The sequence below is a fragment of the Chroicocephalus ridibundus genome, chromosome 4 (assembly GCF_963924245.1).
Source record: "Chroicocephalus ridibundus chromosome 4, bChrRid1.1, whole genome shotgun sequence".
Classification (NCBI taxonomy): Eukaryota; Metazoa; Chordata; class Aves; order Charadriiformes; family Laridae; genus Chroicocephalus; species Chroicocephalus ridibundus.
The window spans coordinates 88,059,979-88,204,157 of NC_086287.1; the positions used below are offsets into that span (position 1 = coordinate 88,059,979).

General features: G+C 39.1%; 1 protein-coding gene across 4 annotated transcripts; it reads right to left on the reverse strand.

Annotated features, from left to right (window-relative positions):
- Positions 1-23,993: 23,993 nt before the first annotated feature.
- Positions 23,994-103,158, reverse strand: ADAMTS18 (ADAM metallopeptidase with thrombospondin type 1 motif 18). 4 transcript variants are annotated; one of them, XM_063334654.1, is made up of 23 exons: positions 102,803-103,158; positions 102,555-102,633; positions 100,362-100,678; positions 75,000-75,282; positions 71,250-71,449; positions 70,416-70,499; positions 69,386-69,545; positions 68,672-68,777; positions 64,743-64,880; positions 63,144-63,297; positions 62,004-62,099; positions 60,888-61,036; positions 55,142-55,314; positions 53,036-53,166; positions 52,773-52,896; positions 51,302-51,546; positions 40,602-40,743; positions 38,972-39,098; positions 34,248-34,452; positions 31,737-31,928; positions 31,150-31,362; positions 29,605-29,752; positions 23,994-25,941 (listed from the first exon to the last, which is right to left on the reverse strand). In XM_063334654.1, exons 1-23 carry the CDS (start codon positions 102,902-102,904, stop codon positions 25,826-25,828), a joined length of 3,684 nt encoding a protein of 1,227 aa, XP_063190724.1. In that variant the 5' UTR covers positions 102,905-103,158; the 3' UTR covers positions 23,994-25,825. The 4 variants fall into 4 exon arrangements, with proteins under 4 accessions (XP_063190724.1, XP_063190723.1, XP_063190725.1 ...); XM_063334653.1 differs by having other exon boundaries at positions 102,752-103,158; XM_063334655.1 differs by having other exon boundaries at positions 102,799-102,919.
- Between the last annotated feature and the right edge of the window lie 41,021 nt (positions 103,159-144,179).

Genomic DNA, 144,179 nt, shown 5'->3' on the forward strand with positions numbered 1-144,179 from the left:
AGTTCTTGGCTTGCTGACTTTGCTTTATCCTCTTAACAGAATAAATGATCTCATGTAATAACAAACCTGACAGATCTTCATAATTGATCACTATTCCTCACAGATGAAGGGCACAGGATGCAAACAGAACGAAGCGGTGTAAGTATTGTGCAATGCAAGTATTGATTCTTTTAATAGCAGTACTGCTTTTCTCTGTAAGTGCCCACCTCAGCAATAAGAAATTATGGGGAAAAATAGAAGTGGGAAGTAAAATTAGACTTAAATGAAAAAAATATGTAACCGATAACTCAGTGAGAGCCTGCCAAGTAGTCTCTCATTGCCCAAGGGTTCAGCTTTACATAAAGCCCTTAACTGTATCAATAGATTCCGTTTGGAGTGTAAGTGGGGGAGGAGTAATAAATCAATCCTGCTTGTACTAGACACGAGTTAGTAGTGTTCAAACCCCCTTTATACAATTAGAATGATTTACAGGTGAGTGATTGGCATAGGCAAAGAGGTGCTGTGGGTAATGGGTAGAGTGGTGTAGGGAGGGCTGCTCACACCTCTTACAGCAAAATTATAATCTAGCAATTTGTGCTTTCAAAGCCTGATGTCCTTGATAAACAAGGAATGGCAAGACTTATTAAAGTGTAGTCCAATCATTGTTATACCCTGATACTGGAAGAGATAGGTGTCAGGTTCTATTACTGCCGAGGTTTTCACAGCATCCAAATGATCTATTTCGAGGTGTGTGAGAAGGCACATTGGCACACCTATTCCCAAACCTGCAAAACCACTGCAGGAACCCTTTAACCTGTTCTTTCATCTTCTCTTATACATCACCGTTGTCTCACAATCTGCTCCCACTGAGCATGCTGCAGTTGTCTAACGAATTTCACGTTCAGATGGTTGACTCACATTACACTCCACAGGGTCATATAAATGTTCTGAAACTGACAGTTGTGATTACACGTTAGTTGGGTAAGAAGAGGACCCCTGGGCACAAATCTCTGATGTACCTGAAAATTTTTTTGGCAGCAGTGACTAAATCTATCCCAAGCCTACAAGGTCAATTTGCAGCTCAGTTGCCATCCATATTTATCTGCCTCACACATTGAAATTTTACTATGACAGTGATAGGATCTGTACAAAATACCTCAGGTAGATTGTTTCCATGGATAGTCTGTAATCCTCATTCTCTTGAAACAATCTTCCAGGATATGTCTTTCTCCTGATGATGCTATCTTATGTTAAGTTTAAAAACAAAAACCACAAACCAAAATATGTTCTTACAGTAATAGAATTCACCTTGGTTTCAAGTCTCAAAGGCCTGTAACTTGGTGAGCCTTGATCATAGCGCGCATGTCTGGCACTGTTCTGATAAACAATAAAAAGGGAAGGGGTTGGCTGCTAGAAGGGACAAAGAATACAGCATAAGAACATAAAGTAACTTTAATTTCTTATGTTAGTTGTGACATCTGATATTATGGAGGCACTTACAAATAGGAAAAAAATACAGAAGACAAGGAAAATACTGTTTCCATATGCAGCCTCTTTTCTCCTAAGCGCTTGCAGTATCTGTTGATTTGTCAGTCACAGTTCCTGCTGAGAACCAATATATTTAATCACAGTAATAGTATGACAAAACACCAGATAACAACAGTTACGAACAGAATCATTCCTATATGTATCGGGTGAATTTTAGAGGCAGTAGCAATTTCAGAAGCAAGTGGTGGTGGGGGAAATCAGACTGTGAAACGAGTTTTAAAGTACGTAGGATGAGGTGATATTTGAGAAGTTTTCAGCTGCGTCTTTTGAGAGAACCGCTTCTCTTCCTCCATGATCAAGGCAGTGCATGGCTTTGTGTGATATAGGGACATGCCTGAAATGGAAGAAGGTTTTAACTAGGATTTTGTAATCCACTAAATGAAATGGCTGATTGTTTTCAACTCTCAACACAATCCATTTCTGAACTGCTAAATATTGAAAAAAATAAGACAGTCATTGCTTTGAAGTAGCTGTTTGATATTGAGACAATGCAGCTGATATTTTTGTCCGATTTTTCTTTTTCCAAGAACAAAAGCATGTAAAAGCAAGGAAGGTTTCTCAGTGGCTTGGAGAAACTGGTGGGTTTTTGTGGTAGAATGTAAAATGAGCACTGAAAGAGAGGGAAAATAACTTTCTCTAGCTCTGTTTTATATGTGTTCCTTAAGTTTTGAAATATCTATGTAGCATAAGGGTTCAAGAACTTCAGCACTCAAACACTGTCACTGCAACTAGCTGCACCAAGGGCCTAATATAATGCATGTTGAAGTCAACAAGAGTCTTTCCATCAGCTGGAATGGATGTTGGATCACGTTCAACACAACACAGAAATGCAAACTCTGCAGCTCTTGCTCTCAGAGCAGCTCTCCACTATGTCAGCTGAATTAACTCTCTGTTAGCTGAGCTGGTATTGTCATCCGTGATATTGAACACAAGCAGTTCTGCAAAATAAGCCATATGCTAGAAGGTAGTGATAGGCACTAGATGCAGGTAAGTACGTTAACTTCAGGAGCACCATCTCTGTGCTGTGTATGTGCTATGATGCGCATTATGCAAAGTTTCTGCTTAGCAGGATTAGTCTTTTTATTATTTTTAATTTTCATATTTACTCAAAAGACTGTATTTTATAGTTACTCATCAAAGAGTGTTCCTTAAGATAGGGAGCTAACATGCAGGGAGATGGACATGCACAGGTTTTTCCTGAACCTATACACTGATCTCCCTTGTGACCCAAGGCAAAGTTGCTATAGCTTTCTCTGTCATTATTCAATTGCTAAAATAGCAATAACACTTAACTTGGGGCCACAAAATGCTGCCAGTGTTCTATTGTGAATGTGCCCTCCTGACGTTCACAACCTGGAATCCTAGTCCTGCAAAATTTTGCTTTTTATTTACAGCCCTCTAAATACATTTCTAGAACTAGATAATACAGCCTTTGTCAGAGGCACAAGCAATAAAATATTACTATATAGCTGGTATCTCTGAAGCTGGAATACAACCCAATCAAACTGACATGACTGATAAAATTCGGTGCTGCAACTCTTGTGAATTCTTTGCAGCCCTCCGAAATGCTTGACTACGGAGTAGTCCCGAAATCAGTATGATTTCTGCCATAAAAACAGACTACATCAATGCCAGGGATTGGCACGTCGTTGCATTGATTTAGTGGTCCATGCCAATCCCATTCTCATCGGAAATTGGTCACCAGAGACGACTCAAAGTGTTTTACTGCTTTTAAGTAAGAAATCTAAATTAGTGGAAGCTTCTAGTGGAGGTGTATGTTTTCTTTTGCTGTCAGAAATCCCTCTGTTCTTTGCATCAGTAAAACCGATTGACTCTAAATTTGCTAATGCAAAATGGTTTTCTTGTACTCTCTGAGTCTAAAATGGGGATGGAAAGTGATAGTTACAGTAGGTGCAGTATGATGTAGATTGTGAGTCAGAACTCTGAAAGTCCAGCATGTTGCGGTGTTTCAGGTTTTTTTGAAGTAATCTAGGACTACATTATAAATGTACTTCAGCCCTAAGTATGCTTTATCACTTACTTCTTGAAGAACTAACTTTATATTAGGTAGCAAAGTATTTCCTGATATCACTGCACAATTGATGACAGGAGAAAATATGAATGATATGTATCTCTGAAGTAGCTGTGGTGATATGGTACGTGGCATCACAGACGCCAATCCTCCTGTATAAAATCCGTTGAAGAATTTCACTGATTCGCATAGTTTATTGAGCCTGGAAACTTGTTCAGTAACTACCTAGCTTTTAACCACTTGGGTTTTTTGTCCTCCCTTCTGCCCCACAGGAGCAACATAAACTTAAATGAAAGATGGTGTACAATGTTTTGAAATAACATGCTATATGTTAACTTCTAAGTGTCAAATATCATTAGACCTGATGGCAAGGATGAAAAAGACTGTATTCCGTGCCATGCAAAAATGCACTGTTTGTAACACAAGCTTGCAGCAGAACTCCTGCCCCAGCACGTTTCCTACTGCTTCTCCATATTGCTGCAGGTGATATTAGGGAGGTAGACAAAAAGAAACAGATCTTACTTTTTCAAAGCTCCATCTTTCCTTCTTTCATCTCTTCTCTGCTTATCTCTTGCTGTTGTTCAGACCCCCCTCTAGGAGGAAGATTAAAGAACAATATGGAAAAACAAAGGAAATACAATAATGTTTTATTTTAAAGAAACCTTTCTCAAGAGTCTCTGTTCTCAAATGTTTACCTTCAGATTTTAATTTTGTTGTTTGTTTTTTTGTGTTTAAACACATTCCACTCTGTCGCAAACACTCCTTGTACCGTTTCCAGTGTCAGGAAGGGATATGTGGGACTTGAACTGATTGTATAAAGGTACAGTAACAAGGAGAAGCAGATGGAAGATAAAATGTTGGGTGAGATTTTCTGTCTGTCTAGCCATCCGTTCATTTATTGTTCATTTCCATCTGTCTTTGCCTGGCTTCAAGATTGCATTGTGTATTTCTCTAAGTGCTTTTAAGTGCCAGAGATCTAACTGAGTGCCGCTCTCAGGCTACATTCAAGAAGAAATAGTATTTAGTTATATTGAATTGGGTTTGTGTTCAGTGGTTTTTATAGGATTTTTTTTTTTTAAATATAGTTGTTCATGGGTCTGCAGAAGGCTTTTATGACAGGTTTATTGTGTATCCCATCTTAGCCAAAGATACGTTACCTACAGTGTAGGACACGAGCTTCAGGGGTTTTTTTTCTTCAGTGTTCATATCTTTATTTGTCTTGCAAGTTTTTTATCCTTATTCTTACTTTTTAGCTGGCTTGCCTCTTGATACTTTTTTATTATTTTCTTTAAGATTTATTCAGCAAAATACTTTTACGTTTTGTTAGCATCGGAAAGGATTCAGTAAGGTAGGTGGGATTGTATACAGGTTGTAAGGTAATTTTCCTGAATTCTACGCAGGTCAGATCCTAATGGTGAGTGTTACCTTAGAAAGGACATAAACTTCTTGCTTCTGTCTCCCCAGCTGGAGCATGGAGGTGCTAATGCTACTCTCTCAATTGCAAATGGCTGGTTGAAGAGGGTAGTTAAACAGTATTAACTGTTGACTGGTTTATACACCATGCTGATAGTTGTAAAGTGCTGCAGCCTCAGAAAGACTCACAAAACCTGGCGTTTTTTAAGTTTGCTTGACATTTTGTTCAGATAAACACAAGTATTTTACATGTAACCTGAAAATCCGTGTATGTGTATATATCAGAATGCAAAGTCTGTTTCTGAGATTACCAGCAGCTTTAGGTTAGAGGAGTGAAATGGACAGTGGGATTGAGTATACCCTCAGCAAGTTTGCAGATGACACCAAGCTGAGTGGTGCGGTTGACATGCCTGAGGGATGGGATGCCATCCAGAGGGACCTGGACAAGCTCGAGAAGTGGGTCAGTGTGAACCTCATGAGGTTCAACAAAGCCAAGTGCGGGTCTGGCGCCTGGGTTGGGGCAGCCCCCAGTATCAATACAGGCTGGGGGATGAAGGGATTGAGAGCAGCCATGCTGAGAAGGACTTGCAGGTACTGGTGGCTGAAAAGCTGGACGTGAACTGACAATGTGCGCTCACAGCCCAGAAAGCCAACTGTATCCTGGTCTGCATCAAAAGCAGCGTGGCCAGCAGGTCAAGGGAGGTGATTCTGTCCCTCTACTCTGCTCTCATGAGACCCCACCTGGAGTACTGCATCCAGCCGTGGGGTCCTCAGTGCAGGAAAGACCTGGACCTGTTGGAGCAGGTCCAGAGGAGGGCCACAAAAATGATCCGAGGGCTGGAGCACCTCTCCTGTGAGGACAGGCTGAGAGAGTTGGGGTTGTTCAGCCTGGAGAAGAGAAGGCTCTGGGGAGACCTTATTGTGGCATTTCAGTATTTAATGGGGGCCTGCTAGAAAGATGGGGACAAACTTTTGTGCAGGGCCTGGTGCAAAAGGACAAGGGGTGATGGCTTTAAACTAAAAGAGGGTAAATTTAGACCAGATATAAGGAAGAAATCTTTTACAATTTCTTGGGTGGTGAGACACTGGCCCAGGTTTCCCAGAGAGGTGGTAGATGCCCCATCCCTGGAAACATTCCAGGTCAGACTGGATGGGGCTCTGAGCAACCTGATCTAGTTGAAGATGTCCCTGCCCATTGCAGGGGAGGTTGGACTAGATGTCCTTTAAAAAAGTCCCTTCCAACCCAAATTATTCTATGAAATGACCCAAACCAAACCCGCTAAAATGTCATAGAAACCTGCTTAGAATAATGATGGAAACGTCCAGTGAACTGAGTGATGTGATGGTAACAATTCCTGGATATGGAAAACAAGATATGGCTACTGTAAAGTGAGACTGCCAGAGGTGCTGATGTTAGGGGCTTTTAGGGAGAGGCTGTGGGAAATGACCCAGGTCAGTTCTGTAACTGAGAGGGGATGAATGTTTTGAAGAAAAGATCGGGAGATGGAGGAAAGGGTACTTATGCTCAGGTCATCAGAGCAAGATGGTAATTTAAAAGACTTAAAATGCAAATTCTGACATCTTTCAACACCTAGATGTGGTTACTGCTTTGTTCTCAGTGTGGTTCTTTTTTAACTGTTCATTCAGTTGTTTGTCCTTTCTCTGATTTCTTGTCCTGCAATAACAGTTGTGTGAATTGGCTGAAAAACTTCTCAAAGTTACATTGGGTTTTAACATATTCTCAGCCTTAGGGGGGGAAAAAAAAAAATAATCCTTTTTCCTCTCTGTTTCCAGGATCCCTGTCCTATCTCCTCTTAAGGATAGGTGCACTCATTTCCTCTGTTAGCTCTATTTGGGAGGCACTTGAACGTTGCTAGGCATTGAATATCAATGCAGAATCAGCTCAGTTATGATACGCCACACAACCCTGTCAGTAATTGCTACAATGTTGTGGAAAAAAAAAAAATCCATATGCAAGTTATATCTCAAGTTTGTGTCAAGACAAACATCTTACTGTCTCAAGACAAACATCTATTTCTTTGTGAAGCTTAAATACATTACTAGTTTTTTCATTATCATTTTTCACTCGAGAATACTTTATGCAGTAGACTTCAATGAAAGACATTTGGGTAAGAATTATAGCATTAAGAGATGTAGGATTAGAAACTTTCTTCATAGAAAAAATCGGGGGTTTTCTCTCTAAGCAATTATTTTATTGGAGTACAACTGGAAGTTCCCCAAAACTTCATGCCTGAAATTCTGAAAAGAGTAATTCCATCTTGATCATTCCCATATGTTTTGTAAATAGAAATAGCTGTCTGTACTCAATTTTCTTCAACAACATATATTAAAATATTTGTTATATATTTATAGTGGACACAGATACAACATGTATCTTCATGTCTTGTAAATAAATGCTTTTCTGTTCGCTGGCCAATTTCATGCTATAAGCCTTCCTGAGATACCATCCTGTTGAAATCTTAGGTGACATAGTTTTTTTTCCTGCCTTTTTATAACACTTCAGTCGTGTGGGACCTGAATGTGTTATAATTCATAATACATTCCTCAATCTGATTTATTTTGTTATTTTATTTTTAAAGTTGCATGGTCACTGCAGTGCTGCTACGATGTTCAGGGTGAAAAGAGTTTTTCTTCCAAGCTGTTTTGCAAACTTGGCAACACCAAGTTGCAAGTTGGTGTTGGCATGTGCTGTTCTCCAAGTATTCTCATGGGAATTCCCTGGTGTGAGGAGTCTCCAGTCTGTGTAAAAATACCACAGCCAGCTCCTTTGCCATATTGCCTTAGAGAACTTGAGGAAAATTATGTCTAATGTCTGCTGAACTCTGGCCATCTGGTATGGGAGATGCCATGTTGAAAGCCACCCATTATAGAGTAGACTACTTGCTCTGGCTTCCCTGGCTATTAAGACATTGTAGTTGGGTTACTGGTTTTCCCAACACAGTCAATCACATCTGCAGAAAATGTTTTCATATAATACTTCCATCAAGCTATGCAATAGCCAACTTCATCACCTTTTTCCTTGGCACCTCTACGTGCAGATCCACAGATAAGTGCACTATCTAGGGTGTTCTTATGAGATCCTTTAGGGTAGGACTAATTCATTAATGACTACCACAAGTTATTCCAATAGCTCATTGCCAGGTAGTGAGACACTGCTCACATTTCCTGTTGCCTTTTTCAAAGAGTATATTTCTGTTCTGAGAAATGCACTAGATTTTCCTTAAAGTGTTTATGAAAGAGGAAGAGATAGCCATTACACTGTCATGTAGGCTGCTTTTCCAACCCCACAGTTACCTGGCAATAAATAATTGTATAGGAGTAAGTTGAAGTTGTGAAATTGAGTCATGATATCTCAACAGATGGTCATAAGCAGCCTAAATACGAGGTGAGTGCATCATGTGTTTGACTTGACTCTGAGAAGAAGATTTATACAGTTATGTTCTACCATGAAAGGAAATACCTAAATACCTTTGCTAATCTAGATCTGTACTCCATTACCTTTAAAAGATATACAATATCTCCATTGCAATCTAAGGTAGATTATTAGTTCTTCTGAGCAAGGAGGCATGTAAAAAATGACAAAAGGGAATAGGCTGCTGTTGAATTTACCAGAATAAGTTGATGAATTGTATGTGAAAAGGGAGGTTGGAAGTATAAATATGTTCTACATCCTTTCCATGACAGGCTATGGAATATTTATTATAAATGGAGACATAAAGCAGGAATAATCTTCCCCATGACCTCACTGTGACAAACTGGCTTTCTAATTCTTGCAGAGTGCTGATTATTACTTGGCTAACACTCTGAACTAAAGATGAAGCATGTGCTACGTTGCAGGAATTCTTAGAAACAGGCTGAGCTATTTTCAGAAGGGCAATTTTAAGGACACATTCATGTTTTTACTTGTAGGAGTATTTTTTCTTAAAGCATATGAGTAGATCCACACGTGCAAAACCTTCAGGCAAACAATATGAATGCAATTGCTCATTGATGCATTGTGTTTAGTGCCTGGCTCAATGAAGTAGGCTTGTGAAGCAGGGTTAGAGAGCTTGGTTGCGTGCTGTGAAGGGCACTCTCATTAAACACCTTTTTGGAGGTGTATATTAAACGAACAGGTGTAATATTAATAAACTTGCTTCAATTTTTATCAACTCGGAGAGGATGCTGCTAGCAAAGGTAGCTCAGAAATAGGTATAGCATGAGAGAGTTAAGAGGTTCCTTGTTGAGTTTTGTCACTTGCTGGAAACATTTGAACTATCTGTACAGACTTTCCTCATGGAAGTAAGTGAGGATCCTTCTTGTAGCAGTGCAGCTGGTTTGCCTTGTACTTCCATACAGTGCTTTCAGAAGGCTAGAGGGAAGAGCTACAGTGAAACCACAGAAAGAAATAGAAAGTCATTAAATTTAAGAATTTTGCTATTCCTCGTGCCACGTTTCCCCTTGTGTACCATCTTGATGATTTTACCATGATCTGAATTAAGCCCAAAGTACTTGCGGTCTGTACTTTGAAGGTGGCAATGCCCTTAAGCAGAGACCCCCCAGATCTGTCTGACCATAGTTAGGCTGTCTCCTCTCCAGACCTGTAACTGTAGCTGTAGGGAGCCAACCCTTCTAGTGTGCTCTGAGCAAGTAACAAAAACTTTGTACTGCGTAGGTTTAACCTGGACACAGCTTAATCTAGCAAGCAGCTCAAGCCAATCAGATCTACCTGAACAGTTGTCTTGTTCCATACCTTTCCCATGTTGCATGACGTGCTCTTCCAGATCTTGCATCGACCTTTGATCAATTCTCTTATGCCTCCATAGCAATGAGCCATGGCGGGGGGACCTCTGCAAGCTCGCTGTTCTCATGTTTTCAGAGCCTGTTAGTGGTAGCTTCCTTGCAGTTTTGTTCCACAGCCCTCGTGATTTGTAGATACAGGAACAAGGGGGAAAAAAGGTAAAAAGCTTTCAGGTCTTACTGATACTGAACAGCCAGAATAACACACTTGTGGGGATGGTTGTTATAGTATTTCTTCTAATAATGTCCAATATGTGTATAAAGGAAGGATTTATCATTCATTTTGTAATAATCTAAACACCTGTAACTCGCTTTCAAAGTTTTCCCATATGACATAAGAGTTTCTCTACAAGTTATTCTGCCATCTCAGCATGCAGTCTGCTTCTATGGTACAACACTTCTGTTCTGAAATTAAGACCACTAGGGGAGATCAGTGGAGGGAATTGTCTCACATGAAGAGTGTAAAACATCAAATAGAATGAGCAAACACCTCTTTTAAGTTCTAGATGAGCTGTGGGAAGTTTTTGCTTCTATGAAGTTTCACAGGCTGCCTGAATTTAAATCTCCTAAATCTGCGAAAACAGAGAGGGTGTTCTTTTTTTTTCTTTCAGATCCAAAATATGAGACTTTCTCCAAAACTAGATAGGCTCAGCACTGGGTGACACTGACAAGAGAGAAAAGCTATCTCCAAGCTCAGTAGCGTGTTTCCATTGGCTCTGTCATCTGAGCCCTGTGGTATTACCCATGCAAGCGTACTCTTAATCCGTGTAATGTTATTGAACCAGTAGGTATCTCTTAGTTCCTCAGAAGGGTCAACGGTTCTTCTGTTTTACAAAAAGTGTGACAACTTTGAGTCTCTGAGGTTTTCACTAAAATGGAACAAATCAATTTATGGAAGCAGATCATCCAGCAAATGTAGGGTTTTTTCTTGTATTCTTGATATGACTTTGAAACTTTGCTACCTGCAAAGAATCTCAGGCAAGTCATGTCTGCAAAACATCTTTTGCAAGCACACACTACATTCGTTTGGTCGATTTTAACTCAGTTGAATTTGTCAAAAAACTCGAGCAAATTTTAATAGTTAAATTTGCATTCTTGTGTATCTCACGTTCACAGGGTAACACAAACTTTTACATGAAATACACTGGTGATGTAAACATATGCCTTCCTAGTACTGTGGGTTATGCTGACATATTCTGTGTCAGCATGCCAGATTTGAAAAAAGCATAGTAAAATAATATCCTGTAGATGTTTAATTTCATGTGCTTGAGAGTGTTGTGCTGGGAGTATTATGTCGATGTACAGTGTTCCTCTGGTAAAATGGCTTTACTCTGACATCAGAGGTGAATCTCTAGTAGTTCCATACTTCCAGTTCTGACCAGCTTCAGCTGTAATTTCATGTTCTTGCCTGCCTTCAAAACTTAAAAAGAAAACCTTTGGTTAGTAAATCAGGGATAGAAACAACAAAGTAATCACAAATCTGTTTTATGAAAGGTCTGCACAGTTTTACAAGGAATGTTTCTGTAGTTAAAGATCTGGGAAGCAATAAAAATCCACCAGACTGTCCTCTGCAAGAGAATTCATGGTTCTAATTTTGCCAGTCTACTTAGAGTATTTTCCAGAGGCTTTGGGGGATACCAGATTTCCATTTACGGAGTAGTTCACCAGGGAGAATGATAGCATTTCTTTCTAAATTAGAAGACCCTGGAGAGATATTTTTGCCCTGAATCATTAAAGGTTAAGCCCATGATCACAAAGATATTCAGTCGAGTCCTGCCCTTATTTTCAAACCACAGAAAGATGGATGCAGCTTAATGTTCTTTGTATGAGAAGTATTTTTCCAGGGGCCACAGAAAGTTGGTCTGCTTTCAGTTCCTTGGATCCTTGACTTTTCATTTAATACAGCAGAACAACAGTATTGAACAAATTGCTGAATGAACAGAAGTCCTAGAACAAAATTTTAGGCTACATCTGAACCTATCTGTGGGTTCAGAAGTTGTTCACATTATTGTTTTTACAAGCTTAAATTCTGCAATGCGTTATGCTATCAATCAGTACCTCATGGGGTGATTCTGATTATGAAGTTGTGTCAGAAAAAAAGGTCATGGAAAAAAAAAACCTGAATCAGGCTTCACAAGAGAGATGTTTCTCCATAGCAGATGTCTATAAACATGCAATACTCATCCACTTTGAAGAACAGAGGTCAAATACTTTCAGAAAGGGACCTCTAGATACATGATGGGAACGCCCAGTCAAACTGCTGTAGGGGAACTCAGGCATTCTGAATGACTCTTTTCGGGAGTGTCACTGAAGAGATTTTAACCACATAAGGGAGAAATCAGTGTGTTACAGGTATTACCTAAAAGAAAAACATCTAGGATAACTTTTACATGTTTAACATAAAGGAAATATATTTAATACATTCTCAAGTGTTAAACAATCCTGCTGCATAGTCTATGATAGGGATGAATTTAATTGCGCTTCAGGTGAGCTGCATAAAAGCAAGAATTATACTTGTGGGTAGGAAGCTCAATATAGACATGGCTTCACAGCTAAAGAAACTGCTTCAGGTTAGAGTCCTTTTAACTATAATTGCTAGTATAACACCTTAATACAACAGCACTAAGCAGCTTTCTTTGGTCAAATTAAGTATGATTCTTAATCTAACTTTGTTGCTTCAACCTTTAACAATTAAAGAAAAAGGCTTCTAAATTTTGCTAATAAGACCTGTGCAGATATCAGTACTAAACTGCAGAAGCGCACAGAGGAATCGTGAGACTGTCCCTTTGAAGAGCTTGTGTGTGTAACTAAAAGATAACCGGAAGCAGATTGCTTGATAAAATTCCTGGATATGTTGCAGTACTAGAAGTAAGATAAAAACCAACCAAACAGGAAGCCCAGCACGGAGGAATAGAACTCCTAACAGCAGAGCTGGAAACCTCAGCAGCTGCAGAAGTGTCCGGCAGAAGTTCAGACCAAAATGTCACATGCAGCACCTGCGAGTGCTGAATTCCCGCAGCAGGGGAGCGCTGGGAACCAGGGGCCGTTTGGGGAACACTTGTAGGTGACCCCAAGTGGAGGAGAAGTATATGACACTGCAGTGGAGATCTTGCAGAAGGTCCGTGTTCCATGTTGTTAAGTCTTTCCACAGCTGGAATTTAATCTTGGAAGTTATAATTTGTTGAACTCCCTGATTTGGCATTTACAAACAAACAAAAAAACATTCAAAAGTCATTGCAAGATCTGGAATGAGCCCTTGAGCTGACAGATAAAACATTGTAGTAAATAAAAGTCATTCAGGGCCAGGATGAGGCTTATGACACTTAATTCTGGATATGTTTGAACCCATAATGCACACAAAAATAAAATCAAACCAAAAGCTGACACTTAAAAATACTCAGGACCAGGAAAGGAGAAATAGACAAGAACGAGCTGCAGGACTTTAACTATGACAACAGATATCTATTATACTGAAGTGGAGTAAGTAATTCTAGTATGTGTAAATATCTACTTAGAGCAAACTGGATATTGAGATCATTCCAATTCTCATGGTAGTACAAATTTTAGTACTTACTATTAGTAATTATGGCTGGGAAAGGGGGAGGTGGAAGACTGTGCTTTAGAGATGCCCCACTTCTTTAATGCCAAAGCCTTAAATATCTGAGTTGGAACTGGGATACTGAAAAGTGCTTATCTCGCATGTCTCGGCACGGTCACAGAACACCACAGCATCGTGGCACAAATTCCCCTGTGGGTACAAAAGAGATGGAACACAGATTTGTGGAGGGAGATGGCAGAAGTGTGAATTTTTGGGATGTCTTCTGGTGGTGGTCGTACCCACCCTCCCTCTGGTGATACCCTTCAGGGTCTGGTGAGCTGCCATCAGGATTTAACCCCTCTTGCCCTGTAAGGAAGGCAGTGCGACCAGAGTTTGTATTCCAGTTGCTGGGCTAATAGCAGATCTGCTTGTGTCTGTGGAAGGATCAAGAGGCTGTAATCTTACCTGTTTTTCCTCCTCCACAGATTTTGTGTGGAACCTTTGTGCCTATGTCCAGCTTCTATGCAGAAGCACGCCATATGTGCAGGCTAGCTTTTCCTGAGGTATAAAAAAATAAGAAATCAGCAAATGGCACCAGCCCCACATGTCTGGGGAGCTTCAGAACTGGAGCTCTGAGGGCTGGATGACAGTAAATTCTTAAGGAACAGGAAGAAATTGGGACAGAAGAGCAGCAACCAGTGTGAAAGGGAAAGGAAAGGCCTGGAGCACAGCGTGCGATCTCAGTGTGACTGAGTGTTCTGCAGTGAGCTGAGCCATGTGAGGCCAGCAAGAGTTTGAGTGAGACCTAATTAAAATCATCTGGCCCTCATGAGGGAGATTTCTTTTTCCTTGCAATTATTTTTTGTGTGTCGAGGATATTTAATTAGGCATGTAGAGCTGATGTTCCTGAGAGGAATTCAAAGCGCACTCATAGCTATTTTTAGTATATTATTGTGTTGTTGGACTTGGGGATTACAGACGCTGCAAGTCTATAAGAACAAAGAAACTGTATGTCCAAGGCTGCAGCAATGGTCCAGGACTGACGTGATCTGCAGCTATGGCAGTTCTCTGTATCTGATTTTTGTGAGGCAGTAAATATCTAAGTAGAAATTCTGCAGCATCCCAGAGTATCATCAGCAGAGTTTAATTGTTTATTCTTTGACCTACTCACCCCCCTGCAGCTATTCTGTGGCATATTAATATTAGATGAAACTTTGGAGAACCACGGTTTTGATAAGGTTTTCCACTACTGTCTTAATTTTTTATTTCAGCTGAACTTTTTTTTCATTTTCTTTTCAATGATCACAGTTATAAAAAGAGTCCGTCTGGGAGCTTTCTTCTTGCAAGTGGTCTTCATAGCAAAAAGTAATTTAGGAAGCAGTGGTTAACTGCTGGACTGATGAGGTGCCAACTCCGGCTGCTTCATTATAATTCCACACATTTTGCATCTTTCTAACATGAGGATAAAGTTGCATGTTGTGGCTCTGTGAACATCCAGAGTGCTAGCACAGAGATGAGACCGTAAGTGTGTAACATTGTCAGAGGTCTCCCTGGAGTAACTTTGCAAAGGCAAACTCAGAAATCATACCTGAATGTTTTTCTGTGAACCCTTATGGTTGAGGGCTTTTTTTTTTTTTTTTTTCTTTCATAGAGCTAGAATTTAGCACACTCAACTAATGCAAGCGCTATTCCTGATGTGAACTGGGCTCATAGGTTCTCTTGTCTCACTCAAAAGACTTCGTATTGTTTTCACAACCACATTCAAATGCAGGTTAGCAGAAATGATAGAATACTCACGGGTGAAGCAGGCTCTCTGTGCGAATTCCCAGGGGCAGTTCTAAGGATCTCTCCCTCTAGGCTTTGCCCCTTTTGTTGTATTGCATGGTACGAGGCTTTTCAGTCAACAGTAATGCTTTGATTTAGAAATGGATATGTAAGAAAAAGGTGAGGTGAATATACACACACACATATTTGTTCCTAAACAAAATTTTGAAATTCACTTAACCCGTAGACATCTTTTTTTAATACTTGAACTCTCACACAAACATTAATTTCTAGAATCGTAAAGTGATGAGGAATCTTGTCTCAGAACTGCTAAGTAATTCCGGAGCCCTTGCGCTCTGCTACTGCGTTTCCTAGGAGGTGAAAAATGTGTGGAAGGCATTGCTGACTTTAGCTCTGGTTTAGCACTGTATTTGTAGTGTAACTCCAGTCTCGGTGAGGGTTCACTGAATTTTCTTCCAGTTCTTGATTCCTCACTAAACTCACTAGGTGGCTGTCTAAGAACACTCATATTCTTTAACTTGCTGAAACACCTCTTTTGCTGCTGTGCCGTTCTCTGATCTCGCACTGGAGAGCACCCTCTCATCAGCCACAGCAGGTCCCAGCTCCAGGGTCTGAGCGGAAAGAACCCAGCCCCACGTACTGGACACCACATCCCTTGGATTAAACCACTTTTATTCTCCAAGACAGAATTAAGTATTTACATCAACTTAGTCCAAGCCTTGCAACACCAGTTTTTTTAATTCTATACGGTATAGGAGTTAGGTGAAAATGGGGAATAAGGTAGCCTGTGCCTAACTAAGGCTGGCTTGTTCTTGCTGTAAACCAGAGGAGCGAGGCAAAGCAGCTTCCAGAATCTGTAAGTTGTGGTTTGCATGTGAGGGGATAGACTGAGAAAAAAAAATATGTGCTGTTCACTTAACATCCTTCTTGTTGTTAAAGTCCTTATTACCAGATGTGGCTTGAGTTTGGCTTGTATGCACTGGTTTTGTGTGGTTATGAGTCCTTTAACTTAAGGGAAATAATTTCTGATTGAGATGAAAATTGGACCCCAAGGCTCAGGCTGGGCTGAACTTTGGGCATGTGTCTCAGTTTTCCAATGCTTTTCATTGGAAACCCTGACTTACGAAGGAAAGTATGCATGGATCTATCTCCAGTCCATGTGTCATCCTATTGTCTTCAGTACTGCAGAATATAGAGCGGGGAATAAGACCACACAGGAATGCATCTCTCTAGAGCACCTCTGAATCTTACATGGCTTGTGTTCCTCCGTACTACCCCAGCAAGATGAGGGAGGGAATAGGCAGTATCTTGTCTCCTTGCCTTAATGCAATTGCAGCAAAGCTGAATCGGCACATGGCTGGGAATGATCTTAATTGCTTAGGCATGGAGAAACAAGGGGGAGGATGGGAGAATAGTAGGAATATAAATGTTATCTGTACTTAATCAGCTTTTTCCCATCACTGTGTTTTCAACAGGATACTTATATTCCATAAAACAATAATTTTTCTTTTTGTTTAGCCTTGTTGAAAAACCTAGATTTACCTGACACTTTAAACAATTTGCAGTTGGAAACACTGAAACAAGATACTTAGTCTGAGGGCTGGGTCAACTCCATATCTTCCAGAAAATCTCAGACTGTGAAATAGTTTGTTTCCTGTCATCAGGACACAAAATGCTGATGTACAACTCTCCAGTGCCTTCTGGGAGTTGTAACTCGCCTGTTCTCTGCCCAGCTCTGGTATTTTTTGGCACCTTGCAGCTACATGATACCTTTTCCACGTGAAGATAAATGCATAGTTTTATGCCTTCATTTGCCATAAATCTTAATTTGCATATTGCAAGTTTAGCTGAAATAATAACAAATTGCCAAAGTGTTTTTGCCTGGCCGTCAGGCGAGTATGAAAGCTAGCATTCTTGGCTCAGAATCCGTGGGATTAATATGAAACGCTAAAACATGATACTGGAGCTGATCAAACCGTGCAGCCTACACCTGAGGGGAATTTTTCTCCTGGAATTCATAAAAACGTCCTTATTTTCTCTTGATTAGATGTGACTGTTAAGGTTTAAATAGAAAGCAGCAACTTTTACGTGGACAGCAGTGGGAGCTTTAGTGTTCCAAAGCCATAACTTTTAATCAGCATAGTTCCCTGTCAGAGTGGATTACCCCAAGACACTTCACAACCCACTCTGCTCCCCACCCCCCGATAGCTTCAGGGGGGAGCTTTGGAACAGGAGGAGAGAAGCAGTGAAAAAGGGGATGCAATTGTCCGAGAGAGACAGAGCTATGTGCCAAAATGTCTGAAGGTTCCAGGACTGTATGATTCTCACATTATTGGTACTTTATTTTTTAATCGACTGCTGTTTTTAAAAAGGCAAATCCACTGTTTGCCTTCCTCCTCTATATAGTTACTAGGCCACAGTAACACAATTTGGAGACTGAGGTGTAAACTCTCCTTTCAAAGAGTCCTTTGGTAGTTGAAGGATGCTGGCTGGGGTCCATCCAGTAGGCAGTGAGGTTCAGAAGGTTAATGAGAAGCTCAGGGAAGAGCATTTACAAAAACCAGCACCAAGAATAACTCAGTTCTTGAAGTACTTTGATCCTGGGCAAAGTGTGATTGTGTAATCGAGGAAGCTGGGGAACTACTTTCCTCTGGCTGTTTCCTGAATAAGAAGACATAACGTATACGAAGTAGTTTGGGGTTTTTTCCACCTTAATTAAGTTCCTTATGTAAAAAAAGAGCTAATTTAACAGCCCGAAAGAACTATACTGTATATATTGTATATACGTGGATAAGAGTTTGGGTGGCAGATGCTAAAATTGGCCTTGTTAGAGGAATCACTACTCTGACCTAAAAGAAAAATAAGACCTTTAAGCTCCCTTTAAGTCGTGATCTCTCAGCAGATCAGTGCTGTTATTGGTACCAGTCAACACGAGGGCCCCATTGCGCTTGCTTTCATGCAGAGGTGTGAGTTGTGCCTGCCCTAATTAAAATTAACCATTTAACCAAGCTAATCAAAGAGGAAACGGTGGATATAGTGAGCTAGAGAGAGGTGGTTAAAGGGTTGAAAGTGACTTGTTTTATCAAATCTAGTCTCTGACCACAACAGACTGCTATGTCAGAGGTGTAGAGTCCAGAATGAACCAAAAGACTATCTGCTTTTCTGTTCCCCTTCTCCCGAGCAAGTACAAGAAGTTGCAAAAACATTATCTATCATCTTACAGCAGACTTGATACTAAAGGTCAAAGACTCAAAACCTGGTAATTCACAGGAAGATTGTAAAAGAGGTTAAAATATGTGCAATAATACTAGGAATGTATCTGAAAATGTCCAGATGATCTTAACTGGGTGAGGAAAAACTACTCCTTCTTGACCACAGATTTAGCACTGGCTGTAAAAAAGGAGGGAGCAAATCACTCAACCAAGAGCATCAGCAAATCCCATACAGTATCTTGTCTCTGCTTTTTGTCAGTCAGAAGACAGATTCCCTTCTATTTTGTGTTTCCAAGTTACACATTAAGATGAAAACCCCATTCTTGGTCCCTGCTCAAGACCAGTAGAGACACTGAAGAGTGGGTCAAATTCAATGCAATGCAAATACCGTGCAGCAAGCACAAGTCAGTCTGGCCTCCCTTCAACTTTGCAGTTGTTGATCACAACAGGTCAAAGCTCAGAAGCCCTGTAATCCCAAATTTTAATTTATAGCTCTGGCATCAGCCTCAGCAGGTCTGTGAACTTCTGTCTTCTCAGCTCCTTAGCCCAGATGAAGTTTTTTCACCAGTGCTCCCAACCGACCTGCAACACTGCACTACAGCAGGGGGCGTGGAGGCTTCAGCTCTACCTTACAAACAGCAGTATGACTGGTGAAAGTGAGCAGGATTCTCAAAAATGTGTAAGCTCTAGGGTAGAATCATTGTGCTACAGAATAAATAAAATGGTTGATGAGTGTGCCAGGTGTTAAATGTGTGAGTTAAGTGTTTTGTATCAGCTACCTGAGAGTTGCACTGCTACGCTCTTGAATCAACTAATGTAACATAAGTCTAGTCTAGCTAGAGATTAGTAGACTGACACTTGAGCAAGCGGTACACTTATAACAAGTTTATGATTTCATGACAAGTTCCATTCCAATTGAGGAACAAAAAAAACCAGTCAGCATTAGATGTTAACTGGCCACAAGACACAATGCCAGTTCGAGTTCGGAACATCTAATATGGTAGGTGTATATCACAGTAGCCCATATACCATCCGACGGTCTCACTCAATAGCTGAGTGCTTTTCCAATTAGATGTTCCACTTTGTTTATGTACAATTTTGGTTTTGCAACTAGTATGTTGGAAGTGGACACCAAAAACCTCAAAATTAAATTGTGGTAAATGATAGAGTTTGAAGAAGCATATACTATATTTAATGGAGAGAGCTGTGTTTATACCCTGTTATTGTCTGCGCTGGTTGACTTTTCCCCACACACCAGCAAAGACAAGAATGAGAAAGTCACGGTAGTTCTGGGCAACTTGGCATTTGCAGTGTAGTTTTACAAAGTCTGAGCTGATGACCTTTCTGATGACGGGCAATATCTCTGGCTAGAAGTGAACTGTTCTGATCCAGTTGAAATATCTGTCAATGGAGCGTGCTGAACAGTAAAGCAAATTCTTTGGAAGTTAAAATTCCTTTAATGGACTTGGAAGTAGAGTATCTTTTTGTGGAGGGTGAAATTACGATTTGTGTATTGAAACTTCTTGTTCAGCTCCTGAGGATAAATAGTGACATATCATGAATACAATGAATCTATGAGCACTTTCTGCAGGATTTACTTATATCATTTGGGGAAAAAAAAATCAGTGGGGTGATCTGTTTGGATATTAAAAATATACGTAGAAAGCTTATACTGTCTTTTTCAATCAGAATTTATATATTTCAGCTATCAAAAGCCCCCAAAAATGAAAGCCACAAAATATTTTGTTTAGTAGCTTATAAAAATCATTTTTTAGTGGTGCATTTTGAGGAAGTCGAGACCTCAATTACTTTTGACTTGCTCAGCAGTTACACTGAATATACAATGTGGAAACGTGAGTTCTAGTGCCCTGGGGAACATGTTGCCACAGAATGGCAGTTCCTCTAAGATGAGTCATAACTGCATCCAGGGAAAACCTTAATGGCATTTTCTCTCATCTTTGCTTATGGAAGGAAAACGCAGCCACTTCTGTGTTCAGGTGTCCCCTCTGCTTATGCTCTGCAGTGAACCCTGGGTATCATCATGCCTGAGGTGAGGAATCGGGATGGCTGCAATACATTACCGTGCTAAAAGCACTATGACAGAGTGTCCAGAAAGGGCATTATAGATGGGATTAACTATTTTGTACAAGAAAAACTCTTGAATTCTGCAGATACCCTGAATCTCTTCAACTATAATCTAAATAGAGCTAGGAGAGGGCCCTTATTTCCAGGAGTGTTGGCAGGGGATTCCTGCTTTGGGGAGAATTCCTTCGGTTTCTCCTATTAGACAGACCTAATTCAGATATTACAGTGATATGAGAAGGTGAAGATCTCAAAGAGGGAGTTCTTGTGTATGCTTTTCTCTGAAATGTTTGCTTCCCGTAGGTAAGAACTTCACGAGTAAACATTTCAACTATAAACCTTTTCATATTCTTTTTGAATTAACTTCTGTGTCAGCTCTCCTATGTTATTATGAAAGTATTAGTGAACATTAGCACAACAGAACATGATAAATTGTCAGCCCGAGTCACGTAAGGGATACTAAAGGTCCATCTTAAGTTGGAGTAGGTACCCAACAATTAAGGCTGAAATGTATGGTGACAACAGCTTGATTTAGCGCTTAGAAAGTAAGCCTGGAAGTCAGGGCTTACCTGAAGGTTCCTGCCTCCATTGGAGGAATCCAAAAATAAAAATGGATTCTGTTAATGACTGAACACTTCTTATTATCGAACAGAAAGTACATAAAATATTTAGTGGTTTGAAGTATAGGTCCCATGATAGATGCTTTTCTTCAGGGAGCATGAGGAAAAGTGGTTTTGACGTTACTACGTTGCATTGTGAATTGAGAAATTCAGGTTTTGTCTCTAGTTCAGCCCAGATGGGACATTCAGGCTGTTTCTGCCCCAGTATCTCATGGAAAATGAGTACACTAGTTCCCTTAGCCCTGCCTGGTGTATGTTGGCTCTCAGAAGGCAAGCTCTTTAGGACGGAGTGTGCTTCTGGTTACCTCTGCCCAGGGCAGAGGCACTGCCTTGCCATGGGCAATGCAATTCCCATGCTGTAAATAGCAACCCACATCTCTACCGTTTGCAGCTCAAGTCTGAGAATCAATACGGCCCTGGCTACTGGTCTGTCACTGCCGCCTCTTGTGGGAAGCAACTGTTACTTGTAGGCTGCCAGGTGAAGAACTTCAGAGTGTGACATACATTGAAGGACACATTCCAGCCCAGCCCGGATTTGTTCGATGAAGAATATCTATGATAGTGGTGCACGGCATGTAGGAAGCAGACAGGAAGGGCAGCTTTGATTTGCCTGATGTTCATACAATATTGGCTGGGGAGGAATTGAAGGTGTTTTCTAGCAGCTGCATCTCCTTATTTCACAACTTTTTTTGATGGAAAGAAGACTTACTGCCTTGCCAAAAACTCACATCTCTGTAGTCCCTGGTAGCTGCCAGGCTAGCAGTTTGAATGATTCCGATGTATTGCTTTCCTCTCGTGATAGTCACTGTCTTGGTTAGGACTCAGCATTGAACTCACCTCATTCTTGCCTCGTTTCACTGTATCCCAGCTCCCCGACTGCCTTTCCCCTACTGTCCTCTCAGACCTCAGCAATGCTCAGCGTTTGCTTTCGAAACAGAGTAGAGATAAAGTTCCTCAATATTGCTCTTTCAGATCTTATCTGCATGGAGCTGCCTTTGAAGTGTTGTGCAGTGTCCAGGCAGTCACTGAACCGCAAGTAACACTTTTTCTCCTCATCACAATGAGCTCACTGTTAACATGGTCTTTTCCTGTTGTTTCTCACTGTACGCTCAGGACTGTGAGCCTTTCCTGACATGTGTATACAGTGCTGTACACAATGGGATCCCACTGACTCAGTAGGGCTGGACTTCTGTTACAATAGAAATAATAATGTTAATTTATTTTATTGATGCTTTTGAATAGGATTTGCTGAAAAATAAAGGAAATACGGGATGTGGATCACGTTACCATAAAACCACATGCAGTGAAACGTTCATCTGTCTCCAACATTTCATGTCTTCTGGGCATCCGAGATAGTTGTTTGATTTACACAATCAAGCCATTCATTAAATATCTGTTTGAGTTTTAGGCAGATGCATCCTTTACCTGAGTGATGAAATCTGACTACAGGAAACGGAGCTATTCCTTTGTGAAAAGGCCCCATTCTGCTTTATAAAGTGAGCCTTGCAGCAATATACTTCTAGAAAACTGCCAAGCTTTGTATACCAAATATCGTTGTAAGGGCTCAGCCATAAAACAGTTGTGGACTTGGGGTTGATCCAACCACACAATAGCACATCTTTATGCAATATTTCCTCTTTCAACATCCATCTCCAACACTGTAATTCACTGACAACCGTCAGTTCATTTTAATTCCAAAATTCTAGCCCAGAACACAAAGCAGTTTAGAGTCTGAATTCTTGTGTGGGCATATTAATTATCTAAGTCACTAGTCCCAGTCATGTTCAAAAGAGTGCTTGCTGGGAATCCTTCAGGAGCAGCCTGATCTATTGCTTATTATCGCCTACTAGATTATACTGCAAGTCAGAAGCATGCTCAGTATTTCCTGTCACCAATACTCTATGTAGCATGCTGTTGTCAGAGAACCGAGTGATGGTGAACGAAGGGAAAAGCGGCAAATATATGTTAGAGAATACATATATGAAATGATCCAGTAAATCAGTGTAGTCCCTACTAGGGATTGGCTTGGAAACTTCTTAGCTGAGTCATTTGTAGAAAAATAAAGTATCCCCAGGCCGATGGGAGAGGCTGTAAAACCTAGTGCTGTGTTGAATGAGGCTTCTTATCTTGCAAACCACCTTGCAGCTAAATACATGCAGGGAAGAATCACGCTGGTTTCCACTGTCTTTAGGGAGAGAAGTGATAGGTCAGTTTTTGTCGTATACATGGCGGGGGGGAACTGTATTTTTGTGTGGTTTACCTTTTGTGTTGTTACGAAAATAAACTCATGAAGTTATGTCCATTTTGCCTTTTTGTGCCTGAAATGGGCACAATCCAAGCCAGCTGCTTCAGTGGTAGGGTAGTCATTCAAATGAGAAACATCTTCTGCTCTTAAAGGCAACTACGATGTATTCACTCTGTTGAATAACCAGTACATTCCTCACTTGCCAGTATAATGGAACCTTCAAAAGTAGAGAAGTTTCACATGACCTTAGCACATACGCCTGACTTTGAGTGCCTGAAAGGAATGACCTCCATCCCATTCATCATAATGGCTTGTTAACACTCAAATCCACTGTTTTGAGGGTTCCCCGCCAATATTAACCCATGCAAGGCCTGAATGGTGGGGCACGGTTAGCAGAGGTCACACTTAGCTACGGTGCCGCAATTTCCACTGCCCCGAAGAACGGGCCTTTCTTGTGGGCAGCTTTTGTGACTGCCCCTCCACAGAGCTGGCGCAGGCTCGGAGCCACAGACATCCGCCAGTTATGTAGCAGAAGAAAACAGGATAAAATTTCCCTTAAAGATACTACGGGACAATCAGCAGAAATGCAAGTGAATGCATACATGGCTTATGTTACTTGATATTTACTTAATAACCTCCATATTTTATTCATGAATTTTACAATCCCAAATATAATGAAACAGTTAGAGTACTTTATTACAAAGCTTATAAAATAATTAAATATTACACTTATATTTTTTGCTTTTTTTACACCATAATTCATACTTTGTGACCCTACCATTTTCTTTCCTCAGTTGTCACTTAAGGAAGTGAGCAAAGAAATATAAAGGAAAAGCTATGCATTAATAAATTAATTATTTTACATCAAATAATAAAAAGGACACAATTATAAAAACGAAACAAAAAAAACTCTTGTAGTTTTCCTAGAAAAACAGTTATAATTACACGATGTCCAATATCAAGACAGAGCGGTGTAGGTTGAGATATGTTTCTAATCATCGTTTCTTAAAGTATCATAGAATACATGTTTTTAATTTAAATTGTTGCAGAAGGAACTGCTAATTTTAAGTGACCACTGTCTGGCATTAGTGCTGAGCTGGCTAATCTTACGCTGAAACGATACTTTAAAAAAACAGTAAAACTGAACTACATTCATCAAACGAAGTTGTGGGATTGGGTGGAATTAGATAAATATGTCCCTCGCAGGCACTCCCCAGAAAATTACAGTAGAACACAGCTCTGTCTCAGAATGGGTTTGGCAAATAGGTTGGGTATTTTTTCAATGCAGAAACTTCTTAAATTGTACCATTTGATATATAGTGTCACCAAACATCTCGATACTGAGCGATTACAACTATAATGATGTTTAAATTTCTTTTGTTTGCTGGTGGATTCTGAACTAAATAAAAGTATTAGGAGAATGTATAAAAATAGAATTGACTTTTATTTGGTTAGAGTAAATCATCCACTCATCTTTTTTCTCTTTTTCTCATATAACCTGTGTGAATAAATAACTATTTAGAGACATTTAGCATTAATTAATGGACTGTAATATTCTTGTTATTTTCTGTGGTTAACGGCTGCATCAAAATTTGCGGAGAGATTTGAGATTAAAAGGAAGACATTCTTCAGTATCTTGGCATTCAAACAAGCTAGCTTCTGAAAAAAAACTACTTTAAAATATCAAGTTTAAAGTTTAAAGTTACATATCTAATGAGCTTAGAAAGTTGAAAACATAACCATTGAGCTCAATAAGTCTGAGTTCCTTGAGTTAGTTGAAATATGAAATTCTATTTTACTTGTAACACAGCAATATTAAAAGTCCAAATATTCTAACGCTGAATATTTCTAGGAATACATTTCAAGTTACTAGTTAACCATCTCTGAGTTTCTACACAAAGCAGAAAATGAATTCTTCAACACAATAAAAACATTAGCATGATGCAAAACTTGCTTTTCCAGCAGCAAGTCTAATAGAGAAGCACCATATATCTTTGTAGTGCACTAGTTACTTCTTGGGGCCACAGGCGTGACGCTGCGCTCTCCGGACAACGGCCATTTCAGTGTCCTTCTGTGAAAGTGGCAGTAAACAGCTGCCTTACCCTGGGACCATAGTATCATAAAAAAATACGGAAGGAAACGCTTTTGGTAGTGGGATCTGTCGTGCTGCCACACCAGAACCTTCCTCCTTGAGCTCCCAGTCTCTTTTGCTTTGCATTCTGGTAAATTAGCCAGAAAAGGCTTCCGTGCCTTAATTTCTTCCTCATAACATCTGACAGTGCAAAATGACACTTTTAAAGAAAGAAGAACTGCCCCTCGAGTCTCAGTGTTCAAGTGATCCATAGTACCCTGTACTTTAGTGAGGTCAGCAAATAAAGAAAAAAAAAAGAAAGAAACATTCCTTTTTCAATATATATCCAACAATTACTGTACCTCAGACATTCCCCTAAAAAAATGTCTCTTCTATCAGTGGTTTATGTGGCACCGTGTCTTGCCTCAAAGCAAAGTTAATTCCAACATAAATTGAAGAAGAGAATCCTGTCACTGCAGGGTTCAGATAACGCGCTGCTATCAGTTCTTCTTCGTGCATGATTTACAACATTGCTTGCCATAAAATTTGTGGTTACAGACACCATGCTGGGGAACCAGATGACACCAGGTAAAGAAATCCACACAAGAAGGATCATCTGAAGGAGAGAAATCCAAGCAATATGGTAAGACTGTGTTTTAGCAAGTCAACAAGTCAGGCAATAGTTCCGCACACTTGAGTGCATTTGGTAATATTAAAAACACAATGGGTGACTCAATTCAAAGAAGAGGAACCATGAATTAGCTTTCATCTCAAAAATACTAGTTTCTTTTTGATTTGTTAAGAAATGTTTAATTTGTTAATTTGATAGAGGTAGAGATAATATAATAGGAGGGTCAGAGGCTAAAGGAATTAAAAAATTCAGAGCACACTTTGAAGTTCAGAAAAACAGGAGGAAGTAGAGGATAAAAAAAATCATCTGTGTTTTCATCCCTGATTACAAATGGTGTTCTAAAGCCAGGTACTGGTAGAAATGAGCCTGCCCCACACCTGATGCCGATTGCTTGTTGCCGTCAGCATCACGTGGAGTTTACCTGCAGCTCAGAGTAGCATCAGCTCTGAGCGTATGGGCCGGAACGCACAAACAGCACGGGACGCTGGGTGCAGGGGCCTACTCTACACACGTGTGCCCGGAGTGCTCTGCTGTGTGATTGCGGTCCAGCACTTTCCAGAGAGACTTCTCTCCGTCTGACTGTGCAGGGAACCTAAGAAATCTCTCTTCTTAAACACTCTAGTTAGGTGGCATGAATCAGGCTTTTAGGACTTTGCCTGTGGCATTTTGGTGAAATCTTAATTAACTGCAAGGGGAAAAGAGACAGGCTGGCAATGTTTAGTTCTGGAATGCCCAGCTGTTAATTACAAATAAACCATATTTTTCAATTAAGATTTTATTTCACTGAAATCGATGTACAGATCACTTATACACACAGCCCAGTCGCTTTAAAAACATTTCATAGTGCGCCTTTCTCCAGTTTTGTAGTGAATGCTTTGTGTTTCTTTAAAGGAGCAGAGTGATGATTCGTATGGATGATTTATAAACAAATTTGCCATGTCTGAGAGAGCAGTAAGACGTTTAAATGAGGTTTAGCAAAATTTATAGCTAAACTGAAATCTCCTGCGAGCATGGGAAAAGATTCCATTCGACTCTCAGAACTACTGTTTACATGGTCAATAAAAGGAATTTACAAGGAGACGGTGAAGAAAAATCTAGCCATCGTTGTCTGTGTTCTCAGATCGGCTCAGCTGAGTCACAGAAGAGAAATGCTCCTTCACACAGCACACACAGCTTCTTCGCACTCGGTGGGGCAGGGCTCAGCTCCATCTCGCTATAGGAACTTCTTTTGATTAGTCACCACTTGGCTTTTTTGGATTCCCTTTTGTATGATGGCAAAGGTGATTTTGTATACCTTTATCACCCTCTAATTTATTTGAATGAATAAGAAAATAATTTAATAATAATATATTTTTTAAAGATGCCATTTTATTCCTGTTTTTAAAAACATAAGCCTGTCTGTAAATGCTAATGTTGTGTAGAGAAAATACTGTCCTTCAACAAACAGTTGTGCAGGAACTGGGAAGCTCAGTACTGAACTCCAGCCTTCCCACTCCACAGCATGGCCTTTCTGGTCTTAGTGGCGTGGCAGCAGGGCCACAGCTGGCACTTCAGCACCAGCTTTCACGTCACTTCACCTGCTGGCCACCGCGTCACTTCACCTGCTGGCCACCACGCAGAACTTGCCGCTGGGAGGACCCAAAGCAGACAACAGATGACAGGCGCACACAGCACAAAGTGAGGAAAGCTGTTCTGATTAAGTCAGGAAGAAGCCTTCCTGCCAGGAAAGGGTAAATTTTCAAAAATTATGAATTACTGTTTAGAAAATTTATAAGCACCAAGGAGGCAACGTTTATGAATCTTTATGCCCCTTTTGAAGATCGGAGTGCAGTGCTAACATTGCAGAGGTATGCTTGAAAACTGTGCTCTTGGGACCTAATCCAAAGACCATTGGAATGAACACAAAGAGTCCCACAAACTTCAGTGGATGTGGATCAGGCTGTCAGTCCCTAGTTTCTATTTACTCATTTCTGTGTTGTTTAAATTTTCATTCATTTTAAGCAGTTTACTAGGAGTTACGGTGACCGTAACTGCATCTAACAGAGGGATCGAAATGACCCAGTTTGTCTAGGGAAGTGTGTAAACTCTCCCTGAAACATTAATTTCTTGACTGTGATCACTGAGCTGGAGCTGCATGGCTGATAATAGAGACTGATTTGCTTCAATGTGATTCCAGCACAGCTGGTTCCCTCTCTTTTTGCTGCTTTCGACAGAAAGTTAGAGAGCAGTGAAGAGATAATTGATCTCTAGAGCCTGACGACCCAGTTATAATACAGGGGAAAGGGCTCCTGCAGATGTGAGAGAGAGAGAAACAGGCCAAGGCCAGAATTAGTACCAGACTGTACTCCAGACATGACATATAGCAGGGGAAGGCAGGGGTGAAAGAGAAGTGCTTGCTATATCGTGACAGAAAAGGATGTAATACAGAAACTCCAAAGTACAGCAGAATTTTTTAGGAAGGTTAATTTGATGTCTTAAGGACATTTACTTTTGAAAACAGCAGAACTATTTACTTATCCCTTTTAGGACCATTTCATCTATATATCCTTGTTTGGATTCAAGTCCCTTGATGTATCAGTTTGATACCCGGCATGTCCAGAGCTGATGAGTAGAATGGCCTGAAGACAGCAGTGGGTTTTACGGGGTTTCAGTGGTACAGCTGAGGGGGGGCTTGGCTAATGTCAGTTCACAAGATGCAGGGCCAGAGCTTGACCTTTGCTCCCAGCTCCATTACCACCTCTCTCTTGCAATTCGGCCTAGGTTTTATAGAGATTACTTTCAGCTCCCAGTTTTAAAATGGTAACAAGACAGTTAATGTACGGTATTTTGAAAGTTAATGTTTAAAGGGTTTTAGCATACCTACATAACTAGTGTTAAATGAGACAAACCTGGACCTCCGTGAGCTTTTTTTCCTGCAGTTAAGGAGTCACAAACTGTAACCAGCTTGTAAGCAAATATATGGGATGGGGCTAATGCACCACTCTCTTTCTGTGGTGGTTCTGAGAGAATTCTCCTTCCTTCATTCAGAGTGACACAAAACCTCTTGCTCCTTCTGCTCCTCTAGGACCGCAAAACACACTGAAGAGGTGGAGAGGGATACAGCAGACATACAAGTGGGGACAGAACTTATTTCATGTTCCCTGACTGCACTGATCAGAAGCAGTAAGAAGAGAAGTACGTTCTAGACACAGCATTTTTGGACTCTCAGGATATGGGTGCAATTTGAAGCTTGAGTAGACTTCAAAAGACCAAAAATAAATGGCAGATTCTTATTCCTTAGTTCAAAAGTTGCTATTTTTAATCATAAAACAGTACCAGCATAGGACGCTTGTATGTTACTCAACAAGATAGTATAAAGATGCAGCTCAGAACCAAATGGCATAACTTTTTGATGTACTTCTTAACATATTCCTGTTTTTAAAATCTGTCAGTTATACTCTGAAGTCCACTTTAAGGGGGGTTCACTTTGAGAAGAGAGATGCTGTGTATCAGAGAGTAACCGTATAGCTGGAAAGCCTGGGAAAATATCATTCATGAGGCAACATGCCAAATACTAATCTTCAGTGGGCGTAACTGGAAAGGTGATTTTCGCTGGCTAGAGAGTTCTAAGCAGCCAAGGCTGCTACAGCACATAGAGCTGAGTTTTACCTCTTTTCACAGGGACTGGGCAGAAGTTCGTGTTGCAAGCTCTCAGGACGGCTGGTTTCTGATGGGGCAAGCACCCAGAAGCTGGTCTTCCTTGGCGCAGGCACTGTACGCTCCGGGTTTGCACTCCCCCTCCACATGTTACTGTACACTGTGGAGAAGAAAAAAAGTAAAAGCTGTCTTTCATTATAGAGCCTCTCTGGGAGCCCATGAAAGCCAAAGGGGTGACTTTCAAGGGCTTTGGATGAGACTTTCAAAGAGAGAGAGGTCAGGATCGGATGTGTTGCTGTTCAGCAGTCCCCATCAGGACCAACCTCTCAAAGACATGTGCATCTGTTCTCCCTCCCGAACATTTGGTTACTTAAGGACTCAGCTGAAAATTTGGTTCCTTACTTAGGCATTGAGACAGAAACTGAACATTTCAGAAAACCTGTTCCTGATTGTCTGCAGTGATTTCTTTTGAACTCTGAGCCTGTGGGCCCAATCCTGCTGTCTGAACAGAGATAAAACTCCCGCTGGAACCATAATTATGGCAGTAACTTGGGAAAAACAGTATGCGTTTGCAAGAAGATCTATGAAGTATTTTAAAATGAATAAGCCTTTTACTTGTATGTGTTTCATGAAAAGTTGTCTTTAAGATAAATGTGATCATTTTCGTCTGATTACAATTGTCAGGCATACATTGTTTCATGTAAATGTTATTAAATGAGTGTGTGTCTCATTGATATGTGACTCATAAAGTAGATAAGTTCCAGAAATACAGAAGCTTGTTTGCAAGAATGTAGAAACAAATACAGACTGATCCCACAATTAATCATAGTATTTAGGGAATTCCAGGCAATCCGTGCAGATGCTCAAATACATTGTGCATATAGATATGTAATAGTTCAACCACAGTGCAGTTTGAAGAAAGTGTTGGAAAATGAGCGTGGAATGTAGTGCCTCTCGAGCATGAATAACATTTTTAGGTGACATTCTTCAGTTTCAGGACAAAGAAATGGGCTGCACCAAAGTACATGATGGATGTGAACCAGCTGCATCATGTTGCAGTGGCTGAGTGGTGCGACCTTCTTTATGGAATGGCTATGTGCCGGAGACACCTGTGGACTGTTAGCACTGGTGGTATCTCCTCCATACCAACGGACATTTGACTACAGCACAATGTAAGACTGGAGCTAGCTTTAATCTAGTAGCTTGGACTCACATTGCCATAGTCACAGTGGCGCGGTCTTCAGCATTTTATGCCCGCCAGGTGTTTGTGCCACATCCATTCTGTGACACAGGATACTGCGGCTTTTCTAGGTTTGGTGCTCTCTGAGCCCAGCATGGCAACCTCACCTTCTCTGTCCAGGAGGCTGCAGTCCCACTGCAGTTGGTTTGTTCTTTAATGCTGTGAAGTGAAAAGCACTAGGGGCTGCTACTTGAGCTACTGTGTAGAGAAACTTGCTCCTTTTGTAAATTCCGTAAAAGCCAAGACATGAAATAGCGCTGGGGAAAGAGTGCTCGCCAGGAGAGGGGGAGGGAGGTGAGAAGGCTTCCCATTCCTACCTGCTGCCAGGGTGAGGAATACCAGCCAGACACCATGTTATACAACGTTTGCGATGGACAGGCTCCCTTGTTACAGGCCTCTTCCAGGTTGGTGTTTGGTTTCTTGATGTTTCTACATCTTCTCTGAGGAAAGGTGATCAATTTCCCATGGAGGGTTTTCTCACCGCATTTCAGTTCTCGCTTTTGTACACCCGGGCCACAGGAGGCTGAGCACTGCAAAGGCAAAGTACACCTTTTAAATCTATAGAAACTCATTCAGATAAAGAATGCGCTATGTGCAAGAGACCCTGAATTATGCGGAACTACAAAAGCATTGCATAACTAAACCCACAAAGACCATGTTCCATAACGTGTAAACCGAGATATGAATTCAAGTCAGTGAAGGTCCTGAAAAACAAAGACATCAGGGTACATCTAACTACATCTGGATGTAAAGAACTGTGTTTTTGTAGTGGCTTGCATACAACACCTGATTTTCAAATGACAACTCGGCTTTCTTTCCCCCACAGGGTTTGTGTGTGTCCCTGAGTCAGCGTTTCCAAGAGCAGCGAAGGAAGGCAGGGAGCCATGTAACTGCACCACTTTACCTCACTCCAGGAAGAAATCACCCACTGGAGTCGGTCATTTTTGGGGCAGCGTCCGAGCACGCAGGTCTGCTGGGATTCAGGTTTATGGTCTCTGCTGCACATACTTTCAGGCAAGATTTTAACGTTGGGAGAACCGGTACTTTTGCAGTGGACATCCCGTTTCTTAACACCTCTCCCGCAAGTCTTGGAGCACTGTGATGGAAAGAAATGCTCATTTGAACTAGAGGAAATGAAAATTGGCATTATTTGTGTTTTACAGGAGAGCACAGAAACCATGGCTAATGTGCTGTGTAGCTGCCATTATAACGTAAGTAAACTTGAAATTCTATTGGTAATTAAGTAACAGTAACATCTGTATGTCACTTCTAAAACATTGTTCTAAGTGCTTTCTTAGTGTAAACTATGAACTCTTACAGCCCCCATGTAGAACAGATAAGTAATATCTCTCTTCCGTAGATGAGGTAAGTTGGAGTTGTGAGCAAAATGCTTTTTTCCCTGGACAGCATAGCTGAAAGCTGGTCCTAACCTCCCATCGCAGAATCTCCCACGGCAAGATGTTCTCAGCTATTTGTTATTTTGTCCTCACCTTGGCCTAGAGGGATGAGATAGAGGCAGAGAAAACTACCCAGGGAATCTATACATAACCAGATGAATCTCACTACAGGAGTCTGATGCAGACAATGGTTTGAAGATATTTTAATTGCCAAGATTACAACTGAAGCTTACGACAGGTCACCAGCGAATAAACAGGCATTTCTGAACCGTGGTTCGGTTGAAAAGACATCTATAGTTTTCATTGCCTTAGCATACAGCAAAATGCAGGAATGAGCCATTTCTGATGAAATGAAGAAATAACTGGCCCTGAAATAATGCTGCCAGCTTTCTACCTTGGTGCATCCTCTTCTAATTGTTCTTCTTTTTGCTAATAATTAAAGGGCGCATTCCAAGGCAGAATCCTGCACTATCACTATCTGTATTAAATCAAACAAATGTTTTCAAAAGATTTCACGAAGGCAGAGTTGTACTGAGGATGCAACAGAAATATCTGCATGCTGAAATGTGTGGTTTTAATCTTTCCCCTGAACAAACAAGAAACTCCTTTCATTTAAAATTACTCAGATTTGTGTAGAGAGGCTGGGTGTTTTCCATTTTTTTTCCTCTTAACTCCCTTGAGCCTGTGATATAACATCTTTCAGCTGAATCTTAAAATCTTCACTAACTTCTTCAGTAGGCCTGTTCTCTACATTGCAGCAGGACTCTGAACTTAATTTTCATAGGCTTATTTGAAAATCCCAACTTGAATTGTACACCTTCTAAAGAGCTGGAAAATGGATTTTTTTTTTTTTTTTTTTTTTAGTTTAGAGGAAGGAAATTTTGAAAGTGTGAAGACCTTGTTCTTCCTTTTCTTCCTTTTTAAGTATCTAATCATCGTACCTGGTTTTTACAGTCTCCTGACACACTAAGGTTTCCTTCACATACACTGGAAGAAAAAGTTTCTTTTTGAGTGTTAAAACTCTGTTACGATGGACTATTGAGTAGTTACTCATCTGTCAAAGTACATTACAGGGCACTCCCCTGGAGAGCCAGTCTGTGCTTCTCAGCAGGGAATGCTTAGGTCAAGATGTTTCTGAGCACGTAAAGAGTGACAATACCAAGAAGTGTACACAGAAGTAATAGATTTTTCAGTAAATTTAAATCCACCTTGAATCTCATTAAATGAAGATGGAAAAATAAAAATAACATCGCTCCTCTTGATATAAGTGCACTGTCAGCTCGCTCTTAAATCCCAGATTTCCCCATACTTCATTTATCCTTAGACTGACAGTTCATACCAGCATCGATAGCAGTGAAAGAAAGAGCAGAGATGTGTTCTGTGTAAGCACGGCTGTGTTTTTTAGCTGGGGCTGGTTTAATGTCAGGCAGTTTGCAGGTTTGTGAAGCAGGGTGTGCACACACAGGAATCTGCCCAGGGCCCTCATGCCCCTCAGGCAATTAACTGCAGCAGTACTCTATTTGCAGTAGAATAGTTACTCTAACAAAGGCAAAAGAACAACAGTGATTAGCGAACGTGTAAATCACAAATTTATCAACCCACAATTCACATATGTGCATGCATTAATATGCAACTCTAACCCCAAATGTTTCTTCAATCCTTGACTGCCTGTCATCTCTGAGAAAAGTTAATATTGGTGGGAAGTAATCTCAGAGGGGGGTTAACGGCTTTGAAGAATTCATAGAGCCTTAAGTTATGAAACCAGAAAAAATACAAATCCATCTCTTTGAATGTACCAAAAAGGACACCACGTGTCCCCTTCCAGCAAGCCCTCCTGGCCAAGCACTTAGGACGGCTAGTTAAAATATGTACATGGTTTACATATTATCTTCATGAACAGAGCCACTTGCAAAATACTGATCTTCACAAAGTTTGCACCGTTCTTCTTTTTGAGCAGAGTTTTCGGCAATATTTTCATTACGCCAGCAGACAAAAATGTAAGTTTTTCTCCAGATTACCTGAGACCATAGGCCAGGGCTCCATTCGGGTGGGCAGTCCTGACCATTGCACAGCTGCATCTGCGTCGGGGTGCTGACAGGACACAGGGAATGGGCCACTACCTCCTCTCTTTGGAAAGCCCTCTTCTGGACACACTGAATGAGACGACTTTGTTGCCCTCCTCCACAAGATTTGCTGCATGCGCTCCATTCACCTGTTGACCAGCTTAAAGGTGAAAATGTATGTTAGAAACACAGGAGTCCAATTAGCTTTATAAAACCAATACATATGAGCCATCTCTCAAAAGTGCATTATTCAGGGATTCTGCTTGGCCTGCTCTCCCGATGTACTGATATCTGTTCAAGCAATCAAAAAGCTTTAGTTACATATCTGTCTTCAAAGCATGGAACGTTTTGCTAGGGATGAAATCTAAGTCACACAACTAGAAAAACTAGTATTACTTATTTACCGTTCTCATCTACCAGAACCAACTTGCCTATGAATCAACCTGCAATCTGGAATTCCACGGGGACTGAGAGGGACGCTGCCATCGAGCCTCGTCAAGTATCTAAAAGATACAAGGGTCTGGCTAACAAATCACCATTCCTTTTTAACCACACCCACGCTTTTAATTGAAAAAATCTCTCTCAAACAGGAAAAGAAAAATCTTTTCTAAAGAAATGGGAGGATGGTCACTTTTGTCTCTCCAGCTGCTGAAGAGACCTCCAAACAGCTAAGAGACCTGAGGCCAAAGGAAGAAGCTAGCTAGATGGAGAGCGTTCTGTAAATTGATAAGATTCAATTATTGGAAAGTTCTGCCCTTTGTTGGTACATTTTTTCCTTTTACATCTCTCTCAGAGACAGGGTGGAAGAGGAAGATTCACCTAAGCTGATAGGAGGGAAAAGCCGGCATGGTGGGGGAAGAATGGGGCCGGTTGAGCTGAGCGTGCACCTCCCAGTGCACTTGTGCGTAGCTCCGCTCACACGGGACGACAAGTGCTGGCATGGTGCTGTCCGGTGGGATTTATGTCAAACCTTCCTGGCCTCTGCTCACAAAAAAGAACTTGCTTGCTAAAATCAGCAGTCCTGTCATTAGTGTCTGGAGGATTTACATGTCCTCAGACTAATAAATTTGGCAGACAGATGAGGTAGAATATAAATAAAACAGGAAATTTAACCAGCAAAAGCTGTTGGGCAAATCTATACCGTCACAGGCACGCTTCAGTTACACATCATGTCACCAAAGTTACATAAAGTCTGAAGAATTATTGCCAATTGCTTAGGATAAATTTAGGTCGGAAATGTCAATAGCTGCTCAGTATTTCTATTGCTGAAGCCCTGAGCGGGTCCCCAGCCTTTGTGAAACACTTTGCAAACGTACAACCAAGTGTCTTTGTCCTCGAAGGCTTACAACGTAAGACCATAAATAACAACTAGATAGGAAAACAGAAGTGAAGAAACAAAGGAAATTATGAATGACTGAAGTGATCGGTCTAGTTGAGAACTCTTATTGAAAGACCCCACACTGAATTTAAACAAAAGATTTTATAATAGCAGTTTTAAAATTTTTTAATAATTTATGCTGCAGAAAAGGTTTTTGTCTCAAATCCAACTGCATGGTCTATCCAGCTTCCACGGTTTCTCACAGCCTCAGCCCTGTGACCACTGGAATAGCAGCTTACATACAGTTTTAATGACAAGAAGGCTTTTTTTATTTCTTTTCTTACTGTGTGAAAGAAGAACAGCATCCCATTTGCCTGTCTGTTCACATCGGCCTGACAACAAAGCTAATTTTAAGTTGTAAAAAATATATTAAAAGGCTATTTTGGAAAAATTCCTTTGGGAATAGAAGAAATCCCAACTCTCCATCTAGCATCTTCAGTAACTGCCAAAAGTAGTGGGAAATATAAAAAGCACTAATTTCAGGACAAAGAAATATTAATGTGAAAAGTCAGTACTTATGTAATTCCAGAACACGTCAGAAGTTTCCTTTTTGTCTGATTTATAAATATTTGGACTATTGCAATACAAACTTCTGGGAAAAAAAAGTTACCGTTTTAATCCCTTTTACAACTTCTAATTAGTTTGCCTTGATGTTTCTGACATCAGTGTTTGGTAGAACAACCAAAAGTGTTCATTTTAAGAGTTTATTCACCATAACTGCCCAGAAAGTTCCTCTCTTCACAGAGGAGAGGGCAATAAACCTACTTTAATGTCATCTAGTAAACTGCCATTTTCCAAGATTATCTGGGCTGTGATCCAAGAGTATCTTTCATTAGCTCAAATAACTAAATAATTATGACCAGATTTGGCAGCTCTGAAATCCACCAACAGTGTGCAGTACTGATGCCTTTCTGTGTTCTTACTGTTGGGACAGTAGTTTGTTCCTACTCAGACTAATAAGTCTTTGTTCTTATGCAGTAATTATTCCTCACTGACCTTTATAAGTCTGGAGCCTCTTTTATGTCACAAAACTGCCACGCTTGTATCTCATCTATTATTCACCTCCTCCCCTTGCCTATTGTGCCGACTATATTTGTGCTTGCTTTATTTGCTGGCTATTAAGCATTCTTTGTTTCCTCCATGGAATTTATTAATATTACATTTTTTGATGTTGGCAGTCTCGGTTTTATGGGAAATACTACATGCCGTGACTTTCTGGGCAGATTGCTCAGCAGAGATATTCTGGCATAGTTTCACTCGGCTGAATGGCAATCTGTTAATTTAAGACATGGTCCTACATGTAGATCCTCCATACATTAATATATCCTAAGGATTTTAAAAATAATTAATTCTTGAGTTGAATTGTTTTTCCCTAAAGGTGGCTTGGGGCTTTTATGGTTTTTCTTTTTGTACTCTTTTTAGGGTTCAAATCATTAATTGTGTTTTAAAATAGTAAATCTAAGAATATCAGAGCGATTTCAGCATGAAAGCATTGCACTGCATGTCAAAATAGATATTCAGCATTTTCAGCAATAGTTACATCAGTGGATGTTCAAAATTCGTCAGGATCTCTGGTTAATAGAAATGGAAATGTTGTGTGTGGTCAATAGAATTGAATATGATTTCGGGGAAGCTTTATAGCACAACAGTGCCACATCCAAACGAAGGTAAGCATAAACAGCTTAAAAAGACTCCTGGGAACATCACAGACAATACATGTCAGTGTACATGATACTGAGTTCATTGGATAAAAATAGTTCTGGCAGAAGATAAGTCGCAAATTAAAAGATTGTGTTTGGCTACAAAGATTACTTAAAATTGGTATTGAGAAAATCATGTGGCTAAACGCAATCTGAAGAAACTGCTGAAGCAGGAACATGGGGCTCTCCTGTCACATGTTACCATTATTTAAACCTTATCTCTATCGGTTTGTGGTCATAGTCTATAATTTGCTATTTGGATTTTGTGTACTCTGCTGTAATCTTTAAATTTTGCAGGAAATTCCAAACTATTACTGGACTATTTTTTAGTATGTTCAACATATTGCGAAGTATGGATTTTTAAGTAAAAACAAAGCCACTGCAGAACATATACATCTTTTTGCTTTGCCCCATCATCATCTTCTGGACTGGCGGAGATGGGGAATGCTCACTATTAAATTCCATTAACTGTGTTATTTTATGAAGTATGGGAGTGGGCTTAGCCAGTTGCTTTTGCCACCCATGGCTTTTATCACCGCAGAGTAAAACCAGCAGGTGACACCGGGTCTAGAGCTTTCCTGCATTTCTTCTGCCTTCTGCTGCCTGTGCACTTCAATGTATCTTCAACTGTCTTTATTTCCAACAGAAACACTCTTAATTTTTTAACATATTGCTTCAGAAAATCTGGAAGTCAAATGTCTTGTCCAACATACTACAGCTTTTCTGATCTTTGGTATAAAAGTAATGCGAAGGTTGCAAACTCAGGAATCCAAAAGTGAAAAAAACAGCAAAAGAAAGATGGCCAGTGTGTCCTTAAATCTACCCATTTATATTCTGAGCGACATAATACTGTGTTTAATTATACAAGCACACAACTTTTTTTTTTCCAAAGGGCCCCTACCACAGCTACCATAAATCAGTGTAACTCCCTTGTTTTTAAAGGAGTTCTGTTGATTTGGACCAGCTGGATTCTAAATGCTTATCTATATGTCAGTGTCTTCCTTTGCATCTCACCTTTCTTATGTCTTTCAGAAAACAAGATTGTTCACATAGGCGATGTCTTCCTATTTATTTTTGTGGGTACCAGTAGCATTGCTGACAATTTATTTGGTTTAGATAGTCCTATTTTCGGTATCATAGTACTCTGTGGGACGTTTTGTCCAAAAATCACTAATTACACTTCACAAGATTCTTTTAACCTAATCTAATATGTGGAATCTGAGTCACGGGGCCAAGCTTCCACACGGGGAGTAGCACTTTACTCAGGAAATAGTCTTATTGATTCAAGGTGAGTAAAGGTGGCAGAACAGGCCTCTAAGTAACTCAGATTTACTCAGTGTCACATAGCTAACCCCGGCATGGTGACAGAGCTGCGAGCAATCCTCGGGAGGTCTTCCTTAGCAACATTAGAAATACCGCCTCTATTATTATCATTGGGCAGAAGCCTACACAACTAGCATTTTTAAACAATTACTGTTTTACGTTACAGAATAAAAGCGGGTTCATCTAGCAGGCTATACAGTTCTGTCGGAGAGGACTTCTTTCTTGGCAAACTCGGTCATTAGGCATAGCAAAGAGGTACAAAAATAAAGAGAACTTACTACGCTGGGCAGGGATTAGTATTGCATAGTTTTGTTTCAGTTAAAGGCTTCATCCTTGGGCCACAAAAGGAGGAATTAACTCGTGCACGATGATCTTCTAAACAAATTGCTTTTGCTGTAATGTGTCCTATGGAAGTATTAGAAAAAAAATACAGTAAAATAAATGTTCACTCAAAATACAAGAGAAAAAGTAATAGGGAGGAATATTAACTAAACAAGTCCAAGCTCATTCTTGGTACAATTCCACTGACTTGAACTAAATAAAATAGGGTTTAATTTGGCAATATGTTTTTAACATTAATTTCCTTCTCTGTAACACAGGTCCTATTGAAGTCAGATGAAACATTTTAGTCATAAACAGCATATTTGCAGAATCCTCCCCCAGCAAAAATTAGGAATTCTTCAAATCCTCATTCCCTGCAGAAAGCAGCAGTGCTTGCTTAGAGCTCTCCTCACACGCTTGCAAACTGCAACTAAATATTTTGCAACTTTTTACAGTCCATCTTTACAGACTTTGGAATTCTGCAGGTTCCGGAACCTAAACTCTGTCTAGCGTCAGCATCAGGACAGATTACCGAGAAGACTAAAGATGCCTTATGAGATGAGGTGATTTTATAGATTTATCTTTTAATTGAGACGTATCATTCCCCTCACACACGGTTCATTGGGCACAGCAAGTCAGATTTGGAAACACGGTTGTTTCCATTGTCTTTATGTCCATTTGTTTAATGCAACCTTCATTTGTTTTAAAGGGAAGCAAGAAAAATACAGTTGTTATATTTTCTGTCTGCAGGGCTCCCGGTGGGTCTTTCTTCCAGAAACACTCGGTTGCGAGGCTGTGAGGTCTGACAACACAGTAGCAAGATATTCCTGAATTTCACCTGGATTTTTTTGCCAATACAGGAGCATAACATGGCATTTCCTTGGTCACCTAGGCCTATTCTTTGGTATTAGAGACAACTGTTCTACATAGTCTTATTTATATGACCCAGTTCCAAATGAAAGGCCACTAAAATTTTAATTCCCAATTCTTTTTCCAGGACTTCCCACATGGCAGTTTTCTGCTTTGATTACAGCCCAGACTTACTTTCACTGACAGAATGTCCAGGATTAGAAAAACAAATAGCTGGTCCGCACAAAGGAAATACCTAGAGGAATATGGTAATAAGGAATCCTTAACTTATATAGAATTTCCGACTCCGACCTGGCAGAAATCAAATATTTGTAACTAAACAGTGAAGAAGATCAGGGTGCAACTGTCAGTAAAGGTCTTGATAATATTTTGGTCTTCAGTTACTCTCTGCAGGTAAGATAAATTGTACTCGTTATTAGGTATCTTTCTTAATTCCCACATTACTTCAACAGCAAGGTACTGTACGCACACGGATTGACCTGAAGAAAAAAGCCTGAGTCACGAATTGAGACTGGCATGAATTTTTTTTACTATAAAGGCAGTATGAAGGTACTTCATCTATGTTACAAGTTGTCAGATAAAAAAATAAGGAGCAGGTGTTCAGTATGACCCCCTGAATGTATTGATACACATTTGCAAAATTAATGTCAGCCGAAATGTTTTATATGCTTTGAAAAAATGAAAAGGAGGAGGATTGGCAATTAGAAAGTTACCTACCACCACCACAAGTAGCTGAGCACTCTGACTGCACCGTCACCCAGGAGTAGCTGTGTTTTTTGACAGATGTCTTGTTTTCATTGTTGGTTTTGGAAAATGTATATTCCCAAGCAATCCCAGGATTTTTGCCTTGTAACAGGATCTATGGAGGGGTATTTGGGGTTTGTTTTAAAAAAAAAGGCAGGGGGAGAGGGGTAAAAAAAAAAAAGGAAAAAAGGATTCTGTCATTCTGAAGGAAGGTGAACTAAACATGATACACATATAATGTATTTATACACACCAGGTTTGTGAAAGAATTTTCAGGAGACCTAATTTTTCGATAAACTAAAAATCGTCAAAGTAATTCCTAAACAGCAAAGCATTTGCCTGGACTAACACCTGCAGGGCATATAATAGGAGAGTGCAGAAATACACGGTTCAGCATAACACTCCTTTAAATCAGAAGGCATTTGGCTGGCTTGGTGAAGCAGAAATGGCTTCAAGTAGATGGGAAATACCGGCCACAGGCTTTGGATAGTGCAGCATTCGTCACTGCTCCTGCCCCAGTTCCCAGTGCTCTGCTCCTGCCACTGGCCCTTTACAAGTGGGTCCCCGCATTCCCTGGCAGCTCACTGGCAGGTGCCTGGGCAGTGCAGGGGATGGATTTAGGATTTGGGAGAAATTTCCTCTCTTTTAGTGAGCAAAGCGCAGGCTAGCTGATCCTTCCACAGTGCCTTCTATGAATGAAGAAGCCTTTGCCCATTAAGCAAGCAGGACTCAAATGCTTTACTGAAAGCCGCCTGAGCAAAGCAGTAGTACAGCTGTGTGGGGACTGGGAACAGAGGTGGTTAGACATGGCTTCCTCCATTCTTGACGCTGAGGGTATAAAATAGGTGGGTTTTTTTTCTTGTAAAAAGCTTTTTCTATGTGGACTGGCAATAAATTTTGTTTGGAAGACTCTCGGCTGGTATTTTTCTCACAATGGTTGAAGCTGATAAAGCTTCAGTCCAGAAAAGGACACATCCCTGAATGTCTACAAGGGGAAGAAGGATTGGAAAAATCTTTTATTCATGATTTTAGCGTAATGTGTTAGAAAATTTACAAAACGTGTGATTACTGACTATAATAACAATCTTTGCCATTTAACTTGGGGAGCCTAGCTCTCGGGGGATGTACTATTTTAGTGGTGAATTACATTGCAGTTTTCATGTAGGCAACTTCCTAAAATTCACTGTACTCATTTCAAGTCTGAAGTATAATCAATGCAAGATGCATGAACATCTGACACATACCTAAATTTGGGGAGAAATTTCTATTTAACAGCATTTATTTTAGAAACTATTTTTGGCAGCAAAGTGCATTTATATTCGAACTTAATAGAAAAAGTGCAAGAGTTTACAGTTACAGAGCTCTACTAAGTTTTAATTCTTCACCAATATGGATCTGGTCATGGTAATATAAAGAGCAGGTGCAGTTAACCTCAGTTCCTAAATATGCTTTTTGATAAGGACTAGCATTTCAAGTACAATTTCAGGCTATGTTAATGACTACCATTCAGAATATTAATAAAATGTCAGTTAAGTTCATGTGATGTCTATCCTGAGTGCTTAAGCAATCCATGTAGGTAGAACTGATCTCTGTATAGATTTGTTTCATGAAATAGCAACAAATGTGCATTTATGTCATTTAAGACCTAGGAATATAATAACATTTTGAAATGTATCCAAGGGTTTTAAAGTAAAGTATTCTGAAAATGTACCTATTGAAAAACAGAAATTACCCATGACAGTGAAAATTCAGACAAAATTTACGTGACCTGCAGCTCAATAATGTTGAACACATGAAGGAGCTGGACTGCATAATGTTTACTTTTCTAGAAGAAAGAAAAACGGATGCTATATTTTCCATTCTCAGTAGACAAAGATTTTATTTCAGTCAGTGAACCTTAATAATGATCCAAACTGAGAATATAGCAATTAGGACTGTAAAAGGCAAAATACTTCCAGAAGAATTGGAGAGTATGTGCCTTCTCATCAGAAGATTCATATTAGAAGATTCTCCAAGCACAGGTCAATTAAAGTATTTCATGTGAAAGTTTTCATCTCGCCCATCCACACTTAATTCATGAGCACCTTAGAACACCTGTGAGATTATGGAAGAAATAGGTCTGAAAGTGATTACTGACCTCTCTATTTTCACTGAATATTCTTGATAGAAATACTGTTACTATATCTGTTTTAGGGGTAAGTCATGTATGTATATATGTATCACCACAATTTTACAAGAACAGGTTTGAAATCAAATACTCCGAAATTAGGAAACATTGGACTTGAGACTGCTGTGCAGCTTCATGCTGCCCTGCAGAGGTACACTCTGAGTCCCTGGATCTCAAACTGTCTTTCCAGAAAGCCTCTGCGCGCTCAGTGCTCACAGCACAAGCTGCTCACTGATGAGCGTCTTACGAAGTTCCCACATGATACTTTATGCTCGTTCTTCGAGGTGTAGTTCTGTGCCCTCTTTGCTGTGCTCCATTCAAACCCTTACCAGTGTAACTTTTTTCAGGACCTTTCTTTTTTTCCTTGGCTATTCGTCACTATCTGATGTAAAAGTTTTATAAGATTTAACAGCCCCTTCAGATGAAGGAAAATATGTCTTCTACATAAATTTTTATTTTTAGAAAGCTGTCCGACTGCTGATAGCAAAAAGTCCAACTCTGTTAAAACAGCTGTTCCACAGTCGCTTTGGATCTTGAACCTGAAGTCCATGAGCATTAGTTTTTAGATAAAAACAGGTTGCAATAATATGTGTTCACTCTGCAGCCCTTCTCTTAAGTACAAATTGAGACAAATACCTAATGCGTAGAGTTTCAGAACATGTGCTTCAGAAAAAAATAGGGTGTGTTAACCCTAATAAGAATTGAGCCCTGGAAAACCGTTTAACTAAAACAATTCCTTTCCTGGTTCTTCTTACAGACCAGACCTCAGAATGCTTTGATTTGCTTTTACTCATTGGAAGGTCCTACGAGTCCAAGGTATTAGCACAGATCTCAGCATCTTAGGCAGCCAGAAACAATTTCAGAGCAGCTTTGTTGTCTTCTTCTGTTAGAAAAGATCCGGCTAATGTATGAACAGTCAAAACTCAGATTTCCTCTTCTGCGGTCCTATGAGGATGCACTTTCTCCCATTTCAGTGGGTGCTCTGTGTTCCTTCAAGTGCAGAGGCTGAAATTCTATTTGGCCTTTTAGTAAAAGTCACGTGTCAACAGAGGAGGAGGTTTTGTCTATACCTCAAGACCTCGTGTAAGGGTTAGCCCTTGTCTCATTTGAGTTTGACAACTGTCATAAAACTGTGCTATGTCGATGGCCAAAAAAAACAGTAAAGCTTAAAACTTTTCTAATAAAACTACCCTGAAGTATTAGACTGAACACTTGTCTTCTGAAAGTGCTCTTCACTTTGTGATAGCAGAGGCAAGAAACAGAATGAATGCACAAAAGAGGGAGGATAAGATAAAAGTGGCAACGAGTTTTACTCCTGTTAGAGCAATATTCTCCTGGTGCTTCAACAGAGTGAAGGGAATGAGAGGAAATGATCTCGGACGAGTTCGAACAAGACCTATTAGTATCTATCACTTCAGAGAACAACCCCACAATGATATAAGAAACTCGCACCCTGCAGCTGAGTGAGTGCCTGGGGGGTAAATCCTGCGCACCAGCCACACGGGACCATACACATATTAAGACCTTGGGCTACACCCCCTTCTTGGGCGTTGGAAAGCAAACGCAATTCTAACAGGCAGAAGAAGTGAACTTCCTCTCCGTGCCCTGGCTGGCAGCCAGAGCTACAGCCCTTCCAGCCAGCAGGCCACCAGAGGGAATGCTTACAAAGCTGCAGCAGGGTCTCTTTCCTCCTGTATCATCCCAGCTACATAGGAAAAGGGCAAAATCAAACTCTGGAAAAGCATTGGAGACAAAATATTGCAGTGCACAAACCCATGTACTTTAACGTCCCTGGCAATATCAGATGAAAAATAGTATACAACGTATAATGTTCAACCAAGTTTTCATTAGGAATGCAATGCTATTGCAAAGTTGCAATTTTGCCAAAGTAATGAGCATATAAAAAATTTTCTATCGTATTTTCAAACGTTCATTATAAAGCCCTTCCTTAACAACCCAATAACTGAAGTCTGCATATACAGCCAAGTTATCAGACCTACAAATTTGGAAAGACCTCCAGTGCTAGTCTACTTAACTGGATGCATTCCAGCATCTTTTCAGCCAACTGGCATTTGCTCCCAAATTTACAGCTGGCAAAAAACCTCCTTAAACATTTCCAGTTCCTCAATAGAACTGTTTAATGTCTACCTTTAACACACCAACCACCTGACTTCAGACACAACACTCAGCAGCTCTGACCGCAGGGCGCAGAGTTATAAAATTTACAGCTTCTTGAATTCGAAAACCACAGACTCTGTGGCTGGAATCTGCCAGATCTATTCTGAAGAAAAAGAACTGTGGCTTTTGCTGAGGGCACAAAATGTTAAAACAATGGCTAAATTGAATTCTCCTGAGTAAAGAACCTTTTCCTTTTGCTGCTAATTTTTATTTCAAAGCTAAATCAATACATTTTCTAAACTAGCTGTGCATCTGCTCCTTTGTTAGAGATTTTTTTTTTTCCCCCATGGCTATCCTAAGTTTCCAATACAATACTCCATTTTGCAGGTCAAATTCTTAAAGAGTCTATCAACATAGCTTTGTTAGGACTGACTCTGTGCTTTTCATGTGTTTTTTTATTGTAAAATGTGTATGTGAAGTTACTTGCAACACACTGATTTAAAAGAGATTAATTTACACAAGATAAACTCCTCTCTCTTCCATAATAGTCCGTCCCATGTATAGGAAAACATATTAATGGCTGGCATGTAACAAGCTGAAAAAATGACTCATTAGCTCTGGAAGGACTAACAGACATCTACGAATCACTTACAGAAGGAAGCTGAGCTTAGAGAAAAAGGCAGGTAAAGGAAAAGCTACTCTTTACCCATCTGTGCTTCAGGTATTTTCATCGTTACTCATTCTGCATGCGCATAGTTTACAGAATGGGCATGAGCCCAAACTTTGAACCCCAGCATCCATGGTAGCTTTGATCCGAGTCTTCAGATTGCATCTGCATTTCCTGGGTCACTCCCACGTTTGTAAGTCTTTGATAATTTCTTCAGGTACATGTAACAGAGTTAAGCTCTCTGCAATGGGCCATCAATTACACCAGTAAGGGCAGTGGGGAAGTCTGTCTGTGTGGGAGCCTGACTGTGTTATGCCTGCAAGACCTGCAGTTTTCATCCACTCTGAATCTACCTGCTGTTTAATAAATATTGTAACGTCCAACATCCTAAGCCAGATTCTGATGTCTCTGTTCAATCAAGATTAATTCCATTGACTTCTATCAATTTATTCTGGTTTCAGTAGGATAAATCTAAGCATGCGGCATAAGACGCTGGCGGAAAGCTGTTTAAAACAAGTTTTACAACAGGACCATTGTCTTGAATGGGCAGTTATTGGATGGGATCCTTGACAGGGGCTAACACCAGGAGCTTCAAAGGAAAGTGAGAGAACACCTGTTTGGAAAGCACCAGCACAGGAAGAATTATCCATTGCTTACTTAAGCCAACCCTTAAAACAAAAGGGGTTTTATCTCGTCAATACTTCTAAAGTCACTTTAAACACAATCTTAACTAAAAGCTTATGACAAACTATTGTTTTTCAAGAAAGTCCACTAAGGTCATTAGAAAGAAAAAAAAAAGGTATCCTTGAAAGGTCCTGTATGATCTCATTTCTACTTCAGCTGTTTCAAATTTATCTTCTGTTGTTATTGTGTCTCCATTTTTTTAGTGTTCACATGCTAAATGTACAACCTTCAGGGATACTGTCCAGCTAATCTCTCCTCACTAAAGGAGAACCCTTTTGTGCCTTGTATTGAATCCACATCTGTATCTCATAAGCACATCTTAGCTCTCTTTAGCTTACTTTCTCTTTAGGGGAAATCAGTACAAATTTATCATCTAGTAGCTAATAATAAATGTAATGCCTTATAACTGCAACTTGGCTTTCTCCCAGTGGCAGCTAGATCATCAGTAAAGTCATTCCACCTGGCCTCCTTTCTCTTTTTTTCCCTATTGATAAAGAGGAAGTGATTTACTGGTTTTAATTAGACGTATTCCTGCCTCGAAGCTCCATTCACCTTCTCTTCCTGTGAATGCCTGCCTCTTTGCAAAGCATCCTTTCCATCTGTGACTTATTGCTGTCAAAATTAGCTCTTTTTTCACAAAGATTTCACAATTTCTTGATTCAATATTTCACCAAGTTTGAGGTAAACTTCAGTGAGGACACTGATCCTGTCTTGTCCTGAAAAACTTCACCGTGCTTTCGCAAATCGGCTTTGTGTTCTCAAATGAGTCAATTCTTATCCGTTTATTGATAGAACGGAAAACCAAATTATTAAACTCTCATGTTTTTACGTTAGTTTATCAATCCCTGGTCATGAAATGTTTTTCATGCTCACATAACAGTTCAGTTTCTTTTGGGGCGACTGAATATTTCAACAAATGGGCATCACGAGTGAACATTCTATGAGTTCTGTGTGGCTGGAGCCCTGTGACGGCAATGTGCCCTGTGCTCTGCCAGCCCCTTCTGGAAAGCATTTTCAGCAGTTACTGGCACCCACTGGCGGCCCTTGTTTCCAAAGCTAGATAAATGAATGATGAATTTACTGTTTGTTTCTCCTCAAGTTAAATATTTTTCAGTTAATGGAAGAACACTGACAAGGTGTTTAAATTGAAAGTGCTGACCTTAGATTACCTATGACCAACTGACAGATAAATGAGCTGAATATATTCAACTACATTTAAAAAAAAGCAGCATGTTTTCATTTAAGATGAGACAATTATGCTACAGAAACCATATTTTAAAAACCTGGTATTAATTTCTGATCCTAGATTATCATTTAACTATCATATTTCTACCACTTTGACCTTTGTCTGTTATTTCATCTCGCCTGAGTCTGACCACTTTGGGAACTGCCTGCTGAATCCCTGAATATTTTGCATTTCAGCTTTTATTGGTTTCTACAAACCCACAATCACCAAAGTATCAATAACACTAACTGCAACTTCAGAAGGATACAGATACACAAATTCTGAAGGGCACTGGTTTATCTCCTTTGCCTTCCCTCCATCTGTGAAATTAATTCTTGAACAATCCAGAAAGGGTTCTGATGGATTCTAAAATCTCATCATGCATTTACACTTCCAGTAGTTGTGCTCAGGAAATCCTAGGCCTACACATTTAATTCCACATTCTTCTCCCAATCTCCTCCTCCTCCTCCAAAAATATTTGGCTACTATAGTTTGTATTTTTTCTCCCACAACATTGTTAAATTACAGATTCGCTGCCCTTTGTCTTCTTTGGGATGACTCGTTCCCATAATTACATACATATAATATATATAAATATATATGTGTGTGTTTATTTTTTTGTGAAATTCCAGGGTAAATAAGAAAAGCACTTCATCAGTCTTTTTGTTGTCTCTTATGCATTTTTGAATAGTCCTTAGGACTGCAAAGTCTGCTTAAATGACACATGCTCAGCTGAACTATCGAAAAAACCTGATAGAAACACAGATGCCTAGGAACATCCTGTACAGGAAGATATAAATGCAAAACATTTTGTAGAACCACAAGGCTGAACTTGTGATAAGCAAGACAACAGGGAATTTTAAGATTTTTTTTCTTATTTGGGTTTCATCCTTCTCTCTTAATACATGCTTCAGATGTCTCTTTCAAGAAAATATTTTGGAGGAGTGCATTTCAAAGGAAGTGATTGCCTTGAGCACAGACTTGCCAGACCTGTCTGGACCTGGAGCGCGCTGGTCCCATCCTCTCCGGTGAGCGTTGCTCAGAGGACGTGCACAACGCCGACTTTCTGGATGTGTGCAGGCTGATTTGCGTTCAGAAACCCAGTCAAAAACCTGGACCCTTTGAATCACCACACAGATGTCTAGCAAAACTATGACTGCAAAATTACACAGGCACAAGATGTCTTAATCTGTCTTTCAGATCATAGTGGAATGGCAATAAATATGCCTACAAAACCCTATATTTTCTGCCCACCTGAATAATAAAAGTTCCTGTATTTATGCACGCAATTTATTCCGTTTCTCAATACCTGCAGTGTGCATTTTTACAAGGGCTTGCAGTGAATTCTTCTGGAATAAAAAAAACCCACCTAATTTAGAAAATAAGTTTTAAATTTCTTTTGAATACAACCTAATTAAAAAATGAAGAAAAAAATTTCTAAGCATTACAGGAAGAAGTTGAGGTCCAAACCCTGAAAAGTCTTAATTTTACTGAAAATCAACTCAATTGGATAAAAAAATTTCTAGCAGGACCTTTTTTTTTTTTATGCTTCTTTGAAAATTGCAGATGAACTAGAAATAAAAACAAAGCTACAATGTAGTATGCTTAAACATTCCTTTTTTCAGCCTTCTGTCAGTTTCTGGTATTTATAGTTGAAGTAGGATTTGTTTCATTATTACTGCTCTAAACAGATCTTCAGTAGTATGTGTATATTCTCATAAAAGCATATTTCTTTAGTTTACATGGGCATTTTTGCTGCTTAGAGTTATTGGTGAATTATAAATAATGCAGATCTCTGAACAGACAAAATTCTGCATTTTTTTCAGAATTCAGCTTGTTGAATGTTGCTTAAATTATTGAAAAGGAACAAAATCTTAGTTACAGCTCATAGATAGATGTAATTGGGGACTACGTAACTGTAACATTTTCAGTCGTTAGAATCCCTTGTTACCAACGCCAGTGGTGTAGGTATTTCAATAAAAATACAAGGGAAGTTTAAATAAGCTCTCATAGGAGCAATAGCCTCCAGTTAAATGTTAAATCTTAATAAACCTGTTTAGCATAATTTGATAGGATGAAAATAGAAGTGCTATTTAGCATTAAATTTTTTTTCTTTAATCTTTATTCTGCAGAGTATGCGCACGATATGCAGCCAAATAAGTCATCTTGCAGGCAATTTATTATTCATACTTTAGCTCTATAATAATACAGTTCAATCTACTTTGTATTAGGACAAATAAGATTCCTGAGAGTTCAGCTTAACATTTCATGGTATTTATAAGTGTGCTGGTTTCTTTGGTGTAAGGCTATTTTGGAGATGATCTGCAGACAGGGAAGCACGTCTGTAACTTGTAGACCAAACCTTTCCTTGGACTAAAGCACCCCTGTTAATGGACGTACCCAAAATGAAAATTCTTCAACTGAGAAAAAATGTTTTAAAAAGGCATTGCAAATCGTGGTAGCAATTTGTGAACATACATGCCCTTAGCCTATGTCAGACTGTCCCATCTAAAACGTGTTCATCCTAAAGTACTTTGTCACGTGGTCATGGTCCATGAACTTCAGTGGATCTTAAAGATACGTGTAAGTACCTTAGTCAGTCAGTACGAATAGCAGTAAGGCTCCTCAGTACTCCAAATAAAAACTTTACTGAACAGTTGTGAAAGTTTAAATAATCCTTGAAGAATGTATTTCACGTCACAGTCTACACTTAACTGTGTTTCTTAGTGTAACAAAGCAAAGCTGTGTCAGGGAGACAGGATGCCGCATTCTCAGCTCACTGCTCCGTGCTACACAACGGGCAAAGAACCGCAGGTTGCTGCCTCGGGAGCGGGTACAGCACTCGCTCTCGTGCTCCCCAAGCGCACGTTTAAGAGAGAGCTGACCGGAGAACTGCTGGGAGGAGTGTGGAGGAACTGAATCCCTTCTGGGGAGGGCTCCTTCCTTCTCACAGGGAAGGATTCATCCACACAGGCATCACAGATGAGTTACAAAGCCAAGGATTTGCTAGAGCTTTCTAACAGAGCAGGCAAAGTAATGTAGCTAACAGGGAGTAAAGACTTTGGCGATTCATCCAGAAATTGACCCTTAGATGTTCTTACGCATTTTAAAAGAAAATCTAGTAAAGTAACCTAATGCAGAAAGAGGTTTTGCTTAGAACTGGACATATTAGTGGCCAAGTTCAAAATTGCAACACTGTAACAAACCATATAGGTACCATATTTACTTTCTATGAAATACTGTTTCGACACCAGATATCTGGCAGACAGAGTAGGTGATACGAATTTGATCAGGAGATAAACATGTATAAACTTCATTATTTTAGATGCTATCACCAATAAAAGTGAATCAACAGAAATTACACAGGAGTCTATGTATGGTACTTGTGTCCCACGGTAGACGTAAAAATGGGTACATGTGCCTGCACTTTGAGAAGCATTATTTGAAAGTGTTACCATTAAGCCTTGCCACAATGTTAGATTTAATTTTTACATCACTGAATTTTATTGTATACCATTTATGGGGTGTGTTTATTATCTCTATTACCATTGTGCAGCAACTGAGAAATGACGCTATGGGGTGTGTTTTATGCACCTTCCTCTATACTGAATTTGTGACAGTTTACTAAACTTCAGACCTTGATAAACTGGTGAAAGGCCTTTCAGTCTAGCATGACCACACAATTAAGTCTGAATACTATCGTGACTCAACGCTATTCTTTAATCTCGCTGAGAGCTACAGTGCAGAGCTAAAGCTGTCGTTACTAATTCTGTAATAGACATCAAGGGAAGAATAAACAGAAGAAAGCTTACTTCAAAGACCAGCGTCTCATTAGTCGGTCCTGCTGCATATAGACTCTCGGGATGGTTAAAAGAGCGTTGATAATCAAAAACTGTTCCAGCAAAAGAGAACTTTCCTGGCCAGTCAATTGTCCAGTCTCCTGTTAGGTAATACTTTTTGCTGAGGTTGCGCACTGCAAGGTAGCTGGTGGAGATCTGCATTTCCTGGAGCTGTATACTGCGTGCTCCTGCCGGAACAGTGACCACGGCATAGTAGTCTGAAATGAAAGAAGCAATGTTTTTGCAGTTCTCGTGCAGATAGCAGTGTCTTACCATTTTTGAGCCAATTTGAAATTTTTGGAGTTTACAAGATACTGAAGACAGCTGTTCCCATCCCCCAAAGTTACTCCATTTTCCAAGGAGAAGCCACTTCTGATTTTAAACCCCCTATGCAGCCTGTAATCAGAGTAACTCAGAGGTATTTCAATTCCTGGAATTTTTCTTTGTGATTAAAGACAAGAAAAAGCAAGTTCACCTTAGAAAAATGCAGAACAGACTAATGGTGGTTTCACTGTAATTGTTTTACCATGTTTTCTCTGTAGTTCCCTACAGTAGCTGGAAGGTACTACTTCCATCATGGACAAGGTTTTTGAGGTGAGATGCCCTGGGATGCAGAGGGCTTCCACAAAGCCCTGCGTACCACTGGGATCTCCCTGCTGTGAGCTATTGCACTCGGAGCACGTACAAATCTCACCCATTCTGCAGTCAGATGAGACACCGCTGACATCTCCAACAGGAACTGCACACAGCTCATTTCGTGAGTAGTCAGTTTAGATTATTTTTCTAGCACTGTATCTCTGTATTACTATATCCTAAATAATTTCCTGGCCTACAGTACTCTAGTATTGACATGTCTTATAATCAATAATAAACAGATCCACAAAATACTCCCATGGGTAAAGAAATATTACCTGCTTTTTATGCCTGAGAAACTGAGGCATAGTGAGATTACTTCACAAGAAGCCTGTGACAGTCCACTAAAGAAAAGTCCACCTCCCAGTGACTGGATCATCCATTGAATCAACTGGACAGCTTCCAGTCAACTTAATTTGAAAACGGACATGGAAATTCTGTCATTTTTGGCATTATGCTGAGTATGGCTTTTTATATCTTCTACAGTCCCATTCCAGTCAGAGCTGTTGACAGCTATTTTTTCACTTGCCTGAATCCTAAAATCTCTTTTTAGAGGAAATTCACATGTAAAGGGAAAATGTGGCTTAAGAAACAAGAGGAATGCTTGTAAATTAACTAACCAAGACTTACGCTCATAGCTTTCTTGTTACCAAGAAACAGGAGAAATGTGAACTCTCCTCTCACTCTCCCTGTGATTTTCAGTTCATATCTGGACTTCTAGCCACTGCCCTAATGAGCAAGGAGTCATATATATTACATGGGGCTACAGCAGAGCAATGAGTTGATGATCATGTGGAACAGCTTTCCTTACCATTAGCTTTGTGCTGGATCAAGTATTGGCCTTTAAAGAACTTGCATGTTGAATTATCTCCTTTACAAACTCCACAGGCATCCAGTACAGCTTTGGAACCAAGTCCGCGATCACACCCTACTTGCTGCAACCAAAAGGCACAAGTGAAAGACTTAGACACAAGGGAATTTGAACAAACAGCTGGATTTTCCATAAAGGAGTCAATTGCCCACTTAAAAAAAAAAATAGACATGAGGATTGTAAGAAATTTAATTTTATCTTACTTCACATATTCCATCAATGCAAACGTCATATTTATTTGGAGAACACAGGGTTCCATCCTTCACTTTGCTGGACATTGCAAAGAAAAAGTCAAAGTCTTCAGCTGTGCAGTACAACTTACATCTATCTTCCTCTGGGGGAAAAGAAAAAAACAAAACCAAAAACAAGACAAGAAAGTATTAGCAGACCTGCAGCATAGTTTAGGAAAAAAAAAAGAAAAAAAGGATCCTGCTATTGTTCCTCCCTGCATCCAAGACGACAAGCTACAAGGATTAATTGTGTGTGGTGACATATTAGGACTTCAAAATAGGCAGAAATATAGCCAAATACAGTAGCTTATACTATGCTGTTTTGGAAGAACGCGTGTGTTTGTCCACACATAGAATTAAGAATTCACCAGTGCGAAAATATGCACATTGCATTAGCTCTGCTGATGCAGCCCCAATTTCAGTTCCGCTGGTTCACACTGTCAAATTTCTTTTTTTTTATTAAGAGAAATGGGAGACGGTAATAATTTTATTTAATTTTTAGTTAAAATTTGAAAATGATATAAAATGGCACAAACGATCAGTTCGGCTGAAAGCTAGGATTGGGGCCAGGTTTTACCCTAACAAAAGCGCTTTTCCTCTAACTATCTCAGTCATTGTCAATCAAATTTCTTCATACCATCATACACAGATGGCATGTTATGGTTATAAAGCATAATTAATTCTACATAAAAAAAAACAGTCATGCAGTTGTAAATATTGCAACAATTGCTGAAATACACAATTTTAATACAATTAGTAATTGCAAAAAATAAAACAGCATAACAAAATTTTGAAGAAAGAACATGAAATGGGATTCAAAATAGTATCCTTTTATTCTTAAATAAGCAGCTGGATTTTCAGTAGTACTTTCTACAGAGGAAAGGCATCTGTAACAATTTTGAAAACCGGATCATGTTTTCAGGACTATAAATGTAGATCTTGGGGGGGACCTTGAAAAGCAGCTAAGAGAGTAAGGAGAGGCATTTTCAAGCTCGGCGTCACATGGAGACATTTTGCTTTTGAAAATTATGCCCTTTGTCCCTAATTTTAAGCTCCTATTTCTTTTACTAAACGCAGCCCCTACCTTTAAAACCAATGTAGGCTACCTTAATTTCTGTTAAAGTTGTATTTTTCTCCCTATTATACAACATCCGTTGTTACACGCTGTGAAACTATATTTCTTCTGTCCTCAGTTCACAATGGCTGTTGGGACACAGGTTTCTAAATACTCATGAAAATGTCTGCAAAGTCCTTTGAAAAAAATATAATCAGGCTATGAATGAAAGTTACATGTATGTGTATATATATAATTATACACTTACTATCATCAAAAGTTAATCTGTACAGGTCCTAAACAAAGCAGCTACAATGTGACATACGGCAGCCATTTTTCTTCAAGCAGTAGCAATTTCAGCTACAAACTGCTTTCGAACTGCAGAAAACATCTGCTGTATCTGATAAAAATGAATATCGATTCAAAATATTTCTGAAATTAAGATGTGTAAAGTAAAAATAAACTTTGCTTGTACAAAAGACAAGAAATAGTTATTGAGACCTGAACTTTATAAAGATCTCTTAGTGAAAGATGACTTTAAAAAAATTATGCCAGTACATTGTTTGCTTTTCCAATTCTCATGGGACTATACCAGCAGAAAAGTCAAAAGGTTGATTTATTGTTACGTTTCGAAATCTGAGAACATTCCAAAGGAAGGAAGATTCTGGTAGTGTTATTGTGGGAGCTCACATTTCCCATGCTGAAAAATCCATGGAAATTGTTTTGTTTTTACACTAGCAGATATGTAATATAAAATGAAAGAGAGGGGTAGCAACGGCCAGGGAGTCATGCTAAGGACAAAGATTTGAATTCACAACCCAAATCAATTCTGCATGTTCGTGCAGGCAGTAGTGCACGGGAGACCGGATTCAACTATGCTAGAAAGCAAACACTTCTTAAATAAGCCAACTGAATTTCTGTTTGCTTACATCAAGGTGATATTTGCCCAAAGAATATGGATGAATTACATCTTATAGCCTGCTTCCTGCAATTGCCTCTGTCCATCAGAGCTGTGGTATAATTACCTTCCACTTTAGTATATGGCTTCCATTTGTAGTACCATCCCCGGAAGGGTTTGCTGTTGTATTCTGCACACTGCTGGGCTCGGAAGTCCAAGCTATTTGCTGGACATGGCTGATTATTACAAAGTTGATAAATACGACTGGAGCCTTGGCAGAATTTGCCGCCATACTGTGGCCTAAAAAAAAAAAGAAAAAAAATTTTGCAAAAGCTGCTTTTGTGTGATTGGCATGTTACATTTGTATTAACGGAGAAAAGGAGAGGATGTATTGTCTTAGGAGATCAGTATTTCTTATACGGGCCATTGATTTTCATGGTTCCTAAAACCAAGCAAAGCAATTGCTGTGATTTATCTACTTGGATCACTGCAAACTCAGCAAAGATGCAACCATCTAGAGGTGAGTCATGTTTTCACTAATTTAAATTTATAGGGCTATTTTGTATTGGCTGGTTTCAATCTTGTTACATAGCTATTTTGACTCTGCTGTAACCCAGGAATGAACATGTGCAAAGAATTACCTATCACAATAAGAGTTAATAAAGGATAACATAATACTGATCAAACATAAACAGAATGAATAATTACATGTGGTTGTTCATTTGTTTTGTAAATTGTTTTGAAAAAATGTGCTTTTAAACAGCTAAAGGGAATGAGGACCATGCATAGTTGCCCTGCTTCAGGAGAACGCTGGAAAATCATGGATAACTTTAAACATGTCACATCCACTTCAGCAAACCTTACCTGGGCATTTCCCATAATTTTGGACGGAATGAATAGAGCCTATTCTATTACTTTGCTAGTATCTTACGTTCCCAGAGTAATACTTTCTAACTATTTGGTCTATGCAGATGATTGTAAAACAATGTAAAATGTAAGACTTGCTCTTTTTAAAGTGACTGAGAGGTCTCACGAGCTGCTGAGAAATGTGTTCACTCGCTTTTGTATTCCTTATGGATCTGCACAGGAATTCACTGATGTTATTTTTGCAGTTTCACAATGCTCAGATACACATCTGCAAGTACTGAGCCAAGCCTTCAAAACACCAAATTCTAAGAACTGCTTGTTGTATTATACCATTTCTTGCATCAAGTGAAAGGAAATGTAACAATGCTGCACTTGCATACATTCATATAATGATTTTTAAAAAATAGGGAACGTACATACTGGGAAGACAAGCCATGAACAGCTTGCCCCTATAACACACACATTAAGGAAAAAAATCAGAATAATATAAAAGATATAGAAGAATAATAATATATTAACTAGCAATAATAATAAGATAGTCGCAACAAGTATAATTGGGAGTTGTTTGTTTAAATCCCTAAGCACTATGTTATAACTCTTCCCCATAGCAAGTATCCCATGCAGCTCCTCTTTACGTGCATCTGACTGGAATAATACGGAGACAGCTTGGTGCAACATGGATGAGAAAGTCCAGGTGCTTTTCCTGTTTGCTTTATTATAAATTTTAACCCTTGTATGTCTAACCCTCTAACCAAGCTGGGGCTTGGTTTTTGTGTTTTGAATCAGCTTTGAGTGTACACAATATCTGGCCTTTCCAGAATTCTGGGCTACAAAACAGTCTTTCAGAGGAAGAGGTGGAAACCCACCTGCTGCTCTACTTTAAACTGGGATAAAACACCTGAAAAATGTGTTGTGGAAAGGGAATATGATTTCCTGTGACATTTCTTGAGGTCTCCTGCTAGCTACATTGACACCGGGTGTAACCGCGAAGGTCTTAAAGTCACATTTTCTGTCCTAGTTGGGGGCAATTCAGTCTGTGAAGGGCAGGGAGGGTATGTAACATCAGTGAAGTCAGGGAGTATTTGTGTTGATTTTGTGCATTGGTGAGAGTTTGCTTTAAGGCAGCCAAACCGTTGGGTCCTTACTCAATTCTCTGCAGACTTTCTTTACAGCTTCAGCACATGTATGATTTTTGACCTCCTTCAGCCCCAGAGAACAAATCTGCTTTAGTGTAAGGAAAAGAAGCAACCTCCTTCCAAGTAAATGCCACCAAACAAGCCATATAATAGAATTATTTATGGGTAGATCGTGATTTCTAGCCACAGTCTTGCATTTGAGGATGGTATAAAATTCCACCAAACTAAGGGAGCACTGAAGGAGGCACTCTGCTTCCCAGCTCTGTTACAGCATTTTAATATTACAGTACACTCCCATTACCGAAACTGTTGGCCAGAGAATTACGGAAACTTCTCCTCCTTTGTTTTTTACCAACAAGATGTCAGTAAGAGTTAAGTAATACACAGGAAACTATATGTACAGAATCAAATTTATGAAAAAAGACTATTACCTACACTGAAAAAATCACACTTTTATTGGTGACGTTTATACCACCAGTAGGTTTTGGGTTGAGTGCCTGCAGAAGCTCTGTTAGTACAACTGCACTTACAATGGAATGCTTTGCTCAGAGAGTCTCCCAATATTTGTGTAGTTTACACTCTTCCTAATATAGATAGAACCTACATTTTTCCTCCGTCTGTGCACCCCCCCCAGCACTGGCATGTATAGGCAAAGATACCTGCAGGAATAGGTGCTGTTAGAGCTGAGGCCTTGCTGAGGATAATTGGAGAAGGGCGACATTTGGTAAGAAAGGCCGACAAAAAAACATCTAGAGAATAATTTGTAAAAGGAGTGTAAAAGTGCAAAGATGTAAATACTCCACTTCATGTGAGACTCCAATATTAAAATGCTGCAAAAGTAGCTTAGATTAATTCTGCAGTACCCTTTTAAGAATAGACTTCATGAACTAGAATGGACTATATGAAAAGTAAAATGGATATTCACCGCAAGGCAACACAGAGAGTGAGAAATCCTGGAATTAATCTGATCAAGGAAAGTATTTTATGCATTACAAAGGGAATTAGACTCTGAAATTCTGGATCCCTAGTTTTTCATGTTTTCTAATCATTTACATTCAAGTGAGAACATCTCTACACATATTATGACCATATTGTGATAGTGTCACAAAGCTAGACTATTTTATTCTGTATGAATTTGAAAGGTCTACAAGGTCTTTCACAGTCTTCATTTTTAATTAGTATTTTAAATGGCATCATTACTGTGCATCAGTTTACAGCTGCATTGTCCGTAATCACTGTTATAGATATTGTACACAAAAAATTAAAAAGGCGTGTTCAAGCAATTTTGATTTAGTCTTTTGATTGCATACATGCCTAAAACTCCATTCTGCTCTGCGTGAACAATGCACTGTTGTGCAGTGGGTAGGATGCAGTCCCACAGATATGATTTAGGAATTAATTTAAATCTCTCGGGCACTCTTCAGGTTCTTTCCCAGCTAAACTATTAAATTAAGTAATCTATTTCGATCTTGGAAAAGTACCTCAATTGTAAACGTTGTCATGTATGAAAACCAGATCCATGAAATTACACTGTGACAATTTACAGAAACATAATGATTTTAGCAAATCTGCATAGTTCTGTGTTCTACAGATGACCTCCATAGGTGTTTGCTAGTATGAATTGGTACATAACTCCATGGTAATTCAGAAGCCATAGCTAGAGCTGTTTGGGTGTGGCCACAAGGTCTGTCTTAAAATTGTCAAGAGAGGGGGAATTGAATTGGTTGGATATTATTTGCAAGAGGAGAATTTCACATACAAACAGAGGTAACAAGATTTTCATAAGCAGCAGCCTGAATTTGTGTTCCTCACCTGTCTTTAAGCTTCTAGTAAGATGCGTCACTCTTAAAATCACTGGAAACCTAGGAGTCTCCCTTGATGTTTTGAAAAATAGACTACTTATTTAAAAACCTCATTTTAGATTCCAGTCAGTTCTTCAGAGATCCACACCCTGTGTCCTAATCTCTTACAGAAATACATTTTATTCTTCGTCATTCTTAAAATTTTGCTATACAAAATCATCTGTCAAGCTTTTGAACAAAATAAACATTAGCTCCTACACAAATCTTGATTAGGAAAAGTGAAATAAATATATTGCATATGAAATAATATACGTATATATACTGAACTCTATTAACATCTGAAATATATTTCAGAAGCTGAAAAAGAAAGGAATCATTATTCTTTGTTTATGTGTAGTTACAGAGGTGAATAATGAACAGTGACTAGGTTATAAATCGTTCCATGTGGTGTAAGACTAAAAATGGATAGTATCATTTTTCTAATGATTCCACATTTATACAAAAGTGCTGCGATGGGAAACACAGGTACCTGGATATTCGTACACCGTTGTGTGGATGGCTTATTTATAGTCCTGTCATTTCACCACTCTAACTCTGAGAGCGTTTTATAGTATCTTCTCTTTGCTTTAACTGAACTGTCACTAATATAATAAAATTAAATTTAGTATAAACATGATCCAGTTCTAGTGGCAAGTCTTACTTGGTTTCACCAAGTCTTGCATCAAGTCTTACTTTAATTAGAACAGACAGATCACTCTGAAAGCAAGTTTTAAATACATAGTGCTACAGTAACACCCGCCATGTTAAAGAGATGCTGTTTGAAGACCACTGGAAATCATTGTCAGCTCTAACAGTGCACCAAACCGAAACATGTCAACTACTGGAGATTCTTCTGTCACACAGGGAGAGCAAGGGAAGGCTGATGACTAAATGCAAAGAACAATCTGCATACATGCAAATTTATTAGGCAAAACAGGGATCAGAGTAGGAAGACTAAAATATATGTATGATGTGGAATTGAGACCCTGCATTCTCTAGCTAAATAGTTTAATAAACGATCCAAGTAATTTTATTTATCAAAATACACAGGGAAACAACAGAAAAGGCTGAGAAAAAGCTCTGCTATGGATCTGCAAAAATTGGCTTGACTGCGTGAGGGTAATAAAGACTATTTTAACTAACTCACATTTTCCTATAACGTAGTATATGAAGCGTGGATATTATTACTGCAGCACTGTATAGTAGGTGTGAGGCTTCTTTACAGCCTCATATAAACTGTGTCATATTTTCTCTGTTTTTTATTACTGCAGTTTAAATGCTGTTTTTATTGTCTGCAATGAAGAATACATGTGTTTATGCCTGCTGAAGTTGTGTATGAAATAAAACCGTGAAATCCTTTTTTCTTGTAAGTTAAAGTGAATTGAGTACTTGGGAAAGATGCTGATCAGATAACATTTTACCTCTACCTTGAAATAGTATTTTAAGGAACAGTAGTATTTACAGTGATAAGACATTCACTAGAGGAAAATACCAGAAATGCTTCATGAGTTAGCATACAATCCTAGGGTTGAGCAACTTTATTCTGATCTGTGAAATGTGAATAATGCAAAGAATATGACAGACATACAAAGACATCTGTCTACAACCATTTTGATATTGACTTTAAACATTTTTGGTTTATTATCCTGGATAATATGATCTCATCGGAAGTCTTAATAGCTTTTAAGACCCTTTTCCCTTGCTCTTGGATTATTAGGGGTGAATATGTCTGTGTGGTGTTTCGTTACTTCTGCAGGTATTTGATAAACCGCAGTGAAACGAAATAAATTGATAAAGTTGGGCTGTGTAGATGTTCTCGTACTCTAGCAGTCTTCAGACAGCCACTACTTTCTAGTATCGGGACATATTTCTGTCTTTCAGCTACTGACTGGTCATATTGGACATGAAAGAAAGATCTCAGAAACATTTTCGTAAGTACTATTTCCCTACAGAAATGGACTCATTTTTTTGGTTCTAATAACATAAATAGTTAGTATAAAATTAATACCTTTTCACATCTATGTCTTACTTTGGATTATTGCAGTGTCTTTCTTGATATGTGACCCCACCTCCACAAGTGCGAGTACACTCTGACCACTCGGACCAGGCAGACCATTGGCCATTTACAGGCTTGGGTCCATGATCACCGTATTTGACACACTGACCTCTTCGACACCACTGCCAAAAGAATGCCAAAAAATATCCCATCAGAGTTAGCGGTACCTAGTAGATGCAAAAAAGAAAAAATCCACATTTAAAAGCTCCAGTGCTTAACCCTAATAAACATGAGGTTACCCACTGAACTCACGGAGATAGTTCACAGAAGGACAATGACTCTGAAGCAGGACATTGATCCACACAATGGTATAGATAATTATGTCCTAAAATTTGTCCAGGTTCTGAGTTGAAGATCTCTGGGGTACAAATTTTCAAAACTGTTCTTTGGAGAGTATCTTTTTGGCTTACTCTTCCCAAAATATCCATGTTAATTTATGGTCCTGTGCTGTCAGAATCTCAAAACTTCTAATGTAATTCAAAAATAGCCTGCTAAAATTCTGCTAAAATTTCTCCCTTTTATCATTCAATTATGAAATACTGCACAAAGAGAAAAAGCGAAATAGAACGTTTGTCAGTAACTTGAAAATCAAAACAATATTATACTGTAAGAAACATTACAGCAAAAGAAAATATTTTGGGTAACTATAGATGAGTGTAAATTAGAAGGTTCACCTAAAACAAATAACCATGCTCTTTCCGTAGTGATCACTGATGATAACATGCATGGTGGCCTGAGTCTGTCTAGCAAATATTACGCCTTAAGGGATGTTTAGATGAGCGGAATTTGAGGCCTTGATCTACTTCTGTTATAGTTAATGGATTTTCTTAGTGATTTAGATTTGCCAGATATATGTTATTCTATAGCTCGTTGGGAGAGACATCACTCCCTCCCATCAGACAGGTGCCGCTGTGAGGACCAGTCCTGACTATGTATCGCAATGCAGTCTTTTACAGAGCAATCCGGAAGTCCATGATAGCAAACCTGGAGGGATGTGGATAAAACTGGTTTTGACAGGAGCTGGTATTTGACCCAGTATAGTCTAAAAACAAGTTAGAATGGCATTGTCCTATTTATAAGACAACTTACCATACTTATCCCACAAGCTGTTCCTTCTGCTGCTGGCATGAACTTTGTCTCACACCTATGACCCACTTTGTGACACCAGAGAGATTTGCATATATCCTGAAAAGAAAAAAGTACTCACTATCATACTCATAATTGCCATTATTTCCTGGTGTTTAGAAAGAGTAACAAATGATACATGCCTTTGCTACCTTAAAAGCCATATAAATAAAAACTTTTCTGAATTTAGAAAACCCAGGTTTTAAGATTCATAGCACAGCCATATCCTGTATATTGCCTGGTTGTTTATGCACCATTTCCCTATATATTTTTAAAAAACATTCTGAGTGTGAGACTATAATAGAACAAAAACTGTGTTAAAAAGTTCAAGACTAAAATTTCATCGAGTTTACAGTGACTATAATAATGTGAAGAGACTGGGTTGTCTAAAACACAGGAGATATCTGGAAACAGTCTCTTCACAGTGCTGTTCACTCTCTCTTCTTTGTTTATTAGCTGTAGAAGAAACACAGCTGCTGTAACCTGATCAATGTGGTCAGTATAAAATCAAATCAAAATACTCCAGGATAATAAGAGGAGTAAAAGAAATTACAATACTTCTTTTCAGAATGAGCACTCCAGATTATTTAATAAACTGTCTTCCCTGAAGAGATCGGCAAGGAGCGTAGCAGTCACTAAAATAATGAGTTAACCTAAATTAATCCTCCGTCACAAAGTCAAGAGTCTAAGTTACGTTTTTATTGTTCTAAAATAACCCTATAGATCTTTTCCAGACTTTGCTGTCAATGCATGAGTAAAACTAAACACAAGAAACTTTGGCCTTCTTACCCCACACCCCATGCAAGTTTTGATCAAAACTCCACTGGCTGCTAATTTCCCTTAGCACAGTAGGCAAGGGCTCATGGGTCTTACGCATTCAACTGCACTCCTTATGACTCCTGGAAAGAGCACATTTCTTTCTGAAACTCCCCTGGGATTTTGATATTTCTCAAAACAGGCCAGTACCTTCAAAGCAAATTGCCAAGCAAGATAAGGTAAAGAAATAGCCCAGGCCTCTGAAGAACACTGTATTACTTGTACTTATTTAGTGTACTGCAGTTCTTTAATGTAATTTTAAGTTTTCAAAAGTATATCAATAGGTACCTTTACAAAGCTGAGGTTGCACAGTTTTGCTTTCATTCCAAATTGCCATTTGCACTGGGTATCAGCATCATAGATCTGCCCTGGCAGTTTGTCAGGGTATTTATACTGTCCTGTTTGCTTAGGTTCATCAATCAGGCAGGCAGCTTGAGCTGTACTATAATGAGAATGTATATTAATCATGACTATGATCTTTATATCAAAATATTTTAATTTGCTACAGACCAGCAAAATCACATAGTATGGTATACAGTACCTTTAACTAGCTTTAGAGGTATGCACTGAAATGAGAGTATCTGCCTGCAGGAGGCAAAAGATCTTGACATCTTGTTGGTAGCCTGACCTGCCAAGTTTTAAGGAAGCAGGAACTTCCAGGCTTTAGGACTGTTGTGACAACAAGAAAGAATGATGTCAAATTCTTTTCCTCCCACTATTCCTGTGTAACCAAGAGCAAGGTGGTCTAGTCTGCTTCTTTTTTCCCTTAAATGGATCCCCAAAATCAGGAATCAACAGGCGTACCGCCTCATTTCAGCATTCGCTTTGTGTGGACTGGCAACCAGAAGGCTCCTCTGGGTTGGCTGTGTCCAGCTTCAGACCCAAGGTACCCTACAGTCTACTTTTTTCCCTTTTTATATGTTTCAGAACCCATGTATACAGAAGGTTGCTCTACACTGGATTTATCATCCAAATGTAAGTCTCTTGGACCACATTGCGTGCTGGAGGGCCTATGTCACCTTCGAGTTTGCATTTTGCTTGAGTACTCAGACTGTGTTGCATCACTGCAGCAGGAAAAATGTCACCACAATTCTGTCACCTCTCCTGGATGCTACTCTAAAGATACTAACTTGGAATTCAAGGATCAGATACACAGAACTATCTAGGTACTTGACTCTCACTCTAAAGAATTACCATGTAAAATGGCTGTTTTGGATCTGGGTTCTTAGTACTACTTACACATGTTTTTAGTAATGATGTGTATCCTACCCATGTATGACAAAAAAAAAATAAAAGGAAAGTTGTACAGCACTGCAATTCTGATGACATTAAACACAGACAAAAAAAAAACCATTTCATTTAAATGCATCACTGAGTAATGCCAACATGCTGGACATCTTTCTCTTTTTCCTTTTTTTTCCCCCAGAAACAGTATATGACAACTGTAAAATGTCCTTACTTGTGACAAGAGCTAGATTAAGAGAGAAAATCCAGTGAGAAAGGCCACCAATGTTAATTTACATTTTGTAATGACTTTGGTACCACTGTGTCTGCCCTCTTTTGTGTTCACTTCCTACTAATTCTCTAATAAACTTGGCTGCTGACAGGAATGTCTGGGAAAGAATGATATGCCAGTCATTACTGCAGGATATTCATGGAGGGTGAAATTCCTTCTTTTGAAATGAGGCAGGGTAAAACCACTTCTGTGCCATACCACCTATACGCTTCATAAGTCCAAGTGTGTGGGCTCAAATAGTACATGGGTTTGAGTTCATTTTAAAAGAGGTGAATTTCACACATAAGTGATTTTTATGTCTGTTCAAGAGTTCAAGTCCAGTTACTAAAGATACATTCCCTGGCACCGGCCCAGATTTACATCTGACCTACCTGAGAAATTTGTTGAGATACTGCCTGCTGCATACTGACCAAGAAAACACTCCATTGTTTCCTGTGAGTGTGGGAGACATAATATTACCCTCAGCTTTTCTACAAGGATTTCCTTCTCCATCATGAATCATACCAAAGCTGAAAAGAGAACCAGGTGTGAGAGTGAAAATCTGATCAGAAGATCAAGTTAATCAGAAGCAAAAGACAATTTGGGGCAGAAGAAACACTTTCTGGGTAACAGCTCTATGCTTGAAGTCCACAGGGGATGTGGAATTCATCCCTTTCATTCCAAAGGGATGAAAACATATGCACCGTACAAATGACTATTAGTATGAAACAAGCTCCAAATAACAGCATTCAAATTTTATTGTCATCATACCCTTGTGTGATGAGAAGAAGATAGTCAAGTTTCAAGGAAGACCCATACTGGTGATGCACAGGAGCTCTGCAATGTGAGATAATGGCAAGACACTGGCACATAAGTACCAGAGCTGCAGTCTGTGTCAGAAGTTCTAGAGTTAATAATTTCTCTTTCCTTACATGTTTTGTGGTGAGATGGATGGAAGTAGTGGACCTTACATTCATAGAATATGTACGGTAGAATCATAGAATAGTTTGGGTTGGAAGGCACCTTTAAAGGTCATCTAGTCCAACCTCCCCTGCAATGGGCAGGGACATCTTCAACTAGATCAGGTTGCTCAGAGCCCCATCCAGTCTGACCTGGAATGTTTCCAGGGATGGGGCATCTACCACCTCTCTGGGAAACCTGGGCCAGTGTTTCACCACCCTCACTGTAAAAAAATTCTTCCTTATATCTGGTCTAAATCTACTCTCTTTTAATTTAAAGCCATTACCCTTTGTCCTGTCGCAAGAGGCCCTGCTCAAAAGTCCCTCCCCATCTTTCCTATAGGCCCCCTTTAAGTACTGAAAGGCCACAACAAGGTCTCCCCAGAGCCTTCTCTTCTGCAGGCTGAACAACCCCAACTCTCTCAGCCTGTCCTCACAGGAGAGGTGCTCCAGCCCTCACATCATTTATTTACTTGTACCTGCCTATAATTCTATCAGCTTAAAACACACATGCAGTATGAGCCTTTCTTTGCCTAGTGATAATGCCTGTTAAGATGAATGGTGTGGAGATCAGAATCCAGGGAAATATCAGTGTTACACAGCTGTAAGAATATGACATAACTGTTCTCCTAATAGGAGGGAAGAACAACATAGCTGCATTCAATCTGTAGCAAAAGAAGTGGCATTGAATGAATACAATACAAAGTATGAATATAAAAACATGATTCTTTTCCTAATTTTGGCCACTAACTTGCTATATTATCTCAGGCAAATCACTTTCTTTTCCTCACCTTTGTTATACACAGTCACTTATTTTGTCTAGACTGTAACCTCTTTAAGCAGAAATACTGCCTTTTTTGGGTGCTCTGCTCAGTCTGCAGCATCACGAGGCCCTGCTTTCACTAGGAGTGGTGTTAGGATAATATAAGGAATAACAAGCAATAATAAAAGCCACATTAAAAAAGATAAGTTATATGGAGCTTATGGTTATATTAAAGCTAATTTTCAGATTTTTTCCTTTCACTGTTTTATATTTACTCATTGTAGAGGACATCTGTGAATATCAATGTGTTTTGAATAGAAATTTCACAATCTGTTACTTCAACATTGTAGTACATTGGTGACTTTATGAATGTAATCTGTGCACGTGCAGGGAATATCTGATCTACTAAACTCGATCCTCTACTGTTATAAATCATCACAGGATCATCAGAATTACTGCATATGTTGCCACCAGCTGAGGCTCCAAACGTGCTAAAATATATGGCCCTTTCTATAAATGGACAAAGAAAGTCCCAACTGAACTAGTATTTTAGAATCCTTTATAAAATACTAACTTTGTTCACATGCATTGCAGCCAAAGAATCCACATTATATATACCCACTGACACAATGGGCTCTGAACTCCCAAAGGAACTGTAAAGCTTTCAGGAGAAAACAAGAGAAAACCATAAAAAGGTATAACAAATGAAGCTACTCAGCAGATCACAGAGAGTGATCTATACAGCATAAAGTATTCTCCTCCTATCAAATCCTTAGGTTAATCCTTAGCACCTCCAAGGCTCTCACAGGTTTTTCTTATTCCAGCAATCTCTGTAACACAGAGACCGCATTCTGTTGTCTTACATCACATACGAGGTAGTCTCAGGAACATGAACAAATGATAATAAAGACATTTTGTATCTGGCGCACATTTTTTCCAGGAGGTAAGATGTATTTTTATTAGACAGGAGTATGGAAGTACACCAAAGAAAGGATGAATAATATGAGAATCAACGGCAGTGGTGGAAAAGAAAAAAAAAACCCCAACACTAAAAAATTTCCAAGCATAACCTCACAAAGCAAATAAAATAAACAGGAAGGAAGGACATTAAGAGACTAAAGGGGATAATTAAAAAAAAAAAAGCTGTGGTCCTGATTCTCTCCTAATACCAATCAAAGGGCATCAAAAATGTACGAGGTCAGTGAAATTGTATTGGGGTGGCAGGAGGATCAAACAATATATGTTTTACATATTTGGTCCCATTCAAAACGTTGGCACAATTCCCACGGGCTTCACTAGTAGCTGGATTATTCTTTAATTCCTTGTTTCCCTTCAGATGTACAGAAACCTCTGAGAGGGTCACTCATGTAGACATTAGGTCATAGTATATACTGTAGAGCATATTTGCACAATGAAAACTAAATAGTCCTGATTCAGTCATGCAGAATCAGAAGGATTCATGCCTTGACCAAACAGCAGAGTACAGTACCACTGCTTTTCAAAGATATTCTGTGCAGTAATGTTGCTGCATAAAATAAAGATCCTATGCCCATGTTTTATCTGACCTTCCATTTCAGGTTTGTACCACATAGAGGAACTGTGCTTTTATACTGCCAGTGGTTAGACAGACTCCAGCCTATGTTAAAACTGAAAAGCAAAACCATGCAAAAAGTTGTGAAAAGTTATTTGGGAAAACAACAGGATAGCAAAACCTAATCATCTTTAGATTTAATTCAACAATTCAGAGAATAGCTGAAGCTCTATGGAAGATTATTACTTATTTTGTTTGAAAGATGGCAGATTCTTAGGAAAATTACAGTCCCATTACCAGAGAAATCAAATGGAAATCCAATGGATATAGATACAGAAAGGCAGAAACCACCACAAAGGTTGCTTTTAGCCAAATCACACATTAAATAATAGAACAAAGAAGGACAGGTTGAATGCAATGAATGGCTCCCAGATCCTATGAAACACCAAGTCTTCTGGGAAACAGACCTGTAGGAGACTGAGAGAGATCAGTTCTCCATCCTGTAAACGGCAGTGTTCTTCCTCTTTTCGGAGCAACCACAGTGATACTAAAACCAATTTGTCTACCAGAACATGTCAGCAGCGTGTGAAACTTGTAGATTATTGTTGTCAGCTTTTACTGTTTGTTCTGGTTATCACATGGAACATATAAAGTGTCAAAAAAATAAAAATAAAAGGAAAGCACCCTGTGCAGCTGATTCACCATTTCATGCTAAAGGACACACATCTGAGTGAAGAGTCTTGACTCTCTTTGGCCTTAAATTGCCTATAGTTTCCCCATGGTCAAATTAGAAACAGTTGTGAAGTACCTGTATCAGAACAAGGTCCCCTCTGCCTATGGCAGCAAAATTGATCAAAATCCCACTGTGGTTATTTTTACAATTGTTGAAGATATGATATTTAATAAGGCAGATATATTAACTGGATGCTTTATATTGTAATCATATATAGCTCTCTATAAATGATCCCTCTTTAACCTATTTATATTAACTGCTGCTATGTTTCCATTCACTTACATATTGTTATGGGTTTATTTATAGAAGGAGCACGTAAGACTCATGAAACTTACTTGTGTCCAGATTCATGAGCAATTGTAAATGCCAGTCCAAGGCCTGTATCTTCATTAATGGTGCAACTACGGTATTTGCTGCACATGCCACTGATAGGTGCAAATCCTGCAGGAAGGAAGCAGTAGAATAGCTTGTTCCTCTACAGAATTCCAAATACATATATCATGATCCTAACGAGCCAGTCTATTGTGGTGCATGAAGATGGTTGTCTACTGCATCAGGTTTATAATGAAAGAATCACAGCAGACTTTTATTTGACAATAAAGGGACTCCTGTATAAGAAGTATATTTCAAACCTACCCTCCCAAAATACACTTTACTTGTTAAGATTATTCTTTCCCCCTTTATGCCTTTAATGCTCCCAAATTAGGGAGGAATCCCATTCTAAAAGGGCAAGTAGTCGTAAAAAGAAAAAAAGAGTGTCTCAGAAGTATTATCAAAGTCAAAAATATTCCTTGAAGAGGTGACAATTCAAAAGGATGCCTTCAGATATCTTATTTTCCCACTTTTTCTGGGGCAATGATACCAATAATACTCTTTTTCTTCTAAGTACCTCAAAGGCAAATATGTAAAAATAATACCGTTCTTTCCTCTTCAAGAAGGCTAACATTATATGCAAAAATGGACTTTTTTATTTTAAAACATTTCAGATGTCTATCAAGATGCTGCTTTTGACTCCCACGAGTTTCTCAGAATGTGTTTTCAAATCATACCTAAAGTATCACAGGGCTCATTTTTCCAAGAGCAGATATCAAAACCCGTAAGCAAGATGGCATGGTCATGGCGCTTCCCATTCTTCCCAACGAGGGCAGATTGCCATTGACAAAAGCTGTTCAGTGACTGGTCCGCATGGTGGTTAATCTGTAATCCACCCTGTAGATATTTCAGAGACAGAGAAATTAGGTGTTTCCATCAGTACTTGAGAAAGGTGATTGAAAGAACGAGAGTTGGTTAGGGAAAAGGGAATTACTTTTTCAGATTTTTTCTACATAAACTTATGTGTTCCCATGTTAACTCTCTGTGATGACTGATTCAGTTGATAAGTGAATCTATTACAATTGTAAAATAAAACTGCACCTCTCCCTAGGCACACAGATGTTTTCAAAGCCAGTGGCTGGAATTATAGTGTACAAATATATTTGATTCCTGATAAAGCTGAACACTAAACCATTTTCAATCTTGTGATTAAAATATTTTGAGATTTCTGTGGAGGAAAACCATTATCCAAGTAGATCAACCTATCACGAATTTCATTTCATCAAAAGAGATTTTGTCTTCTTTTGTCTCAGCCCCTTGACAAAAGAACTGGCTCCACTCCCAGCTTTTGTTATATGCTATTTTCAGTTTGGGACTTTTGACTCCTTCCCCCTTCTGATCATCACATCCTGAAAAGCCCAGTTCAAAATCTTTTTATTTATTTAAATACTTCTTAAGTAGATTTCTTATTCCAGCCATTATTCTTCAAGCAAATGATGGAAATTCTTAAGTTTTATCTTACTGGAATCATTTCAATGTTTCTAAAGAACATTTATATGAAATGAAGATTTTAGTATCAAAAATCGAGAAGCGTTGAAATGTAGAAAATGTGATTTTGGGGTGGGGGGTGGATTTTAATCTTGTTCTCATGCTTTATGTCTTAAGAAACCTCTAGTGAAAGTTCATGTACGTAACATGGGCACACCCAACGCTCCCTGTGAAGTGTAACAAATGAAGTACACCACACAAAAGTTCTCACAAACTTACAGGCTCCTGTTCCAAAAGAAGAAGGCTCACAACAATAATGTTTATATCACTTCCAATCGTTCCATCTTTAAACAGACTAGAGACCTGCAATAATTATTGAAGAGCAAATATCATCTACATGTATAATAATTATTTTTTTAAAGAGACTAAATATATGTATCGAGTTATTGCATTTGGCTTCAATTTTCAATGCAAATTAATGGAGTTATATACTTTGTAGGATTAATCCAAAAGAGCTTAAGCCAGAAGAATTGTGCCCCGAACCACTACACTTATTCAAAAAACTTGGAAACCTTCTATTGATTCCAATGGGCTTTGTTCTGTCCTTGGTCTCCTGGATCAAGTGTAATCAAGTTCAAAGTTCAAGTTTTGTAGTACAAAACTAAAGAGCAAAGCCACAAAGGAAAGCATATTTCCAGTTAAATTATATTATTTTTCTCAAAATAAATTTGTGCTTTCTCAAATAAAATTTTGCTTCAAGGAGAGACATCAGACAAAACAGGCTAAGCTTCATGATAATAAATGAAATGAAAGTTTCCATTTCAGAGTACCAGCCTTTTTTGTCCTACACAAGGATTTTAAAATTTAACATTTTAAATATTTTACAATTTTATTTTTTTTACCATACATTACTGTTGCCAGAGCTTTGATAATCTAGGGATATATTTTCAAAGAGCTTTTTGATGTAAGTAATACATTACATGAGGCTTGAAGAAAGCCTTGCGTAAAGTGCCCCTGCTCTTTTTGGTATCACTGTTTGTCTAATGAAAGATCCCTACTCTGACATAACAATATTCCACAGGGAAAACATACTTCAGTTACACCATATCTTACCATATTCATAACTGTTAAGATGTATGTTGTTACATTTTCCTTGCCATGTTTCTCCAACATTTTTTTATCTGCCACAACAAGAGTTTCAACATTTAGACTTCCATTTTTCTGAATTTTAGCAGATGATCTTTTGAACCTTGCAGAAGCCCCATATTCATCTGAGCGAATGTACGTCTCTTCTGTGGGTGGCTTAGGTGCATCTAAAAGGAAATATAACTCAGTTTTGGAAAGGGTTCAGATCACCCATGAACAGTTTCATCAGAAAATGAAGTATCAGAGGTTTAGAGCCTTAGATTATTTTTATAGCATGTGATTTAATACTTATGGCTAAGTTCTTGTATATTTATTAAAAAAGACCTGATTCATTCCTGAGGGAAGGATGGCTACAGGGAGAGAAGGAAATGGGAGAACCACATTCATATGCAATAAGCAGTTTAAAATAAGGAATTAATCTAATAAAATGGTAGCATCTGTTGCAAAAAATACACACAGAATTTTTAACAGAATATCTACATTTTTCCTTCCTTTTGATAACTTCCTGAGGTGTTTGGCATGTACTACTTACATAGCAGTTGGTAAAAAACTCCTTTCCACAACAGATGTCCACCGTCAGTACAGAAAGCAGACACACACCACAAGTTAAAATTCCTGCCAGCCTCCTATTGTGACTGACATTAGCTTTCCATGCAAATTTGCCACTGAGATTATTCCTGCTGGGAACACATTTATATATATATATATAATATATATATAAAATGGGGAAATGTCAGGCAACAGCAAGGATGGCTTGACAACAGGATACATGCATTCAGCCTGCACACCCCAATGTCAGGGTGCACTTTTTCGTTCTGTGCTTGTGTAGCATGGTCAACGGCATGGTTAGAGAATGGTCTCTATCTCTTTAGAGAGACAGAAAATGGGAAAAGAAATCTATGTCCTACATCCTGTAATGCTGCTGTTATTCATAACTTCTTTTGCAGGAACCTACGCTGCCTTTGCATCAAGAATTAACTCAAAGACCACTTTAACATACTATTTGGATAACAATGGGATTTTATTTTTTTTTTGTCACAGGATGTAACATGACACAAGTGAGGGAGCCTCAGGTAATTAAAAAATCCTCCCTGTGCCTCATTGGAAAGTTATTCCAACAGCAGAGCTAAAACAGACGCTACTTCCTTCCATGCCAAAGTGGGAAATCGAGAATACTGTAGAATGCACAACAGTGGTCTGCTTTCAAGAACTAAGTCACTCTGAACTATATTTAACATTACAAGTGATTGTGCGAGTAGATTTTTAAGTATATCACTCATCATAAACAATTGTCCTTTACAACCTCAAAGAACTTTTCTCTTCTGGAAGCACGTCAAAACACGAAGACATGCCTCACCCAAGAGTGAAGTGTTCAATTCAAGGCACATCAGTTTCCATGTACTATTTTGAAGGCAAGACAACTTCAAGGCATTTGACTCATAAATCCATGAGCAGTGGAGTTTTGCTCTTGAATTAACTTCATTGCTGCTGATAAAACCTAAGCAGCAGCAATGTTTCAAGCATGATTTACTAACTACAGTCCAGTCAATTCTCATGATCTAAAAACATCTAGATTGTGAAGAAGAGTCTGAAAGATGATTAACTGGCTTCTCTAGTGCCAGCATATGAAATTTTAGAAGATGGTGAGTGGGACAAGCTACTTTTATGACACCGAAAGTGGCAGCATGCTCTTCCCTCTTACTTCTCAGCAAGTTAGGTTAGGATAAATGAGCCTGGACTAGGCAGTGTTAATAGCAAAGAACTGCCTTCCTAGGACTGCATTCTCCATGCCTTTGTTCATTCAAGCTGAAATTTTCTATTCCAGGTGACCAGACTGGATTTTATTCATAGAAGGGGTGTTTTCTTTACCGGAGTGATATGTTTTTCTTCCACAACCTGTATTTGTCTCTAGTCAATTAAGCGATGACACATGATTTTATTTGCAGGACTGCATTCATTCAGTAAACATGAGATCGTCTTGTTCTATAGATTAACCAGGGCTGGGTAGGGAAACAGGCCTCCTTCCTTTCTCTCAAAAGGTTACAGGTATTTACGACATGAAGTGAAAGACTGCAGTTTCATGGTTAAAGTAATTAAATGCAATCTTGCTTAATTGGATTCTAACAATGTGTCTGACACTGAGTTCCTAAGCAATAATGGGTAAATCACTTACACTAAACTCATCACAGTTGGGTGCTAATTGCATGTTCTTCATGTAACAGAAACCCAGCTTGAATATGCAGCTAAGAACTCATAGTTGTAAGTGAAATTATTGAATATATAGATACACATATACAATTACAGGAACTTATATTCTGTTCAGTATTTTAAAGAAAAACTCAGTTTATTGATTTGGTACCCAGAAGCAATGGTTATTTTTGACCTCTCCTGTTGCTGTGAGTCCCATTTATAAGACAGAATAATGGTAATATCTTCTCACATCCCAGAAGGTTATGAAAATACACTGTTCAAAATGCACTCATTTATTATAGGGATAAGCAATGTGTAAAAGCTCAAGAGGACATGAATAATTCTGATTTTGGACAAGCAGTCACAGGGGGCACAGTAAATAAGGTGCAAGACCACAGTGGACAATGCAAATAAAATAAACCACTGCAGAGCTGATGAGCTAACTGAGCACCATTACCCTCTGCTCTGCAGCAGGAAAACCAGACAGGAGGGAAAGGGACTATGTAATGAAGTAGTTTTGAACTGCATCAGAATGCAAACATTTACAGGTTGAATCATAGGCTTGTGCATCTGGCATTTGAGGTCTAGCTTTCAAATCTAAGGAGAAGGATTTTTGAAGAGCAGTCAATTTTTAATAAGCCATTTTCAGGCCTCAAATAGGCCTCAGTCTCAGACAGCCATCTTTTCCACTACCTCCTTTCTCATTCCTTCCCTTCTATTTGTTTTTCACTTTCTTCCCTACATGACTTTTGGAAAAGGAACCTGCTCATTTTCTCAGAACTCCAGTAGGAAGTTGGAAGAATATAACTGGACTGAGACTGTTTTAATACTGTGCGCAGTCCTGGAGACCCTCATTAAGAAACTCAGCTCAGAAGCAGCTCAGCTTTCAAAAAGAATCAACTGAATGCTGTAAGTACAGATAAGGGTCCAAGGGGGCTCTAAAATGTTCTGCAATTTGAAGGCCTAATGAAGGACTCGGAATAGACCTTGGCAGGATAACATACTCCAGTATGTTTTTTAAGAGGTGACTCCAAAATCTTATTTAAACAATTTACATGGGAGGTTGCTTTTGAAGACCTCAGTTGCTGAAAATTTCATTATCAAATGGTGAGTTCTGAAAGATTTACTCTCTGTCCTCTCAGAAAAAAATTATTTGGAAGACTTTTTCTTCATCTTCAAGCCTGATTAGTTATATATCCCCAAACTAACAGAGGGCGGTTCAGGGACTTGGCATCCACCACTGTGTAAAAGCGGAATCTAAACCAGAATTGCTTACTGAAAACTATGTCAATGTCAAAAAAATCAGGCAAGGGATCTTTTAATCTAGGTAGAGAATAAGAAAACTAAACAGTGATTCCGATGGCTTAATAAAACAGATGATGACATCAATTTAAAGGAATAATCAAGTTTCTCATATACATTAGAAATGTATAATTTAAAAAGGTGACTATGAACCACACCTCAGAATCACCATACAGTCTCTAAGAGCCACTATCTCAAACAAGGAGAGAAAGTTTCCTTACATACATTTCTTGCGACGTCCACAAAAATGTTGCTTTTGAAACCTTCCATGATGGTAACCATTCGCTTGAGCATGATACTTGTGGGAAGTGTGAATTCTGTGATGACCAAAAGAAAAGTATTTGGGATTGGACTCTACTGTGTACCGGTGCACCTTCTCTTCTGCAGTTCGTTTATATAATACATGAGGATGGTGTCCAGCAGGTGATGTGTAGTTGTGCTCCTGCGCTAGCTGCTGAGGTAATGGAGATATAAGGAACTCGATTTTCCGCGTCCTTATCAAACCTGACTAAAAAAAGAAACACCACCAGAAATTAGAGAAAAAACTGTCAAGGTTCACAGCTGGAACATGCTAGCACTTACAGTGATCTCCCTTCGAAACCCAGAGTAAGATTATATTTTACTCAAGATATAATCTAGACAGTCTTCCCAATTAAAGTATGCATTGTTGCACTTTGGAGATGACCAGATTTCACATTTGGTAACAAACAAAACAAGAATGTTGTGGGACTGGCAGCATAGCACCTTCACACAGTACCATGACTAATTTCTTATGCAGTACTAATCTGTTCTTCACAGTATAGATTTTTTGTATGTGTGTTTGTGTACAGGATATACAGTCTCACATAAGAAAAATGTTTTTGGAAAATGCAACTTCTAATAAATGCATACATTAGTAAAACAAAACATATGAATTAAGAGTCAGGGTTTTTTCAGGACAAGGTATTACCAGGTGTGAATCCCAGACTTAAAGTTACTCTAAGTAGAAACGTAAGCACATTATGATACAGCAGCACCAAGTTGCAGCCTTTGAACATTTTAGTAGTATCATTCAGTAATCAACTCTCTGCAATTTAATCCTCATAAAGGCAGTTTAAGATTTATGCCCTCCTACAAGAGCAAACTGATCAGTGAAAGCAAGTATCTGATTGTTTTCCTTCTTGGATCCCTGAAAGACAGAAGTAAGTATGGGAAAACTACACTGTATTTTTCACATAGTATCTGTGCATAAAACTGCACATGTGATGAAGTGTTTCCAGGATCAGGGCCAGGGAAATGTGGGTGGCACTGAGGAAGTATTTCCATGCAGCTCATTAATCAGTTATGATTTTATTTTATTTCTTGGTTTTGTGAAACATGTTGTAATAAACACTCTTTTTTACCAAGTCAAAAACCAAGAAGAAGTTTCATCAGGTAATTCTATTACATTATATACATAATAGTAGATACAGATTTTTGTTTTGGATCAGCGAGGCTTCACCATGTGCCAACACCTTCCTGCCAAAATTGACATCCCACGAGGACTACATATCTCTTATGCTTCAGAAAAATATGTGCAGACAAACAAATGTCAATTGCAAACCATCTTGCCTGACATCTTAAGTCCTCCCTGATCATGATTCCATCTCCTTCCTCAAAAAGTATTCTTTGAAAATGCACATATTAGACATGTACCACCTATTTCCTTATGAAATGGATGCCTTTCTTTAACCTAACTCCCTAGGACCAGAATGCCAAGGGAGGAGAGCAGTCTGAATGCCGAGTGTAAGCATTGTATTTCTTAAGGATTTGTGGAATTTTCTGCACTTTCAGAACTGTTTCCCATGAGGAAAACTCATCAGAAAATGAAAAGCAAGTAAAAATAGAAACTTACATATGAAATCTTCACAGCTTTAACTATTTACAAAGCTAATGCTAAAATTGACTTTAAGTCTATTCCAGCTGAAAAGATTTATTAGAGATATACAGGTTCTCAACAGTCTATAGTCATACATTATGCCCTTTTCACGGAAATTCACTTCCATCTTCCAAATCAAAGGTATCTTCACAGTACTCCCCACTATAAACATCTTTCACAGGGGTCTAATAAATAGCACTCATAAAGTCATACTGTGATCTTAATTTTGACAATAGAAGAGATTCCATATTATGAACTGTGAGGGTCTAATTGCCTCCTGAAAAATAATATGAAAACAAACACAGATGATATTTGGATTAACAATCTGCCCCCTCTCATTTCTTCAACATGAATTCATAATTACATATCTCGTCCTATATCTACCTAACATTCTAAATGAATGTTAAAATTGCCTCTGTCAGTAAGAAACAGGCTTTAAATAATTGACAAGAATTTAAGTTGCCTGCTCACCGCAATGAATTGGCATATTTCAAATGTCAGATCACATTTGGTCATGACAAAGTACTTTCCTGTAGGGAAGACTAATATTTTAATCGTTATGATATGTGTCATCACACAATTTAAAAGTGGTTTTGAGAGGCAATCTTTATCTACTAGGAGTTCACTGATAACTGGGCATTGCTAAACAATTTTTTTTCAGCTGGAAAACAGAAATGTAGTGAATCTGGTTTTTATTTCCCCATTTTAAAAGTTTCCACATCTGAAATTATTCCTGTAGGATTCATTTTGTAAATGATTCAAACCATATGGAACAAAGGGGTTCCTACTTTTTCCTGTAAGAAACTGTCCCTGATGTACACAAAGTTTCAGCCCCAAATGTAATTTCTATATTTAACATTATAATGGTGGATTGAGAATTCTGGGCGGGGGGGGGAAGAAGCGAATTGAATTCTGGGCCCTGTACGGCACATACACTGCTGCACCTTTGCAGCAGCTGGAGCTGACTGAGTGCCTTACAAATGTAGTCACCTTTTTTCCCAGCATAAACGACCCTAAATCTCCAGTAAGACTTCTTTCCTTTGGGTTTTACATCAGACACATCCTGCAAATTGAAAAATGTTGTGTGAACGAAAGATACCTTCTTTTTTGATAACATCTAGTTTTATGAAGTTGTCAAGAAGAAAGGGGAAGTAGCCACAGAGCAGTCTGGACACTCATTCAATCACAGAGCATTTTCCATTTCTCCCAGGTATGGGATGGTTTCAAGGATTCATATGAAAATAATCTCTTTGGTAATTCCAAAGTAATGCTGAGAATGCCGACCCGGCTTCTGACAGAGATGCAATCCTCTGGATGGCTGCAAAGGGGGCAATTGGCAATGACTGCCAGACACTTTTCTTGCAGGTTCTTGAATTTTAGCCCTAGATAAAGCAAAGTGGCCTGTGGCTATGGTCATGTTGGCTGTAAAGTATGCCAGCTGAGAAACACCAGAGCACAGAGGCAGGATACTAGCACAGAATCATCTTTTCTATCTTTACACTGCCAAGGAATTCTAGTTTCTTGAAGGCCTGATTTTGGCTAGTTTGTACTCCTGGGCAGTGTAAGTGTTAAAAGAAAAAGTGCTTCTGGGAATTTTTTTCTACAAATACATGAAACATGTCTCTAACTGTAAGTTAGATGCAGTATGTTTATCCAGCTCAAATACTTCAGTAGATGAACAAATACTGTGAAAACTGTCACGGAAATTTACGCATTAGATTTCCTTTTGCCAGCATAGCTTTAAGTATACATGTGATTTTCCTTGAATCTGAACTCAATGGTATCTTTCCATTAACTTTGATGGGTTTGGGACCCAACAAGGAGAGGGTCAGATAGGTCAAAACTCCATTTTAATTTCAGATTCTCTGCAATTAGAACACCATGAGAGGAAGGAGAACGACAAAATCTAACATTTTTACTAAGTCTAGACAACACAGCATGAAAAAGACCAGGGACTCCTCTCTGTTCCCTCTCTCTCCCACTGTGGCTATCACTAATAATAGCAGTACTTGTGAGAATATGGTGGGAAGGAAAACCCAAGAGATTGCTCAGTTGGAATTTGCTGTTCTCTTGTTCTTCCCTCACAACACAGATTTGCTGTCTTTCTGTAAGGGATATTCCATGTAAACGGAAAGACATAAGTTGATCTGTGTGGGTAGCAAATAATTCCGAATCAGTAAATTGGAAGAACTTGCAGTTTGTTTGCAGTAAAGTTGAAAAGAGATGAGAAAGCAACATTCCTCCCACTTGTTATTTCTTATGAAATGTTTGCTTAGCTCTGGGCTAAAGGAATTTTCAGATCCAATACGTCTTTGTGAAATTCCTCAGTATCAGGGGGTTATCACCAAGGTAAGGCACTTGTTCTGTTTTCTTGGTGTGCTCCAAAAGGGGGAAGAATCTCAAAATGAAATTTGGACAAGGGAAATGATAATAAAATATCTGCTTCATTATTTTTTTAAATTGAAATTAAATTATAAACTGAAAAATAAGAAGAAATGTTTAAACCACTGAAAGTTCATCTTATCTCTACAAAACCAGGTAAATTTTCCACTGATTTTAGACCCACATGGAATGGTTTTCATACAGGTCTCATTGGCCTCTTACTGGAAGACCACAAAGGCTGCTCCCATTTATCTCCCCCTGTGTCCTTAGGCTCTGAGTGAAGCCTTTGGCAGCTTACCAGCCTATAAACCTAATTCATTTTGAGGTTTCAGCATCTCCAACAGACAGACCCTCCATAAGAAACACAGCAGTGACAGCGAGTGAAGGATTTTCAGAACTTACATTTCTTGCCTATAATTTAACAAAGCTAAGTTCTGAGACAGTAGACAAACCCTTGCTCTAAACTAGAAGAGCCTCAGGGGTGTGGGTTCCCTGTTTGCATACAAGGCATTTTCATGCTAATTAAAGTAAAGGCAACAGCTTGGCCATATTCATATTAAAGTTACAGGAGTTTCACAAACCAGATGCAAATAAGGAGGTAAGAAGCATAATGAAATGAAACTGAGAATTACAACATATGAATAAATGAACTGCAATGTCTCTGCTAAACATAACTACTTAATACTGACTGACGCAAAGTTAAATTACAGTTTGTACGAAGACAGGAGTATCTCAACTAAATAAAGGGCTGCAAAGTTTGCACGTGTTGTCTAAGGAATACTACTTATGTCCAGAATGCTTTATTCAGTGTTACAAGTATATACATAAAATTAGGTGTTAAAAAAACACTGTCTTAACTTTTAGCAGCTAAAACCATGGCCACAGAAATCAATGAAAAATCTCTCAAAAGGAAGAGTTAAATGTAGTTTCACACCCATTAAAATAGTTCCAAATATTCATGCAAAGTTTTAAAAGACTTGACAAAAGGCCAACTGAAATTGGCATAAAGCTTCCCACAGATTTCAGTGGACATTGATCCAAGACTTCTGTTGTGTTATTTCCCAACTGTCCAGCTCCTAAAAAAAACAAATCATTGATTCAAACACATCTTAACGAGGGTTACAGCACGTAAAGTACAGAGACATAAAGTACAGTTGTTAGTTCTACTTAAAACAAATAAAGACATAAATTAAGAACTTCCTTGAAATATAAAGAACAAGAAGAACAGATGACCTAAGAACTATAGTTGCTGGTTATTTAAAATTATCTGAGGTCAAAGATGCCTATATATCTAGTACTCACATCACAATATTATTGGGATCATCTCATGTCACAGCATATTCAAGTCTTTTCTCATTCACTTTGCAGTGAAATCTCATGAAATTATCTTAGCTACAGTTCATTTTAATCAAAGTCAAACTCTTATTTTCTGCCCTGATGCTCTGCTAAGTCTCTGGCACTTTGGCATTACAAAGGAAACAAAAAAGACCTGTCTCTACCACCAAGGAATTCCATTGCCATTGTGGAAATGGCAGTCACCTGGGCATATATAAACAGCCTGACACAAAATCCTGTCAAGACAGCAGGAAAAGTGCTGGCTGTTTAGAATGGGTTTTGGGTCAAGCCTGAAAATGGGGTAAAGATACAGTTTTCTCACACATGCCAAGGAATCCCAGGAAGACTAAAGTCCTGTCAAGTTCGTCAACATTAATCTTACGGAGTCCTCTCTCCTCCAAAGCAAGGATATTCAATCATTATTAGTACAAGGCTGTTCAAAGCAGTCCTGCATCATCAGCAATTTAAATAAATTATTGTTTCTTTAGAGAATGTGTAATGAAGTAGACTCACCTCTAGGGATGAGTTAAGTTGGTAGTCTGAAAAACATGCTAGACTATAACCTTACTACACTCACAAGCAAAACTACTCCAAGAATTATAGCCAGCAGTATAGTGCAGCCTGACCTGGAATTGTAGATACCCGATATCACTAACTGACTTTTTGAGAGATGGGTTATTGAGCAACTCTCAGGTTAGGGTCAAAATGTCAACGCTCTGGAAAATATAATCAAAATGAGCAAATTAAGATGTGAAATTAGGTAGAAAAACTGACAAGTAACATAACTGGCAAAGCAGAAAGAAGGAGCCGAATTGCAGAAAGACTTGCTGAGGTGAAAGATATCTTTACCCTTGGGAAGCATCATGAGCAAACAGCCAAACCAATGGCAGTAAATCATGGTAATTAAAGAAGTTCATTCCCTCTCTGCTATGACCTACAGCCCCTTTTCTGGGTGGTAACTGCAAGGGGGACAGCAGCAACTAACAGAGCTGAGGCATATTTTGCCTTGCTATGCTGTTTCTGCCCCCTCGGAAGGGCACTTCACACAGATGCGCCCACGTCACTGAAGCACTGGGTAAATTAAACAAGTTTCTGAGACATAGCGACAGAGACATGATCCATGATTCTCCAACAAAAAGTGAAAGGTCTGGACCCTAAATCCATAGACAGGTTGTTAAATAAATCACAGACTTTTAAAGAGTGTTAAGCATCCAGGAGCTCCCATTAAGCTGAACATTGTCTCTGCAAGCATTTCCAGAGCGCATTTATACCAATTTGGGAAATAAAATGTTCTGGGAAAACAGTGAGAATGGACTCTCATGAGGTTTCCAATAATACACATGTATTATTGAAGTCAGAATCCCATGAGTAAAACTCAGGGCATGTTCATTTTTGATCCTATCCCAAACCAGGCAGCACAAAGGCATGTGAACACATTAAATGAAAGAGAGAATTTAAGTTAACGAAACTTTTCCCTAGCTTTTATGTTTGCCAAACAAATTCAGCCATCCTTCAGAAAAGTATCAAGTCTGTCCATGGGCAGTTACTGACGACTGCGCCAGAGTTAGGGAAGTACAAATGTAATGTTTTATTGCACTGGCTCCTTGGCTGATGAGAATAACCTCAGCAGACTTTTACTGATTTTTCACCAGATTGGAATATCTGGCTCTGTACCACAGCAAATGTTTAGGTTAATTTAACGGCCTTTATACACACTAAAATATTTTTATCGTGAAAGAAGCACTACAATCACTGGTTGCCTATTCTGACTTGAGGATTGCACAGCAGATCACATGATTCTTTAGAATCTAGGTGACTCACAAAACTAACTCAATTTATTCTGTTTTCTAACATAATACAGATTTCTTGCAAATGTAAAACATTAAGCGTTGTTAACAATATAGCATTTTATTATCTGAGGATCTGACAGAAGGAGAGTACGATGTTTAAATTGCCCGTCTGAGTAAGTCATGAAAGACTACTCTGTTTGGTTGCTCAAAAGAAGTGCTATGCAGAACATTCAGCAATTATTAAAACAAGGTAACAAAATTGCATGTCTTTAATTATTCCTATATGAACAAAGACAGTGTTATCTCTGAATAGTGCCTTTGTATTTCTGCAGTTGACTGAACTTGTTTAAAACATCTTTATGCAACCCCCTGTCAACATATGGCAAATAAGGAAATATTCTTATTTGTTCCTCCACTTAAGGTAATTTAACCAGTCACATTGGTATTTAAATGTATTAAATTGGTATTTATTGCAGGGTAATGAGATATTCTAGAGCTAACACAAACTTGATTGCTTTGCCACAGATTAAATACTTGCTTGTCAGTATGTGACCTCCCTCGTTTCTCATGTTTTGGGGTGGGTTTTTTTTGAAAAACAGAAATAGGCATGATAAATGATAATGTAAACTACAGCATTATGACACTAACTATACACTAATAATATTTAAGTGCCAAAGGTTTACCAAGTTGCACTCAAGATCACTTCATTAATGATTCCATCAGTGTGGCTCTCTGGCTTGCTATAATGGTTCTGGAAAGCAATTAGCTAAACCCAACAGCTCAAATTCAGGCCTGGTAGCTGTACAAGCACTTGGGTATGGCCTGTTTAAGCAAATCCCTGCAACTGTAAGATAAAATCTAGATATTTTATTAGTTATGACAGTTCTGAAATCCATCACAAAGCAAACAGGAAGCGGCAGAATCGCTTTATGAATGCATTTATGCTTCACTTTTCCTAAAAAGAGGCAGCCCACTATTTGTCATGTACTGTCTTACAGTTGATTAGTTACTTACATCAAGAATAACAGAACTGACTTCAGAAGATAGTTTAGTCCCCTAATCTAGCATCCCATGTAACTGAGAGCACAGTTTAAGAGAATCCTTAAAGCATGAGAAGAGGTGTACCTTTTCCAAATTTTAAAGTGTAGAAAATGCAGCCCTCCCTGTCCTCTCATTCTGAGTAATCGCACCAAAAAAAGCACCATGTATGTTCCTCTTAAATCTCTGAAATGTGACTTCAAGGTGCCTAGATCTTTAACAGACCTTTGGACAGGGCAGAATTTCACCCTAAGGATGGTTTGCTATGAATTACTCGAAGGATTAGGTGCAATGAAAATGTCCGGGCAAGATTCTCCTCCTCCTTTGTGTACAGCTAATCGATGTTATGTGGATGGAATTCAAATGTACTAGTATTCTACAGAAAGTGCATGCCTTCTTAATGAATTTTATGCTCCTGTAGTTGTGACAAAGGCAGAAACAATAAGAGTAGGGCATGGTGACACAGAAAATAAACAGCTTAAAAAAAAGTACTAATGACAGATAACTAAAATCAGTACTTATAAAATTCTTTTCTGTAGGTACTTAGCATTAACAGATCCTTGCTTCAGTGTTTCCAATCAGGAACATTCCTCCCTATCAAACATGCAACTCCAAACATTAAAAGTCATTAATCAGACCTTGCAGAAAACACCACCATAAATTATGAGATTTTTTAAAATAATGCTGAAGGGCTTTAGTGTTTTATTTTCTTTCTAATTTCTTGTAACCATTTTAAATTGAGTTTTCAAGACATTTTTTACCCTTTGTGATCATGTGTACTAGAATAAAACTTGGGTGGGTTTTTTCCAGTGAAAATAGAGCTTTCCCTGTGATGATGAGACTTTGCCAGCTGGATCCTTCTGAAGAACATTTCATATCATGAGTAAGGGTGGCAGACAGGCCTAAAGACTCCCTCTCCCTTACAAGACAACCCTGTTGAAGTTGCAGCCAATAAAGACACCCAATGCACTTGGACACCACTTAGGGCTAGCTAATGGTAGACCCTTCACTATGTCCAGAGGTCTTGGCTTCAGAGTGACTTACACTGACGTCATCAAAGCAGCAAGGCAAATGCTCTAGACGTTGGCGGTTCACTGCCCATAGCCACTTTTCCCCAGCGAAGATCCTCCAGATAAAAGCTTCAGCCTGGCAGAGCTGATGCAAATGAATTCGAGGGGGCAGAAGATCTGAGTCTGTCTGACCTGGGATAATTTGCATTCAAACAAAATAAATCCAGCTCAATTCCCACAGCAATTTTACTTTGCTATGAATAGCTCAGGCAGCTCCAATAACGAGGAGCTCGGGTTACATCTGATTGCCAGCTGTATTGCTTACTAAGAAGTTAGGTCAGTGGTTCCCAACCTTTTAATTTTCCTTGTTGGAGTATACATTGCTATGGATTAGTTACATGAGAGAGTGGTCACAAGGAACTCTGTAGGGAGCAAAGTATCAGCTTTGCTGATATTCCACATACACAGACATATACATATGCTGAAATATCTTTGTGGGAAGGAGAAAGGGAGGGGAACAAAAGAGCTTAGGCCATTAAGGGGATGGAAAACAAGAAGCAAAGATGGTCCAAGAGTGAGAATGTCAGGCTGGCGCCTGGGTTATCTGGATTAAACTCCCAGTTCTTCAGCAACTCAGCTTCTCTGTTCCTCGTTTCTCAGTTTTGAAGGCAGGGTTTTGTAATCAAGCCAGTAAATGCGCAAGAGACACTTGTGAGGGCTCACATTTGACTCCAGTTGGTTTGTCCTATTAAAATGCCTTCATCTTCCTCACTTTGAGGTGCAGGCCCAGTCTTCAGGATGTGACTCCTTGAACTCCAGTGACCAGTTGCACTAAGCACAGGGGGTCACAGCACTAGGTATGTGCCACCTAGCAGGTTTCCATGCTGGTGAGCACCCTGTTCAAAGACACATTCCTCAAACATGGCTCTGCCCATGATCTGTCCCTCATCACATCCCTGGATGGGCTTCTGCCACATGACCCCACTCAAGGAAGAACAATGCTACATGGTAAGTGGCCCAGAAATATGCAGTCACATTCACTGGAGTCTGAGAAGGCTGATAGGTTTGCTCCTAACTAGGCACTCCCTTGCTATGCTTCCTGCTTTACACATTCCTATAGGTCGGTAAAGCCTTGAGTGCAGTTCATACTATTAAACCTGAAATACAGGGCAGCATCACCCCAAACGTGCACTGATTTAAAATAAGATCATACCATTTTCTCAGTTTTTCACAACACTAAGAAACATGTATGATGGCAACTCCGTGTAACTTTAGATAACCATAAAAACCATACAAACACCCTTAGCATCCGGATCTTAGTTTACAGTGGGCATTTGAATAGGAAGTGAGTTATTTGCTGAGATAAATGTAGTAACTTACACCTATATTCCAAGTCATGAAAAAGCCTCGTATTTGTAGGCACCGTTTACAGCAACAGAACCTGCCATCACAATGTTATATTGCCAAGTATACCATGGGTCCAAAGATTCTTTGTTTGCCTACCTGTAGCCAAATGCTACCAATCAGCAGTGCTCAGACATACTGCACTAATTCCTGTCCCGCTTCAGAACCGTGCACGCTCATTCGCACTCCTCTCTCCCACAAATTAGCCTATGTTTCCATTTTAAGAGAACGATGCATAGAGGTGAGCATGCTTTAACTGCTCTGCTGGTGTAACTGTATTGAAATTAAAAGCAGAAAACCTGGGTGGATTTGTCCCAAACTAGAAAAATTTTATATACTATTATAAATGAAAGTTTGATGAGAAACATTTTTCATTATAATTTTCGAACTACAGAAATCTCTGTTCTCTAGTAGAATTAACTGTGATCACATGCAAAAACTGCCACAAAGAGGTCCTGGTTTGGTATTAAATAAAACATCATGCCATAACTGTCTTCTTAAAATAGAAACAGTAATGCCACCTTAATATTTGTCCAGAATTTCAGCAGAAAATGAGGTAAACCCATTCTTCAACCCAATCCATCAGTTTATCTCTCCTGACATCTTGTCTACTGACAGGGTCAGAGTACAATGTACAAGTCTAAACCAGTATTCAGAGTGTTAACACAACAGTTTCCAGTTATTCAGATCCGTGTTTGACTTGTACTTACCGAATAGGCCTGCAGAACTAAACTGGTCGTGAAAGGTTACACTGATTTTACCATAAGCAGTATAAGCCTGTGATTTATGTAACTGTTTAGCAGGGATGAGTCTTAAGTATGAAAGATGGTGTGGCAGCATTTACTTATGTCTTTTCATTGAAGAAATCTGTTCTATTATGCACCTCTGAGAATCAGAACTGAGAACAGAGGACAAAGAAGCAGCTGAGGAGAGGACCCAAAAGTCCCCATTTCTAGAGTCTCACAGAAACTGATCTGAGAAGGGAAACCTTTGATTCCTGTGTCAATAAGCACCATATGATTTTCAAGCAAGTGAACAGCATTTCCTCATGAAAGCATTTGGACAGTAGGGTGTTTTCAGCACTACCTTACATATTAGGCTCTCAAAATATAGTCTGTGGAGCACGTATGTAGATATGTAGCCTATGTAACCTGTGTAAAGACCTGTGTAACTCTGTGATGATCTCTGAGATCTTAGGACATAGAAAAGATAAAGTGACAAAGGGAGGGTTGTGTCTGAAAGCAACTTTTTCTTCTATGAGATATTCTTTATATTAAATTGGTCCAAGAAATCTAGAAATCTATTGCCATGGATATTGCCACTACATTAAACACTATAGGCCTTCTTATTGAAATAAGATTGCATTAAAGTCATGGGAGATACAATTACATGAAATTTGTTGCCAGCTCAACATGCTGCAAAGTTATAAAAGGATGGTAAGAAAAAAAAAATCAGCAGAAGATTTAGGAGGCAAAATTTCCTAAGCAGCCTGACCTTCTTTCTGCAATGAATCTACTGAACAGTAGGTTAAGCAAAGGTCAGGTTAAGCACAGGTTAAGAAAAAAGCTCCAAGAAGAGGAATGTGCTGTCAGGGTCACAGAGGCTCTGGGACACCAGGGAAGTGTGTGAGAGTTACAGACACTTCAGTCTCCTATGTAGTCCCTAGTCCCAGGACCCGACTGTGCTCCCTGCTCTGTCCTGACACCACGGAAGACATGACCTGAGTTCACACCATGCCACACCGCAGCCAGTGGCTGCTCTCTGGGGACTTCAGGCATTACTTGAGAGAAGTGCTGCACAGCTTAGCTGCTGTTGTATCTTCAGCCTTTACTTACAAATCAGGATACACTTGATGGGCTGAGAAGTGCTGCATGAGTCAAATAAGTAGTGTGTCAAAGCACACCAACGCCCACAAACAAGAGATAATTTGTTTATTTTCATTGGCAAGAATTAGAAAATTGAACATGAAAAGTGAAAAATATGGTCCTCCTATTCTGAGTCTTTCCGAAGCTCCACGTCACTTTCACAGACACTGATTTATCATTCTCAGATTTTAACTGCTCTGCTAGACCTTGTCCCTCACATTAGTGTATCCCTGACTTCCCCCCAAAATAATCTGGCTGCTCAGTGGCCACTAAAGGAGCATTGCCCGCCAAAAGACTACTGGCATGAAGGTAGTCAAGCCCTATTTGTGCCTACATATTTTCTTACATAAGATTATATGGTGCTTCCAGGAGTTAAAGTGCAATCCTGCCGCTTCTCAGTGAGAATTTGCCCAGCTTAATGTGTCATGACTAAAGACCTGACTGCTCATGCAATCCATCTGGATCACCAGTCATTTACTCCACCTTTTCTTCTTTCCAGGTGGTAATGTAAACAGAGGAAAAGCCAGAAGGACCTCTTGTTGTGAAACATTTCCTCTCTTCACAGCATGTTACACTATACACTCCTCCCACAGCATAAACCCAGCAGTGTTAATGTGCTATGGAAGTAAATTAGTCACAAATAGCACCATAGGGAACTTAAATATTTTGAATGTATACAATATAATCAGGAAATGCCCACCCTCTTTATCTGTCAGGAACAAGGAAATTGAAAGCTTTGTAATTTTAAACTGCCCATCAGTTGCTATGAATCAATCAAACAATTTGCTGGGGAGAGCTAGCAGGCACAAGAACACTGGTAAAATAGAGAGGGTTCCAACTACACTCCCCATCCTGTTGGAATAGTTTCAGCCCAAGATTCCACATTTCATCACCCCTGTCCAGGGCTTCTCTTTACAAACCTCCACTGAACTCCCTGAAAGAACTAGAATAGGGCACTAAACTTTCATATTTTTTCAAATAATTTATACTATGACCAATTCTCACATATTTCAGCAGTCTGAAATAAATTTGATGTTTTTTTCAAGAGTAAATAAATTCTATAATTTATATACTTACAGTGACTTATTCCTTTAACATATATTAATATATAACGATAGAAGTCATGCAAGACTGATATACATCTTCTACATTATCATTTTTTGCAATAACCCTACCTCTGTCCACTTACTGCAAAAATCAGAGACAAATCACATCAACCTTCTCTTTAAAATCTAAGTCCCTTCCTGGAAGTAACATGAAGGTATGGATTTAAATGGTAATGACTATTTTGCTAGCACATAATATAGTTATTGAACGGCAGAAGAGACAACAGCTGTAAAAAGCATTGCCTTGTGCAACTTTATGGAAATACAAATATATTAATCTTTCACAGACAATGGACACTGAACTGCACTGCTCTTTGTAAAAGCAAGATTAAAGAACTGGCACCAATTCAAGGCATTGGTATAGATACGTATGGTTACAAAAATTAATCTTCCTTTTCATTGGCAAGTAAAATGCAAAAAGTCAGGTCCAGAGAGGCTGAGCTGTCCTTAAGGGCACGTGGCATGCCTGTGGAGGTATTTTGGAGCACGTGGGCACCATTCAGAGCAGGCGGATGGTGAGCAGGAAACACAGACTCATGGGGAAGCGCTCCACATCTTCTTCTGTTAAACCTAACACAGAAGTACGGGTGTGGAGGCACAGATGCTAGTTTGCAGAAGACAGACCTTCATTCTGGGTGAACAACATTTTCCTTCTGTTTTGTTTCTCACATTAGAGTGTGTTCCTGACTTTCCCAAACTGTAATCTTTAAAATGATTAAATAAATCATGTGAAGAGCCACAACAAAAAAAATATACTATTCCCTCAGCCCTCAAGCTATTTCCAACTAATTTAGTGTTGTGGTGCTACTCTGCACACCAGAAAGCTAGTTTTCAAGAAATGCTTCAAAAATTACAACAAAAATAAACTTCTCATGGCACTATAACCCAAAAGCTGAGAACCTGTAAGTAGAACCGGTGCAATATTGATAGGCCAAGACCAAAGGCTGGCATATTTTTGACCCCAGCTTCAACTGTCTATGGTAATCTACCAGCCTCTGCTTCTGATTCTGATTCCAAATTGTCCTTTTGTTGGTATTTCATCTGTCACACAGGCTGATGGAGCCGTTGTCACCATACCATTAGTCTGATGTTCAATGACACATGGCACCAACTGTATGCTGTTCTGTCATGGCTCCCACTCTGTATTTGGGTTCACGCATGATCTTCATTAGGCGAGACCTGCAGGACTCTCTGTGCCTCAGGCAGTTAAAATGACCACCCAGGTCTCTCTGGTAGGTGGAGGAATCACAGGAACCAGAGGAATCAATTAACAATTTCGTATTTTTGTAACAGACTATGTGTTCTCCTCTGTGAAATTACTTATCTCTCCTACCAAGAGAAGAAGGTGAATGAGGTCTTGCCTCCTACAGGTGCTCCCACGACGACAAGTGACAATATCATTGCACATTTTGGTAGAACAAAAACTGTGAAGTCCATCTCCTGTCTAATAAGGGAAACAAGCCTCAAAAGCTACTTTCTTACTCCCAATGCCAGATTTGACTTTATCAGGACTTGATCGGGATTAGACCACATAACCTCTTTATATTTACTCTTGACTGCGTATTTTTTGGTGGCTTTGTGCTTCTTTTACTCCTTCATTGTCATAATACTCTGGCAGCATAGCAGAATGAAAACAATTAGTACACTGAAACATAGCTGGCAGCTGCAGGCACCAGATGTGAAGCACTTCAGTGTATTTTCTTGCAGGAGTAGCAGCAGCTGGTTCTCTGGGAAACTGCCTGAACTCCTGCCTCATTTCACTCCTGGCTGTTACCAGTCCGAGTGGTCCATGAGAACTGTGTAGGGTCAGTCTGCAGATGGGTTTCTTTGCCCTTCAAATAGGCCGTTTTCCTCCCTCTCACTTCTGATTCAGTGAAATCTGATTATACAGCACCACCTTGGATTATTTACAAGATATGTTTTGGGGTCTGCCAGAAGAAATGGACATGCTTCACTTTCTTGATGAGTCAGTGGTCATTTTCCATTTGCAAAACGTCTTTCTAAACCAGGTAGTAATTGTAGTAATGTTTCCCACAGAAACGGTGTGCCCTCTTGACTCAAGGGCCAAGGTGATGTAGGTAGGAAGAAAACTCTCCTGAAGCCAGGTTCTGATCCAAAGCACTCAGCATAAAACTTTTTAGTTGCTATAAGCTTTAGATGATGCCCATAAACCAGCAAATACCTGTCAATGAGAGTGGAAGATCTTGTGCTGCAGGAATCAGCAGACATCAGCTGCTCACTTATGTCTCAGCCTGGAAACTGTCCTTTCTCCGCACCCTTGCTTAAGCTTTTACTGCTAGAAGCAGGATAACAATCTGATCATCAGTATATGATGTTGGGTGTGTAAAAAATATCCATATGGCCTTCAGCGTGGCTTCCAGCATGAAGAGAAGCCAGCACACAGAGGAAAAAAACCTGGGGGCTGGGAACACTGGTGTGGTAGGCTGGTCTCTACAGTGATTTCACAGACATCCATTGCATAAAATATAATGTAGAGCGGACTATAGGGAATGATACTTTGTCAGAAAAAGTAGCAAAAAAGTGCAAAAGTGACAGAAACGTTTTTCTTGTCCATCCTGTAATCATCCATAGTAGGCTGCCAAAAATTCATCTTGGACCTAGCCCAAGATCAGTATTTTAACCTTTAATTTATACTTGCATCTAACAAAACAAATGGCATAACTTTCCACCAAGTGTTAACAAGAAATGAAAGTGGGTAGCCACATTTTTAGAAAAGTTGAAACTTTCTTCTCCAACACTGTGTTACAGCATTTATACCTGTCCCTTACCATGACCAGCTTATACTTTAATTACAATATTGACTTGAAATATTTCTTGAGGTTTAGTGTAGCCTAATTTTAAGACATACTGTTTTGATGACTTCTTCCTAAAAAAAGAATGAGTGTGTGGCATAAGACAAGCCTGCTCAAGGTACAATTATTTTTAAATGTTCACTCTCTGCTGAAGTGCAATAATCTGCATGAAGAAAAAGCAAATCTGTTTTTAATTTCATGATTTAAAATAAACTAATTATATTCTGGTGTTACATAAATTTTATATCTCATGGCAAAGAAACTGCAGATCTGAAGAGTAATCCATGTTTCATTAGTTTGTGTATTCTGCCACAGAATATAATATTACGTTCTTAAATTAGTTGGAAGCCACACTGTGCTGCAGAGTATAAAAACAAAAGTGAGGGCTCAAGCTAGGTCAAGCATATTTTGTATAGGTCCATTAAAAATCTCATTCCATTAATATTAATAAAGATGTTGAGACACAAAAGTCCTTCAATTAACATATATTAGGCAGGCAGGCACAAGCATTCAAGTGATCCCACTGTGAACAGCAAGAATCCAGTCCTCAAAGAATAAAGCCGTGAGTGTGCTGTGTACATAGTGGGGCACCTAGAAATGCTAATGCCACAGAAGAGTGAAAAGGCAACGCCCTATTGTCTGTGCAAGTAAATATCACTTTATTGCCTCAGCTTCCTCTTCTATTAAGTCGGTTTGAGCTGGGCCTTGTTATTCCAGTAAGAATAACTTCAAGACCTATTATCTTTGCCATCAAGCTTTTTTCTTTTCCTATTTTTTGGCAGGAACTAGCTGGGCAGCCACATATGAGATTTAGGCAAAGGATTTTCATCTGACTATACAACTTGTTTGTAGATTTCCCTAGCTTATGAACTAACATTGTAAAAAAGAAATTAACTTGCATGTTCCAGAAATTACTCTGGACAATAATGGTTCCCACGGTACTGAGCTTCGACCATCAAGACTCATTCACTTGCATATGACCTGATTATTTGACATTTCTTCACCCTCATTCTTAGTGACTTCCGAGCATGATAAACAACAAAAGGTTACTGATGTCAACCTATTATGAGCCAGGATGCTGTTCTCCTCTAACACACAGTAAAGCCAGTACTGAAGCTTAATTAATACATGCTTGTAAATGTGCTGAGTTGCAAGGCATTATGATTTCAGGTTTCTTCTGTAAATGTTTACCTCGAAGCTTTAGTCTATGCTCTACTGTCTCAACCAAAGATAAATTCTGCTTCCATCAGCTATTCACATAGCTGGTCAAATCACTGTCAGAGCAAATCAATAGCAAATTCCTTTAGCATACTGTAATTTATGGTAGACCTGCAGCAACAGAATTGGGATTAAAACAGGATAAGAAAAGGCAAGAAAAAACCAACATTTCTGCTCCCAGTGACATGATCAAAAAGACAGAGGAAAGCCTTGTTTGTAATGTAATTATCCATTAAAGTTCAATTCAGATACCATTTAAGAGCTAGTCGGAGCCTTCCTAACCCAAAATGAGGGGTTTTTAGAAAAAAGATACTGAAGTCTGAGTTTCAGCTGATAAAACTCACTGTAGGTTCACTGCTAGCTCTCACTGCAGAGATAACTAAGTTTAACCCCTCTCCTGCCAGCTCACCGAGAGAAGACCATTACACAGTGAAGCACCCGGAGCTAACAGCTTCTCTATGTCATCAGGAGTCAAGTCAAAGGGAACGCTTCTGATGACTAAAAAGGCTGCTGACTTTAATGGGGCTGCTGTCAGGTTATCACTGGACACTGCAACTTCCAAAAGGAGAAAGCAGGTATTTTCTAGAAAATCCCTAGAGAGCTATATATCTGTAAGACAACAACATTACTCGTGTTCGGGAGAGAATGAAATCAGATGCAAACAGCTCTGAAATTGTCTTAAAGAATCGAACAATACTTTATTGGGCATCACAGCTTTGGATGCCTTTGTCTAGCATGGCCCCTGCTTTTAGCTTGCCCTGCTCCATGGACAGCAAATTTCAAAACCACAGACATTGAAAACAGTCTTTAGACCTCCATCCTTCTCTCGCTGTTTGCAGTACTGGACAGCAGTCCCAGTGAGCAAGCTACCATCTCTTTCAAATAGTACAGGACGTGCTCTACATCAGAAACACAAACCCTGCCATAAAAAGTTGCAAATTAGAAAACATTATCTTAAATACCTTGTAGACTTAAACATAACTATGACAAAAAAACCCCATAGGTGCCAAAATGACTGAGGGACTAATAGAGTTGGTAACAAACTCCCAGTGACCATCCAGACTGGTTATGACTGGGCAGCCTACATTGAATCAAAGTCAAGTTCCCAACTGAGTCCAAGCGTGCAAATCACAAAGCTGTCATCATAATCAGGGCGCTGGTTTTGCCAAGAGGCTGGGTAGGAAGTAAGCTTGGGAAAAAACTGTTTAAAAACCAGTTTTGATACCATTGTTTGCTCAAATTAAGTGGTCTCTGCAGCAGGGCCAGGGCACAACCAAGGTACTCCTGTGCTTTCCACTCACTCTACTGCTGCGTGTCAGGTACACAGCTCTAGGAGTGGGCTGCTTGAGTTGGGCTGGAACTACAGCTTCACAGACTGTCATTGTGTTTTGGGTAAACAAAAGCCTTTACAGTCCAGGTCTGCAAACCTGGTATCTTCCTCAAACACTTCTGAAGTGCAGGAAGAAGGGGGAAAAGACAGAAATAAAACCTTGTTTAGGTTAATTATTAGTGACCGAAAGCTGCTATTAGCTATTTGAATCTACCTCTAAAAAGAGAAACATTTTAGATGTTCAGCAGTTCACAGCTGTGCAGAAGAGAATATGTTGCATCTCAGCAGCAGAGATGGCATGGTCTAAATGAAAATAGTGGCGCTTAAAATAAAAATCCTCATTTACATCAAAGACATCCTGTTATGAAGAGGTCAAGTCTGTGCAGACAGGTCATCCTTTCCTGACCCGCATGAGGGCATTTGACTATAAGCTTCTCTCTAATGGACTAGGGAAAGTGTGGGAACTAAGCTTTTTGGAAAGACTTTGCTGCAGCAAGAAAAATGCTGATGTTTCAAGTATAGACAGAGTCTACTAATTCCTTTAGAAATTATGATAAGACTGCTGCTCAACAGGAAAGGCCAGGATGAAGTATCTATGTACAAATGGTTGGCTCCCTGTTTCTGGAACTGCTTTAAGGGTGCAAGCAGTGGTGCTTGTAACAGCCTGAAGTTTGGTCTGAAATACACTGACAAACAATACTTTTAAAATATAGTTTTTAATATAAAACCTGGAAGAAATGCAACCTCTCTTACTTTTCCAGTCCAGTGGAAGCAGATTATTTCTCTATCATTAATCCTCTTTAATTCCATTTCTTAAGCATCAGGAATCAGTTGGGTAAAAATGCCTGGAATAATACTGGTTTTGTCTTGCAGAGATAAAGCCAGAGTTAAACAGAAAGCTTATCAGACAGATATGGAGAAGGGCAATCAATAATCTAATCACACAATTCATTCCCCATCAGCAGTCAATTCAAGGCTGAGACCAGAAACAGTGTATTGTATCTGTCTAGCATAATTTAAAATGTCTTCAAGAGTATGGCTTCTTCTTGTTGTCACCTCATTTTTCTGTAAAGGTTTTTCTTATTTTTATCTTTACCTTATCATGGACTGAATAATGGCAAAGCGTCCGTCAAAATGGTGGACTAAATGATGATCCTGTAAAACACGGTTTGCATTTTATAAAGGATGGAGATGTAACAGTGTGTGAATATAATGAAAGTCAAACAACTTGTATGCCAGATGCTGATCATGTTGTGCTGGTATAATGGCAGAAAATATAGGATTTGTATATTGACTTGTGGATCGACTAAAAATAGTTTTGAGAATGAGTCAAATCGTCGATTCTGTACTTAGTTTCTCTTCAAGGTCCCACTGGGACAAATTTTGTCCTATTTTTACAGCTGTAGGTTTCTAAAGGAACCTCATTGCGAACAGCAATTATTTTGTACTTTTACCAGCAGTCTGGCTCACTGATTTTGATGGGAGTTTGTCTGCATAAGAACCTTGGGATTTGTCTCAACATATTTAATTGGACTTAAAGTGTGAGCTCTAGGAATAAGAGGCTGTTGTTAGCATGAACTTAAATAATGCTAATACAGGGTGCAATTAAACGACTACAAAGAATGGGTACATGAGTTGCCTTGCCTGCCTGCCTCTTAGGTGGCCAGACTGCATTAAGCAGCTTTAATTTTGTGGCTTCTTTGATACTTTGAGCAAAGTCCTGCCCTCAGACATGCACACACAACTTCCATTGAATTAATACACCTCCTGTTTATCTCTCAGTGCTACATCTAACCCTTTCTCCAGTCGTAGACTCCTCTGACAGCTCGGTGAGTGTAACATGATTCATCCTCCCCTCCTCTTTCTCTTCCCTTGACTAGACACTAACAAACATAGCAGAACTTGAGACAAGCGAAAGAGGCCCCTTATAATGAAAGATTCAATCACGTCTTACCAAAAACAAAGGAGGGCACTAGCTAGTGCATGAAGCTGACTCCACTCTTCTAATTGAGGTACATAAATAGAAGGGAGAGAATAGCCCACATTCACCTCTAGTGTAAGCAGGTGCAGCATCCTAGGCCTCCATGCTAGTGCATCTGCTTAGGGCTGAATTTGGCCCAAACAGTAAAACTGCATATCATACAGTTTTAAAGGACCTGATCTGTTCCACTGAATTGCACTGATTTTCTCCCTGACCCAAAATACACACGCATGTTTCCTCTGCGATGTAACGGTAGGAGAGTTCCTGTATGTTGTACGTATGTTTCTTTCCTCTGGGTGCATGTTTTGTACTCGCTATATACTCTCACTTGTCTCCTCCACCAAATAGCAGCAAATGCCATATAATAAACTACTCATTCATTACATTCATTATTTTCTATGTTGTGTATTGGACTGTAGCGTAAACTTGTTTGACTTTGTAAGAGAGAGTTCGTGTTCACAAGGGAAATGTGACTTCTGTCCAGTTCTGTAGAACACAAGTGGACTACTGACAACTCTGGGGTTCTCTTGTATCTTGCCCTGATTTACTGTGTGACTGCAAACAACTCGCTTTATACAAGAGATTATGTATACACAGTCCTAACATAAACAGCCCATAAGGAGACAAAACCTAGCATATAAAGAGAGACAAACAACACCCAGTTTACACATCAACTAGGTATACAGTAGTAAGGCTTTTAGAGACAATATCATCATGAAAGGGGAGTTAAAGATTGTGACCCTACAAGAGATATGTTTTTTAATGCAGATGAGATAGCAAAACATGTGGATGAGGCAAGAGGAATGAGGTAGGAATACAGATACAGCCACAGTCCTAAAAAACAGTTTCTTATTCTAACAGTAGCCAGCACCATCTCCTTCAGAAAAACTGAAAGCCCCTGCATTCTGTGGATTTGGCATAGTCTGCCTCCAATTCAATAGCCAAAGGCAATTATAAGTAATAAAATATTACTAAATAATAATAGTAATAAAAACATAGTTTAGAAAAAAATTTAATTTGGGAAGAATGAACAGCTTGAATTGGAGAACATAAACAGAGGATGAAGCAGCAAGACAAACCAATGGCCTGGATATATCAATTGGGAGAGCACAAGGGATTGAAGGAAACTCCAAGAAGTCATGCTGGAATAACAGAAGAGTTTTATTAGAAGTAATAATGAATATCAGAGGAGAAAGGAGTTCAAAATTTTGCATTCATTTCTATTTGGGCCACATGAAGATGATGTCAAAGAGAGAAACTAGCTTTGTATTTGCCAACATTAATGAACTCATTGACCCAAAGTTGTAAGAGTTTAAAAAAATACCTCTGAGAGTGAGAATGTGTTAACAAAATACATGAAAATAAAAAAAAAAAAAATGATCACAACTTCTTTGGAGGGAATGTATCATATTCTCCACAGATAGTCCAGAACACATTTTTCTGAACATAAACAAAGTACATCCACCTTTTGAACATTTGTGATAAAATGACTGAGCAAATCCATGTGATGTAAGCCGGAATTTTAATAAATCTGTCATACTCTTTTATCGTTAAGTAAGTATGATGCTGGTACTCAATGCCTGGTGTTGAAATAGACAGTTAGGAAGATCTAAACGAGATTTCTTGCATACACGTTAATTTAATTTAAAAAAAAAATAAAAATCATAGCTTTCTTGCTGCATAACAGATGCTCCAGCAAGTAAAGGATGCCGACTGAAGCAGGAAAGGGCAGAAGAGAGAAGAAAACAAGTTTCCTGTTAAAAATCAAAGCACCTAAACACTTTGGTGGTGAAAAGGCAAGAAACAGTACTGAGAGTAAACCTGCACACATTCTCCTAAAATGCCAGGATCATAAAAAGATCATAGATCCAGTTTTGCCTTGCGACACATCAAGAAAATTGTGTTGACTGATGGAAACGCTTGGTCTCAAAACAACAAATCAGCATAAAGAAGTGGGGCCTTACTGTTAACTAAGCTATTAAAACTTGACTAAGATACACACATCCCTTAATAGATCTATACCAAAGCAACAAACTCTTGCTCCTTTCCAGTGTTAAGTTAAGGTCATCCTGCCTAACAAACCATTTCATATAGACCCTCTCAAAAGTCTACTCTGCAGGCAACGGCAGATAACAGACAGCTGAATGACTGAATACTCTAGGTCATCCAAAAAATTAGATCAAAGAGTCCCCGTAGTCTATTGAAATGCAATTGCTTCCAAATCACATTGTGGTGTTCCAGGCTTGAAAGAATGGGTCACTGCAGTTTTATTGTAGAGAAGCTATTGCTAATGAAAGGAACAATGGAAAGATTAGTGCTACCAACCATATAGAAGAAACAACACTTTCGGTTTAATTGCAGTGAACAAAGCAAATAGGAAAGAAGGGCAACCAAGTGACAAAAGTAGTTGGCGCAAAGAGGATATAGAAGCTATTCACAAGGTTCTCTTGATCAGGGCACAGCGTCCAGACTTAACATATGATTACTGAATTTGGATCACAGTAAAAATGACGTGGTTGTCATTACAGACAGCTGACGACACATTTTGAAGAAGGCAGACTGAGAGACTAAGAATCCTGTTGATAATTTGCCTGGGACACATTAGGTGCGCTGAAATTAATAAATGGATAGAAAGGAACAATTATACCTTATTTGTGATAGCTACTCTGCAGGAGATTATTATTCGTAAAGATCTACTTCATTTACCAGTTTAAAGTAACAATTTAAGGTGAAATCTATTGAACCTTGGAACTGATTAAGGAAAGAGAGAGATTCTAATTGGTGATAATCTCGGTACTGAAAAAGGTTCTGCCATAATAAATTTGTTCATGCCACAATATTTATTCTCTTTTGATCAGTTTCTGGATCTTGTCTAAGTGAAGCTTACCAGTCATAACAATCTCTATGTCGAGACAGTGGTAAAAGATCCATTTCAGTCTCAGTTAAGATCACCACATTCTGTTTCTCTGTGACCTAAGGCAGACTTGAACCTTCCTTCTCCAGACAAGACTTGACAAGCCCAGCTTCACTTAGCTCATAAAGCATGTTAAAAAACAAAACGTGACCAAACAGGGGCGATCATCCAAAGTGTAACTGTTGTGTGTAGGTAGAGCATTTCTCTTAGAGGAAACGACAAACTGCAATAAGTGAAAACAGGGCTTTTTTCTGAATAAATATGGTAAAAGCTAGCAGTTGTGAAAACGGAGCTTCCACAGAAAAAACTAAGCACATTCAGCACTCCAAACACAACTTAAAACACAAAGGAAAACTTCATTCCAGTTCCTGGCACCTGCTCCAAAGTCGCATTTGCAACTGTTCAAATGAACTATAAGATACTAATTCCTCTAATTTGCTGAGAAAAAAAGTAGGGCATTCAAAATATAATCCAGACTACTTCAATCAGTTATCAGTATTCATCAGCCCTTCCTAATGAACAGTCTTCTTAAATCACTGATTACTGTTTCAAAGGAAACACTGGGTGTCTCAAGTGCTCCTTTTTTAGTCCCATCACAGAGTTTAATAGCCCTTATGGACAAGTACCTTTGCAAAACAGATTTCTAGAGGGTGACCCAACATATCCTCTGGACCTCAGTCGACCACAAAGCATACAGAAAGCTTCATTTACCTAACACTATTAAATGTCACTGCTTTAATCTGCATCCATAGGAGATTGCTTTGCAAGTGCAAGGGCTTAAACCTAAAAAAACATAAATAACTATTAATTCTGTAGATTATTCTTCTGAATTGCATCAGTAAAGACTTCTCTGCAGGCAATGTGCACTGTCAAACTTATTTGGAAAAAAATCATTTACGAGTAATAATTTTTCATTATCTTGGAGGACAGCCATAAATGGAAAATATGCAATGATAATATTTAACACATTCATAAGAGATAAACTAATCAAGACTTATAAATGCGAATAAGGCTGGAAATGTCAAAGGAAACAAAGGGAAATTGGTTCATAACTCCTGCTGAGCTAGGAAATTCACCCTTCCTTAAAGCAATTGACAAACCTAGGTATAATATTTTTTTTCTCACAAGCTTATGGATTGATTTTGGGTTTTACTTATAGTAGTTCACAAAGGCAGGAAGAGTATTTACTTAAGATCAAGCAAAAATGTACAAACTATCACAAACTACAAAAAATGAAAAGTGCTACGGGATAATTACTACGACTACCAGCCAGGCTTCTGTTTTTTTTTTCCTGAAAGACTGTGATCAAAAAATACAAAGGGTCTGATGCAGTGCATTGGCCATAGCTAAACTTCTTCCGTTAAATGCAATAGCAACTAGTGGTATTAGGAAAATCACCAAATGGTGTATGGTATCCTGAATATTATATGAATTGCATACCTTTAGCTACTATTCCACATATGACAATACTTTTAATGCTGATTTGTTTTAAATAAACACTTACCAAGCCTACACATGTAGATATGGCTACTGAAGAGGTGCTATCATTCCTTATAAATCCCTGGTAGAAGCACTGCTCAATGTCATGTTCCTGAGAATTTGAGACTCCATCTTTCCCAAGTACCTGGACAATGAAACTGTTGCTTAAAATGGTCGAGGGTTTAAGTTCTAAGTGAAGTTCCTGTCCAAATGCTGAAAATTTGTAGTGCAAGGAACTCTTTGAACTCTGAGTTGATCTCTTTCTCCTAGTACTGTGCAAAACATCATGTGAAATGTACGATCCACTGGAATCCACTTTGACAGGTGTCACAAATACATAATCTGTAACAATAGAAAGTTAGCCATCAGCTTTTGTATCCAACAAATAGGGTAAGTGTCATTCTAACATGGTAAGCATCAGGCTTTCCCTATGGCACGAAGCATTCCCCCATTCAGGGAACGGCCCGAAAGCTCTGCAGGCTATGTGTGTATAGGCTTGACTGCATAAACTGCCCCCTGTAAATCACACAGGCTCTCAAACAGTGTTTGTTTCCTTTCTGCCCCACTGAGAGGTACAGAGTAACTAGCATAGCTGTGAACATTCCCACAATCACTCTTCTGAAGACATTTGTCATCACCAGCAGATCTGTAGACTTTCCCCTCCCCCTGTATTAATTGCTGTCAAATGTGAAGGCCGCTCTGGTTTGAGAGGTTTTTTCCTTCCCTAAGAATGCAGCAAATATTATATCACTGTAGGGGCAACCATGACTGAGACTTTGTAGAACTGTACCACTTGTTCAAATGGATTAAAGGATTAATTTATTAATGCCTTAACTGAGTGAGACCTCATCTCTTTGTAGTGACTTGATTAGACTGGGTTTCAAATTGTAACTGACCTTCAGCAGAAAGAGATTACATCCTACCTAATAACCTTTAGTCAGCCATTGCTAATTGCATGTCAAAGAAGTTTACTGTTTTGGATAAAATATGTGAAAAATTACGAAACCATTTGTGAGGAGACAACTAGGATCTACTCACAGCCACCTAAGAAGTGAAAAAATAGAGGCCAAGATTCAGCTAGCTGCCTCGGCAGGTGACCAGCTTGAAGTACATCACCATTGCTGTTGATGTAGCCAAACAGGTATCACGTGTATCCTGGAAGCTGGGTCTGAATTTTAGTTTGCTGAACTAGGACCTCTGTAGCTATTCCTGGTTATATGAGTAATTACGCTGAATAGATTGCTTCCCAATCCCCTTGCATTTTTGAGCTGTATTTCTCTGTGAATACTTTAAAATGTCCATGCACTTGACAGTAAAACAAGCCGCTTCTCTTCCTAAATTGAAATAACACCATTAAAAAGTAGAAAACACCCTCCTGCTTGTGTTGTAACAGATGTTGCAAAAACTATCAGTCTCTTTGCCTGAATAGACTTTATTGGACACACATTAAGCTGAAAACATAACCACCATTAGGTTGTTTTTCCTTAGACAGTGGAAACAATACATCAAGAACTTTCACTTTCCTCGAGTGGTGTTAATCAACGGCAGAAGTTGAGGACACTAAGCAGGCTGGTAGCCAAAAAATGCATGCAGCTGCTGGAAGAGGGAATCCCCCAGTGATCAGAGGATAGGGTGCAAGAGGGCTTTCCTTTCCGCACCCTGGTGTGGTTCTCTATTGTACTTTGTTCCCACTCACACCCAATAAAAAGCATATACTGCACTTCAAACTTCCCAAAGTCATCAGCATCTAAGTGTTAGCCTCTGCAACCTGGGAACAAAAAGCTCCTGAGCTCTCACTCACCAAGTCCTTTCTTTCCAAGTTTGTTTTCCCTTATCCTGCATTGCACAGCTTCTTCCACTCTCCCACCCAAATCTTTTCATTACTTTTGTCTCATTGCTTCCATAACAGACACCGGAGGTTTTGTTGTTGTGGCTACGTACACATTCATCTTTCTAATTGCACATGTAAATGTGGATGTATTTACCATCTCATTCATTTGCTTCGCTGTTACATGTTGTTCCTTTTAGCTTTTGCACACAGGGCTTAACAAATTAATCTCTGCCCATGGTTAGCTATCTCACAGCAGCCAACTCGCTTTCACTTTATGTTCCCCGAACACTGTGGCTTCTTCCCTTTAAATGCTCAGTCCACCAAGAAAAAAAAAAAAGCATCCATGCAAATGTTCATATACACAGACACAGAAAGAGCTATACAAACCATGATTCAATTCACTGATGCTGTCGCTGGTTAAAGCTGCTGCATGAGACATGCAACAGAGGCAGCACAGCTGAAGGGTCTGCAAGAGAACAAAACAAAAAAAAAAAAAAAAAAAAAGAGAGAGAGAAAAGGAGTATTGGGCGAGATTTACTTGACAAGGGGAGGCAGAAAGACAAGGCACCAGAAACTGCAGTAACCTGGTATGAAAGCACACTAGGCGACTGCAAAAGAAAGTGCTCTCGACCTGCCTTTACAGTGCTTCCAAGCCACGGGAGAGCCGGGAATTGCATGGAGCTGCCGCCGAGAATCGCAACAGGTACAGTCCAGACGACAAGCAGGAGACAGTCCATGTTCCGCCGCGCACCTGGCCGTGCTACCTGCTCCCCGGAGCGTGAGGCGGCCGAGCCCGGATCCCCCGCATGGTCACCTGGGCTCTGCCCCGCAGCAGCGGCCGCGCCGGCCTGCCCGCAACACCGCGCCCCCGCCCTGCGCGGCGGCGGAGCCCATGGAGCGGCGCCCAGGTGAGCGCGCCCTCGCCGCCGCCGCGCACGCTTTAAGCCGCCGCCGCCGCCGCGGGGCAGCGCTGCCTCCGGCGCCGCGTCTCGGCGCGGCCGCCGCCCGGGGGGCGACGCGGAGCGGAGCGGGCGGGACCAATGGGGAGGCGGCGGCGGGGCCGGGCCGGGCCGGGGCCGGGGCTGGCGGGGAGGCACCTGGGAAAGGGGGTGGCGTGCGGCCCCCCCCGGAGCTCGGGGGAAGCGAGGAAGCGGCAGCGCCGGGGCACCCGGCACACCTGTGGCCATCTGCAGAGATGGGGGGGCTCCAGTGGGGCAGGAGGGGGGCCGAGATGGGGGGCCGACACACGGGGCTTCATCAAAAGGACCAGAGCTCTCGTGATGATGCCGGGAGAAGCGGAGTCAGGTATCAGCCATTCAGCTTCCAAAGGACCATTCACTTGGACAGAATATGTTGTTATTTTCTATTATTTTTAAAGGTAGCTTCATGGGAAAACAAACAAACAAACAAAAGAATCAAACAAAGATTATGTTGCCTGGGAAGAAGATACAGCTTTGATACTGATGTCCGTAAAGGAGCTGACGTTCACACCATGGCTTACATGCATTGAGCCAAATGCAGCACCAGGTTCTGGTCTGGACTAATCTAGTCCATGCTATTTGGGTTACACTTTCCCTTCTACAGAAAACTTCAGTAAAGGACCAAAGACCTAAATAACCTGAAAGGAAATTGAAGTATTGAAGTGAATGGGACTAGTCCAGGCTGGAAATCAATGCAGAACTTGTTTCTGATGGTTTCAGCTGCACTTGGAGAAATGTCCCTCACCTGATGATCTCCCTTTTGTGCTAGGGAGTTTTACACTATGAGTCTCAGTCCAATCTGACTCAAAATCTCCCTTGTCCCAGGGTCACACCATGAAAATGAACGGTAGCTGTGTCAGTTTAAGGTGCCTGGCTGCCCCAGTTGTCACACAAGCTGGAGAGCACAATGGAAGCCGAGGTGAGCTGGAGGTCATCTCCTCTATCTACCTCCTTTACCAGGGGGGTTGTGGTAACCAGTTTGGGGCAGTGGATTAGACAGATCAGAGATATTTTCCCTTCTAAAGCATTTCCTGTCTTTAAACAATAAATAAGTTCCCAGGTGTGGAATTTCTCCTTCTCCTCTCTCTATTTCCCAGTGGGTTTTACATTATCACCTTGCTGAATATATTATAATAAAGTTTCAAGATCTTTTTGTACTAGTGCACCTGTCACCTCCCACTGAGTATATTCAAACAAAATAGCTGGCTACAGGTTTACGATGGTCCCAGTGGAGCAGAACACATAAAACGTGCTGTGCATGGCAGATAATATGAGAAAAATATAAAATTATTGGTCTGTAATTTTATTATCAGACCTCAACACCCTGAACAGACAGACTTGACTGTTTTCAGTACACTACCTGACTGTGAAGACCAACATTTTATTTGCTGGGAGGGGAAGGAAATAAATACAGTTCTATAGCAATTACAAGAATTGTTTAAGAAAGAAAAAGCCAATTTTCAGCATAAACTTAGCACCACTGAAGGGAGTTTTGCTCTCGATTTCTGTGGAGTTAAGATTTCACCCTGGGGATTTATAGTTTCTGAGTATGATCAAAGAAGAAGAAAAAAAACGTGACATTGCTTTGCGTGACTATAAATGACGTGTCCAAATTTGAGTTGGCATTAGGCAGGGGACTCCAACCTTTCTTGGCCTGTAGGCAGCAACATTGACCAGTTAACGTGCTCAGACAGCATCATGCTTTGCTCCCCAAGTCAATCAAGATCCCAGCAGTGATGGTCATAAACATCAGAGAATCCTGCAGGCAGCTCGTTACCATGTGCAAACATCGTTATCATGCAAAACATTAGAGAAATAAAGCTCCACAGTCAGCAGTGTAGTAAACAATGCGGTCAGATGGGGTTTTTCCTGTCCCCACTCCCTGGCAATTCCCACCTCAGATGACCAGCAAGCATATATACCATCAGAGACAATCCTTACCATACTACACTCTGTTACTGGAATCTATTCTCCCTACGCTGTCAGGTGGGATGCTATTACTTTTTTATGCTGACCAGTTTTGTCATGTTTTCACCCAGTCTTTTTCTTCCCTCCCTTGTTTGTATCCACCTGTTGTAACTGTGTTCCACCTACATGAGAAACTCCTCTGTTACCTGTCCACAGAAAGCGTGGAGACCCAGTAGAAGCTTATCACCCTTAAGCAGCATTGCACTGCAGATAATAATGCCCTTTTGGGGGAGGGAGCTCCAGTGTAAAGAGATCATCTCTGTGCCGTGACTCAGGAAGTCAGGATTTCTCTTGTATCTGCAAGAGAAAGTAGGGAGTTTGCTGCTCTCTACCAGCAGTGAGTTACTGCTTCACTTTCCTCACCACGTGGCCATATTGTCCTGATGTCTAGAGGCAAAGAAGCTGGACGTTCTTGTTTCCCCTTGCTAGCTTACCAGAGAAAATGGACTGATATTTTTAATAACTCTGTTCTTTCTAATTCTGAATCCCTCTTTTCTCATGAATTTTTCTAGACTTTTTTTCCCCAAGAACTATGCTGTCATGGCCATGGAGTCTAGCCCCACACAGAACTCACATTATCAGTAACATGACTGACAGGCACGCAGAAGAAATATGCCCTGAATAAAAATGCCATCGTGTTTGTTTTGCTGTCATTGTTAGAGCAAATTCTTTATCATGTGAGACAGTTGTGACCACTGAGATGAGTGAATGGTTCACAGAAGTCTGCTGTCTTGTAGCTGTCACCTCTTCCTCTATCAACCTAGATTGTTTTTCCAGATATATTTGTATTAGAAATTAATATGAATAAGTTATACCATATTTAAATCATACATGATGGGATGACTAGAAGCAGAGTACTTCCAATGGGAAAATGGTGCAGTGAGGGCTTGTTTCAATCAGGCAGTCACACCATATTGAGTGAATATGCATAGTACAAATGGAGCAGATACGTATTTTGCTAACTCAACATTCAGTTTCTGCAACTGTCCATTCCTACTTGACCAATTCTGTGACTATTTCTTACCAAACAACATACTTGTTGGGTTATTCAGGGTATGTGTAAGCACCCCGCAGGATTCTTCCTGCTCAGTCTTTATGCTCTCTTTGTGTTTATCCTCATGAAGATGTTTCACTTGTTCGAAGCACAGAAGCCCTTTGCCTTCATTTATAGTCAGTGGTGATTAACCACATGCTGGGTGAAACTCCTTGCGGAGAAGTCTTCATGGAAACCCCTTTACAAATGAAAATGACCCTCTTTAATATGAGCTGGTAGTTTTCAAAACCCATCAAGTTCATCTTTGTCCCGAGTTGAAGAGGCTCCAAGTTATACTCCAAAGTTGGTTTGCTCCATGCATACCGCAACTGCTAAGGGGGCTTTTCTTTCCCATTATATTACTCCTTCAATGATCTCAAGGCATTTTGTGCATTTATATAATTTGTCTAAAAACTTCAGCAACTGTTACTCGGTTATAGCAGGACAAAACTTCTAGCTGAATAAAATACGAGCAACTCAAAAGAGAACTTGTAGAAGGGTTCATATAGATTAAGCGTAGTTGCAGGGATGTAGTCATCTGGTATAAAATTACATTTGCGCGGCTATCTGTATGTTATCTAAACCCACTCAATACCATACAGTTTAGGAAGAGGCCAGATCCTTTCAGCTGGCATAAATGATCACAGCTCCTCTATCTGGCTGAGTTACAGAACCTAAGAAGGTAGTTTACTGTGTCCCTCCTGCCAGAAGGATGCCTTGTGCAAAAAGGACATTGTAAACAACGAGAATTCGTGGCCTAACTCCCTGCCATTGGGAGCACCTCATGTATGGAACGGGGGCACAGCTGGAACATGACACATTCTAATGGATGGATGGTCTGAGCATGCTGGTCAGCTTCCCCTCCAGCTGGAATGGCATTAGCACTTGCTCTTAATTCCACGGATTATAAAGTACTAGACAATATTGTACTGCCTGCTAACAGCAGATCCACTCCTACACCCTATCCTTTCCCCCCTCCCCAAATTTTAAAAGGCTATTCTCATAAAAAGAAATTATGGGGACTTCTTTGTTTACTTCCGTGAAATCTGAAGCTGACTGCAGTATTCTCAGGAATGGAAAATGCTAGTCTAGCGCGTTCCCAAAAGCATATTTCTGCATTTCTAACCAGTGTTCAGTTTATAATATGAGCTACTGTAATAAAGTTGCTCTTGCACGATGGCTAATTGCATTCTTCAGTGACACATGGCATGGGCTACGCCATGTCACTGGTTTTTCTGTTTATGGGTAACTATATTTCAGCTGACATGGAAACTGTATAAGTAACAAAAACATCTACTGGTTGACTTAGTGTGGTTCCTCCATTAATTCCCGTTCCTTAAGGGCCTGAGAGTTCACAGAATAAAATTCCACTGTCTCACCAGTTTCTGTATTAAATTTTGCTTTCTGCAGAAGCCTCAAAACGTGGTGTTAGAACTGAAGTTATTTCCTCAAATGGTCTCTAAACCCACAGTTTTCAGATTGCGTCCTATAAATTCTGGCAAACACCATGTAATAAAGAGCACTATCTGTGGAATAGGTTTTCACCACCATTTACAGTAATATTTTCTGTCAATAAGCCCCTAAATTCATTTCACATAGCTTTTTAATCACAGCCACTGGAAAAGGAGCTTGATCCAGCATTCCTGCTGTACCCTAACTCCCAACAAAATCAAAGAAACAATGTTTACATTTTTTCCTCAACCAATTTGCACATAGCACTGGGCTGTTATAGTCCCAAATAAATGCTTTTGATTATAAATATTAAACACAATTTTCTGCTTACATGCATTTCTCTGTATTGCACAGCATGTCCATCCTAATTTGATTAGTTCTACACATTTATTTGTGCTAGCTGGACATCCTACTTTCTGGCATGGAGTATGAAGTTCCAGCTATCCTGCTGACTTGTTACCATTGTACTTGCTCTGTCCTGCTACACAAGAGATTTGGGCTCAGGAGCGGAACTAAATCCACCTCCATGCTGGGTGCTTACGGCTGACACACAGAAACTTCACAGAGCAATGTTCTGCATTTCTCTTGCAGCCAGCGCTGTAGGCTAATGCTTAGATTTTAGCAGAGATTAACTTGCAATTCTAGTGTCACCAGCAATTTTTAAAAGGGGGAGGGGAGACCAAGGAAGCAAGAAAGACAACCTAAAAACTCCGCAAATAGCATTCATTTGGCCCGTATCCAAATGTCACAAGTTGCTGCCACAGTGTCCCGACACACTCTGTGGCTGAAAAGTGAACAGGGGGAGGCTACAGCTCAGTACGTGGGGGCTCTGTCACACACCCAGACCAAAATTAAATGAAAATGTCCATCACTAATAGAAGAAAAATAAAAGCTGTCATTGTGGGTGGCCCAACTAAGGCTTTGCAAGCACTACATTTTAGAAGAGTTTTCCTGGAAACTTGCCAAGTGTAATTAAAGCACAGGTACCTCCAAACTCACAGAACTCTAATAAAAACAATTATGCAGTTTATAATGTTGTGCATGTGCCAGAATTTGTATTTATACAATGGATCAAAAATGGCATGGGAGAAACCGTGCAGTCCAGCAGGTTCAAAGATCCACTTTGAAAATGCTTTTTATAAATACTGATTTGCACTATACCCGGAAGGCTGTGCAGCCTATGGAGTCACAAAGATATATTTAAAACCCCTGCAAATTACTTCTAAGACACTAGTATCGGTTTCAGACATACTTGGCATCACTTGCAGGAAGGAAAGCCCAGTCTCTGTTACAGTTAGCCAGCATCTGCACCCCAGAAAAGGATAAACCAGGCCAGGAAAGAAAATCCATATGGAAGTTTCAACCTCTGTCTTCCATGATAGGAATGTATGAGGTTACTCCACCCCCCAAAACAAATGGCATTGGGATGAAATGGTACCTCATACATTTCTGATTGGTTCTTCTTTTCAGCTCTGAAAACAAAACATACTTGTTTCATCCAATAGACACTAAAAGTTGTTTTTTTCTCCCCTGCTTCTGGTAGCGTTGCTTCATCTCACCCAACGTGACATATTATCTCGCTTTTTCATTTTATTTCTGGACTGGAAAGGTAACTTCTGCTGATGTGACTTGTTCCCACAAGCACTAGTGTCAGTTAATGTTGCTTTGTGAGATAAGATCTCTGATGACAATTTTCCTGCTTGCATCCAGTTAGTTTCAGGGTGGAAGTCTGAGTTCTGGGATGAAAATTTCAAGTGCGCTCTGGGGACTTATTTTTCCAAAGTACCAAGAATTCACAGCTCCAGCTGAGATGGAGAGAAACTGAACCTGCTCAGCACTTCTGAATGCGAACCCCTGTACTCTTTTGAAAAATATACCCTGAGAAGAATGTTGCTGGGAAGATTTAGTCTCCAGTCATTTTTACATGTGTTTCTTCTTTTATTTGCTACTAATTTCATGGGCCAAGCAAAGAAGAAAATTGGCTTCTCTCTCCTCTGAATTTCATTATTTGCAGATTTTTTTAATACAAGATAATGCTTCTTTGGCTGGCTCCTGGGATTCCTCTATTAAAAACTTCCCCCCCTTTTCACATCAATGAGCCTTTGTTACTTCAGCCTTCTTGCTGGGAACATAGATTGCAAAGAAGTTCAGGAGCCTTTTCAGTCGCTTCTGTGTAACAGTTGCAGTGTACCCACAAATACTTTGTTTTACCATTTTCAATTAAGTATGAGCCCATTTCCTATGAAAATTAGGTGCTTTTACTTCTGGTTCAGTATGCGTTCATCTTCCCTTTGTAGTTGTCTGCCCAGACCCACCACCTTCATCCCTTTCTTACTCAAAATGGACCTCTTGATGGGAATTTGAACTACAGCCTGGTAAATCAGACAGGAAAGTGTCTCCCACAGAATTATGGAACTGTTCCATATTTGCTTCTATAAGAAAGGGCTTACAGCACCATGCAATACTATACAAAGAAGGCGTTGTCTAATAAATCTGCATAGATATTCTATTTGCTGTTTACTACAAGATTTCAAACTCTTGTACCATAACAAGAATGGGGGTTTGTGTTAGACATTGGAAAGCTCTGTTTTTTGAGGACCAGATTCTCATTTCTTGTAGGCTATTTTGCAACACAATGGCAGCGAGCAATCACTTCACAGCTTTGTATAAGGGTATGAACTCTAAATATTTAACTTGCTTTATACTCATTCACCAGGAAAAACAAGACCTTCATGACTTACCTTTCATTTTCTGCAAAGGAGGATATTTTACCACTATTTTTCTAGACAAAAGATGACGATAACAATGGAAGAATATGGTAGCAGTAGTTGTACAGGACCCCTTGAGCTAGGTGCTGAACACACGCAGAACAGAAAATTGGTCCCCATCCCAAGAGCTCAGCTTACAGTTTTTAATTTACCACAGCCTTCTTTGCATTCCTAATTTGCAAACAAAACTATTCCCTCACTGTGGTGTTGATTTCCAAAGTGATTTCAGCATGTTGAGGAGTCAAACAGTTGTTTTACAAACTCAGTGTTGCACTGGTTGCTGTGACAACATTTAATAATATCTTACTCTGTGTGTGTACTGAGTGGAAAGTGTTTGATTTTTGTCTATTTTCAATAGAGCTGGATGTTGGGAAGAAAAAGGAATGAAATCATTTTAGGCTGTACGCCTATAACATTGAAATTACAGGCTCCTCTTCAGCTAATTCAATAAGGGTAGAGTTGGACCTTTATGGTGGCAATTCTGAACTTACATATTAAGACAAGCGCCCCAGTGGGGCAAGAATGTAAAGGTAGCTGGGAGAGTTAAAGAAGAAGTGATTTTTAGGCATATTACAATAGAGAAATGTAGAATAGTATAGTCATGAAAATCAGAATCACACATGTTGAAGCTTTACTCAGCAAACCCTTATGCACAAGTCTAACACTAGATATGTTCATGGTTGCTTGAAAGTGCCTTATAATCAAAATCCTTCCCTTCCTCTCCTTTAAGAGAGGAATAAGAGACAAATACTGTGAAAGTGCTATTGTTTTGCTCCATGGACGAACTCTTTAAGAGTGTAACATTAATAAAAGTGATTTCATGGCCTTTTCAATCATTTTCCTTTTAATGAGAGCAGGGTTTTTTTAGCTTGAATTTAAATGAGACTTAAACCTTCTTGGCAACGCAGACACTGCAACATTGTGCTAGAGCTTCATAACCAGAAACTGAAACTGATTAGTCTATTTAAGAGTAACCTGATTATTTTTTACCCATGCTTGCAGGATAATTTTACTGAGTTGCATCTATCAGGAAGAAATGTGCTGACTCCAGCTCTGCCAGGCCAGCTAGCAGTGCCTGCTGCCCTCGTGGTATGAAACTGGAGTTGCACACTGCCTGATGTGTACTGGGATATGCACAGGATCTTTCAGAGGACTACGGAAGGCATTGCATGTCTAGGCCTTAGCCACGGTCAAGCAAAAAGTATTTGCAGTCAAAAGTCTACACACTGAAGTCTGCAACTTGAGTTACCTTGGCCTATTTTCATGATCCAGAATAAAATGGAATTAATAGTAAACAAAAAAATGTGACAGGTAAAATATGAATTAGATTGACAAAGTACTTTTGTTTTTTACGACCTATAATAGTCTAAGCTGCAAGACTGTATTTTTTTTCAGGCTCTACCTTTTGTGTCCCTTTGATTATATATATACACTTGTGTCTTGCTCATTTGCAGTCACACACTAAGGGTGTCAAGAGTAACAAGACATAAATGCTGTTCTCTTGAGTGAAATTTTCTCATTGCTAACTGAGGAAAATAAGCAGTTCATTAAGTCTCTGTTTTCCAGATACATTTTTTCTGAAACCTGCCTCATCACAGTATGGAGACAATGCAATCTGAAAGCATATTGTTTTGGACGAGGGCCAGCCATCTGGGAATCCTTCACAAGTACCTGAAATAGAAGTAAGGTAGGGCATATTGAGGTGAGCGGCTTCCAGATTTTACCTGAAAGCTCTGTAGGTGGCCTAAGGCCACTTGAATCTAATCCAAAACAGGCACCTGGCTCTGGCCTGGATGCCTGCCAGTTTCATAGCATATTCTATCCCTGAATTATGGTGTCTGGACTTATTTCATGGCTTATTGTTGTATGTCTTTTAAAACTAATTCCTCACTGAAAGATGTTTGAAATTCAAAGCTTTCTTCAGTTTCCCACTTTATTCTGGAGCTGCAGACACTTGCCTTATTAGGTCCAGGAAAAACCTGCTCTAACAATTCACTAAATAGAGCTTAACGCTTTGGTAGCGTGCAGGTTGTTGTTCTTGGGAAGAGGAAGAAAAGGGAGAACGGAGGCTTGTGTTATGGCTTTACCTTGTTGATAAACATGAGGAGGTATAACTTTTGTAATGTCAGACTTCTCACTAAATGCCTGTGCCGCTTAACTTTGAAAGCACTTTTTTATAGGTGTAAAGGGAGCAATCTACTTGCAGTGATTAAAGCTTGGTTGTTTAGTAACTACAAATGCGGCTTGTATATGCTAGCCCTGAATTATCATGGTGCTTTTATTATAGCTCAGTCTTTCGTATTTCAGCGAGATTATTCTAACTTCTTCCTTATGAGCTGCCCAGAAGCAACTTTACCATGGAGCTTCATGACTACTGGACTTTTTTGGAATATCAAGTCAGACTTACGCATACTCCAAAACTCTGAATGGAGAAAAGAAATCTAACATCCAAATGTGAGCAGTATAGTCAATATCTCCTCCACAGAGGAACAAAATACTTAAAAACACTTAAGGGAGAATTTAGCAATGGGTGATGCATGTGAATATGAGAACTTTTCTCTGAGAGCCAAATGTTTAGCTTTTGATGTTGAAATATTTTAAGTGGAAAACACTACAGAATTTCTCAGTGCTACACGAGCAGCTTAAATGGTGATGTATTCATCTTTCTTCTCCCTATCAGATCTGTCAAAATGGTTTGTATCTTCATGATTTTGTATAACCAGCAAATCTAATCCTTACCAGATGCCTGGACTTTATATTGCAGTGTTGTGTTTTCTTAATTATGCTGCTATCTGCCCATCTTAATACTTGATTATCATTATCGCACTAAGCAGTCTACTTAGCTAAACTTTTAAAGAAACAGAAAGGCAGACTTCAGCAAACTTTCCGAAGTTGGGTAGCCCCGCTGTTACAGAAAACATGTTGCTATTTAAACAGCCCAGAAAGGAATTACCTGACCAGAATAAATAACAACTGCCTTAGGGCATGTTCCCTCTCAAATGTTGATTTGAAATTGCTGATCAAGTGTTAGATTAACTGAATTACTTACAACTCTCAATTAATAAATACCAAAGCAACTTGGCTAAGAAAACAGCAGAGAACATTAAACAAAGAGAACAATGCTCATGGCTGCAAAAATCACTGGGAGTGGTTTGTCAGATACCAGGGCATTACACAGAGAAGAGATTTCTACCGAATCACCCTCACAGCTAAATCAAGGGGCATCTGTTATTTCCCACCTAAAAGTCTAATAAGAGACTCAGAAGGATTTAAAGACTGTTGGGCCTATAGGAAAATCGCAAACAACTGCAAAGTCAGGAGAACACTTAACCTGAGATTTATGTGTTGTATCAACAATAATGGAAAGCCCAAGAGAGACTAAGGGTTCAAGACATGAACCTATTACATGTGTGTGTGGAGTGTGGAATGTGGGAAGCTTAGGGCTACCATATTTCTGTCCAGGTTTTCCCAGACGAAATGAAATGCAGTGAGACTAATGTGTCTGGGATGCGTCCTTGATTTATACACATACAGTAACTTCAGAGTGAATTGGATTTACTGTGCTTACACAGATCACCTATTCAGTGCACACACATTAGATCCCAAGCATCCCGAATGCATGGGATCCTTTGTTCATATATTGTAGAGTAGATCTGACCATATGCAATAGTTATGTCTCCAAATGCCTCGATCAGCTCATCAGAGTCCTAAACAGGCATCACATTACCTTAATTTTTCCTGGACAAAATATCTAGGTAGAAAAAGAGGACATACCCGGAAAAAGTCAGATGCAGTCCTAGGTAAACTGCGTAAGTACAAATTTCATTTGGTATGCTTAATGATATCATTATAAAAACAGCTGAAGATATCATTCATATCAGGTAAAAAAAAAAAAGGAACCAAATAGATACTTGAAATGGAGAATTCCATTTTATTGTCCTGAGTGCTCAGTGGAGAGAGATTAGAAAAATATGTCATTGTCCACTCTTGTCTACAGAGGTACAGAAATGAGTGCGGGTGTTCAAGACAGAGAGATACTCCTTGAAACTTTAAAAATCCAATAAGCCATTTTTTTCCAGCCTAATAGATGTGTTTGATTCATATGCATTAAAAATCTTGACCTTAACTGTAGATTTTAAGGATTTTAAGCACTTTCGGAAATGCACTTCAATGTATTTGTAGTTTGAACAGGCTCTGCAGTCCTCAGATGGGAAAGACAGTCCTTCATATTCAGAGTGACTGAAATGTTTAGAACTCCAGAATGTACACTTACTGTACATCCACGCATTCCCTGCCTGGACTATAAAACTGGAAAGTCAAATGATGAAGGAATTTTATCCTCAGCAATGTACCATTAATATATTAGTACACTACAGGAAATACCTGGATTTGGAATGGTTAGTGCAACATGCTACTCTAGTGTGGCTGAACGAGTGCACGTCAAAAAGCTACACTGTCTATTTGCCTACTTCGCTGAGCCCTGTCTAATGTCATTGTACCATGACCCAAGTTCTGCACATACTTATTGACTGGCATTTACAGGAACACTTTAAGACAAAATATGACCTTATTTGGCAATGTACATTGATGGTTATCAAGCTATGATATCTGACTCCTATTTCTTTGGATAACAAAAACCAAAACAGAGCTACTTTTTCCTAAAGTCTGTCTCATTACAGCACACAATGCCAGAGGGACACTCCATGTTCAACTCCAAGCTTATCTGCCTAAGTAACCTAACTCAAAGCATACCCACAAATATTTTTGAAAACAGTATGAAAATAATGCTAAGCAATTTTTCTAAATTCAAAGGGTAGGATTCAGGCAATCACAAAACCAGAAGCACTTATTTGCTGACTTTTGCATCCAGTCCCTCTGCACGCTCTAGCCTGAAAAGCAGTCAGCGTGGAAATGGTGGAACTCGCTAAACACATCAGAAGGATATGCTAGACCCAATATGCGCACAAAGAATTCTGTTCTACACCACTGTAACATTTAATATCCTGGCTCCACTGCAGCCAAGAAGCAAGTCAAGACAAATTCCTTTTGCCAGTAAACCTGAAATTCCATCCAGCAGATGTCAGCAGCGAGCCTTGCACACCGTCTTCAGGTTACACACTCTTCTGTAGTTCCTCCCAGGGCATTTACTGAATTCGATTTATACAAAAAGTAGAAGACAAATTCATCGAGATTCATCGACAATCAAGAAGGAAACAGATGTATTTAAAAAAAATCAATCAATATTTCCATTGCAGCGGTGATTATGTGGGTGGCCTTTTGTCTTTTTAAGAGTCTCTGGCTTCCACCTTTTGACTCTCAAGCTGAATGATGTTACTTAAAACTACTGTTTCAGCATATAACTTCAATTTCTTTAGGCCTTGTTTTCTTAGATCTGATGCTATCTTTTATAGCTAAGCTTTTAAGATTTTTCATGCTGCTATATAACTCTGAAATGTGGAAATTCTGTAATACCAAGTGTTACATCACTGACGTGTGGCATTATAGGCCCATCATTACCAAGTCATGATGGGCTCAGTTTTGTACATGCTCCAGATCCTTCACTCTGTTGAAACCTAAGTGACAGTTTGTAAATTATAAAAAATTCCTACAGTACCTTTCTCATTCAGAAGAGAATCTTCCTGACTCATGTTCTGTTAATCCACATAATTGACAACTCTTACACAGTGCTCTGAATTTCACACCGCTTCTCAGCAAACGTATTTGTAGTAAAGCTGACTATCAGTTTACTTAAAAGCATCAGTGAGACTTCACAGACAGGCTCCTTGCTGGTGTGAACTGGTATAGCTCAACTGAAGTCATGTTTTGCTGAAACCTATTGCTAGACAGAATTTCAGGCCAGATCAGAGTGTAACAAATCAACAGAACTGGAGCAATGTGCATCGATAGCAATTTTTTTCTAGGGAATAAACCAAGAGGCTTTTTAATCCAATCTGGATGTCTCATATTGTCTATACCCATAAAGAAACTGTAATACCCAGTAAATCCTCCAGCCAGAGTTTCTTGAGGGAAAGAGCTTGCTCCCTTTCTGTTGAAGGAGAGGGGAGAGGGCTCTCACAGAAAGCTTTGTCCAGCCTACGTATACAGAATTATTCCAATGGTTCCTGGGGAATCACTGTGCAGGTACATCGATACTTTTGGGGACAGCTTCCGGAAAGGCTCCTAACTAGAAATGAAGGCAGTTACTCTTAGTGAGTAAGAGTTAGTATCCAAGTAGCTAACACTTTTGCTATGGCAGCCTAAACGCACTTTTCTATCTTCATGGGAAGACTTTGCTGAAAAAATAGTTTACTGAGGACTTTTTTGTGGAAGACTACTCAAAAATGCCCCATAAGATTGAAGACTACTCCAGAATGCCACCTATCACAGCCTAAAGAGCTCATCCTATCAGCCTATCTATAGTTCCTGGAAAGGAAGATGGTCGTCCAGAGAATGCTTCAGAGGAGGTCTAACTTGGACAGTGTTCCAGAAGAGCCTCCAGCAATGGCAAAGTGGTTTTGTACCCCAGTAGTAAATATACACACACAGGTTTAGGTCTAGCAGTGGCCTCAAAATCAGCTACACAAGGTCTATTGAAACCTTTAAATAGCATCAAGTCCACACGTTCAATGCATGGGTTGGTGACATTCATTATACAAAAGGGGTAGAAGTTGTGTAGTGCCCTTAACTTCAAAGAATACTGGTAGTTCATTTTGTTTAAAAAATTCTCATTCCAAATTTTAATCTGTAATTAGCTGTTGTAACTCTTCAGGTTAAACTTATAATTTAAATTCAAGAGACTTTAAAACTGTCTGGACAAATTAGATATGTACTTAGAATGCTGGCACTTCTCCAAGACAAACAGTGTCTGTTATTATCAACAGTGCTAATGTTACCAGAATAACTAGGAAGCTTTACAAATCAGCATGACAAATTAAAAAGAGGAAAAAACAAAAATCTCCGAAGGCAAGGAGTTTTTAGCACTCATTTAAATTTAATCTTCATGGCTAGATTTGTTTCCATAAACATACGTTTGTTGTAATTAGCTACTGAGACTGGAGCTTAATGAGTTTAATAAATATTTCAGGCTGTTAAGAGATGGAAGTGGCACTGTGATGACTGGAGATTTTCTGCAGTTCAATGAAATATAAATGCACAGTAGAAATTAATAATTAAAAGAGAATTGGAATGACTGAATCACACATTTCCTAAGGGCACCATCCAACTCTCTGTGGAGTGGAAAAAGTTATTAGGAACTGGGCATGGACCATAAGCTTCTAAACAACTGTCCAGCTCAAGAATAGCAGATCAGTCCGCTGGAGGCAGCCATTAAGGAAACCTGAACAATTATGCACAATGCAGAGAGAACATTTTCCCCAAACAGGAGATTGAAAAGTGCAGTGGAGGTATTGCTATTTATTTGCACCAAAACTATTTTCACTGCAACTCCTGTGAATATCACAGAGTTTGATGATTCCCTATGAGGAAACAAGTAACAGGAGCCACACGCAGAATTACAGGGTTCATAAATCTTCAGACAACACCTCTCTTCATTTAAACTTCTGGCTGATAAAATATCTTCTTTTTTGGTTTTTTTTGCTCCTTTATTTTAGAATATTTGTTTTTTGAGATGTTATCTTTCACTTGTATGTAATCCTGGGGCTACTTATGAACAGATTTAGACCACCTCTCACTATCCAGTTGTCCATGTTACCAGAATGCAGAGACGGCCAAGGCACCATTCCAGTCCTAACTCTAGCATTTCACATCAAATCAGATGTACGAGAGATGTCTTAAAAATCATGAGAGAAAAGTACAAGTCATTAAATCATTATGTACTCATGTTTTCACAAGGGTTTATGTGCCAGAAGTCAGTTCTGCACAGGTTACTTGCTTTCTTTTACAACTACAAGATGGAAACTTCTTTTTTTAGATGAAAGGTAATGTCCTTAAATGACCATGTGATTTCATGTGGATTTCATGGAACTTGAGACATTACCTCCTCCTTAAATACCAGCACTTAAGTTGATACCAAGCACCAAATCTTGGGCCTTAAAAGCAAAATTTTGGAATTTGGAACTTCCTTTTGGTACTGACTGACTACTCTTACAGCAGGGACAATTTTTGCTTTTAGATGATGAAATCACTCTTCAGAGAAAACAAATTAAATGCTGCTTGTTGTGAAGATTCTAGCTCATGTGCTGTCTTCAGGTGCCTGTGGCTAGAGATACTTCTTAAAACCGGCCAAGGAAAATTCACTTCCATAATCTTGGAGCAAGTACTAAACCAGACCTTGCAGCTTGATGTAAAGTGTTTGATCAGGCTCTCAAGAATCTCATGATTTGTGTTGCATGGAAGATAATCTATGGATACTCTAGTCCATACTGTGTAATAATTCACTACTTCAAAGAAAACAGAGAACTGTGCATTTATCAGATAACTGTAATGTCATGAAAGGCCGAAGGATATAAGAATAAGATTAAACTACAGAGATAGAAAGTTAGGTATTTAAATGTTAATGTGGAAACACTTGCTACATACCATAAAATACATAAAAAAATCTTTAAATATAAGAACATGCTAAAAATGGAGAACTGACCTCAGGCCCATTCTCAACTGATATTTCAGTATTTGATCACAGGTTATAATTCAATAATAAGGTGCAATCTAGTAAGCAGACAGCATTTTGAAATGAGGCCATGGAGAACTGCCCCTTATTTTGGTTACCAACAAATACTAAAGTTGTTACTTTAATGTGGAGTGCAAATGTCGTGTCAAAGGACACTAGTTAGGCTCCTCCTTTTCTTCCTCTCTGGCTTTTTAAATTACGATGTTAAATTAGCCTGAGTCAAAGACCAGACAACACAGGTAAACAACCTAAACTTTTGTTTGTAGCTGTGTTTTTTCCCTATTTCACTCCATCTTCATTTTATTCAGTGGGCCTGCAAATGGAGCATTGTCAAACTTGTTTTCCAGGGTTGACTCATGGCTCATTCCTTATGCAGATGCAGAAGGGGGGGAAGGGGAGTTTCTACACGGGTTCAGCATGTCCTAAATTATCCTTATTTTATTTAGTTCAGACAGGCACTTCCACTGGTTAAAATACTTTGCAGAGTACATATGTCTCAAGAAATATAGCAACATGTTAACTATGAATATACCAACCACAAAAATCAGCTTATCTCAAGCTGTTCATAAAGACAAGAAATAAAATGAATGACGAAATTAAGAATCAGCTGTCATCGCTCTGTAATACTCTCACCCCATATATTTTCATAATTTCACATGGTTATGTCACAGAACTCTTTAATGATTGTACAAGTTCTGTGTCACGAGGGGGAAAGATTTAAAATTGCGGAAAATAAATTGGTATGTTTCTTCTTTCTTTTTTCCCCAAGAATTTGACAAGTTTCTCATCGTGATATTAACAGAGGGGCTCAATAGTTGAAAGCTGTAAAACAGTATATTCCAATGAATATGAACATGGTTCAACTAACACAGATTAATAAAAAAGAAATCATAACTGCAAATAAAGCAAGCTAAACAGAAACATGTTTGACATTTTGCAAATAAATCTTCAAAAATCAAGCCCCATGAAAGTATATTCTCATGCACTCAAGTGGAAAAATATGATCTCAAACCAAATGTTTATTTTTTAAACAAAGGAAGAAGTAACCAGTCCATTTTATTCCAATGTCTTCATTGTGGTTTAATTAATCAAATCAAAATGAAAAAAAAAAAAAGGCAACAATTTGCCAAACACATAAAAGAGATGTCTGATGCTGATGATTAAACAAACAACTCTCCCAAACAGTCTGAATTGTTTCTAGAGGAAAGAATTTTAGGGGCTTTTGAGCTTTCTGAACTTTTTCTCATAAGTTGTTTTCAAAAGATCAAATACAAATTTACCATTTATCAATCATATTGCATACAAGAATTGGGGGCGTCTTTGAAATTCTTTTCAGTTGAATTTCTGCATCTACTTTAATAAAAAAGGTCTCTGGAATTTTTTTCTTCTAGAAAAGGCCCCATTTATGAATAGCTCCACTAAAATACATATGACTACAAAAATGAGCACAGATGCAGGTGTTTGGTACATCATTTATAACATGCATTCCTGATGAACTCAAGCAAGTAATTTCTATTCATCTCTCAAGTAAAAAGCAAATACCAATACTTTTATGAAGTACCTTCATTATAAGAATTCAGAGTTTGATAGATGCGTATTTCCAGCAGCTTGCCAGGGGCAGCCTTGGTGCCTGGTGCACAATTTACTTACATCATTTTACACCTACAATAACTGTTGTTTCCAGAGAAACTCACTATATTCATATTCATGCCATGTTTGCGCTCCTACATCCTACAGACCTGTGGCTCAGAGGCATCACTGAACAGGTTTCCTAGAGCTGAAAACTAAATCTATCAGTTACTGAATATAAAATACCCCTGAGGCAAAAATGAATGTCAATAAATAATGAAGACAATATAAATCACTGTTATTTTGCTAAATGGAAAAGGGGTTTAGCTTATTCACACCAAGGACAGATACCGAGGGAAATCATATCAAGCACAAGCAAACTGGAGACTGTACGTCGGAATAATAAACGGAATGTGCAGGCAAAACTTCTTGAACACTACGGCCACATGTTCCCACTCAGAGACATGTGAACCAACACACTGGGAATTTTAACCACAGCCTCCTTGTGCCCCATACACAATATTTTAAGGCCAATTAATCTGTGTGTTCACACACCCTATGTGTGGTCTCCTCTCCAGTCCAACCACAATGCTGATTGCTGGTGCCATGAATACCTTTTCTCTGCTGGGCCAAAATAATACACTGACCCTCTTGTAAAGCTGTTACACTGGTGCTTTCCACACAGAATCAGTTCATGTAGAGAAACATGAGTTTCATTGCCTCCTGCACCAGAGTGGACTTCACCTGTTTTCAAAACTGGTAATAGCAAAGGTCAGAGAAAATAATTTCAACATGCTGTGGCTGCTGCTCTGTAACTGTAGCTGCTGTGTTTCAACCAGAGAAGGGTGTAAAATGTTTTTCTATTGCTTTATTTGATTTCAGCCTCTATATAAAATAGGTCGGAGCTCTAAGCCATCTTTGTGCTTTTTTTAATAACCAAAATCAAATGGAAATTTGCACACTTACAGACAAAACAGTCCCAATGTCAAAAGAAATTTTCATCAAGAACTGTCAGTCAACTCAAAGGACTAATACAGGAAGAGGATATAGAGGTGTATTGGGGGGCACGTGCATATATATATATATATAAACAGTAGCATATACTGAAAAATGAGATATGTATGTTTGAAGTACTGATTATTGTTATTGTACAGGGAAAATACATTTCTGATAACATAGCTCTCTCACTTTCTTACCTACATCAACACAATGAGTTTGCTTGGTGATAAATATCAACTCTGTTTTACAGAGAACCTGACACAGAATTATTCCTATTTATGGTCTGCTTACTAGTAGTTGTGAATGTCACCTTTTGCAGAGTAAATTGAGTATGCCCCATATTTCCAGCCTAGCTGGATGTTTTACTAATCTGATTAATGTTGCCATCTATTCCAGTGTATGATCACAATACCCCCATGTGCATCCTGCAGGATCCAGAAGACAGTCCATTCCCAAAGGACATGTCACAGAAGAGTCCTTTTCAAGATTAGGATAGCAAAAAGATCAGTTGAGAGAGACTTGATTTCTTAAGTAATTAGTTGTTCATCTCAGCACACTACAATCTTTAAGGATCTAAAGAGCTGATTAATTTCTTAAATCAAAATCCCCATTAAACTCCAAGAGCTTTGCCCAGGCTACTTGCAGCTTTAGGTTTTGCATACAAGGTTTTGAAAATTTCACTTTTTGAGTAAAAAAAGAAAAAAAGGCTTTTGAAAACCGACTTCCTACGCAGCTGTCTGACACAGCCTGAAATCCACCTGCCCACAAAGGATTTTCAAAAAACACTGGAGGCAAGGAATGGTGCTGAGTGGATCTATTGTTGCGACCTACAAGCATACGAAATATTTTAACAGTCTGTTTGTGAAGTCCTTACTGTAAAATCGGGTTGTCCTTAACCGGCATGGAAAGAAAAGCTCCCTGACTAAGGGAACTGTTGTCAATATTACATCATTCCCTTCACCGAGGCTACAGCCTTCTGTTGCTTTTACTCTGTTTTAAAGGGCATTGATCCCTTACTAAATTACCAGAGGCCACTGAAATCAGTAGGGGTCTTTTCCGTTCACTCACATGCTTGTTAGATTAGGCTTGTACATAATCCCTTGCTGTAACGCAGTACCCTGATAATATCCAGAGAATCGAGTCTCCCTCTTTCCAAGCCAAGCCTGCTGAACTACCTGTCAGAGAAGCCACTCCGTGTTAGCAGTGGGAGGAGGACTCAGACCAGGCACTCTAGCGTTGTTCTGTCTCACCCTGCAGCTGGGTGGCACGGCCTGCTGACCGTGGGTGGGGATCAGCACATTGCATCGCCCCAAAGAAAGAACAAACATTTTACTGTTCTTGCAGTTACAGCTACGGAGTTCTACCAAGAAATAAATTTTCGTGTCACTAAGGTCTTCAGTTCTATTATTATTATTGCTTTTGAACTAAAAATGTCTGCTTTAATCAATATGGTTATAGTTTTCTTTCTGCCGTCCATTGAAGTCAGTAAAGTATCTCCAATACAGCCCAAACCAAAGGGACATTTCCTCTCAAAAAAGGAGAGTTGCATGTTTCATGAAACAATTTATTTAAATAACATCTGCTTGAGTTTTCAGAATGTTGCTGTAGGATATGGTTACACTGAACTGTAAGACAAAAATGTCTGGTTTTACTGTGTTCTGTATCTCAGTTATTAAGTCAATTTTACAGGACCACTTACGTAGGTTGAAAGTTTTCCTAATAAATCATTAGAGGATATTTAGTCCTCTCTCTCGGTTTGTGGTCTTTGTTTGTTTTCCAGTAACCACAAAACATCTGAATTAAATTATCTAGCAAATTTGATTACTTGTATTCCAGAAGTTGTACATCTTCAAGATATGCGAATGACATTGCTACATCAGCAACCTCATGTTCTGACTGCATTTAAATCACTCGTTCCTCTTTCATTGCATTGCTATCACAGAGGTGTTAAATCATACACAAGCAATATTATACAGCTTCAACCTTTTCTAAAGTTGAATATAAAAATTTTTTAAAATATTTATGCTTAGATCACATCACATGCCCTGTTTAACCTTTTTTAGCCATGACCTACTGCCCCTGCAGCTGATGAAGAAATAAGCTGGCATTTTGCATAATGGTATAGGCTGTATGGTTTTAGGACATAGGACCCTAGAAGAGGGTTTGTGATTATATCTATGTGACTATTTTGTCCTTTTCAACAAATTATTTAATGAAATAGAAACAACTGAGTTTGAAAGTGTCTGATTGGATTGGAAAGTATCCATTTGGATATGCCTCACCTTAGAAAGATTTGATTTTGTTTAACAGTTTGAAACAACTTTTGGAGAAAACTCAGTGTTTTTTTCAGAATTTAGTTTCTTCAAAATAATTACCAGCCTATGCTTCCATCTTGATCCAAAGTGTTTCTTTTCTACACAAGCTCAATATTTTTACAAGATAAGGCATTGATGTTCCAATCAGCTGTGTGTGTTTGCTTTGTCACAGTCATGGCGTAAATGAATTTAGCACAGCAGAGATGGCAGACACCTCAGTATGGGACTGCAGACAGCAAGAAATAGTCCCCCTTTACTAGAATTATGATGCCTTCATTTACACAATACACTTTTATTTTTGACAAAAGAAAGCAAAAGTAAAACCTAAACAAATCCCGAAGATGATACAGTAACTCTTAATTTTCTTAACAATATGAGAAACCACTATTTTTTTTTATTTGCTTTTGCTGCATCAAGGTGAACTCCAATTGTATGTAAATGCTCTTAAATCCAAACCCAAAATAATAATTTAAAAACAGCTTAAGCCACTGGAGAGCAAGAGTAACCCATGAAATGCATTGGCTATAACCTGGGAGATGTCTTTCCACATTAGCGTTCTTCAGCACAGGGAATCCAAAAGTTAATTAAATTAGATATTAAATTAAGTATAGTTTTGACACAATACAGTTCATTGGAATTTTATACAATAAGTTCCTGGAACTACTCAGGGTCAATAAAGAATTACCTCAGCAACCCCCCATGGCACAGACATTGTCCCATCAGGCAAGAAAAGAATGTACCACACATTCCACTATTCAAACTGGGCTTTTAAATGTTTAGATTTTTTGGGTGGGCGACGGAGAGAAAGAAAAGGAAAATGAACAGTCTTTCAGCAAACAGTTTGATATAACATAATAGGAGCAAAGAATCTTTCTACTCTGCATTGCTCCCCTGGTCTGCACGAGCAGACAAGGAGGCTTTCAGGAGCTCTGTTTTTGTCACACTCCAAGCTACATTCCACATTTCCTCGTTTTGGGCACCATCTGTAGTTTGCATATTCCTTCAGGACGCCAAACATCCCTGGGAAAACAACAGCAAAAACCCAAACATACACAATACGCAGCCCATTCTCACACAGCAGAAGCCTCAGTTGGAAAATCTAGACAATAAAAGCTTTAAATAAAAAATATTATCGCTAGGCAGAACTGTATTTTCCTGGTCCCCTAGAGATTTTTTCTTGTTTCTGGCTTTGTTTTTTGCCAGTGGGTACCCTGCTTCCCTGTTGTTTGAGGTAAAGAAATCTATAATGATGTCTCTTTCTCCATTAAAATGTCCCTGCAAATGACTAGAGATAAATTCACAAGATTTTTAAGAGCCTCAGTAGATGCTAAGTTGGAAAACTGAAGTGTTTTACTGCCACACTAAGAATATTACACAATGTCAGTAAACCTAATGAATCTTAGTACAAAGCACACAGGTTGGTTCATTGCAACACAGCTTGCCTGCAAGCAATAACTTTGTCTTTACTGATCTCCTGCCCACGCAGACAGAGGTGCGGGGGGGCGGGGGGGGAAGGAGGTGTTACTTCCCACATCTCCAGTGTTTGCAGAAGCTTCAGTAGCGGCGTGTTGCTTTTCCACACATATTTGCCAGCTGTTTTATCTTACAGATCACTCAGGGCTTTCAGGATAAGGGAATGTTCATACAGAGGAAGATGGTGAAAGAAAGCAGTGTAACACCCTTCCTTAACGTACTTCCATTTTCAAGCTGTTCCAGAGGTGAACTGCTGAGCATTAAATACATTAGTCACCACAACCACATCCAGGGGTTTGGTATTACTAAGCCTCAAGCAATGCGCCATTCTGTGAGGAGTGAAATTCCTGCATTTTACATGCATTCGGTTTTGTTATTATTTAATGTCCACAGTGTACAAATTGTCTAACCTGTGCCTTGTGGCAAGTCTGCTGCAGGTCTGAGCTTCCATAGGTCACCGTAAGATGCTACTATGGCCTAAAAGGACTTTTCTTCAGAATGACACCAGACTGTGGGATGGCTTAAAAGTGGAGTTTTGAGAGTGGCAGGAGAATATTGCATGAGGCCTCAGTTATTCTGTGCTATCAGGGAAGCAACAGCAAAGCATGTTGATCTCCTCTAGCAGATCCATGAGAATCTGGAGATAATCAACCTGACTCCTCCTAAGCCATACTCTTTAAGTATATCCCTCTTTCTAAGGATCTTCATTAAGGCTCCATCTCATTAGTTGTCTTGTAGAAGAACATGATCAGGATCTCAGTTCCTTCATTTGCTCCCGTGAGGTGTCATTTATATCAGATTTTTCCATCCAAAGGTATCTCACAAAACAGTACAAGATAACAAGACCTCAGCAAGAGAGTATGTATTTCATCCAAGAGGAATGGACAGTTTACAGATGAGTATATTTTTAAGACCCAGGATCTGTGTGGTTTTGCTCTTCTCTTTTTACAGGTGCGCATTTTAAATCTTGCTTTAAAAGACTGACCTTTTGCTGAAGAGACATAAAGCTGGGGTGAGAAGGATTAGGGGAAAAGGAGTAATGAAAATCTTTATTAATTTTTACTTCTTCAGTTGCTAACAAAGGTAAGTATGATGTGAAAGCAGCCTGCATGTTCTGTCCATCAACTTCCTGAAGCTGAGCTTCATGTTGCACTTAATTCTGAAAGCAGTAAGGCCGAGGAAAGACAAAGATATGTTTTACTTTGTTGCATGTGGTCTGGCTAAAGCAATAACAGCCCCAGACAAGAAACCCAGTCCAGTTGCTGCAGACGGGGCGCTCTGTTTACATGCCCTATATGAACGTTAGGGGGTTGCTTTGTTAGATTTTCACAGAATTCACAATAGTCCAGTGCTGAAGCCCACCAACATTGGAATTTTTGTTTTTCAACTTGTACCAGGTTTTCCTGCAGCTCTTTGACTTGTACAGACTTGTACTTCGTTGTTTTCGTTGGTCAAGAAAAGCACAACTGGATTTCATAGGGAAACTTAAGAAGGTCTCAAGAATCTTTGGTTTCAAAGTTATTAGTAGGACAGTTGTATTGAATTTTTGGGTGGCTCCAGGCTCAGAGCCCTCCTGTAGTAGGCACCCTATGGTACATTACTGCCTGCTTCCAGTGAACTAGTAGGAGTTTATTTGTTGTTTTTTTAATATGATACAAATAGTTTTTATTAAAGAAAGTATGACTGTAGAAAGGGATGCTGTGTCATGATGATTAACGGATCTTTAACCTGTTCAGTGTCAGTGCAAGACTGGGGCTGAACAATGTATGAACATCCTCTACCACTATTAATTAATTACTGCATTTTAGGTTTGATATGGGACAGGAGAGATCACTATAATTTATCTCAGAGACACATTTTTCTTTCAGCACCTCTCACATGCTTTTTATGTCCACCCAACAGGTACTTTTCTATATTTAAATTATTAACTCTGGTCTGGGACCATCCCGTTTTATAGGTTTGCACAGTGCCCAATGTAACAAGCTCCTACTGTTTGTGAGTTCTGCAGTGCAAACTAATGATGTCAAGTCTCCCAAAACCTATATACAAAAGGAACATTAAGTTTGTGTAGAAAGTATTCAACAACCAGGACGTACCAGAATTAAGGTTTCCTCTGTAAGTGCCTATGTATTTTTAATTTGGCATGCATGCATATATATATTATGGTACAGGTTCTCATTATACAGCCATATGCCTTGTACTGGAACAGGCAATGCTCACTACCGCCATTGAGTAATTTATTTTGTTCCCCTCCTTCGCTGCATAACCTCCTACATTCCCTGCTGCACCTCATCAGACGCATGAGTCTTCCATAACTGCTAAATGTGCTATCTTGGTTTGGTTGTCTGGTTTAAGAAGCATAGGGTTTGACTTTTTAGAGCAATTACAATGTATAGCACATTTCCACTCAGAACACATGTGAGTGCAATAGAGATTTTGCCACATGTGCAAACCAGAAACATTAGCTTAGATGTCTCAAGTTGGATCCCCAGAAAATAAGGAACACAGCATTACCACCTCCAAAACCTTGGTTTAAATTACTCTCGTGAACTCCATAGAAGTATCTGCCAAACATGTAGTTCACCAGACATATATTGCACTACACAAGCACTGATTTGTCTCAATACTTGAATTCTCTGCCCTTTTTACTGTAGGCATGACATGTCTACTCAGAGATCTTTTTGAGCTGTCAGTTATTTAGCAACTTGTTCTCCGGGCTAGAAGCTTATTTTAGTCTGTGTAAACTAAGCACCTGAAGATAGGTACAGTTCTCATTAGATTTGTGTCTGGGAGGAGAATCTGGCACACATTTACTGCCTTGCCAAGGTCTTCAAAGAGAGTCCCTGTGTGATCCTGCCAGGTTTCTAATCCAAATAGTTTGAAAAATCATGGCCATAGAACAGGCTTTGTCATACACCTGTGGTGGGGTCCAGCTACAGCCTCAGTAATAAAGTTCACTGCAGCACCCAAGGAGATTAATTTCTCATAAACGTCTACCATGCAAAATGCAAAGGAGTCCCCTTTAGTTCACCAGAGACTGATCTTCTATAAATCTGCATTGATCTAGGACATTGTACTGCTGACTTCTTTGACCTGAATTTGCCTACTTGCCTCCTTGCTGGTTTAGGCTGTGAAGGGCGCCTAATGGTCATGTCATTATCTTACAGCAAGATCCACAGAGCAGTGATTCCTCCATTTCTTCTCTAATCGGCTTCAAGACATAATTAACAGTTCCCTTCCCCCCAGTGAATGTACCATGTAAAAGCAGCATGACACCTAGCTGGTCCACTCTGGAGTAACACCCTCACAAACCTTTTTCTTTGCTCAGATACTCTTTTTGTCCTTGAGCTCTATTGTATCCAAATCTGTGAAGCTCACTGCAACAATTGAGGATAAGGAGCAAAGAACACCAGTAACAAACTACCTAGACTGCCTACACTTGCAAAAATAATACATACGGACCAAACACTTTTACTGATGTTGGGATGAAGATTCACTCTCCCCTTAAGGAGACAGAGATAAGAGTGTCTTCCCCTGAAATTCCTGTATTAATTAAAGAGAAAATAGTGCTTCACTGGAACAAATCCCTTGTGTTACTTCCTAATCATCAATTTACAAGTAGAGATTCTAAAGCAAAACAACCCGTGGGTGGTTCTGGTATCATTAACAAGATACAAATCTTTTAATAAATAATCTCATGGGTATGGCATCTTAAGAAGACTGGTACCAATTTCTGCACTATTTTAAAGCCTGCTGTGCAGTTTGGCTGGATGCCAGCGCTGAAAAAGAACAGCCTGAATCTTGGCATGGCAAACCTCCAGTGGGCAGCTTTAGTCTGTGAGTGGTCATATTGTGTTCTTCCAGGGCACTGTTCTGCAGAAGCTATCAGAGGAAGAGGCCCATATACTGTGGTGGAGCATTAGTGATGTGTAAATCCAAGTGTTTTCATGCTGTCAACTGAAGCCTACTTAACACAGACAGTGTGCGCAGCATGTAAAATAACTGGGTGAGCACTTCCCTTCCCAGTGTGCTACGGCCACCCTTACAGCAAGGACTGTGAAAAAAAAAATAGCTGCCTTGTCAATTTTCATTTAACTCTTTCAATAAAAATATGTCACACACAGTCTATAAGGTGTGTATGTCTGTGGTGACAGCAACAGGAGGAAGAACTTGCAGGGGGACCATAACTCTGGATGTATGCTCCCTGCTAGCATGGCTTTAAGTGATGGGTGATCTCAGAGGTGGCTGAATTTGGTGGCTTTCTGACTGGAATGATAATGCCATCAGGAAGATAACAAACGAGATGAAGCATCCAAAATGCCTTACTAGCCTTTGATGAGATGTGAGGAGCTGCCAGAAGAAGCAAAATATATACGATCCGCATTTCATCTGCTTTGTGTATGTAAGTGCAGTGCTGGAGCAACGTGGAGGTTGTGCATACATTAATTCTAATTCTCCTTCCATGTGGCAGAGTAGGTGGAAGAAAAGCCAGGAGGAAGAATTATAGTAGTCTCTCTTTTATTGTTGTGATTTTATTTGTAGTCAGCTTTGTCCTTTCAGTCAGTTATTTACAATCTGTTATTTGCTCTATTTATTGTTACAGGATCTTACACTTGGCCCACAAAGTCAGCGTATTTTGCATGGGGACTGTATCATTTTGATGTTTCTTTTAGCAGTCTTTTTTCTATTCTAAACTGCTTGCTCTGGCTATCTGGTTTGAATAGCTAATACAGAGTTAGTCTATTCTGTTGGACAGCAGCACAAGGTCTAGGACAGCTTATTACAATGAAAAAGACCTTAAACAACTTAAGAAAGAGGCTTTGTGTATTCCCTGCCCCAGCTGACTTGACTGTTGGTTAGGACAGCAGCACAGCATGTGGTCAGACTCCTTCTCTGCCTCTCATTGTCTTCTCGGAGACTACGCTAACTCTATATTGCTAAGCACAAGCCTGCATTTGTTTATGCTCTGCTCCTCGCCTCCACCCTGGGAATATATATAATGGAAGAGAAGTACTTTGACCTGTTCTTACACTTCACAGTATTCTGGCATCCATCAGCCAACCTTCCACGTGTAGCTGCTATGGTTAAATTAATACTGTTATACTAGCACCACCCCTGCGAAAAGATATAACAAAGTGCTGGTACTGTAAAGTACGCAGTCCCCATGCTGATGCCTCTGCCAACCCCAGCTATTAAAGCCATCAGGAGCCAAACACAAGACAATCAGATTCTTTTTTTAAAGACGATACATGGAGCTCTCTGTGTCCTCTGAGTTTTGAACTTCACAATTTTGCCTGCTACGGAAGGTAGAAATCCAATCTGTTACACTCTCTGTTATTCTATTAACACTGATTGGAGATTCTTCACTCACACTATTACAAAAACTTTCTTCAAGGCAAACACTAATTCTGTGGTTTAGCTCACATGCTGTAAGACTCAGAAATAGATGTGAGGCTTTAAAACTAAAGGAACTTAAGTTTCAAGGGACTTGTGACACAGAATCATATGACCTGCAGCAGTGGTACATACTATAAATAGAGGGACCTCATTTTATCAATGGGAATCTAAGGCTTAAACTTTTTGTGTGCTCTCTTATTTTCTCAGCAGCTAGCAAGTATCTTAAAAATATTATTTTTATTATTTTGTGTTATTTAGGGCTATTTGCATTTTTATATCTATTATGTTTGATGGATCAAAAAAGGGTGGACCTGAACCCATTCTAATTAGCACGTGAGCTGGTGAAACTGCCCAGAAATAAACGGGCTGCTCAACTGTCTTGGCTCCCTAAACATTGCACTAGAAGTGTATTTCCTCACGCTAATCTCATTGGCCATATGTCTCCTGTCCTATAACACTATGTAACTGTTCAGTCCTTGGAAAGTCAGTCATTTCTTATAGTGAGTAATTTAACCATTTTAGCCGCATGCCCTCAAAATAATCTCTTGAACAGGATGTGCAACTGACTTAGTTTAACAATAAAGTATTATAAGGAAGTATTCAGTAGTAAGGCATTACAGGAGTTGTCAGAGCAGGATAAAAGAAAGGAATAAATGCAACTCTGCTTATAAATGTGTAGCTGAGTGAGTTAGTTCAGTGTATTCTATATCTATAGAGAATGTCTCAAATTAGATTCTTTTCACAGACCACACTGATGGTTCTGCTATGTCCATTTTTCATCACTGCAGCACCTGGCAGGCCAACACCTGGTAGGACTTTGTCTTAAAACTGATGTTTATCTATCTCAGGTAATTTACATCCCTCCTTTGCAAATATCCTACTAGTTTGAGAGAGGACCAAAATAAAAATAATCTTGCATTTTGGACAAGGAAGCCTTAAAAGAAGAGTTTGAGGCAAGCATGACAGAAACCCACTCGAAAACATCTTATACTGCAGATATTGCCATCCCATGGGAAGGAAAGCATGTCAGGAATTCTTTTACCATCCCATGTGATTATGTGACAAGCTTCTAAATGCATCTCACAGTCAACCCACAACTGCTGAAGCATGAGATAAGAAAGATTAGTTTAGCTGGGAGCAGACCTAACTTGAGGGTCTGCCTGTAAACTACATTCATTAATTCTGCCAAACGTGTAGCATCAAAACAGTCCTGCCACATTACCCAACATTTTCTACATTCACTGCATCGCGCATGACAGCATATTGCTTTCCATTGTAGAATTTCAGCAAAACAAACCAAATAGGTTCAGAAAAATTTTAATTGTTCAGCAAAACAATTCAAATAATAAGAATTACACTGTTAGCCCAGTAGCAATAAGGATTTACAGGGAAGTAAACTTGAAGGTCTAATGCAAGTAAGCAACAGCTGCTTACTCTGTCTTACACAACTCTCTGCCTGGCACCCAGGTTGGGTCTACACAGTATCTTCTTTGCTGAGAACAGAAGCAAAATATAGACCTATACCCTTATCACATGGTGAGATGCACTAGGTAAAGATTCAAGAGAATCAGGAGATTCTGACATTTAATGCAAACTAACTTGACAAAAATGCAAATGATATCGTTTAAGTTCAAGGGATTCAGACTGTGGTCCATCTGATGAGAGCCCATGTAAAAAGAGATCTCTCAGTGGCATGTGGGTAGTAAGGGTGGATATGCACATTGCGGGTTTTGGTCAAGCAGCCATAAGTTAATCAGCAAACCTGAACATGATTACTGGAGTGTAAAAGCTAGTGTAACCATTTTCAATGAGCTGTCACCAGCCTTTTCTTCTTTGCATTAGTATCTGATATTCCCAAATCTTAACCTGGCCAATACAGCCAAGACCCGTCTGCCTTCTGCTTAGAAAGTGCCTGAATCTGACCCTGCAGGTTCCTAGCTCCCTCCCTTCTCCGTCAGTCAGGCTTTCTGGCTCATTTACCCTTTTCATCAGGAAAGCAGGATTGCTTTTCTGAGATTCCATGGCCATCAGACAAAGCAATCGTGAACCTTGATGACTGCCGGAACAGAAAGAGACCTGTTTCTACCCACAGCTGCAGAAGATGAACAGTGCTCGAAGACAAATCATGGCACTTGGTGACAAATGCTTCAATACCCAGCAGGAGGTTTTCCCACTGGCCATCCCAGTCCCCAGTGCTACCAGAGGAGCATGTCTTCCTTATCATTAAATCAATCTTCAATTTTGCATTAATTATAAATTATAGAGTCCTTATAATTGAATTACGCATTATTTTATAGACATAGAAACTGAGATGATCTGTGAAATACATATATTTTTTAATGCCAAATGCTATAATACCTATGGGAACGCCTTCTTTGATGAAAGATTTTAGCTATATGATCCCTACTGAAACATTTGAAGCAGCAGCTCCCGGCAACAGTAATTGACAGGGCTTGTTATGAGGAATTTTAACTAAGTAGAATAAGAGATAATGATATGTGGTTAAGTAATTTAGGCAGAGTATCAGAAGAAAATTCAGAGTAAGATCTGTTAGACAATGAAAATATTGTCCAAAGGAAGTGACAAAAGCCACATCACTTAAAATATTTAAATCTGGTTTGTTTAAAGCTCTAGAGAGGATAATTACATTGAATCAATCTCCGTTCACAGAGAATGAAATCAGCTTCTATTCAGGAACATGAAATAAATTACTCAACTGCCCATTGTAGTCTCTAAGTGAGGTAACTCCATGGTTTTCGTTTTCTTCAGGGGATGACGCTTCACTCTATATGTTTGTTTTCAGAGACAAAAACACTTCTAAAAAGGAATTAATCTGGAAGACTAGTTTAGATAGCTTCCCCAAACCACTGCTGTACTCCATGGTACAGTATATGCAATGGTGTAGTAAGGCTGTAAAATTTTTAGCTTATCTTCTGTTTTTACTGGAACACAAAGTTCTTGCACATGTTGGCTTGTAAAACACCATTCTGCAATATTTGACAGATTGTCTATGGTATATTTTCCTTCAGCACATTTAATCAACTCATCTTAAAGTGCTTTTTTGCTTTTCCATAATGTTGAGTCTCAGTTCTACTGTATGGACGATTACAAATTAGGATCCCTGTGTCATTATAGCACTAGGTCATATCATAAATCAACCACTGATGGAAAATGTTGACAAGAGTGATTTATAAGTTTTCAACTATGAGCCCCATCTAGATGTGCTCTGATTGTTTTGCAATTATTCCTCGGAGGAAATCTGTAAGAACATTCATAAGTGGGGCACTGGTGGGTTCCTGTCTGAGAACAATGAAAATTATGATTGCAGCACAGAAGCTGTTCTTATTCTGTAATAAGACTTTGCGTTGAGGGCTGGTATCCAAATGGAAGTTTTTGATGCAGACATCTGTTAATAAAATATTTACTACTTAACTTTGATATGGAAATAAACCAGTAAGTCTGATTAAGTCCTAGACAATCCTTAGGGCAAAAAGCAAAACAAAACAACCCTCCTAGCCCTCAGTTTTAACTAAAAGGAACAATTATACGATACATTAGAGTTACATCAGGGTTTCAACGATAAGGCTGTTTTCCAATGGATTTAAATGCCACATAGAAAAAGGATCAAAATTTGCTACAGTGTGAACAAATGCTCTCAGTTTGAGTGCATCCATTCAAATACATGTCTATTCTTTATAAATTAATTAATATATATTCCTAATTCGAGAAAGATTTAGGTTCATATTTAACTAAATCCTGGTAGCAATCCACTGATCCTAATGAGATTATCCAGAGTTTATTGACTTAAACCTATGCATAAATCTCTACAGCAATGGAAAATTATTTTTTGCATAAATGTATTTATGTAATACAAAAGTATTTAGGACAGCAGTCTAATTTTCTACAGTTCATTTTTAAAATGATGCTACCTCATTTTGCACAGTTCTTAGTGTTTGTGCGTACACAAACATATGTCTCGATACATTCTCTTTTTAAGGAAAGATGTGTACACAAAATGCAAAAACTATATAAGTATGTATCCAGCTACTTTTGAGTTAACCACACAGCAATTAAACACATACATACATAGATAGACATATTTATACGTATATATACAGAATAACATATTTATGTATTCATAAATATTTCTTATACACCTGTATGTGTATATATACATATACATACATACATGTAAAAATAAAAATAATAAGAAGCAGAGTAAGTGAAGAGACAGAGCTACGTAACATCTTAGAATCCATGTTTCAAATACATAAGTACATGGTATTAATGCAGATTAACATTAGAAGGGATTAGGAAGGAAAGGAAACAGTGGATTATTATGAATGAGTTGAGACTAATAAGGAAGAATAAGTAGATGAAAATTGGAATACTTCCCCAGCAATTATGGGATCTTACTTAGCCGCAGTATCTTATCCATGTCAATGACTCTGTAAATTTTGAAATTCATGTACAAACATTGCCATCAGTCAGTATTTCATTTTTGCAGAATAATCTAATTCTTCTGTGCACAGATTTGTACTTCATGCTTTACTACTTCATGTCTTTGTAGTATCACAATACAGTCCACTTCCTAACAAAATGAGATAGTTAATCTATGCTATATGTCAGTTATATGAAAATAGTGTAGCAATTCCAGCTGTTTCACAAGCCCATCATAGACAAGTGTATACTTCCACCTGCCCCATAGCATTTTATTCAGCAAAGGCTGGGATTAGCTATTCGGACAGCATGCGCTGCCCAGCAGCCAGCCAGCTTCTCCTGTGTCCACGGAGGAGCAGGCGGTCAGTCTGCAACAGGAACAAGGGGCTACGCAAAGTAAGACATCGCCTAACTCTGTGCCAGAGGCAGAACACACAAAGAGCAATCTTTCTGACGGTGCTCAAGAACTGACCCCAAACCTTGGATTATTCTTCTCTGCACTATTAAAATGAACTCTCTCCAACACTTTTCTGTAATGTCAGCATGGTTGTGACACACCTAAGCATGGATATAATCAAATGATACACCTGGTATCAGCTATCTGCATCGTCTTTCAGACATCAATTTGTTCTGGAAATGATATATTACCAATCTGCCTGGAATGCAGCCTGTGCAACTCTACTGACTCCAGAAAAATTCCAAATATACATTTCTTTCATAGCTAATACATTTCTTCTGTAGTTAATAATGCCCCAAATTTCCTTACCTAATCTAAACTAGTAATGGTAGTGAAATAATTTACACTAGGTCTCTATATGACTCTTACTGCTAATATAATCATACTCCTATATCTCCTCTGAGATACAAAAATGCCATGTACTTTAACACTATACAATTTTTCTGTACTGACACAGGATGTTTCACCAGAAATCTAACTCAAAACCCTTCAATGGGCACTAGGTCTTAAACCATCATAATTATTTTTTTTTCTTGTAATATCCTCTGGAACAGTAATTATCTGACCTGTTTCGAGGATTTTTAAAATATTATTTTGAGGGCAATCATAAGAAATAATATGTGGTTCATAAAGCATTATATAGGTTCAATTTTCTTCTCATATATGCCATTAGAATCCGCAGTAAAAACACTTAAGTGTGGGCATTACCTCTGCATGCAACATGAATATTACAGTGTTCTTTTTAGCAGTGTTGATTCCAGACGAGTACCTCTTCTCTTAAATTAGACAGCAGTATAGGCATATCATGAGTTAAGTCCCCAAAATGAAGGAGTTAGTTAACTTTAAGCATCACAGTTTTACAACAGTACTATGAAATTTGCTTTCAACTTTTTTAGCCTTACGGGTTCACATTTACATTTTTCTTTCCACAGTTAAAAGGACAAGGAAGTTACCTTCAAAAAATAAAATAAGAACTACGAATCTATTGTAATTCCTGCTCTAGAAGCTGGAACTATTTTTAAAAATCCCAATATCGTGAGAACTGGCAGCTCTGAGGCTGGATGAAGACTGTCCAGCATTTCCTCCAATAATTGTCTGATTTTTTAAAAAAACATAATTTATTTCCACAGAGTTTGGGGAAGTACAAAAACCCCTAACATTCTAGCCTAAGAACTTGAGCGTGCTGTTTGAAGTATGACTATTTAAGAAGCTGTCTTAAACCATTTTTAGATTTTGGCATACGGTATTGGGCTGAACTAGAAATTTTCCTTTCCCTTACTTTTCTTTTGAGCTGCAATTTGTGTCAATATAAAGCCACATGGGTCTGTAAAAGCCATAACTTCAAGCATGGCCATGTGTGTTAATTGGAGAAGTCAAGGAAGATAAACAAAATAATATGCAATAGGGACAGGATACTTGCTCTTGAATTCTAGAAATGACCAGAAATCCATTAAAATATATATGACTCCCATTGGTCTCTGCACATCAGTGTGGCAAATGCAGAATTCCAACACCCTCTGTGTTAACGGGCACTTGCTGGTTTTTATTTGTATAAATCTTACCCTTGATTTACACTTTCAAAACACAGAGAAAGGGAACTACTGCATGAATTATGGTTCAGTTTTTCCCCTTCGTACTTAAAGAAGTTAGATATAAAATCTTATATGAAACAGCTTTAAAAACAAGACTTCCTATAGAACTGATTTTCACTGCTCCTTAAAAGTCACAACTGAGTTAGCTGTATTCACTAAGGAGTGTGGCGTTACTATATATGAGAAAGTGGGTTGAAGGGGGAGGCAGAATCTAAACTAGAGTAAATATCTGCCATTCAGAAAAAGCAGTGCTATATGCCATAGAATATGGCAGTGAGGTTGTATACAATGAAGTACAGTCTTTGTAAGATATACACAGCTTATTCACAGGATTCTCTCCCAGCATCCTTTCAAGAGATCCGTTAACTAGCCTCAGTGTTGCTGTCATATTCTCATATTCAATCAGGTGGACCCTCTCACCATGTGAGAAACCTGATGGATGCCTACAACAGTTCCCATTGCAGGGTAAGGATCATTACCTGGCTGATAGTCAGACCTCTGCTGTGGTTACCAACACTTCATTTTTCTGTGAAATCATAATTGCTGTTTCCTGTGGCACTTTGACTCAAATACCTATCATCAGCCAGGTAATTATATTTGGTTTTGGAGATTGCTAGGCTTTTCATTGGCCAAGATTCACCATGTCACTCACTCTAACTGCCAGCCCCTGTGGAAGATCAGGGTCATGAGAAATCTAAGCAGGGAGAAATAGCTGAATTCACTCTTTACAATGGTCTTTAACAGTTGGCTTTGGCTGTGGCCCGAAACGGGCAGCCAAGTGCAGCTCCAGGACAACCCTTTATAAAGCTTCCCCCATTGCAGACAGGTGGCAGCTGCAATGCAAAGGCCCCTTTTTGGGCTGAGAAATAGACCACATGGGAGCATACGTTTAAAAATTTTAAATGTCCTTTTTTCTGCTTTGCTGTTTCTGAAGTAACAGCTGCTTCAGCTGAGCTGCTGTGTTCAAAACTCTCAACATCCTTCTCATAATAACAGATGCATTATTGAGCATTATGAAAGAGTCTCTCCAGGGGAACGGGGCCTGCTCTTGGGGTGCCAAAAAACACAGACATTAGTAAAAAGACAGATGATTTGTGAATTTGAAACTGTTTGGTTCTGTCTCTCACTGTGTTAATAATGAATTCATTACAGAAGAGCTGTAATGAATTCCCCACCATCTGAGTGAATCACCTTTTTTTTTCTGGCAACCCAGAACTTACGAATAAAAGCAGTTCTGATCTGAAATTATACAGATCTTGGAGACACTCTTGGTTTCTGTAGGCAGCCATTAGACTTCTGTGCAAGCCAAAAGTTTGCACTATGGCTTCTGTGCTACCGACTTCAGGTGGTTTCAGACTGTTCCACCTGAGCTGAGGAAAAAAAAAATGCTTGTATAGTCTGAACAGTTTGCCATCGACCAGCCCAAATTATGAACAAGGATGGTCAGGTAGAAGAGAGAAAGCTGAAGAATTGCATTTTTTTTGATCAAGTGTATTAAAATACTTGCTGGCTTACTGGGAGGCTGCAAGGCATAACTATGGCAGGCCTTTAGCATCCTTCTAGCCTTTGAACCCCATGGAGTGACAACATATGAACTAGACAGTAGTTTAGCACAGGAGATACAGAACTACCTGCTACTGAAGATGCTGTCTGCAGCGGTCACTGTACGGCAGTATCAGGTAATAAGGCAGAGTCCAGATTATTAGGAGATCATGAAGTTCTCTGCTCCCAACCTGCCATTGGAAGTTTTTGTAATACTCCTCCCATGGGGTTGAAGAAGCACAAAGGTGTCTGAAGTTTAATAAATAACTAGAGAGGGATTGGCTGAAGTTGTACAGAAGATGGGCACTGCTGTCACATCACTGGTGAGCCCCCAGAAATAGAGGGGCAACAGTCTGGAAAGAGCCACCAGGACACCTAGTTTATGCTGACTGTGATAAATGAGAGGGACACTGCATGGAAACAAGAACATCTGAAAGATGATTGCAGGAATATTTTTGAGAGGAATGGACTATGGAAAAAACTATTATTTGTGTACATTTTCATAACATGAAGTTTATACTATTTGCAGAACTCCAGTTATGAAAAACAATAGCACCATTCCCTTGTAGAGCGATCAATGAAAAAGTACAAACTTTACCCAGCAAGTGATACTGCTCTTTAGCTACTGAGTAAAAAACTGCTTTATACAATTTTAACATAGCTTGCCATTCTGTTGGAATGAGACATTCCTAATATTTCTTTAGTGAACTGACTTTGTCAATTCCCTATTATAAGCAGAAAACAGCAGCCAAAATAATAAAAGGTACTACAAAACAAAATGGTCCAACATCAGGAAAGGGGGTTGGCAGGGATGCATTATGTCATTCACTCAGCTGTTCAGATGCTATAGCAAAATGATAATGTACGTTGATCTTGATCATGAGATTATGGAGTATGAATCTGAGGAAACAGATGGTGTGGTCTTGGGTACAGCATGATGATGATGATGTTGATGATGATATCCTTCCTTATTGCTTACTTGGAGGAATTGGTTGGGGCCCTGGTCACAAAAGTGTCTAAGTTTGTGTTGTTTCTGGACTACACATGTAATGTGGTCTTTTGTTATTTTCCTTCTTCAGAACTGGTAAAGTCCAAGAAGAATGGACACTAGTAGTGAAGTGTCTGGGAAGGAATTTCCATACCCCATTTTTCCAGCATATAAAGATAAGAGCTGTACGAAAATATCTGTGAAAGATAGTAACAACCCATGAAAACTAGGAGACTGTGAAAAGTAAGTGGGACAATTACAGTGCTTGTTCTAGCCTTTCAGTGGCTTCCTTGATTCTCTGAAGAAACAAACAGGTATAGGCATGGCAGATGGGAATTATATTAATCAGGAGGTAGCACATTAGGTAAGATCAGGAACTACATAAAGAGTGCTCAGTGGAAAAGAATAGTCACTTTAAAGCTTAGATAAAATACTAAAAAACATATAACATAAAGAAGCAATCCCAAACTATGCTGTTATTCCTGAGGATAATTATAAACAGTCTACAGCTGACCAGCAGATCACGCGCCTTCCACGCACAGAGCACTTCATCTATGGTGTAGCATCACGGCATCTGCAGACATGTAGACTTGTCTACAAGTAATTGACCGTATGACATACCCTACACACTGTGACACCACGTGACACAGACCACACGCTGCCATATATGAGAAGAATTTTTGGGAACTGCCAAAACATTTAATGCAGCAGCCCTATTCCTTCTCTCCAGTATGTCTGGAACAAGACACTGGCAATCATCAATTAGATGTCTATTTTTAAGCATATTTGCCAACAATGCTCACTGATAGATCATCCTACTCATTTAATGAGATTAAATCATTTACCCTCTCAGCAAAAATTCTACAGACAACCTATGTAACTTGTCAAAATATATAGCCACTTATTTAATGAATATGCTACTCAAAACTATACATTTGTGTAATTTTTGCGCATTTCTTCTGTAAATTGCACATTAGTGAAACGGTTGACTTTGACCAAGTTAAATCGAACTAAGTTGAGCATGGGCAGGAAGTTCACTCAGAACCATTTCAGACTGGCAAATTTGTCTAGATACTATTCTTGGCTGACCTGGGGACCTGCAGGGACAATTCTGCGACATAAAGCCATATTAATCCTTTGAACATGATCAGTGTGGATTATATGTCTTTAAAAACTGATCAAAGTTCTTGTCTGACCAATAAAAATGTTTTACTTTTTCTTAAGACCATTCAGATCATTATTGCCATTCTGATCCCTAAGTACTATTTAGATATAGAGGAAAAAAAAAACATTTGGATCTGGGTATTAGTAACATAGAGCCAGATACAATAAAAAATGCACTGTGTTATAGTAATATGGCTGCAATGACACTTGCTTCTCATTACGTTTTTAAGAAAGAAGAATTTATTACTGCATAATTTCCAACTATAAAACAAAAGTATGCTTTTAGGATCCTGATGTAGTCAGATGATATTGCTAATATTAGAAAAAAGCTATGTTAAGATCAAAATGATAACATGTATTACACTTGATATTTTGCGTGCAGCAATGAAAAGTTTTGATTCACATTTTTAGGCAGAATTCTCTTCTCCTCAAGTGATTTTTCTAACTTCTTTTGAAGGTCATACCAGCATGGAAGCAAGTTGGCCTGAGTCAGCACAGATAGTAGCTGTATCATTCTTCATACGTTAAAGCCTAACTCATGTATTTTTTCAATTACAGAAAAAGAGTTCACAACTGCTTTTTGAACATATTGCATTTCAGCTTTAAAAATAAGCCTTCAGATATATGCCCTTTTAAAAACACAAAAAGGAGATTTCTGTTCAAAATGAAAAACCCATCATTCCAGTTAATAAAAAACACTTGTTGAAGCAAAGATGAGCCTTGGTGGAAATGTAAGTTTAAAATTATTTGGACTAAATGTATGTGTAATAAAAAACCTCCCAACAGAGAGGATACATTTTTACAACATATTCTTGTCATTTCTTGTTTTCTAGAGTACAGAAGCACTACAGAAGCACTTGTAGTACAACTGTACGTAGAGCAAATCTCCTGGCAAACTACTATATGCAATCCTTCACAAAGCTAATGTAGCAACACAAAGTTTGCTCAAAGATGAGAAAAAAACCACACTTCCAGCCACTAACCTAATATGCAAATTTGTTTACTTTTATTGCCATTTTGCTAATTAGAAATATTTGTATTTCTAAGATGACTAATGCAAATGTGGTTTCAAAAAGCCATAATTGCTATTAAGAATAACTGGGTTAATTTTTGAAGGGGATTTCTAACAACTTCAGTTCAAATGCAATGCTATTGTAATAACTCACAGTGATTTACTTAAATGTTTGTGCTGGCATAAACATATCTATTAATGTGTTTTTTCAGGATTTGACCCATGACAGTCACAAAAATTGTTTATTTAATTAACTCAATTTGCTAGGATGCTTGAATGTAGTTGCTAGCTCCTCTACATACCATCAGTACTTATGTTCAATATTAACTCTTTTTTTTCCTTTCCATTTTTCTTTTCTTGTCCCCATGAAATCAAACTAAAGCAGCACAATATAGCACAAGGTCATTGATAGTTCTTCACCCAAAGAGTAAGACCTACTCTCTTCCGGCAGTATTGGCAGCTAGGGACCCTTCTCAGATAGTGAGAATGTTCTAGGAATCTCTCATTCTTTCGATTCCAAAAGTGGAAAAAAGGACCAATTGCCCTTGAAGCAGCAGGAAGCTCCTTCCCAACTGCTAAGACAGAGAGAGATAGCAGCAGGGGACCCTACTTGCTCCAGCAGCTGGGAAATATCCATTTGGGTGTGTGGCTTGGCCTTTTGTGACTATTTGTGGAATCTGTCTATGTGCAGCTGATGAATCCTGCATTGATATTTTGAAGCTGTTGTAAAAATTCTTGAAAACTGGAACGCCATGGTGGCCTGCATCCAGATCTTCGGTGGGCTGACTTGACCTCTGAAAATGTCTTTGCATTATTCATATAGGCAGCCTATGTACATGCTACAGACCTAACTCATACATATGAGGTGGTTGCCTCATGTTGAGTGTGAAAAATTGGGACCTGGGTGTTCTCTTTTGTTGCCAAAATCTCTACCAGGTGCTCACAAGACCAGGGCCGAGGACAAGTGACTTTCCTGTATTTTGACTGAACAATTAGCGTGTTAAGCAGCTAAGGTAAAAAATTATGGTGTTCAGAGGAGACAGCTGAATACAGACTTTTTTTTTTTACTAGAATCTTGCACTGGGAATAATGGTATCTCTTGGAAGTTAGGTACACACACACGCTCTAGAGTATATGCCTCAGAGAAGAGATGATGTAATGTATTTCTCATTCATGAAAGGATTATATGAAGTAGAGTCATATTAGAAAGAATGGCTTTACTGTGTGGTGAGTCTCCCAAAACATACATTCACCAGAAGGGAATTCATGGCACTCGGGTACTGACATGAAGATGAGAGAAGGCAAACGTACACGAGGGGATGCTACCACTCGTAAATTAAAACACACATTTTGACCTTGAATCTTTTGAAGGATTCTTCTTTTATCAAAACCTCCATTGCTTCCTTCAATCTCCATATTAATCCACTTCCACCTTTGTTAGGTTCAGCACTTTGTTGATCAGAAGAGAATGACAACCCAGGAATTCTACCTCTTGTCTGGTCACTCTAGATTGTTGCAGTCTGAAGCTGCTGATTTATTCAAATCCACTTGGCTTTGTAGTTTTCTTTGTATGGGTCTTTCTCTCTCCTGTCTTTCAAACCCCAGTTATCTATTTATCACTCTGTCTCAGGTCCCATCCTTTCAGTAAGATCTCTGTTGGGCAGAAACTCTTTTACTCTAGAAAGTGCTGAACACTCTAAAGGTGCTTAACACAATGAATCTTTGATCCTTTGGGCATTGCATTGTTATGAAAATATTATTATTTATCAAAATAGGAGACTAAAATTTCAATTCATCAAAAAAATACAGCACAGATGTCCAGTTGTATGAAATCTTAGAAACTACTTACAGATTATTTACAGGAATCTTTATTCACCTGTCTGAATAACATTACATTTAAGATGATGAACACAGACATAGAAGAGAGATCTATCTGTACCTGTTAAGTTTTTTCACCTTAACAGCTGAACTTTTTACTGTTCAGTAAAGACTTTACTGTCTTTACAACACATAGGTTATATAATTTTATCAGTGAACTGTACTTCTTTCTGTAAGAACAGTTTTGGCTTCAGTCCCGTAGTGACAAACCACCAACAATTCCTTTAATAAAACACAGGGGTGTTTTATCTCACACTGACCCTTAATTTCACTGTTATATTAAAGGAAAAATATTAGCCTCATCTTTGTTCAGATCATCTTGAATAAAAATATTGTAATCAATCCTTTCATGAGTTTCA

Coding starts and splice junctions, on each gene's coding strand:
- ADAMTS18 (XM_063334653.1), bottom strand. CDS start 102,904: ATGGACTGTCTCCTGCTTGTCGTCTGGACTGTACCTGTTGCGATTCTC. Junction 55,315..60,887: donor AGACACTGCAATAATCCAAA/GTAAGACATAGA, acceptor TTTTTTTTTTAG/GCCACAGTATGGCGGCAAAT. Junction 29,753..31,149: donor ATTCCTCACCCTGGCAGCAG/GTAGGAATGGGA, acceptor TCTTCTCCACAG/TGTACAGTAACATGTGGAGG.